Source organism: Ursus americanus, chromosome 12 (genome assembly GCF_024610735.1).
Source record: "Ursus americanus isolate L20-20 chromosome 12, mUrsAme1.1.p, whole genome shotgun sequence".
NCBI classification, from domain to species: domain Eukaryota; kingdom Metazoa; phylum Chordata; class Mammalia; order Carnivora; family Ursidae; genus Ursus; species Ursus americanus.
The window spans coordinates 58,270,648-58,411,301 of record NC_142138.1 but is presented as its reverse complement, the minus strand read 5'-3'; the positions used below and the strand labels follow the sequence as shown (position 1 = coordinate 58,411,301).

Sequence of the window (140,654 nt, the reverse complement as noted above, 5' to 3'; positions counted from 1 at the left end):
ACCGGATGGGGTTGGACTTCAGGGGATCAAAGCCCAGCCCTACCACGTAGGGGTTCCTGCCCCTGGGCAAGGCGTAAAACACCTTTTCGAGTCTCACTTCCTCATCCGCAAAATGGGGGCGATCACAGTACCTACCTCCCAGGGTTGCTGGGGAGACAGATGAGCTGTTCCCCGTGCAGTGCAGTCCCGGCAAGCCTGGCCGATGGCCAGGTCTCAGGAAGGGCGAGTGACAACGGCTGACTGTGAACATCTCCAAGGAGGCCAAACACGTTCTCAGGCTGGACTTATTTGCGGGACCTGGTTCTTCGGCGCTTTGGCCTCTGCCCTCCTCACTCAGACCTCTAGTGTCCAGCCCTGCACCTACCAGCCTTTCAAGGTCCATTCAGTTCAGTTCGGCCCGGAGCCTCCTTCCACCGCTGCAGCCATGAATCCGGAGGACACCAAGCCTGGCTTTGCGGTCCTGACTCGCCCCCTAACTTGCCGTGTTGCTCCTTACTTCTGCCCCTGCTCCACAGGGCTGCTGGGGAGTGGAGTGATTGCACTTAAGCGTTAGAGTGTCCGTATCCAGTAGGTGCTCAATGGTGCTCTTTCTGTCCTCATGTGGAGCTTGGGAGCCGGTCCCCACAGCATCTCAGCTAATACTCCCCCCCAGCCTAGTATCTCTACGTTTTCAGAAGGAGAGGGTCTAGGTCTGGGTAGCACCTCAGCCATCCTACCCACCCCCCGGGGCCCTGTCCTGGCTCTGAGTTCTTTGGGGCCCAGAACAGGCTTCCCTGGTGCTAAGTGGAAAATGGCGTCTACTTGAGCTCTCTCCCCCAGCCGGGGAGGAGTAACATTTTGACACTAAATATTACCGTAATCCAAGGAACTCAAGCAGCCAGGAGAACAGGGTGGCGTGATCACGCCCAGTGCTGCGTGGGGAGAGGGGACCCGGCGGGGTTCTCTTGGGGAGCCCTCTCTAACAGCCCCTCTGGGCTCTGGTTACAGTCCTTTTCCAGAGGCCTTGGGTTCTGACGGCCAGGGTCTGTCGTCTGGGGGGAGGGAGGTGGCTTTGGTGTGTTTATGTGTTCGTTCGCTTCTGCTGCTCCAGACCCAGGAAGCCTGCGCCTTTACCCTCCTACCTCTCTACCGTTTACTCCTCAGCCACTTGGGAACCTGTTTTGCAAGACTTGCAGCCTAGGAAGAGCCTAAACACTATAAAGGAGAGATTTTTCTAGGGACTTTTTTAAAGAGTGGAGGGGGGCAGGGTAAAAGAAGTTCTAGTCATCAATAAATTATGCTTTGATATTGCAACTGTTTTGTGCTTTATTTTCTTTCTCTCTCTTTTTATTAATGTCAAGTCCCCGTTGGAATTCCAATCTGCCTCAGTTGTACTCAAGGCAACATGGAAAAGAGACTTTCCCCCAACTCATCTGACCAGGGAGAGTGGGGAAGCCTGGTACGCAAAGGGGGGGCAAAGCCCAGAGGCAAAGACAAGCTTTTGAAGGGGTCCTCCTCAAATGAAGACCCTCTCATCCCCTCCTCATTCAAAGCTTCGAAGAATTGGGTCTCGTTTTAGGAAGGGAGGCTGTTGGGGTGCCTGGGTGGCTCAGTTGGTTAAGCGTCTGACTCTTTATTTCAGCTCAGGTCATGATGTCAGGGTTGTGAGATCAACCCCCGAATTGAACCCCGCATCGAGCCCCGCGTTGGCCATGGAGCCTGCTTAAGATTCTCTCTCTCCCTCCCCCACTAAAAAAAAAAAAAAAAAAAGGAAGGGGGACTGTTGCTTTACAGGTCTTCATTTGTTTCCCCAAGTAGTCTTCCCCCTGGAAAAGCGGTTTCTTATTCTATCTGTAATACTGGATTTTGGGACCATCAGTCCCCCATAGGAAGTGACCCCTTCTAACTGGACTCAATTATGTCAGGGCCACTTTGAACCCCAGAACGACTGGGTCAGATGATGGTCCGCATATTTCTGGGCGTCTGTCTGCATGCCTGCGCTGGCCAGACGTGCTCCTGCTTAGCCTTGGTAATCCTTTCTGGACCACGGGCGCCAAAGTGTCAGTCACTCTGTGTCCAGCAGCAATTGTGGATGACCCAGGAAATGTCAGCCGTAGGAAATAAACAGCCCTAATATTAGCCCAGACACGTGGACATGTTCTTCCAGCAGGTGTAGGGGGGAGAAAAAGCCCTTAAATTCGCATGTATTTTTAAAGTGTGCCTCATGTACCCAAATGCCCCAGGGCATCACGAAATGCATTTTGGCCCCGAACTGCAGTTATGACCATAGCTTTTACCCGAGGGAGGAGCCAGCATCCAGCTGTCAGCTCCCCGGGCTCCGGGTAGCCGGCTGTCCGGCTGTCTCCAGAAACAGAACAAAATGAGCACCTCTATGGCTTCTCACACCAAGGTCCCCTCTGCCACCAGGCAGATAGCGTAGGGTCCCGGCTCCTGGCAGTTCCTCCCACCATAGAAAAAGGTGTATACAGTAAGTCATGAGGCCTGAATGCAGTGTGTCCCATTGTTTATAAGGCTCTGTTCCAGGCACTGGGCCTACACGGAGTCTCACAGGCTGGCAGTCGCAGGTTTAACAGTCCATTCTCATCATGACACGTGCTGAGAATGCCCAACGGTGCACATAAGGGCTCTAGAAAAGCTCCCAGAGGAGGGACAGCCCGGAGAGGATGACCAAGGCCGGGATGGATGCAAGAGGTGCAAGCAGGACATGGGCTCTGAGCACGGTCTCAGTGCAAACCTAGACCTCAAATAAGTAGGGAGGAGGAAGGTTCCTAGAGAAGAACTGGGAAGAGTAGTTTTGATGAGGTTGATGGAGACCAGGTGAAGCAGAAGCACAGTATTTCTTTAAACACTTTTTTTTTAATTGGGGGGCGGGGAGGGGCAGAGGGAGAGAGAGAATCTTAAGCAGGCTCCACCGCACCCCCTATCCCCAGCGCAAAGCCCTACACGGGGCTCGATCTCACAACCCTGAAATCATGATCAAGAGTCAGTCGCTTAACTGACTGAGCCACCCCGGTGCCCTGAAACACAGTATTTCTATGTGCTGCATAGAAGTTAAGGGTCTATCCTGTGGCCATAAGGAAGCCAGAGTAGGTTACAGCAACACGTGTCAAAATGGAGGCTACAAGATTTGGGAAATCCCTGCGGGCCTGTACTTTACATTTCCCCAAACTAAGGCAGCCCCTGCAGAGCAGTGCTGGGCCGTGGGGCAGGGTGGGCCGGGGAGGTCAAGGGAGAGGAGACAGACAGAAACGGTCACCGAGCTTCCAGTGGGGTCGGAAGACAAGGTGCACCCCCATAGGATAAGACCGTCCTCAGTGTGAGGCAGTATACAGTAAGCACTGCATGATTGCTCTAACACCCAAAGTCTGTTCTTCTAAGCAAACAGAAACATTTTTGTAAGTATTTAGTATATATGATATAATTACTATATTTTTATGATTTTAATAAAAGGGAGTAAAAACCCAGGGAGACTTCCCATTTAAAAGGTTCTAAAACATTGGGGCGCCTGGGTGGCACAGCAGTTAAGCTTCTGCCTTCAGCTCAGGGCGTGATCCCGGCGTTATGGGATCGAGCCCCACATCAGGCTCCTCCGCTATGAGCCTGCTTCTTCCTCTCCCAATCCCCCTGCTTGTGTTCCCTCTCTCACTGGCTGTCTCTCTCTCTCTGTCAAATAAATAAATAAATTCTTTTAAAAAAATAAAAAATAAAAGGTTCTAAAACAAGTTAGAAAATTCTGTTGCCGATTGTTTTGCAGTATACAGACAGGAGAGATTGAAAGGTATCGCAAGCAGGGCTTGGGACAAAGTCGGGTAACAATGGAAACATCCAAGATGTTTTCAAGTGCTCTTTCCCGGGCATGACTTTATTTTTTAGGAAATGATGAAGCATCACCTTTATCTTGAAGGGACAGATCAAGAGTGCTTATTTAAAAAATCTGACAGCCATTTGTCATCACACAGAAGGGCAATAAAAACGGAACATTTATCTTCATAAGCCAAACATGTGATTTCTCTCCAAGTTTCGGCACTCTTAAGTACTTGCTGAGAGAATGCCGGGGAACCTCTGTGTGAAATGAAAGATCTTCCTGGTCACTCTCTATCCCATTACAAAGTGCTGTAAAGACTATAAAGACCCTGTTTTTATAAAATTAACAACATGAATGATCCCCCTTAGTGCTCCTGCACGTCTGGCTTTCACCTCTCGGCTGTCGAGTGAACGAATAACAAGTCTGATTCTAATGATCCTACCCTTATAACCTCGTCCCGGGCTCCCCTTTTCATTTCAGTCAATAGCTGCCCCGTAAAGGATTTTTTTTTTCTAAGAAATTACTCATTTACTCTTCTTCCACACGTCTTTCTTTTGGTGATTCACAAATAATTCTTTCTGGTGTTTAAACAACATCTAGTCATCCCACTAACTGAGAGGTTACAAAGCTCTATATTTTCAATCAAATATAAAGCAAACTTCTATAAGGCATACTCTGTTTTAGTTTAATTAATGGATTATTTATTTTTAAAGATTTTATCTATTCATTTGAGAGAGGGAGAGTGAGTGAGAGAGAGAGAGTGAGTGGGGCGAGGGGCAGAGGGAGAGGGAGAAGCAGACTCCTCACTGAGCAGGGAGCCCGACTCAGGACTCAAGCCCAGGACCCCGGGATCACGACCTGAGCCAAAGGCAGACGCTTAACCAACTGAGCCACCCAGGCGCCCCTGTTTTATTTTTTAAAAATATTTTACTTTTAAGTAATCTCTACACCCAGTGTGGGCCTCAGATTTACAACCTTGAGATCAAGTGTCGCATGCTTTACCGACTGAGCCAGCCAGGCGCCGCAGCCATACTCTGCTTTAATATTCACTTCTTAAAATTTCCAGCAATATTTTCTATGCATCTTTCAATAAGACCTGCTGACTAAAGATTGCATATTTTGTGGCCATATTGTTTTTTGTGTATTACAGCCATTGTTTCATGGTAGAAAAGCAAGTGTTTCCCTAAGGGCAGAAGGCTTTTTGTGTTTTGCAATTACTAGGAAACACCAAAAGACGCTTGTATACACTTATTTCATTTAATGAAATTTTCTTAAGTACTGGGGTAAGTATGGTTAATAAGTTTAAGCATCAGTGAAATAATTGAGGAAGTTGATATTCATTGTCTGGATGCTTAATTTTTAAATATCTTACTAACTGGAAAGCTCTCTATTATTTTTTTTTTATTTTTTAACGATTATTTATTTATTTAACAGAGATAGAGATAGCCAGCGAGAGAGGGAACACAAGGAGGGGGAGTGGGAGAGGAAGAAGCAGGCTTCATAGCGGAGGATCCTGATGTGGGGCTCGATCCCAGAACGCCAGGATCACACCCTGAGCCGAAGGCAGACACTTAACAACGGCGCCACCCAGGCTCCCCAGAAGCTCTCTATTATTAATAACTAGTATCTCAAGGCAAAAACTCTTAGGGCAATAACCTTCATTAACAATAATAAATGTCAACCATATTTTAGGGAATTATCTTGAAAATGTTGGCTTTTTTGGTCAACTTCTTTTTAGGTCCAGTTAGGCTCTCATCACTTTTGCCGGCTAATAAAGAAGTTATTCAGAAGGAGAAAGGCCATTCCAGATGTTTTTATTGTTTCTTATGTTCGCGTTATCGGTAGTATCTCTAATCCAGGTTTCTTTGCAAGAATCTTGTAAAGCCATTCGCTCATTTTGTGAAGACTGTATAGATACATGGTAAGTACTCAAAAAGATTTTGGTTGAATTGAGAAAAATCTGACAGATGATACAGTCATCATTTCCTCCTATGAAGCCTTAAGATCTTATGGATCTCAAAGGATTGAGATCCACGACCTATGGGGCCGTCAGTGGGGGACAGTCCTGTAGCCTCAATGGTTTGAAATGGGAAGGGAGACAATTCTGTTCCTGAGTTTGGGAGGATCCAATTTTTCATTCTCAGGGACTTCTCAGCCAAGAAGCATTTTCCTGGATGCCATGTTCTCTCTTGGGAGGAGTAAAAGCAGTCCCCGGGACTTAATTCTTCACTTTTCCCCAGAGTGATACATAAAGATGAATAGTCAAGATGCAAGCCCAGGCCTGCTGGAAATTCTGCTGGGAGAATCCAGCCAGTTACCTTCCCTGATACATGGTGGGGTCTGCTCCAAGCTGGCCTGGTGAGGAAGGGGAGTGGGCCTGGGGACGGAACCAGTACAGGAACCGCATATGGGTTGGCAAATCCGATATCGCACAAAAATCCACAGCCCTTTGGCCATCTTTGGGCATCTGTGAGGATTGCATTCGGCTTCCCTTAACAGAAACCCACGCTGGCTCACCCAAACGGGGCTTTGATTTTTGCCATGTCACAAGAAGTCAGGAAGTAGGGAACACAGGGATGCTGTCGGGAGAGTCATGAAGGACCTCAGATCCTTCTAGCTTCCTGCTCCTCTATCCTAGCATGGGGCTTTTTCTTTTCAGGGTTGCTGGATGGACCCCTACATTCCTAAGCATCTCCTTCTCACTCCAGGCAGGAAGAAGGGGGAGGGGTGAGGCCAAAAAAACAAAAACAAAAACAACGCAGTCTTCTCCTCTGGAGCCTTTGCCTTTCATTAAGGGATGGACAGGCTTCCCAGAGATGTTTCCCTCTTCCTTATTGTCCAGCCCTCTGGACATCTGCCAGGGAGCCTGAGAGGCCAGATAATGCAATTGAGCACGTTACTGGTGTTCTGTTGGTAAAGATGAAGAGGAGGGTAGATTCTGAAGGCCCTGGGAGCGCCTGACTGATCCCTGCTTTTTCACCGTCCCCTTCTCAAAAACCTTTCAGCGTGCCTTGGGCAATGTATGTCTTGGAACTATCGTCAAGAAGCATCGCACTGAGAGACAGTCCTGCAGCGGGATCCCTGCGGGCCCAGTCATGCCCCTGCATCCGCCTGCCACCCACTCTTGAAGTCCTTCCATGGGGGTGGCGGGTGTCGGGACACCTGGGCCCCGGGCTTTCGTTTCCTATGGGTCTCCTCCATGTCCTTGACCTACCTTACGGGGACTGGAGGAAAACAGCTCCAATTCATAAATAACCAGAGCCATCTGGGAGCGGCAGCGCCAAGGCCGAGGCTTCCTGGCGAACCCGCAGCACCCACCCCTGCTGCTCAGCAGGACTCCAGGTGGGCATGCCGCCCAGCAGCCCCGAAGGGCGGTGGCTTGCGGCGTCCCGGAGACTGTGTGTGGGAGACGTTCCCAGACAAGATGAGCCGGGGGCTGGCGGCGGGGGAGGCTCAGGCCTGGGGAGCTGGCTTTGCATGAAGCCGTGCTTCTCTACAGCTCCTCGGTGAATTGGCCGCTTCGGCTCCAAGCCTCTTCCCAGGGTGATATCCGCAAGGTCGGTAGATTTTGTTCGAACTGAACTGCATTGATGTTCAGTTTGTTTCAACCCTGCTCCAAGAAATGTCGTGCTGTCCTCATGAAAGTAGCATGACCTAGGTGACTCTGAGCAGGCCCAGTCATCACCTGTGTGAATAAATAGGAGGCTGGATGAGTAGTTTTTTTGTGTTTTTTTCCTCATTTTCAAATAAACGTATACGCACTGCAGAAAATTTAGAAGTATCATTCTCCCACTCTTCGTTCCTACCAGAACCCCAATTTTATTTGGGGTAGCAATGTGCCCAGGTAAAAGATAACATTTCTCGACCTTTCTGGCAATTAGCAAGTGCTAATGGGCTGTAAGTGGAACTTAGCTGGGCTTTCAGAAAGGCTACCAAAGGAGATAGGGGGGCAGGCAGGGCAGGCTTACAGGTCCTTCTGTTCTCTTCCTCCTCTTCGTGCCTGGAATGTGGATGTGATGGCTAGAACTCCAGCAGCCATCTTGGGTGTTTAGAATCAACCCTCTGCGTTGAAGGCAGTGAAGCAGAAAACCAGAAGGGCTCTGCATCCTTGATGACTTTGTCCAACTGCTATCAAACAGCCCTGTAATACCTGCCCCTGCACATCTTCTATGAGACAGTAAGCTCCTCATTTGCTTACGTCGCTGCGGTCAGGTCTCTGTTAACAACAACAAAAAGTAATTCGTAGCTGATCCAGTACCAGACACAGAGTGGGTGTCCAGTAAAAGTTTGGGGCAGCACATTTCTCAGGAAAGAGCTCTGGGTGATGACAAGAGTGGGCAAAAGAATCCTGGTCCAAGTCCGTGCTCTCTCTGGGCCTCAGTTTCTTTTCTGTGAAGTGTGAAGCTCAGACTAAATGCTCTTCAAGAGCGTCCCCGGGCTCTTATCCCTCTCAGTCTATGGACTGGGCAGACTGGTGCTCTTTTGGTTTTACATCTTACTAATTCTGCAGCAGTGGGTGGGTCATCTGGCCTCTCGGAGTCCTGGATTTTTTTTTTTTTTTCAATCTCAGCTGCCTCGCTTATCAGGCACACAGGCAATGGCTAGTGAATGAATGAGGAAGGTGGGGATCATGCCGCCTGTCTGGGCTGCCTCCCCAGATGACAGCAAGGACAAAAATGAGATTAAACCCTGCACAATGCCATCCCAAGAGTAACTCAAATGCCTCCAGGACTGGGTTGACCTGGCCTCCACCTGCCCCTCACAGAGCTTGGGTTCTAGGTATCTGCCGGGACTGACCTCTTCCTCAGAATGGCCCTGCCACCTTCCTCCCCAAGCAGCTTCCAGACTGCTTCTCAGGTGGCCCGAGTCCCTGGGCAAAGGAACAGAGAGAGAAGCAAACCAGTCTTATGCCACGGGTGAGGAAGAAACAGAAGCAGTCCCTCCCTGAATGAAGTTCCAGAAACAGCATCTTCCGTGTCCCGGCTGACCCCCTTCTGAGGATGCCAGGGACTCCTTCCATCATTTGCCTTCAGGAGAGGAAGCTGTGGCCATCCAAAGAGCTCCTTGGTTCCCATTGGCCCAGAGCTCTACCTGTGCCGCTGTTTCCCGACAGGAAGTTCAGTTGCCCTGGTACTCCATTTCCATGGCAACCCTTGCTTTTGAGACACTGAATGGAAACTGCTGGTGTGGGGAGGCCAGTAGCAGAATACTGATTTGCCCGGTGTCTGTAACCACGACTGCATCTCAATACCTTTCCAGATACCCAAGGAGCTAAAAATATATCTGGTTCTGTCTAGGGTTCTCCAACCAGGCTGAGCATCTTAAAGTGCATCTGAACCGACTCTGACCAGCTAATATTAGTTATCTTAAGCAACTGGAGCTCGGGGGTCAGGGAACGGGGCACTGAATGCTAAATTGCAGAGCACAGGTCTGGAGGGGTCTGCTAGAGAGAAGACAGAGAAGTGAGGAGGGTCTCCTGAGAGGAAACCGAGGGGTTCTGGGGGACAGCCAGCTGACAGCACTCATTTCCTGCAGAGCTCCAGTGAACTTGGCAGCCCAACCCATGATCCGGGCATTTGTCCATTTGCTCCTTCGACAAACGTATTAAGCCTCTATTCCGTTCCGGACTCTGTGCCAGGCACTGGGATTACAGGTGTGAATAAGAGGGTGCACACCCTCCCTGCTCTCACCAGAGTTCACAGGATGTTTGAAACGGGGATTATCCCTGGACGTGCAAACATACTACGTGTATTTCTGGATGTCTTCTCTGCCGTGCAGTGAGCTTCCTGGCTCGAAGATTATTTCACTCATAACCTTGGCGGTGTTTGCAGCGCAAAGTAGGTGGTGAGCTACCATGGGACTGACTGTGATGGGATGGACCTGCGTGGCGTTTGCTGCTGCAGCCTCCCTCCCCGTGGGGCCCCCAGGGGCTCTGGCCAGCTGTGCAAAGTGCATGCCCAGGCCGTGAGGTACTGTATTCGGGATAGAGAAAGTGACCGTGCCCACTGACACCTGTTAAGGCAGCTCAGCCTACAGTGACAGCTGAATTACTTCCTAGTCTCCTTGGCAGGATCTGCAGACGGTCCTCCCCCCACCCCACCTCCTTCTTCCCGTAATCGCTACACATGTCATTCAATTAATCCTGCATTTCCCAGAGCAGGAAGCTGTGCAGAGCTTAGAGCAAGCACTGTGTGCCAGGGCTGCTGTCAAAAAGCGGGTGCCACACGACCCCGGGCCCGGCTCCTACCCTGGCCTCCTCCCTGAGACAGAGAGATGCGGAGACGCTGCAGGTGCTTTGCGGGTACAGGAAGAACCCACCGACCAGGCACCCGGTCACAAGAGGCTGCCGCCATGACCCTGACTGCCTTCCTGGGCTCCGGGGGTTCAGATCCTACGGCTGGCTGGCTGGTCGGCTTGGAGCAGGGAAAAAGGGGCTGGGCGCCTGGAAGCACCCCACATCCCTCGGGCCATCTGGCTGAGTGAGAATGAGGATGGCCCCACGCAACCCGCGTATCCTTTTTGGCAAAGCAGCTCCAGATCTGCCTGATGGGGGCATCCACTGTCTGAGGGAAGCTTCTCTGCGTCTGGTTCCCTCCCGTAACTTTGCGGGCGAAAAAAAACCTTGACTCCTGCCCAGATTATTTCCTCTTTTGCCTGAGACCCTAGCGGCTCTCTGATTGCTTTCCTTTCCCTTCACCCTGGAGAAAGGATCCTGTGGCTCCCTGGGGACTGGTCTGTAACTGACCACCTGTCCCTACTGGCTGCTCCCTGCAAGGCCTTGGGGTGCAGCAGGCACTCCGCAGACCTAAGACCCGGCATGAACCCTTTGGGGGGGCACTGGGACGTCCTCTCTTGGACCAGGACCTCCTTGCCAAATGCCAGTCCCATTCAGGGCTTCACCTGAGCTGCCTCTTACCACCCCTCCCCTCTGGCTCAAGCTGGCCTCAGAGCCCCTCTGCAGACACCTTCCACAAATGGGGCCCCAGCGAGGCCCTTTTCACAGCTCCGTGGAGGAGGAAACAGTGGAGAAAATCAGCTGATCAGGGACACCATGCCAGGAAACAGCCGAACCTACCTCTTTGGCCTGGGTGGAGGAAAGAGCCACAGGATCAGAAAATTCCGGTCCCAGTTCTGGTCTTCTAGCCACCAGCTCGTCAGTCACCTGAACTGTGGCGAGCTCCTCCGTGTCTGTATACCCACCTCACAAGGTTTTCAGGAAGATTCGTCCAAATAATGGAGACTCAAATGCTTTGAACAGTAACATACAGATGTGTGAATGTATTCAACACCAGAAACGGTGGCCTCTACCCTGAGGAAGTTGGTAGAATCTGGAGTTGGCATCTCAGGGCCGGGAGCAAGGTGACATCCCAGACGATGGGTGGTTGGTCTTTAGGAAAGCCAAAGAGACATGTGAACCAGGCCAAGAGCATAACTGGGGCTCTCAGATGTCGGAAATGCAAGTGGAGGTTGGGAAGGAGAGAAAGGGGAGAAGGGCAGGGCCCCAAGCGTCCGGGAGGCCCAGTGGAGGAAGCCTATTTTGAACCGGACTACACAGATGGACCGGGAATATACTCAGAGAGCCGGCTGAGAGGATGCTGGGGGGACGGGTGCTGGAGGGAGGGGGGCACCTCCTGAGCAAAGGTCTGGAAGCCCAGCGGGGAGATAAGATCGTAAGCCTACCCTGGGCTTTGGGCTTCATAATTTTAGGTGCATCTCTTAGCAGCTGTTGGCCTGGGATGAGCTTAATTAGCCTGTGCGAGTCTCAGGTCCTCACCTACGAAAACTCGACAACAATGCTTACGTGAAATGGCCAGTGTGAGGGTTATATTAGATCCAGGCCTGAATTTACAACTCACTGGGTGCCTGACCCAAACAAGCTGACTTCTCTGAGTCGCCGATTTCTCGTCTTTAGAGTGGGGGTACACCTCCTCCACAGGGTGGGGGTAGGGCTGAAGGAGCTGGGGCATGCAAGCCGTTTGGCACTGCGTAAACGCCCAGTGAATGGGAGAACGTACCAGAGCCACTCGAGGGAGGTGGGGCATTGGGAAGTTATATGAGCAGAGAGAAAGGCTTTGAGCTGTGGCCACTCCTTAGATCACTCCCGGGAGCAGCTGGACACCTCACCACCAGGGGCTTAGTCTCTTAGTCCCCCTAATGTGGGGAGCTCCCCCAACCCCACTTGGACCTATGCAGTCAGGAGAGGCAGCCGGGGGGAGTGAGCAAGAACCCTGGACCAAGGACAGAAACATGAGCGTTAAATCTCCTTGTTTAATTTGCACACACAATGGAATGGTGTCCTGCCCGGGATAGTGGCCTGCTGGCTCGTCTCACAGGTTTGATACACGGACCATTTGGGTTAATGCTGTCATCCTAACACCTTACAAATGATCACGAATGACCAAGTCGTTAAGACTTCCTTCTCTCTTGCACAAATAATCCCAAGCCCTGGTCTTCCCGTCGAATTCAAATCCTGTCCCTCTTTCTGCTATACATTTTTTTTTAAGATTTTATTTATTTATTTGACAGAGAGAGAGACAGCCAGCGAGAGAGGGAACACAAGCAGGGGGAGTGGGAGAGGAAGAGGCAGGCTCCCAGCGGAGGAGCCCGATGCAGGGCTCGATCCCAGAACGCCGGGATCACGCCCTGAGCCGAAGGCAGACGCTTAACCACTGCGCCACCCAGGCGCCCCTCTGCTGTACATTTTCACGTTCATGGCCTGTGGCGCTTAAAGCCCTCCAAATAGACAGCTCTCGAAGCCAGGCTGGCTGAGTGTGCATTGCCTGGTACGGAGGTCCCGCAGGGACTCTGGCCAGTGGGCTCCCCCCGCCCTTGCTGGCACTCCTCACTACCTTCTGGGTATGAGCTGCTGTCACCCTGGATACCTGGCTGTTTCTCTGTCACCTGTTACCTGCACCTCGCTCATCCGCCAGTCCTGCTGTCAAAGGCCGGAGAGTGAGCCGAGCTCCCGGTGAGGCCAGTGCTTCCCAGCAATGCAGACGTTTGGCTTCAGAGGCGCCTGCCTCCTGCCTGTGGGCTTGGCTGAGCCTCGCAAGGAGGCCCCGGCACTTTCCTGGGTGGCAGGGCCTCTCCTGGCCCAATGGCTGTGTCTGAGCACACAGCACCTCAGGGGCAGATCTTACCTCCCTCTTTTCCTTGGGTGCTGAGTAGGGGTCTGACGCCTGGGCTGGTTGTGTGAAGGAAGGAAGGAAAGAATCATTGTGCTAAAGGCCTCACAAACAGTTCATCCCCTGGGGATCTGGTTTTCCTCAGAACATGAAATTTCTACCAACATGGAAAACTCCTCCTCCCCTTCCTTGGGCCAGCCACGCGGGCAGATTTCTCCAAGAGGATAATTCCATCTCTTTTCCTGGGAGTTTCCAACCCCAAAATGGCTCAGGCTTGCGCACTGGTGCCAGATATGGCACACAGATTATTCTGAGCGACTCACAGCCTGGTCTTACACAAATAGTGAAGTAGAAGAGGATAATTCTGGTCTTCTCTCTCTTCGTGCCTGTCTTCCCTACTGTCATTGATTGAGTGAGTCACTCATTGATTCATTGATTCAAACTGCTACCGAGTGCTGGGGGCACCGGGAGGTTCAGGCTATGCAAAGTGACAGTGTGAACTGTGCCCCAGAGTGCGTGGGGTCAGCGGGGGTTCATACGTAAAACAGTAACACAGAGGACAGGGAGCCTAGGCAACAGAAGGGAGTCAGGGAAGCTAGTAGGAGGGAGCCCTTCTGGGGTTGTAGCTGGGAGGGTTTCTGGGTGGAGATGGGGCTGAGTCCTGTGGGCTTTAGCCAGTAAATAAGGGAGGCCCGGTGAGATGGGAGGAAGAGGGGAAGGAGGCCAGGGAAAGAGGAGCTTTGTCTGGGAACCGTCTGGAAGACAGTGTTTCATTTGACCTGAGGAAAAGGGGAGTGATGACCCATTCTTCTATGATTCCTGCTAAGATGTTAATTGGTTTTCTGGTTTTCTTTTAAGATTTCATTTATTTACTTGAGAGAGAGAGAGAGAGAGCATGAGCAGGGGGAGGGGCAGAGGGAGGAACAGCCTCTCCGCTGAGCAGGGATCCCGGAGAGGAGAGCGCTAAGGTTCCCAGGACCCTGGGATCATGACCTGAGCGAAAACGACTGAGCCCCCCAGACGCCCCTAAGATGGGGGGGGATGGTAGTGTGACCTTGGAATCAAGCCGACCTGGGTTTAAAACTTGACTGACAGTCACTACCTATCACCTTGAGCAAGTCATTTACTTTCTGGAATCTTCGCTTTTCGTAAATTGGGGACAATAATCTTCACCCCCTAGGGTTGTTGTGTGGATTAAATGAGATGTCCTGTGGAAAGGGCCCAGCTCAGAGCTGGTACCACACAGGTGCTCAGAAATGTTGCTTTTACCTCAAATATTATCCACAAGAGCCAAAAGGTGGAAACAACCCAAGTATTCGTTAATGGGTGAATAGATAAATAAAATATGACACGCACACCGGACATCATGCTAAGCCAATTGCGAAAGGACAAATACTGCATGATTCCACTTACATGAGGTACGTAGAGCAGTCAGGTTCCTAGAGACAGACAGCAGAATGGCGGCTGTCAGGGGCTGAGAGGAGAAGGGGAAGGGGGGGTTGTTGTTTAATGGGCACTGAGTTTCAGTTTGGAATGCTGCGAAAGTTCTGGAGATGGGCCGTGGTGATGGATGGTACAACAATCTGAATGTACTTCATGCCCTTGAATATTAACTTAAATATAGTTAATTTTATTACATATATCCTATCACAATAAAAAAAATGTTGCTTTTATTCTCTTTCTCCAGCAGCAGAGCCTCTAGAAACTTCTCTTTTCTTCACAAGGGAAGTGGACAACAGCAAGCTTCTAGAAGGTCACCAACCCTGAGTTTGATGCCTAGTTATCAGTGGATCCTGCCCCGACTCCCAGGAATGGGGATTGATTAATCAATATTCTGTCTAAGTATCAGGCTCCCTGAAAGGAAGCCAGCTGGAGGCTGGAGACTGGAGGCTGGAGGCAGAGGGAGGGGCGGTGGATGAGCATTCTCCGAGAGTCCATGCCGGCCTGGGAAAAGTGCTCAGCAGACGTCAGGCATACAAATGACAAGCTTCCGCCCTCAAGGAATTCACAAGCAACGTCTACCCTTCCTGCCAGCTGGCCATCCCCCACTGTGGAGACGGCAAAGAAAGTAAAGGGGAAAAGACATAATCTGCAATGATCTGTCTGGACTCAGAACCCAGGGACTTTTCCAGGGCCCCCAGAACACTGGCCCCAAAGGCTAGCGCAGCTTACTGACCTCCAGCACGAAAGTGCCTTTGTGTCAGACCTTGACGAACAGTCTGCATTGTCTGGTGGGATCTTCTCAGTGCTGAGGTTGGTAAGAGCCCAGGCCATGGGCAGCAAGGGAAGGGAAACCTATTGGGGTACCCAGCTTCCTGCAGCCACTGGGGGGGAAGGCTGGAGGGCCAGGAGGACCTCCCCATGAGCTGACCAAAGGGATTTGATTTGACTACCATCCTCTTGGGATCACATGCCCCCAAAGTCAGGGAATCTTCACGGGGACCACCCAAATCATTTAGGGCTCTCGTCTTTCCTACATCTCCCCACCACTCCCAGGCACATGGCAGATAGGGTTCCCCCCTGCAAAGTGTGGTTGGCAGTTCAAACATGAGGTCCCAAGTCCAACCAAGTGCTTTTTTTTTTAACATTTCTTTTTTTTTAAATAATAATACTTTTTATTATGTTAGTCACCATACAATACATCCCTAGTTTTTGATGTAAAGTTCCATGATTCATTAGTTGCGTGTAACACCCAGTGCACCATGCAATACGTGCCCTCCTTACTACCCATCACCGGTCTATCCCATTTCCCCACCCCCCTCCCCTCTGAGGCCCTCAGTTTGTTTCCCAGAGTCCACAGTCTCTCATGCTTCATTCCCCCTTCTGATTACCCCCCCTTTCTTCTTCCCTTTCTTCTCCTACCGATCTTCCTACTTCTTATGTTCCATAAATGAGTGAAACCATATGATAATTGTCTTTCTCTGCTTGACTTATTTCACTTAGCATTAGCTCCTCCAGTCCCGTCCATGTTGCAGCAAATGTAGAGAAATCGTTCTTTCTGATAGCTGAGTAATATTCCATTGTATATACGGACCACATCTTCTTAATCCAGTCATCTGTTGAAAGGCATCTCGGCTCCTTCCATGATTTGGCTATTGTGGACAATGCTGCTATGAACATTGGGGTGCATATGGCCCTTCTCTTCACTACGTCTGTATCTTTGGGGTAAATACCCAGTAGTGCACCAGTGTAGAGGTCCCTTAAAAAGTTAAAAATTGAGCTACCCTATGATCCAGCAATTGCGAGCAAGTGCTTTTTACTCATTCAACAAACATGTCTTGAGCCCCTACTTACTACCAGATATGCTAATAATTCAGTCTATGCGCTTAAGCCGGACAGGAGAGAGAGATCTAAGTATAATTTCTAAAAAGCTAATAGCACGAATCTCCTACAGATAGAGAACACGTGTCAAAGATTTTATTGAGCTCATTAATTAATGAGGGAACCAATAAGATGCCAAAGGTGGTTCAAAGGGCCTTCAAGGAACTACATTTAAAAGGAAGGCACAGCAAGATATATTTCTTTGTAAGTTAGAGACAAATCTGGTAAATGTCCTGCAGGGTGATGAAACTGGGGTGCTCTCTCCTACCAGACAGAAATCATTGGAATCTCTACCCGACAAAAATCTCCAAGTTAAGGGGCGCCTGGGTGGCTCCGTCAGTGAAGCGTCTTCCTTCGGCTCGGGTCATGATCCCGGGGTCCTGGGATGGAACCCCGCGTCAGGCTCCCTGCTCAGCGGGGAGCCTGCGTCTCCCTCTCCCTCCGCCAAGACCCCTGCTTGTGCGCTCTTGCTCTCTCAAATAAATAAATAAAATCTTTAAACAAATCTACAAGTTAACACGCAACTTGACGGTCTGAGTTCTTCATTAATAAAGGCAAATGACAAACTCACACAATGAAACGGTCTCCTAGAGCAGGGCTGTCCAATAGATAAATAACATCAGCCCTGTGTGTGTGTGTGTGTGTGTGTGTGTGTGTGTGTGTGTGTGTGTGTGTGTGACTTACATTTTTCTAGTCGCTGCATTAAAAAGTAAACATGAACTGGAGAAATTAATGTTAATAATATATTTTATTTGACCCAGCATGTCCAAAATACTGTCATTTTAACGTGTGGCATCGCGCTTAACATGTCAAGTGCTCAAAAGCCCTATGTTGACAGCAACAGTTCTAGAGAATTAGTCTTTGCGTAGGTCTGTTAACGCTTAGCTATGACATTACAGGAATATACAGTCATCCTTCTGGCCTTATCCAAATTTTGGAGAACTTTTCCTACTATATTTAATATCCTAATATCTACATAGGGCCCTTGGCCCCATTAGCAGAAGTACAGAAGAGGTGAGCCCAAGCTACGGCTCTAAAAAGGTTTGTGCAAGGCGGTCAGGTAAACACGTGGTGCAAACAAGTGTTCTCGTAAAGGTGTATCAGGGGTTGTGCAGGCACAGAATTCTGCGGGTGGGATGGGTGGATCAGGAAAGACCAGGAAAGATGAGTAGTTTTCACAAGGTGTTGCAAGTGGGGGTCACTGTACGGGAAGGGAAGAGTGTGACCCAAAGCAGGACAGTGTATAGGTTAGAGGAGCACCCCTACTCGGGTGTGTGGGGAGGTAGGGGCAGGACTTAGCCCTGATGGGCCAGATGGTCTTGGGCACCTCCCCTTTATCCAACAGGGAACCGCAGCAGGGTTTTCAGAAACGGAGGGAGGGACATGGTCAGACTCATCTTTTAGGAAGACCCTTCAAGAAGGTGCTGGAATCTTCCAATTCTTTCCCCTCTCATTACGCCTGTGGTGAACGGGGATGAAGTCTGCATCAAGGTTGATGGCTAAAAATATTTCCTAGGCATCAAATTACAGATGCGATGCCCAGATCCAGAGTGAAGAAAGCACTGATGAAGGGGCCAAGGTGGCTTCTGAGGTCAGGACAGAGCTGAGCTTCCTTCTGGGGTCTGAGGAGGAGTACAGGTGGCTTTTATGGATTAGTGGCTTGGTAGCTGATACCCTGGCAGCCTTCGGGGCCAGGTGAATACAAAATAAGAGGAAACTCAGCTTGGCATTAACCCAGCCACTGGCCAAGTGAGGCCAGCAAGGGCACAGGCTTGGGCTGTGTTTTGCGTTTTTTTGTTTTGTGCTTGCTTTTTAAGATTTATTTCATTATTTGAGAGACAGAGAGAGAGAGACAGAGAGCAGGAGGAGGGGCAGAGGGAAAGAATCTCAAGCAGACTTCCTGCTGAGCGCAGAGCCCGTGACACGTGGGTCAATCTCAAGACCCTGAGATCATGACCTAAGTGGAAATCAAGAGTCAGACGCTCAGCTGACTGAGCCAGCCCGGCGCCCCAATCTCCCTCATCTGGATGGAGATAAGAGCTGGCTTTGATTTCTCTTGATCTTTATACCTGAGAAGCTCAGAGTACTTTATCGGCATTCTCGAAGATGCTGGTCTCTCGCCTGGGCAGGGAAACTCCTGAATTTTCTGGAACACCCTCCTCGGTCCCCCCGTTCATCAGTGTCAGGGAAGAGGAAGCTCACTTGTCTTACTTCTACTTCTACCCGAATTGCACAGAACACGCCCCCTGAGGCCAAGAGCCTGCAGCCCAGAGGAAGGGGAGAGGCAGTGTGGGGAGGGGAGATTTCAGGAGGGCTCTGCAATCAATGTCTCTCTCGGTGGTGTGTGCTGTAGGGGTGGGGTCGAGGGGTCTTAAATCAGCTTCCTTTTTTTTTTTTTTAAAGATTTTATTTATTTATTTGACAGAGAGACAGCCAGTGAGAGAGGGAACACAAGCAGGGGGAGTGGGAGAGGAAGAAGCAGGCTCCCAGCAGAGGAGCCTGATGCGGGGCTCCATCCCAGGACCCTAGGATCACGTCCTGAGCCGAAGGCAGATGCTCAATGACAGAGCCACCCAGACGCCCCTTAAATCAGCTTCCTTAAGGCTGATGTGTTTCTAAGTGTCCAGGCTGGGAAGGTAATGGACGCTAGGGGCCCATTTCCACTTGGGGTTATATATATATAATCACCATGTCCAGGACTAACCACCCAGTTGCAACAGGAAAATTCTGGCCTAATCTTCTTGGAGACAAGAGTTCCCCCTTGCTTGTTGCCATGAATTGATCCCCAACAGGGGCTACGTGGGAATGCCTTCTGATGAAAACTGGAGCCCAGAGCGGCAGAGGAAACACGGCCAGAACTTGGGGAATGGACCCACGCCTGCCAGCTCCCAGCCTTCTGAGACCGCCTCTCTTCCGTCCTCCATCAGAGCTAAGCCTCCGGCCCCAGCGCCTCCTGGAGAGGCTGTGGGATGGCCTGTGTTCTTTCTCTCCAGTTTAGGTCTCCCCAGAGATCCTCTAGTGGAGTCTACCTGCTCAATTTGGAAAGGTTCCTTAGTGTTCATCCAGGAAAGAAGAGAGAGAGGAAGGAAGGGAGTTAAGCTTTATGAAATGTCAGGTACTGGGCTAAGTGATCGGGACGCGGGATCTTATTCGAGCCTTGGGAGAACCCGCTAAGGTGAACAGTATTATCCCCAGTTTGACAAATGCCACGGCTCAGCAAGCAAGTTGCCAAAGACAGCATAGCCTGTGGTCAGTGCAAGGCTAGAGCTCTGGCCGCTGGGTTCCCATCCACAGTCAGTCCCAAGGAGAGCTGATTTGAACTCTAGAGAAATCCATGATGGAGCAAAAGCCCCCGGGTGAGGAGGACTCCTCGGGCAGACTAAAAGAAGCCGCCAGGGGCCACCCGGCTCCAGCTCTTTTCATAGTCTGTGCTGGCCCAACCTCTAACTTCCAGACTACTCCTCCTGGAGTCTGATGAAAGCTCTGAATCCCTCCAGTGGAATATAACATACAAACGGCTTTGGCTGCGACTTCAGGGGGCTCATGGACCCTGAGAGTCAGCAAATGGTCTTTGAGATCCAGGAGTCTCCCTAGGAGCCTAGGTGGGAAAGAGAGCCAGTGTTTGGAAGGGTGGAGGAAGATGGAAACAATGCTATGGGGGCGGGGGTGGGGGTGGGGGGGGAGCAGAGAGGTGGTGACACTGATGTCCCTGGCAAGAGTCCCACTGCAGAGCCTCAGGCGGGCAATGCACTTCCCAGGGTGAAGTGTGCTGGCATCGAGCGAGGTCACCAAAGGCAACATGGAGCCCTGGGAGTGCAGAGGGAGGCAGGGTCCCCCACGCCAGTCCTGGCCCATGCTGGAAGTGGGTTTTGTTCTAATCAGGGGAAGTGGTATCCCACGCCCCACTCGGAGTCCTAAGCCTCCCTTTGGAGAGTGGATTAAGATTTCTTCCCCCTTGGGGCGCCTGGGTGGCACAGCGGTTAAGCGTCTGCCTTCGGCTCAGGGCGTGATCCCAGCGTTAAGGGATCGAGCCCCACATCAGGCTCTTCCGCTATGAGCCTGCTTCTTCCTTTCCCACTCCCCTTGCTTGTGTTCCCTCTCTCACTGGCTGTCTCTATCTCTGTTGAATAAATAAATAAATAAAATCTTAAAAAAAAAAAAAAAGATTTCTTCCCCTGAAGCCAGACGTGTCCACAGTTACAATAAAAAAAATCCAGAGTGGTCTTGGTTTCCGAGTAACTGAAACCTTCCACTTGCCAAGGATGGGGTGGCGTCAGGCTAACCCAAGCAGCCAGGCAGCCTGTTAAAAATACTGCTTACGTAAAGAAAACACCCTCAGAAAAAGAATCCTGAGTAATCTGGGCGGGCTGGAATAAACGCCTCCTGTTCTGACCTACCTCTGAGATGAAATGATCTGTTTCTTCCTTGAATGGCTCCCCCCATTCTGTTCATTCACGTGCTTGCTCAGCAGACACCCAAACAGTGTTTTGGGTTTGCCCAGCTGTTCTATTTCCAGCCTGTTGAGTTCATTTTAGGTCCCACAGCCGGGGATTGGTCCCTCCTCCTCCTTCTCCCTCCTCCTCTCCTTGCATTTTCTCCCTCCTCCCACCACGCTTCCCCTCCCACTCCTCCCTCTTCCACTCTTCCTCTCTGCCCCTCCCTCCTCTTCCTCCCCCTTCCTCTCCCCCCCTTCCTCCTCCAGGATCCCTGCTCACTGCCTCTCCTCTAGTGCTTTCTCCTACCTCCCCGGCTCTTTGGCTCTAGTCCCCATAGCTTGCAGGTGTGTGTGTGTGTGTGTGTGTGTGTGTGTGTGTGTGTGTGTGTGTACAAGACTTGGGGGAGAGGAGAGAGGGCAGGCAGCTCGGCGGGCTTCTCCCTGACATCTCACTGCCTTGGGAAGGAAGTCCACGTTATCACTGCTCTGGGTCCCCAAGAGGGAAATGGTCACGCCAGCAGGTCATCTCACGAGCACTCACGTCCCAGGGCCATGCGTCGTGCTGGACGCTGCCTTCATCCTGTCATCCCACAGTGAATGGCCCTAGCAAGGATTGCTGGAAAAGGGTTTCTAGTCAAGCCTGCCAAGCCCTACTCGCGCGATCGTTTCTCTACGTATAAATGGGGGACGTGCCCAGAGCACCATCCGCCGGGCTGAGGCTGGCTAGCTGTTCCGTGCGTTCCTTCTCCGTGTACTCCTCCCGGCACAGTCTCCAGGAGGCAGGGGGACAGCGCTCAGAGAGGTTAAGTCATTTACCCGGTATCACAGAGGTCACGAGCAGCAAAGCCAGGGGCGGCCAAAATTCTGAGTGTGGGCATTTAGTCGATGAAAGTGGTGGCGCCAGGGCCAAGGGGGCTATCCCGTGGCTGCGCGTGGCCATAGAGCTGGGGGTCAGGGGCGTGGGGGGCCAGAGCCAGCCTGAATGGGTTCGGGTCAAAATCAGCATGGGAAATCTATCAGTGAGATCCCTTGCCAGGCTCATCTCTGTGCCCCTGTTCCTTATCTGTAAAATGGAAGTGACTAAAAGAGCCCTCCCCTGCTGTGGATTCATCCACACGGAAGGCTTAGAACAATTGCTTGGCCTGTTATGCATTCAGTGTGAGCGCTCACCTTTTCCAGAGGCATCAGCTCCCCTCTTCTGGAGGAACACCCCAACCCCGGAGAGAAGGTCAGAGGAGTGATGACCTTTCACCTCAGGTAGTGCTCTAGGGGTTCCAGAAGCCCCATCTAACCCACTTCCTCATTTAAGCTTCATACCTCCCTTGGATGTGGGCAGGGAAGGTGTAATTCCCATTTCACAGATATGGAAACTGAAGCCGAGCAATGGCATGGCACTGGCCCAGGCTCCCATGGGAACGAGCCTCTCTAGTCTCTTTCTCTATGGCCCACTCGTGCAGCAGGGGTTTTGCCCACGTTGGCACTCAGAGAGTTGGAGAGGCCAGGAGGTTCCTAAAAGAACACTCTCGTGAAGACTGAGCAGGTGGAAGATGGAGAAGGGAGGAACCCAGGACATAAGCCCTTAGCCATCCCAGATAGACTCCAGCGACAGGCAGCCCGAAGCCATTAAGACCAGGCGAGAAACGCGCAGGTGGTCAGAGTCTGGAAAGCAGAAGGGAGTCGGGGCCTGTGGTTGGGGGCTCTGATGGCAGTAGGGGAGACTTGGCTGGCGCACGGTGGTGGGGTGGTAGAGGGAGAGGCCCAGCATCCCAGGGAATTGTTCTGGACAAATTCTGAGACCAGACATGGGCTAGAGTGACAGGTGCGAATGACGGAAGGCAGCAGTGACAGCTGGCTCATTCCCTGTCTACTCATTCATTCGTCATTGAGCTCCTGAGCACTGAGCAGGGGCTGGAGATAAGAGCACTGATAAGGGAAGCACCCATAAATGAGTAAACTAGCAACAAGCTATCCTTGTGCTAAGTACTACAACGGCGTTGGGGGGGGGAGGTGTACGAGGTATTGTGGAGTACAGAGGAAGAGTCCAGGAAGGGCTCTCGGAGGAGGTGACAGTTGAGTGGGCCTTGAAGGCTGAGTAAGTGTTTGCCAGGCAGAGGACTCAACACTGGAATATGGAAGGGGGACAAAAAGGAGAGAGAGGGTTTCTAGACAGAGGCAGCTCCTACTGCATATGACTTCTGATTTCCCTTTTACCCTCCATTTTCTCTTTTATTAGTCAAAGCGAAGCCAGAATTCCTTGTAGAACCTTGGCCTCTAATTTGATTCACAAAAGAAGCTCCAGCTTTCTCTTCCCATCAAAACAAAACAAAACAAAACAAAACAAAACAAAACTACCCTGCTTGGAGCTCTCTGGTGTCAGGACTTCCTGTAACAGAGAAGGAGGCTCTTACCCCCTAAGTTGAGAAGAGGTCTGGTAATCCTGTGTCCTGGAAAATAAAATATGTGTGGACCCTAATTTATACTAGAGTGTGGATGACTGGCACTTTTCGATGCGTAGATTAGACCATGAAGAGAGGGCCAAGAGAACAGAAGAACCCTGGAAATGTGTGGGTGTTTAAGATGCAGTAAGGGGGTGGCATTTAGTAAGAGTAGAGAAAAACCCAGCACGAGAGATGGAGGATTCTAGAAACCAATTTTCCAGTTCTGCCCAGGGAAATCAGCTAGTCACAGTCCAGCACACTGAGGTCCAGAGGGACAGTGGTACCACTGGGGCCTTCTTACACACCCCCTGCCCTCATGATCCCACCCCCAGGCTCCCTGGGAGCCGGTTGCCACCTCTAGGGGTGTCCTGAGAGAAATGAGGTCCCTAATCGATCTGCCAGGAGTACAAACAGTGCTGTCCCTCAGGGGAGGGCGCAGTCCTGAGGCACGAGGCTGGACGCAGCTGGGGTATTGGGAGGCGGCTAGCTCTGACTCCTGTTCCTTGATGCTGTGCCCCCCCCTCGTCCACTGAGAGGATGGTACAGTCTGGCCCCCAGGCTGACCAGCTAGTGGCCCAGGACGGGTAAGGATCCTGGGGCAGCCTCTCCGTGCTGAAAGGTGCCGGCAAAGCTCTCTCTCCATAGCAACTTGCAGCCGCCACCCCAGGGAGGGGCCACCATGACAACAGCTAGTCCAGAAACAGCTCCTCTGGGCCTCCTGGGCTCGCCCCAGGTCTTCCCAAGGGGCAGCCGGCCGGGCCTGGGCCAGGCGGGACACCTCCTCTCTGAGCCCCTCTTGGGTGAGGGCCAAGGGAGTGAGGAAAGTCTGTTTTTGTGTGTTCGTATGATCTGAATACTTGATCTCGGACATTGAATTTGAAGTAATTGTCCTTTGACCTGGGGCCTACAGGTGAGAAACTGGCGGGGAGGTGGGGAGGGGGTCTCTAGGGATATAAGGAATGGAGTTGCCCCCAGGTTAAAGAATCCCTGGCTCTGGTCCCTACAGAGGTCCCCTCAGGGGTAGTCACACCCCAGTGGCCCCAGGCTCTTGGGTTGAAGGCTCAGAATGCCCCTGGAGGACCCCCGCCGCCCCACCCGGAAGCCTGAGCCAGACCAGGAGGCTCAGGATTCCAGAAAGAGTGCGTGCGGGGGCAGGAGACTGGCCTGAGGGCCACGCTGGGCCAGGCGACTCGTGTTCTTTCCCTCTGCCCCGCACCCCAACCTCTGTCCCCACCAGCCTTGTCTTTCTTCTCTTCATCACGCCTTCACCCCTCCTGCCTTAACTGCCTTCCTTTGCTCCCGCGTTCCGGGGGGAGCACCTACCATGCGGAGCATGGCCCCGAGGGGAGGGGAGCCAAGGTGAATCAGCTCCCTCAGGTAGCTGGCCGGTGGGGGAGGGGGTTTGCCCAAGTTCCCCGAACCGAACCGCAGGTGGAAGCCAAGTTCCAGAAGGAAGAGCAGGAAGAGCTCCGAGAGCTCTCCTCTCAGCCTCCCTCTCTCTCAGCCCTCATTATTCTGACAGTTCCTCAGGCAGGAAATGCATAATGTAAAGAGAAGAGCTTTCACGGTCCTCCCCAAGGACTCCCAGGAATGCCCTAGAAGTGAGGTGCAGAAGCCAGCTGGAGACAGCTTGGAGGAAAAGGAGAGGGTGTAGTTCTGCGGCTGCCCATGGCATGGCCAGGTCTGCTCATTCATTCATACAATATACGGAGCCCCGAGCCCTGTGCTGGGCCCCAGGTACTTACAGGGAGGCGGGCAAGAGACAAAGAGGTCATTCCAAAGCCTGCGAAACGCCCGGGAGCAAATGAGCCAGCTGCAGTGGTGGGAGGTAGCCCGGGGCACCGGAGGGGGTCACCAAGCAGTGACATTTAGAGCCAGAGCAGAAGGATGAGAACTCAGCCGGGCAAAGGAGTCCGGTGAGGTGGGCACAGTATTCCACTAAAGCTGGAAGAGACGGTGCGTGTAAGAAAGGTTTGGCGGCTGAGAGGAGAGAGGCCTGGCTGACACGGCGGAGGCAGGAGGGGACTGATAAGCCGCAGGCCCTTGAGGGTCCCCCCCCTTACCTTGACAGAGCTCAGATTTTATTCAGATGCGGTGGGAATCCAGCCACGGCAGGTTTAAGCCAGGGTGACGGGATCCTAATGTCCATTTTAAGAAGCCCTGTCTGGCTGCTGGGAGGACACTGGCTTGTAGAAAAGCCGATGGGAGCCAGGGAGGAAGAGTGAGAGAGGGAGGCCTTGCGAGGTGTATTTCAGAGCTAGGAATGACAGGACTGTGATGGGTTGGAATGAGGGTGGGAGAGAGCATCACATAGCTTTCTAATCTACTCGTCTTTTGGCCTATCTTCCCCATGACATTGGAAAGGAAGTTCCCCAAGAGCAGGGGTCCTGCTGGCCCGGTTCACTGTTGAGGCCCCAGGATGCAGTATGGGCCTTTGGTCAAGATTTAATGTGTGGTGAGTGAGTGAGAGAATTAAGGTATGAGAAGGACGGGTTAATGACGACACCCTAGTTGCTGGCTCAGCCTCAGGGTGGATGGTGGTAGCACACGGAGGAGAGAGCCGTGAACTCAGAGCCCGGTGTCCGGAAGCAGGGAGGGTGGGGAGGGGCCGGTAGAGGTGCCTGGGGGGGCCCGAGCGGGCAGGGTGAGGGGGTGTGGAGAGCAGGAAGGGGAGGGGGCCGTACACTCTGGCCACCAATGGACACCCAACATGGAAAGCAGCGCCGGAAATAGAGAAAAACTCACTATATGTTTGTCGAATGAACGAATGGAGTTGAGAGGGAAGTTCTGGGCCGGACCTACGAATGTGGCTGTTACCAGGTCCTGGGAGGTGTTCCGGACTGTGGGCGAGGACGAGATCACCTCGGGGAGAGAGTGTAGAGAGAGAACGGAAGGGACCTCCTCCAGCCACCCCCTCTCCCCACACGAGGAATTGTTGATTTAGGAAGCAGCAAAAAGCAGAGCCCCGCAGTTTGGGGAGACTCTTAAGGGATAGCCCTAAAGGCAGGGAAATATGGAGACAGGGGTTGAAGGTAGGGGTAGGGGTGCAGTCTGGTCCCTCTGCCCTGTGAGAAAAGGAGAAGCATCTAGCACCAAAAGCAGAAGGCATCTGACCCCTGTGACCTGGAGCCTCCCCAGCTCTCCTTCAGGCTCCCTCTCCTCAGCCCGTGATGCTATGGCCAGGCCCAGCCGAGGTTCCCCGGGAGAGAGCAGGTCCCAGCGCCCCGGCAGCCCTTGTGGCCCTTAGAGCCACACACGCTGTTTGGGACTTAGGTGTGGTGACCACAGCCCCAGGTGACTGGCTCGTGGGCCACCTGTTGTGTCGATCCCACAAAGGCCCAGAGCCTGGCAAGGAAGGCAGGTGTTCATGGTGAGAAGGCTGTCAGGGCCCCGAGAGGCTGTAGGGGCGGCTGATGGCTACACACACTGTCAACCCAAGTGCAGGGTATCAACCAAGTCATCGGCCCAGACGCGCCACAGATGCCAGTCTCTGTCCTGGTGCACACCCGTGACTGGCTGGAAAGAGGCAGACAGGGAGCCTAGCAGGGAGTTCCCCTCCAGAGTAACGGACTTGGAGGAAAGTCATGCTGGGAGAGGTTTTATCTGGGTCCTGCTAGGAAGAGCTGGGCTCCAGACCTGCCTTTACCGTTAAGGAGCTGCCTCCCCAACCCCCCGCCCCCCTGCCAGGCAGAATGAAGAGGAGGTCTTCTGATTCAACCTTCTACGCCCAGCAGAAATTCTTCCCATGAACCCCAGCACATGACCACCCGGTGTGTCTCCAGACATTTCCGGGGACAAGAACCTCATACCCCCAGGGCGGCCATTCCTATTCGGCAGTTGTTAGAAAGCTCTTTTTCCCAAGGCCTGGAAGGACCCAACGCCAGACAATTAACAGGGTCACCTCCCAAGGAGGAGCGTAGGACTAAGGGAGGGTGACTGGGCCTTCCTTCGCTGGAGATTTGGTACGGGATGCTTTCAATACCATGTGTGGAATTTGTAATAGCAAGGAGAACACAAAGCCAGGTTCTTCTTTATTTGACCCTGATCCGTCCTCCTAACATTTCCACCTGTTGGTCCCAGGTCTGCTCTCTGGGATCAGAAAATAAGCTAGACCCGGGGCACCTGGGTGGCACAGTGGTTAAGCGTCTGCCTTCGGCTCAGGGCGTGATCCCTGCGTTCTGGGATCGAGCCCCACATCAGGCTCCTCTGCTAGGAGCCTGCTTCTTCCTCTCCCACTCCCCCTGCTTGTGTTCCCTCTCTCGCTAGCTGTCTCTCTGTCAAATAAATAAATAAAATCTTTAAAAAAAAAAGAAAGAAAATAAGCTAGACCCGCTTCCCCTTGGATGTCCATTAAACACTTGGGATGGGGATCCTGTTTCTTCTCCAGGCTGAGCCATTCCTGCTGTAACTTGGTCCCAGACTGGACCCTATCCCAGTCAGCCCCTTCTGGGGCTCAGGCAATATAACTCCGTGGGATGCAGAGGAAGGAACCAATAATTTCGAGTTGGGACTTATGCTAATTAATTAATGACATCCCCTTTTATGTGTGTGTTGGGGGGAGGGGGCGGGCATCACCAGATCACTCACTTCCTCAATCCTCGGTTATCTATAAATGGGGAAAACAAAACCTTTGCTATCAGAATCAACTGAGATGAATGAAATGAAAAACATCAAAAGCACAAATCCCCACTCTTGGCGTTCCGACTTAGAAGCCCCATTCCATTTAAAAAGCAGCGAAGCCTTGGACACCTGGAGCCGGATGGCTTGAGTTCGAATCCCAGCTCTGGCACTCATCAGCTGTGTGACCTTGGAGAAATGAACCCGTGTGGCTGTGCTGTAGTTTTCTCCGTGAAATAAGGCGAATGAGAACACCAACCTCGGAATGCATTTTGAAGAGAACTGGATGTGTCGCCCAGCACTCAATCAACGTTAGCTGGCTAGTATTATGACCCCCACTCTGCCTTCTCCACAAGGAGAGAAGGGCTTTACTGAAATGAGGCTAATTCGTAGCACTTACTTGGAAGATGAGGCCATAAACCAAACTGGGGTGGGCTACTGGGGTGAGTCGCTCCACAAGGCTCCCAGCGCCCCCGATATCTGTAGGCAAGGATCCTGTGCTGGGCACTGTGCCCAGGGCTTTAGGGCGCGTTCACTGAGCTCTGCCAACAGCTCGCTCAGGTGGGTACTACCCTTGCTCCCATTTGACAGATGAGGAAACAAAGGGTCACAAGGATTAAGTAACTTGCCTTGGGTCCCACAACTAGGAAGTCATGAAGCCAGGACTCTAGCTGAGTCTGTCTGACTCCCAGTGTCAGTCTTGGACACCAGTGTCCTGTTCTCTTGACCAGCCCCGTAATTTGGGCTCTTTCTGAGGAAGCCCCAGCCTTTCCTCCCTGACCGCACTGCCCACTGTTTCTGTGAGGTGAGGCGGAGGGGTGGTCCTTTCTCTCACTCAACTCTCTGCCCCTGGGCGCTGCCCCTCTCCCCTCCAGAAGTCTGTCATCGGACTGTCACCAGGGACCCCTGCTGCATCACCTTGGGTCCCCTCAGGGCCATCCTGGCATCTGGGACCCCTGGACTGTTTGCTGGTTCTTGGCCCCTGACCGTGAAATGGTTCCACACTCATCTACAAAAAAACAAAACAAGAAAACAGCCATTTTGGACGTGGGCCCTCATGCGTAATATCATTACGGAGCCAGCAGCGCATCCCGTCCCATTATCGCCGGGCCAGGCTTCTCTGAGGCGAGCCTGGCTGCAAATGGCTTTCTCCAGTCTGGGGGGGCCCAGCCCCTACTTGCCCTCCACTGCCGGAGGAGATCTTATCTTTAATGGACAACTGGCTGCCTGCCATCGCTTTGCCTCGGCTGGCTCCGGCTCCAAGCCTGATTTTCTCTTAGGCTTCAGGAGCACGCTGCCCCTCACTGCTTCCATCCCCTCGGCTCTGCCTTCCTCACCCCTGCCCTCCCCCCCACCCCCGACCCCGGTGTGCTCTTGTCTTTCTTGGTGTGACCAGACACGGAGGAGAGCCCGGAAGTCTGAGGGCTACAGCAAGGGGTGAGGAGAGAGCTAACAACTTACTGGGCCCCCACTGTGTGTCGTAGGCACATCCAGGGCCCTGGGCCAGGCCCGGACGCTCACTGTCTCTGAAATCAGGGCTGTTGTGATCCCTATTCTCCAGGCAGGGAGACGGAGGCTCAGTGAGCCGCCTGGCCCAAGTCACCCAGCTAGAGCGTGGCGAGCTTTGAATCCAGACTTGCAACTGAGGCCCCAGGACTCTTGCTTATGCCTGGAGTAAGAGAGGGTGAGGTGGACAGACCCGTTCCCAGACGTGGCAGCATGGTTTCCAGAGGCCAGAGCAAAATGAACACGCAGGGCCCCTGCTTCCATGATTTCAAGATGCTGAGAGCTGAGCTTGAAGCCAGGCGTGGGGCCCTTCCGAGCGAGCGCCCAGGCCACACGCCTGGGAGCCAGCCCTGCACGTGCCCCCACGTGAGTGAGGAGGGAAACCCCAGGGAGGGGCCGTGTGTCACCATCACGTACCACGACCCCCATCCTCTCGCGCCCCAGGATTCGGTTATTCCCCGTCCCTCAGTGGTCCCGGACGTGCCATCACTCCCTTGTGGGCCTCCGTTCGTCAGCCGCCCAGTCGTCGCGGTGACTTGGGCATCCCCAGGGCTTTGGCCCACATAGAACTGGCACCACATGGAACTGCAGGGAGGAGGCCACCCACAGACACGAGCAGGAATACAGGGGAACGCCTTCCTAATGCCTCTGTCCTTCCGCACTACGGTGGGGCTCAGGGGGCAGCAGCAAAGACCAGAATGCTGCCTGGGAGCCAGGGTCCTGGGTTTCCCTTTCCCAAACCCAGGCAATCCTTTCTCCTCTCTGAGCATTCATGTCTAGCTCTGAAGGCAGGGGTGGTGAGGTATCGATGATTCCTGGGGGTGGGGGGGGACAGGGCTATGATAGGCGTGTTGCTGCATTTCTCAGGTGTTGGGGTGGAAGCCCGGGGACGTCCCCACAGACACAGAGCCAGAAAGGAAAGGCGGAGGCAGTCACTCGCGGCAAGAGCAGCAGGACGCTCCAGATGTCTTTATTGGGGCTCGGGCACAGCATGACAGTGGAAGGCATGCGGACAGGGCGGCAGGGCCCAGCCTGGGCATGCCTCAGACACACACGTGCACGCGCGGACACACACACGCACACACACACACACATACACGAGGGGACAGCTTTAGAAAAGGACTGACCAACACTAGGGTGGGGTGGGGCAAGGGGAGTGGGGAGGGAGGGCCGCGGGAGGGGCAGAGGCCAAGGTCGAAGGGGTCACCCGGCCTCTGCTATTGCACGGTCCTCTGGCCACCGGCCAGGAAGTACAGTATTGCAACTGGTCTCCGCTCGCCCGAGGCTTCCCCTTCTCAGACCCCTGAGCCAGATGGGCAGACAGACCCCTTCCCTGCCCGTCTGCCCAGCAGCATCTTTGAAAACAAACGGACGAAGGAGACAGAACAAAAACCCCAAAATAAAAGAAGACGAAACGCCCCCCTCAGTCCAGGACAGGGGGAAGGGGGAGGAAGGAGTGGAAGAAGCTGCAGAGGGGCCCCTGGAAGTGCCCCCACACTGGGGCGAGGGTGGGAGGTAGAACCCCAATCTGGGGTGGGGTGGGGCTAGTGGAGCCGTGACCCCGAGGGTCAAGCAGGCCTTCCACAGACCACCGGCCAAGGGGAAAACAATCCCAAGAGGGCAAGTCTAGCCTGGGATCCCCCAGTGGGACTGGCCAGTCCCAGATGCTCTTTTCCTGGGACATTCCACATACGTGGTCAGCAGAAACAAGGAGTCAGGGCAGGGGAAGGGGACGGGGGTTGGGGGGGCCTGGGGGTGGGGCCCCGGCTTGGGGAGACACAGCCTAACAAAGAAGACAGACCACCAGCAGCACGTGCACTACACACAAGAGTATAGTACGTATGAATATAGATACTATATGTGCATATATATCTCTTCAGTGTACAACAGAACAGAACATCGGACCCAGACGGCTCTGGGCCCAGAAGGTTACATGGGAGGTTTTCCGTCAGTCCTGTGCAAACAAGGATCTCTGAGTCTTTCCCAGCGAAAGAGTCTTGCCAGGGTTCCAGAGTTTCCCTAAGCCTTTGGCTTTCTGTCTGTCTGCCTGCCTCTCTCACGTTGGTGCCGCTTAAGAGAGGGTGAGGACTTCAGCCTGGGCATAGCTGGGCGAGAGGGCGTCTTGGCAGGTCTCTGTGTTTAAAGAGCACAGGTGTGAGACACTGGGACGCACGCTTTCGGCTCAGCATTGCCTTCGGGGGGGCAAGGAGTTCCGCAAAAGAGAGGGAGAAACAAAGAATGAGATGTTAGAAGGAAGCCAGCTGCTGACCCACAGCCTGTGGGCTAAGGACTAGGCCAGGCGCAGAGCTGGAAGCCATGGGGACCCGGGGCGAAGAGGCCAGGAAGAGCGGGGACGGGTCAGGAAATGGGGTGAGCTCCTTCTGCAGCCCCTAGCTGCCTACCCAGAGCTAGGCCTAGTGACTCCTAGGTCATCTTACAGCTTCTCTCCTGCTCAGGTAATGAGCTCGAGTCTTCACAACTCAAACGCAGTGGCAGAGGGACCAAGGCCCCACAGCCTGGCGCGGAGGCAGTAGGGAAGGTTCCTGACATGGCCTGTGGTCCAACCTGGGCTCCCCACCCCCACGTAGCTCCCCTGCCATCACCAGCTGGGGCCATTCCACTGTCCCAGGGGGGCTAGTGAAGAAGGCTGTTGAGTGCGCTGCCTTGTGGTGCCCAGCCCCCTTCCTTAATCTGGCAGGAACAGAGTGGGAGCAGCTGGAGCATAGATCCTGAAGGGGAAGGTCAGGGAGGATGCATGTGTCCATCTCGGAACACAAAGCCAGAAAAGAGCACCTTCCTGAGAAACCCAACGGCTCGGTGAGCCCTTCTCGGCATCCCATCCTCAGCCGGGCATGTCAGTGGCGTGGGCCTTCCCTTCTCCTACCTTCCCAGTGGGGGCACAGGAAGGGCAGGCAAGGAGGCTGCTGTGGGTGCACGGATTTCTGGGTGATACTCTGGCCAGGGCAGAGGAGCCCCTCCTCTCCCAGGAGGCTCTGGGAAAGGGCAGCCCAGGGCCCAAGGGGTGATTCCTAGAGCCCCCGGCCCTCGGGCAGGTACTCGGTCTCCCCTCTGACTCCCGGGCCTACGCTGAACAGATGTCTAACAGACGTCTTCCCCCCCTGGTTCCAGCTCACAGCTCCTCCCAGAAGCCCTGGGGGTTGAGAAATGGCCTCTAAGGTTGTCAGTAAGGTTAACAGCTCCTATCTGGGCGGCTCCCCCGCTCTGCCGGGAGGGAGTGGGCCCCAGCTGTGGGGGAAAGGCTTCTCGGAGACCGAGTGATAGGTACAGGTCCAAGTCCACGTGCAACATAAAGCAAACTGGGCTCTCAGACTAGTGGTGGAAGAGAGTCTTCCCCTGAGGAGGCGGGGCCCCAGGTCTGGAGAAGCTGCGGCCCCCGTGCAGGCAGCTGTCTCCCTAGGCAGGGCCCGGCGTACAGCGGGTCTCTGTAAACTCCAGGATTCACTTTGCCCCTTCCCAGGGCCCAGAGATCCTAAGAAGTAGCTGGGGTGGACAGCGTCCTCAGCTGTCCTGTTAGCTAGGTCCTGCAGAGCCAGCGGGGGGACAGGCGGGAGCCCATCTTCCAAGGCACGAGGGGCTCCCGCCTGGCACTCCCGCCTCATGTCGCCCAGGGACAGCTGTACCCACCAGAGGGGTGCCATGAGCATGCCCGTCCCTGTGGGAGGGAAGAGAGGGAAGGAGGAGGTGGGTGTCGTGGAAACTTGGACTCCTGACAACTTGAGGGCCGCCACAGAAATAGCCACGTCGGCTCCCTGAGCCAGGAAGGCAAGCCCGAGCACAGAATAGCTGCGGTGGCCTCGCAAAACCAGACACCTAGCTCATCACGTCCCTGTCGGGGCCAGGACCCCGGTGCCAGGGAGCCCTTGGGGACAGGACTGAATCTGTCCTCACCAAGGAGAAGCAGCGGGGCTCCCAGGCCCAGCTCTGAGAGGGCGCCTAGAGTCTCCATCCAGCTCTCCAGGGCTTCCCTGCCCCTGTCCCTTGAAGGGGCCTGTCCCCTCTTGAAGGGTGGTCACATGGATACCCCTATATTTTCTCACCTCTTAGGGGGACATTTCATTCTGAGAGCAAGCAGGAGATAGGCCCCACGGACCACAGCAGGGCTGGGGTATCCCAGGACCAACCTCGGACAGACTTTTCTGGAAGGCACATTCCTGTGTCTGCCCCAGGCTGAAGACAGAGGGCACTGAAATGGGGGTGCTCCCAGCACAGGCTTTTCACAACCCTCAACCCTCATGAAATGATCTGACCTTTCTGCCCAGTTCACCTTTTGGGGAGGCCTCCAGACTCCCCGGCCTCCTGCCGAGTCCCTGAATGCTGTCTTGCCATTCCTATCTTTGCCCACCCTGGAAGGAGCAGATATGGACCTTAGTCATTCCCTCTCCGAAGTTGCATAATCTGACTCTAAAAATTGCCAGGCACACGGCTCCACTGTCAGGTCTAATTCCCATCAGGTGAAACAGGAAATGTCTCGGCTGAGGACTTCTGTGTTCCTGGGGCAGAGGGGGCCCTGGAGAGCCTCCCCCAGTACGCTGCTGGAGAGGGGCCACCCGCAGCCCGGCCCCGTCCGGCCCTGCCCTGCCTGGGAGTGGCTGGGTGCCTGCGCAGGAGCGGGAGGGGGCGGGACGGCTTCTGTCCCCACACTTCCCCTCAGCTGCCCCAGCCCAGGGTGCACCCCTGCTCCCTCAATGACTCACAGACCTGTTGTGCTCCCGGGCTCGTTAGGTAAAAGAATACACTTAATTATAGAAATTAGATGAGTCTCCGGTTCTGGCAGCAATCCAGAGCACAGAGGCTGGGTGGGAGCAGCAGGTGACTCAGGCAGGGCTGGGAGAAGGAGAGAAGAAAAACACGTGGAAGCAGAGAGAGCAGCGCGGGAGAGATACGGCTGCTGGGGCACAGATGGGACGTGGGGCTCTGCTGCCACCGGGTGTCACTCCCGAGAGGGCATTCCCGTACCTAGGCAGCCAACCGTGGGGCCCCAGGGACCCCACCTGCACGCCAGGCCAGAGCTGGAGAGCATCAGGCCACCTCTCCCAGGGGGGCACCGTGCCCCTGACCAGTTAGCTCCCCGTGCACCAGCAGAGATGGGGGTGCCCCATGGGACAGCCTTATTCTTTTCTGGTCTGGGTGTGGGATGGACAGACAGACAGACAGAGCTATTCAGTCGCAAGCTGGTTACTGACTGAAGGCCACAAGGAATGGAAATGCATTTGCCGTGACGAAGGCGGGACCCTGAGGGGAGGCAAGGCCCAGGGGCCCAGGTCCCGGGGGGTGCTGGAGCCCCGGGAGTAGTCTCCCCCTTGGTCTCAGGCTCCAGAGCTGAACGTTCTGGGGAGCTGGGTGCTGTGGAGGAGAGGCTCGGGGGCCTGGGTTCTCCTGCCTCCTGCCCGGCTCCCTTGGGGCTCCGGAGGAATGAGGGCTGGAGGGCTTGTGAGCGTGCTGTGCGCCCAGAGGTGGGGCGAGCCGAAGGCACGGCTAAGGGGCCGGGTGTCCAGGTGGAGGGCTGGTGAGAGGGTGGAAGGGGTGGGAGAGCAGGAGCTTTCTTGGAGGGTAGGGTGAGCTGTATCTCGATGTCAGTGGAGACAGCCCCAGACTGGTCCCAGCTGCTCCGGCTATGTTGTTTAAACTCCGGGATTTTGCACAGCCTTGGTGAAGAAAAGGCACATGGATCAGAGGGGAATGGCTCCTAGTCTAAGCAGCTCCATGGGATCCATGCTCTGGGGGGACCCTGCGGGGCAGGCAGCCCCACGCTGGTTGAGGGGGCTGGCCCGCCTGGGGAAGGCCCACTGACTTTCCCTGGCTTCCAGGTCACCTGGGCTCCAGAGGACAGACCTCAGTGCCCCACAGCTGATCTTTGCCCTGTCACTGTCCCCTGGTAAGTTCCCTTCCAGCCACACAAAGACCCCGTAGCCTCCAGCAGCTTTCTTCTCAATCCTAAGCAGCCCTGATCAGTCCCCTTCCTCCCCAGGAAGTTCACACTCTGACACTCGGGCAGCCGGAGGCTAAGCATGGGGTCTGCACCCATGGCTGAAGGAGCCCCAGGCTGCCGGCTCCAGGTCCTACACAGAGCCTGAGTGCAGAGAAGGGAGGCACGGTCTGGCACGGGGAAAGTTGCCGAGTGCTTACTGGGAGTTTGGCGATGCTAATTGCCACACTTGCTTAGCAGGGCCTGTTTCCCAGCAACCCACCTGTTCCTTCTCGAAGGTCACTCTAATTGGCTGAGCCACATGCTTGTTGCCAAGAAGCAGTGTGGAGGCATCTTGAAAATAAAACAGCCGGGCCACACAAGCACCCAGGGGGATCTGGCGCTGCGAGCGATCCAGGCGCTCCGGCCCATGCACGCACACGTGCAACTACTGCCCTGGGCGTGTGACCCACTCCCCAGGGGGCCTCACGGTCCCTTCTGACTCGCACCCTCACAGCCTCTTCCCCCACACTGCTGCTGGGCCCCTCACAATACCGCCATGAAAACGGGGGTGCTTGGCACTCCACTCAAGCCCTACATGGGAGGTGGGGTCCCCCCTGCCCCCCATTCTGGGCCGTCACTTAGCGTGCTCCAGCCAAAGCAGGGTCGGAGCCAGGACACAGCAGAAGCCGCCACCTGTTTGTGATGAGGGCCAGGAGGGACCGGCACATCCAGAGCCCAAGGACTGGGGCACGCAGAGAATGGGGTGATCAGAGGGACACAGGAGAAGGTGTGAGTGGTCTGAGTACCTTCCGTCTGCATCCCTGTAGCTGGGGCCCCTGGCCATCTCCTTGCAGCTGCCGGATGGCTGCACCCGCTGCCACCACCCTACAGGACATATGCCCCCCAGAGTGGGACACACCCCTCTCAGGGCCTGCGTAGGGTCGGGGTGCCCTGGGGATCCCGTGGGGGTAGGGGCTGGGAAGGTGCCCTGCAGGCTGCATGGGATGGGCAGGCCAGGGGACATCCTTGGGGGGGACAGAGCCATCACAGGCTAATCTTGTAGCAGCCACTACCCCACCTCACTCAACCCTGACTTGGTCTGGAGTTTGGGGATAGCAAGAAATTTGGTAGGGGGCGGGGGGGGGCGGGTGGTGGGTGGAGGCGGATTTAGCTAAAAGAGGGCAGGTTAAGAAGTGGCCTGAGAACCCAGGGACAAGCTTTTTTTGGGGGGGGTTCAAGGTTTATCCTGGAACTAGGTGTTTAGGCAGGTTACGTCACAGGGACAGGGCACGAAAGACAAAAAAGAGTGAGGAAGCGGACAGGAACACCTGCTCTTGAGAGGCCTGTTCTCAGCCACTACTGGCCCTCAACCATCCTCTGCCCCCCTTTCTGCAGGTAAGGAATCCCCAGCTCCAGCTTCTGCTCGGCTCCCGCACAGCTTGGGGGCTGCTGATGGAACTTCAGCCTTCCCTTACCGGAGAGAAGAGGCTACGTCCCTGAACCCTCCGAATCCTTCAAAGCAACTTCAGAGGGACACGTATTCCCTGCCGACCCCTGCCCCCAGCCCACCTCCTGGTCACCTCGGCCTCAAGAGGCCTGCCGAGCTGGGTTAGCCCCTCCTGGGCTCCTGGACCCTCGTGCAGGATGGAGGGGGTAGGACCCGTGCTAGGTTCTCCAAGACCTCACGGCAGCCACTCGTTCTCACCCTGACTCCTGAATGTTGTTGGCCTCTCTGGGGACTACTTACTTGGGAAGTCGTTGTGTGTCAGGGAGGTCTAGGGAAAGTGTGGCCGTGACCCCGCGGAGCCAGGCCTCAAGCTCAAGGCAGGAACCAGAGGGAGAGGTGGTGATCGAATGGAGGGCAAAGGCAGGGGGTCCTGTCTGGGTACCCCCTTACCCTCTAGCGCTTGTCTTCCCCGTGGACATCTGGGGTGGGGGGCGCTGGGCTCTGTGTACCTCCGGGGGATGCCCAAGGCTTTCTAATCCAGGGACCGGGAGATCAGGGTACCCATCTTAAAAGTGGGGGCACGTCCAAGGCAGAGGAGATGGTGGCCAAGGAGGCCTCAGGGGAGGAGGGGACCTCAAGTTTTGCGGGGGACACTGGGGAGACTCAGCTCCCTGGGGGCTCTCCACCTGCCCGGCCTGGGGAGCCATACCTTTCCGGACACTACCATCGGCACAGGCATAGTCCCCGGTGCTGAGCAGGAAGCAGGCAGCTGCCTTCTTGTTTTTGTCTCGGGGGCCAGAGCGTCGCAGGGCCCGGCGCTCCTCGGGGGTGGGGACAGAGGCCAGGGGCTGGGTGAGGCCAGCTCCCTCCTCGTCTGACAGCACCGCATTGGCATCGCCGTTCTGCTTGGAGTCTAAAGGGGGCAGACAGAAAGGAGGCGGTGTGAGGGCTGCCCAGGCCTTCCTCATGGGCTCGCCTGGGGTCTCCAATCCCAGACCTAGAGGGTCACTTCTCCGACCCAAGGGGGCCTGGCATCTCCCCGGGAGGGCCAGGGGGCAGGGGGCAGGAGGCCCTGCTTCCCTCTCAGCCTTGGCCTAGCGTCTTTCCGGGGACACAGTTACCCTGAGCAGAAGTCCCTGAAATCTGTCCGCTGCAGGCTCTTAGCCCCGGCTCCCTGCCTCCGTCAGGCAGCACTGGGGAGGACGGGGGGCGGCACTCGGCTCTGGAGAGGAGCCCGCTCGGTCTGAAGGCAGTGGCCTCGGCATTGGCCGGGAGTGCCCTGACCACGGCCAAGCAGTTAGGGTCAGGCTGAGGCTTAGCTGATGGGGCCGTGGTAAGTGTGGCTTGAGGAGCCCGTGCTGGGGCTTGTCCATTCCGATACCAGGTTTCCCTCTGAGCTCTGAACGGACCTCGGGGTACAGGTGACTCCCCGGGGCACCGGCTGGGAGATTTACATTCAGGGATCAGGGAAGGGGGTACCACTTTGGTGGGGGAGTAGGGGGGAGCATGAAGGTGCTGTTCCATCAAGGTCTCTGGTAGACCCAGGTCCCCCAAATGACCCCAGGGAGTGAGTAGCCCCAGCATGTACCCTGGGCACCCAGCAACAGGCCAGGTGAGGGTCTCGAGTCAGGCACCCCCCCCCCCAGAGGAGAGTCCCACTTTGTCCCCAGAGCTTGGCCAGAAGCTGCCAACCCCAGCTCCCAGATGGTCTGGCATCCAAGGGATCCCCCAGACTAGGAACCTCTGACTTCTCTCGGGAGTCCACCCCACACCTAACTCTCAGGTTCCCACTCTCCAACCTAACTCCAAGTTGCTGTGGGTGAAGCTGATTTCCTTTCCCATCTCTTGACTCGGGTGGAAGCAAGCTTTCCAGGGGTGGCCTTTCACATTCCTTGAAGAACGGGATCAGGCCCTCAGGCCCTCGCCCTCCAGGATGCAGATGCAATTTCTTGCACCCTTCCTTTCCCCCTGCCCAACCCTGTCTGGGCTGTTCCCTCTCGGTTCCCTCCCATCCCACGTTAAACCCGGAGCCCAGGACTCAATCTAGCTTGTGCTGAACAGAAGGCAGCCTCCCACTGCTGTTACGTTATCACATTTATTAGGCCAAGAGACATCAGACTCCAGTGTTTGGAAAGAAATGATTCATGCGTTGATGCACCTTGGGAGAACAGCTGCCTTGCTCTCTAGCTAATAACGACAATGCCTGATGCTTGTAAAGTGGTTTTTACTTCTCAAAGTACTCTCATATCTGTCATTTGTTTGTGTCTCATCAAAGTCCTGGGAATAGGAGAGCATTCCCATTTGCCAGGTGAGGATCAGAGAGGGTAAGTGACTGGCTTCAAGTCACACAGCACAGTGGCCAAGGTGGTACTGGAATTCACTGCCCATCACAGCCCAAATTGGATGGGACGCTCACTCCACAAACCCTGACGTTCAGAAAGCTCCTGGAAAACCAGAAGACAAAGATTTGGCCTCAATACTTTGCACTCTTCAAGGCACATCTCATACTCAGGGAAGCCCGGAGTAGTAAAGCAAACCCCAAATTGCAAGGGCTGAGGTTCATCTGGGGACTCCCTGGGCCACTGGGGGAGAGGTGGCTTTCCTTCCCAACCCCCAATCTCACCTGCCCGTTTCCTCTCAACCATACCCTCTTCTGGGGCAGGGGGGCTGGTATCACTGTAGGTGCTGTCCCGGGGCGAGGTCTCCTCCGACTTGCAGTAAATGGGTGACTCAAGCTGGGGCGGCCGGGGCACGTGCTTCTTTCTTTTCTTAGGCAGCTTCTGCTTGGCCATGGCCAGGGAGTAGTACATGCCGAAGTTGTTGACGATGACCGGCACGGGCATGGCGATGGTGAGCACGCCAGCCAGGGCACACAGCGCCCCCACCAGCATGCCTGACCAGGTCTTGGGGTACATGTCCCCATAGCCCAGCGTCGTCATGGTGACCACCGCCCACCAGAAGCCAATGGGGATGTTCTTGAAGTCGGTGTGGTCGTTGCCCCGCGGGTCGGAGGGCCTGGCGCCGATGCGCTCGGCGTAGTAGATCATGGTGGCGAAGATGAGCACCCCCAGCGCCAGGAAGATGACGAGCAGCAGGAACTCGTTGGTGCTGGCGCGGAGCGTGTGGCCCAGCACGCGCAGCCCCACGAAGTGGCGCGTGAGCTTGAAGATGCGCAGGATCCGCACGAAACGCACCACGCGCAGGAAGCCCAGCACGTCTCGGGCCGCCTTGGACGACAGGCCGCTCAGCCCCACCTCCAGGTAGAAGGGCAGGATGGCCACGAAGTCGATGATGTTGAGCAGGTTCTTGACGAAGTCCAGCGTGTCGGGGCAGCACACGATGCGCACCAGGAACTCCAGCGTGAACCACAGCACGCACACCCCCTCGATGTAGGTCAGGATGGGCTCTGTCTCCACCTCCCGCCGGAAGTGCACGCTGGTGGTGTTCCCCACCCGGTGGATCTCGGTCACGTTGCGGTCAATGTTGAAGGCCTCATGGGTCTCCAGGCAGAAGGTGGTGATGGAGACCAGGATGAAGAAGAGAGAGGCGAAGGCCACCACCTGCGGGCGAAGAGGAGAGCGGGGCGGCTGTCAGGGCCGGGTGGGCGCCCTCCTGTGCGTGGAGGGTGGGGCAGGGGTCACCGGGCACTTGTTAGGCGGCGAGAGGCAGGATTAAGGTACACAGTCAGGGGCTGGAACTCCCTCCTCAGGGGGTCTTTATCCATCTGCTTGGGGGTTGTAGGGCAGTAGTTCCCAATCTTTGTCCCCCTGCACAGAAGATAGAGACCGCTCCCGGCTGGAAGCCACTGGACAGGGACCTATGGCTGACTGGCCCCGCCCCCCGGCCGGCCCCGCCCCTGGCCGGCCCCGCCCCCTGCCTGGCTCCAAACACCAGCAGTCCTGTCGTGCCTTAAAGCTTCCCAAACTGTAACGGGTATGTATCGATCATCTGGGAATCTTGTCAAAATGTGATTCTGATTCAGGAGGCTGAGGACAGGGCCTGTGATTCTGCATTTCTAACAAACTCTCAGGTGAGGCTGCTGGTCCACACACTGCACTTGGAGTAACTAGGCTTTAAGACAGTGGTCCTCAAAGCCAGGCCCCAGGCCAGCAGCTGCATTGCTTGGGAACTAGTGAGAAACGCAAATTCTCGGCCCCCGTGTAAACCTCCTGAATGAGAAATACTGGAGGTAGGGCCCATAATCTGTTTTAACAAACCTTCCAGGTAATTCTGATGCATGCTAAGTTTTGAGGTCTGCTGCATTAAGGGATATGCCCAGAGACAGGGGGCTGGAGGGAATGACCCTGGGCCTCTTTCTGCCAGCTGAGTCTTTAAGCTCCAGCCATGACACCCCCCCTCCTCAAGCCCCAAGTCCCAGCCCCTCTCCCCCACCTCTCAGTTTAGAACGTCCCAGCCAACTGCCCAGAGAGTGAGAAGTGTCTGAAGAAAGACAGCATGCTCCACGGCAGGAGACAGGGGGAGTCTGCCTAGAATAACCACCCCTTCCCTTCCCCACAACTGACATTTCCTGGGACACTGAGCTCCAACAAAAAAATAAACCGCACCCACTGGGATCAGAGTGTAGCAGCGGCTGGTCCAGACTGGGCTCTCAGCTAGCCTGATGACAGCAGCGCTCGGCAGAGGTTGAAGTGTCCAATCATTATGAATGGAGAGGAAATGCATGTGTAATAACACCAATTACGGAGCCTTCATCTGTTATTCACCACTGTCAGGGTACCTGTTGCCGAGCTCTACGCCCCCTGCGGCTGGCGGGCGCAGCACGTGGGGATGGGCTTCCTCCCCGAGCAGAGGGCTGCGCTTCAAACAGGTGCAGGAGGAAGGACTGTAGCCCCGCGACCACTTGGCAGCCCCCACGCCTGCCCCACCCTGATTTCCATCTGACTCTGGCATTGCCTCCTGTCTAATGGTGCCTCTCGGACATGCCTTGCTCCCCAAGAGTCTGCGCTGGGAGGGAGAAAAGGCACACCTTGCTCTTACTACAGCCGAACACCAATGGAGAATACAAGGGGAGCTGGGAAAATGAAGAAGCAGCCCCTCCGGGGCTTCTGAAGCAGGAGCGAGTCTGAGGAGCGAACTTGGGAATGAACATCCATTAGCTGTCTATTCTGTCCTGGCACGGCTGGGCACTTGGTACGCGTTACGGCCTTCAGTCCTCCTCGAGACCCTGTGAGGTAAGCCTCATTGTTTCGCTTTACAGATGGGAAACTGAGCATCAGAGAGGTTCTGTGCTCGCCTGAGGCCACACAGCCTGGAAGGGGTGGAAACCAGACTTGAACTCAGCACGGTTTAACTTCAGAGGCTGTCCTCCCTTTACACCACACTGTCTTCCCCACCCCCCAGATCAGGATCAATTCACAGACCCAGGAAAGTCTTCTCTGAACCGTCAGCAGAGCCCCCAGCCAGCTCCCTGATGACGGTTATTTCACCCTTGGGGATGTGTACCTTTGGCTTAAGACAGACACGCATCACACGCTAAGATATCTTATTTACACTTGAACATGGATGGGTAGGTCAGATATAGCGAGGAAGGAGAAGGGAGGTGGCAGACCACAGGTAACACTTTCCCTCCTTGAACAACTTTGCCTGGAGCTTCTCCTGTCTCTCTTCTCCTGTGAAGGTAAATTTCAAGTTCCTTTTCTGACCTCATTTTACTTCCTTGAGAAATGGGCTAGCAAGGCAATACGGACTGATGTGGACCTTAGGCAAATGGCTCCAGCCTGCGGGCTCTCCATGGCCATCCAGAGACGAATTGGTGGAGGCACCCATCCGGTAGACGCGGGGATGCTGGGAACCCAGAGTCCTGGCACTGCCCCCCCATCCCCAGAAGCAGAGGGGGTTGGGGTAAGGGGTGGGGACAGCATATCCCAGCTCTGCCAGGAAGCATGGGAAGCAGGAGCTCGCTCTCTCCGAGGAAAAGTTAGCCAGGAGAGTTGGCCCACCTGGGAGCCGAGCGCGAAGTTAATTAGTGATTTGGAAAAACAAGTTCAGGAAGAGCTGCCAAGGGGCTGAGCAGAGGGCACAGAGAGCGGGGGAAGGGAGGGTGGGCCGTGTGCCTGGCCACCTTCTCACCCACAGGGCCCAGATGCCTTCCTCCCTGCCACCCCAGATTGCTTCCGAGCCACCCCTCCTGCGTTAGGGGACAACTCCCCGAATTCCTGCAGTGTTCACTCACTTTCGCTGTGAGTGTTTTTAAAACACAGAGCTGTTGGATTTACTTTACTGCTCACCTCCGCCCTCCCAGAAGATGGGGCAGGGAAAGGGTAGCCACCCATGGGTGCCCATTTCTCAGGGGCGCCGGACACACGAGAGGGCAAATGACTCGCTCAAGATCAAACTGAGGCCAGGTCTCCTGCCTCTCAGCTCACAGTTCCTTCCCCTCTAACCAAACAAGTGGGGACAGCCCACCCCTCCTTGGTGACCCCTTCGCGTGACCTCTCCAGGCCTGGCAGCCAGGCCAGGCAGGCCCCAGAAAGCCCTCCCTCACCGAGGAGACAGACCTGAGGCCGAGCTGGGAGAGATGCAGGCATCTGGGTTCTGGCACGTTGCCCCAGGTGGGTCCCTTCGGGGCCCCAGTTATTCCTTTCTCCCCTAAGTTATTCCCAAACCGAATGATTTCGTAAGCGGTGGTCCTACGCAAGCGCGATCAAGGTCCTTCACCAGGCCTTCCCCTCTGGCGGTAGGGACACTGCTTTTTTTCTCCCACTCTCTTGACTGAGGGCTTCTGGGGACAAAAAAGGGCCAAGGAAGGAGGTGGGGGCTGCAAAATCACCCCCTTTAGGCATCAAGGCCTAGAGCCAGAGCCTTCTGAGCAGCCCTTTCGAGGCCACCCTCTAGAGCTGGCAGGGCACGCCTGCACCCCCTGCCTATCGCCGAGCAGAGAGCGAGCGCGAAGAGCTAAGGAGCCCTGGGGTCCGACGGCCTAGGTCCCTCACCCTGGCCCGGCCCCTCACCGGGTAAATGGTGCGCTTCGTACCTGTCTCTCGCTACAGAACGGGGACAGCACTAGTGCCCACCGGGGGGCGTTACTGTGGGACGAAATGAGCTTCTAATGGCAAGTGTCTGGCACGCAGTACGGGCTCAGTAAACAGTGACAGAGCCCACGAGGTGTGGGGGCCTCCACAGACCCCCCGCACGCAGCTTCTGAAAGCTGAGTTGGTTCTGGAGCCAGAAAAATCCCCCAATCCTCGCTCTTTAGAAGCAAAGGGTCTCAGCAGCTCAGCCCTTTCTGCTGTTTTACAACCAAAGAAACTGAGGCCCAGGGGAGAGCGACCTGCCCTGGTTCCCGTGGTGGAAGTGGTCAGTTCTTTCTACAGCCTGAGGACGCAGGGCGTAGATTCTGCCGAAAGACAAAGCTGCCCAAGGGAAAGCTGCTGGTGTGAACTGGTCTGGCCACCAGCTACTCTCTCCCTGCCAGAAGGCTGCAGGAGGGATCTCACCACCCTGGACAGGAGGCTCCTAACCTCTGTGCAGGAAAGCGCTGTTTCTTCGAGCTTCCTGCTCCCCCCTGGGCCCCCACATTGGCTGGCGCCGTATCCTCCTGGGGACCCGCCGGTCGGGAGACCCAGGTGTTTTAGCTGGTGGGGTCAGCCCCGTTAGCAGCCTCCTTCATTGAGCTCATTCTGCGATAGTCACTGATGGAAATCTAAAGTCCCACACTTCTGGGTCCAAGTTGGGCTCTGCTACCCACTGCCCGAGAGACCTTAGGCAAAGTTCTTAACCTCTCTGAGCCTTGAGATCTTTGCCCATAAAATGGAAACCGAGTGCCTACCACGTGCCAAACACTGTTCGGGGTGCTGGGGAACAGCAGGAAACAGAACAAACACCCCTGCCCCTTAGGCCTTACATTCGAGTAGCAGGGAAGTGTCAACAAATTAGTGAACTATATTGTATGTCAGATGCTGTAAGTGTGAGGAAGAAAAATAAAGAGGAAAGGGGGTAAGGCGTATGAGGGTGAGGGAAGTATTTCCAGTCGGGTGATGAGGCAAGGCCTCGGCCAAGGCGACATCAAAGCAGAGACCTGAAGGAGTGAGGGAGTGAGTTATGCGACAATCCAGAGGAGAGCTCAAGAGGCAGAGGGGACAGGCAGTGCAAAGGCCCTGAGGCTACGGTGTGCTTGATACGTTAGGGGATGAGAACAGTGCCCACCTGATGAGGTTGTTTCGAGGATTAAAAGAAATGATATTTGTAAGACTCAGCACAGAGCCTCGAGTGTCTCCAGAATCTGGCACAGGCTGGGTCGGGGGGGGGGGGTAGGGGGGAGGTGACAGACACCAGTCATTGGGAACTGAATACAATCAGCGGGGGCAGGGGAGGGGAGCCCAAGGAGAAAGGGCCAAGGAGACAGATGGACAGATAAACATAAGAAGACTCATGCCCAAAACCTATATTAAGGATGAAGTGTAGGAGAAGAGAAATTTGAGAACACAGCCAAAGACACTTGCAGAGGAAGATCTGTGGGGATGGGATGAGGAGCTGAGGCTTCCGGGGAAGCAAGATCCTGGTGCCCAGGCAGCGCTGTAAAGGGAGCAGGCAGCCCTGGGGGCTCGGAAGCAGGAAAAGAGAGAGAGTCTGCCAGGCAAGGCATCTCTCGGCTGCTCCCGGGCTCCTGAATGAGGGCCTGCACTACAGGGCCAGCCTAGGGACCCCTGCTCCTCTCCCTTCACAGGCTCCCCTAGGAGCAGACCCTGGCCCTGGGACCTCCCATCCTGTTCCAGGGGCCAGAGCCAGCCTTTACCCATGCCCACCTCCTGCCAAGCCAGCACGTGGGGCTTCTCAGGGCCTCTGGGGTGCCGAGACCTGAGGAGTCCGGCCCCAGAAGGAATTCGGTCCAGCCCAGGTCACTGGCCAAGAACTTACCCAGCCAAACGCAGTTCTTGGCTATTGCCTATCCATGGTCTCTGCTGTCCTATCTCCGCCCAGGCTGGTCCCCTAGCCAGGAAATGTGCCCCTTCCCTAATTCTGCATGGTTAAGCGCTACCCACATTGAAAATGTATTTATTTATATATTTATTTATAGCCTGCCTCCTTCTAAAATTATTTAAGGGAGCTAAGTCATTATCCTGCAGGGCCTATCCAGCTTAACTTCTGTTTCCTCGTGGAAGCTTCCCTGCCTGCCAACCCTCTCCCCCGCCTCGCCTCACCTCACCTAGGGCTGGGATTTATCGCTTTCTCGTCTCACCTCCTATTGGACTTTATTTTTTTAAGACTCCTGTGGCTTCTCTCATGACCTTTCTTGTATTATTATTACTATTCCTTGTCACCTAATTTCCCTCAGCTGCCACCGACTCCACCTGACCTAGCTCTCTTCAGGAACAGGGACCATGGCTGACTCACCCTTATATTTATAGGGCCCAGCTTGACGTCTGGCATGTAGTAAGTACTCAATAAATGTTTTCTGAATGACTGGGGCCAAGGTGACTGCCTGCTTCCTCTCCTGGTGCTGGGGAGCCTGTCACGAGGAGACACGGCCTGCCCCGACCAACTGAGGCTAGAGGTGAGAGGTATGGCCAGCAATATCTCCAGGTACGTGGGCTCTCAGACTCCATGGATTTCCAGGGTGGGCCAAGGCCACTGCCTGATGGAGCCCCCTGCCAGGGGCTGGGTCACCATCACCCAGCCTGAAAAAAAAAAAAAAAAAAACCTAGCAGGGAGCTGGGCCAGAGATTGTGGTAGGCTGGCTGCCCGGCAACAAGGACGGCATGAGCGCCCTGGTGTCCGGCAGGCCAGGCCAGCACCGTCCACGGGTGAACGCCAGGGGCCTGGGGACTCCCCGTGCCCGAGGCCCAACTGCCTGGCTCTGTTCTGCCTGCTCTTCCCCCATCTCCCCAAAATAGCCCCAGTTTATTTTAGCCCCTCCCCCACTTTACACCCCACCCCAAATGGTGACAAACAGAAACACCTCATTATCCGGAGACAAGATGTTCAGAGGCAAATGTTGGTCTGTTCAGAACAAAAAAGAAACACAAAACAAGCCCAGCAGGAGATGGGGAGGCTGCCTCAGGGCAGCTCGGGGAGAGGCCTGCAGGTTTGGCCGGACACCCCTCCTGCTCCTGGGAAGGCGCGTGCTGGCACTCCCTTCCAGGTGGCCTGGGGAAGACGGGGCACCTAGCCTCCCAGGCTCGGCTTCCTGGCTCTCCCTAGCCCAGCGGCTTTGGGACCAGAGGGTCCCGCCCACCGACCAGCTAGTCCCAGGCAATGCCCGGGCCAGAGAAGCGGGGCGCCTTCAGAAGGGATGGGCAGAAACAGAACTCTGCATTTCTTTCCAAGAAGGCCTCCATTTCATTCCTCGGCCTGGGCTGGGGGACACCTAGTCCCCTCTGGTAACTAAGTCCCCTCTCTTTTTGTTAAAGTCCCACAGTGAGGAAAACACAGACAGCAAGCTCAGAGGCAAGCAATTCCAAGGAGTGAGGGGATGGGAGCTTTAGTCTGGAGGGAGAAGTGAGGGGACGGATGAGAGGAGAGCGGAAGGCCCCCTGGGGGGCCCCGGGAAGTCAGAGGCCCTTCTGCAGGTGGGTACAAACACGGACATGGGTTCACGAGATCTGGGTTTGGAGCCCAGTTCTACCGCCAGCTGTGTGAGCTTGGGCAAGCCCCTCTGGGCCTCAGTTTCCCTCACTGTGGACTGAGGTAAATGGTCCCTGCCTCACATAGGCCAGATGCTAGAGCAAAGCCGAGGTGACACGCAGTGCGTGCTTCATCCAGGTGAAAACCCGGCTCCAGCTGCCTCCCTGGGGCCACAGGGATCCTTGGGGTCACATCCTCTCCTCAGAAGGGAAACATGGGAAAACTAACCCGGGTAGGGATTTAGCCAAAGGAGAATGACTATCCCTCTCAACTGGGCTGAGAACCGAGCTGCAGCCAGTCTCACTCCTGGGCCTATTCTACAGCTCCCAATACTGCCCCAAACCCCGCTGGTCCCCCTCAGTCTGGGAAGCCACCCCGGCTGCGGCTGAGCCTGGGACGATGGGCACTGGGCAGGTGGGGACAGGACCCAGGTTGTGCCTGCTCCCAGGTCAGGCCGCAGAAACGGAACCACAGCAGTGGCAACCATGGGCCCGGCCAAGCTGAGGGGAGCAGGGGTGAGCACCCCGGCCGGCCTAGAGCCTGCCTGTTCGGGAATGGCTCCGCAGGCCGGGCCAGGAGCTAGGCCACAGGCTCGACCATCAGCTCAGTTCACTTTCCCTTTGTATCTGTTTTGCTCCTGTCATAACGCACTGCTCAGATGACCAGCTGCAGTGTGCAGAGAGACGCCTGGGGCGGAGCACTGCTCTTCCACGCTCCTGGCCTTCAGTGAACGCTCCAGGCCTGTGGCCGAGGCTGCAGGCCCCGAGTAGGGGAGTATGCACACTGCCCCAGGGGCCGGTGCTGGAGGGGCCGTGGTATGGGCCTGGGGGCCACAGAGTAGGGAGGGCACAGCCCCAGAACCTCTACACCTCAGGCCTGGAGGGGTAACAGAGTCAACGTCCCTTCTGATGTCCCCATCTGCCTCGGGGTTTTGATGTCACCCACGAGAGGTACAGAACCTCAGAACACTTTCCAGGCCAGGATAAGAAACAAGCCACCTGTCCACCTCAAGAGCAGCCAGGGTCGGTGGAAAGAACATGTCGCAGTCCGAGGAGCAGGGGTGGGACTCAGGGCATGCCACCATTGGGCCGTGTCATCTCAAGCAGGAACGTTACCCTCTCGCTGCCCCAGGCCATGAAACCGGGAGGATATCTCCACTCTGAGATTAATGGGAGGACTAGCGCTTAATGCAAAGTACAGTTACTCGCAGTTATTAAATTCTTTAGACAATGTATTCCCACTTGTCTGTCCCAAGAACAGCTGAAGCGAAGGGCTAACCTCTGTCCTGTGCTCCCCAGCAGGAGGCAAGTCCTCTTTTGCGACAAGTGCCATCAAGCTCTACATAGCTGTTCACATCGGTATTCACAACCAGAAAGTTGCAAATGAGGGAAGGTGTCCTCCTGCTCTCTTGTTACTTAAGTGTGTCTCACGACATTTAACACCTCGGACACCTGCTTTCTTCATTGCTTCAATATGAAGAATTGACCCTGCCTGGTCCCAGACTCCTGACCGCAACTGGAATGCGCTGGCTGATGGGATTCCCTATTTGACGGGATTCCCTATCAAAAGGGCAAGTATCTGGGACTTCGGAAGGAACTGAAGGGGCCAGCCTGGCTCTGAGCTTACTCAGAGAGCCCCCTGGCTGCCCCCTCCCCGGGGTTTGTGGAGCGGAACATAAACTCATGGATGGCACAGTCCCTTGGAATCCAAAAGAGAAGAACCAGAGAAGGTGAAAAGTCCCCCAGAGATTCCAGAACACTCAGAAATAGGACCTAGCTCTCCCTAACCAACTCAGCTCGCTCCTGCCTCCCTGGCTTGTCCCCCTTCCCCATGTCTATGAAGCCAAATCTACCACCTCCCCCCGCCCCCAACTTGGAAAGAACCTGAATTATCCACACTCGTCGCTCTCCCCTAGCACACATAGCCTCGAGGTGACACAAGCAGGGTCAGTGAAGTGCATGAGAAGCCCTCAGAACTCACAGCAGACCCAGGCCAGAGCATGACCGGGCCCTCACCTTCTGAGCCAACCTCGGGACTGTAGGAGAAGAAACAAAGGCAGCTGGCCCCTGCTTCACTCTCAGTCCTGAGAAAGTTCTCTACCCCTCCAGGGGCTGCCCCGGGGATCCCTGCAGGCCCAGCCTGATAGCCTCGGGCCACGGAGACCTCTGTTCCTCCCAGGCTGGAGCTGCCTTGACACCAGCCTGGCCCGCCCTGCAGCCCCATTTCGGCCTCCCTTCCTCCCCTGGGGGGGGGGGGCGAGTGGAACTTTTCCTTCCATGACTAGGTTGAGGCCCAGCCCAGGAGGTGCTGGGGAGGGTGACACGGCTCTGAGACTCATTAACAGGACAACTTGGGATGCCAGAGGTGAGGACCAGCTTCCACAGCAGAAGGCGGTCCCCAGACCCAGTACGTGTTGCTCTTTCCTGTGTCCCAGACAGACCCCAGCCAGGCTTCAGGCTGCCAACTGTGAAGCCAGACTCCAGCCCCCAGGGCTCTCTGTTTAAATAATCTAAAGCCATCCTTCAGGGATTTTTTCTTTTTTAAAGCTGTCCATGCATATCTCCACCCCTCTACCCCCTTTCACCTAAGGGGCTTGGGAGAAACTGGACTGACTTGGGGAGGGGGTGGTAGGAAGGGACTAGACCTTGCCTAGATCAACCTGTGCCACCCCCTCCCCCCCATATACCCGTTTCAAGCAGCAACCTGAACCAGGGCTTTCTGGGAAAGCCAATCTATGCCGCAGCAGGAAGAAAAGAAGTGGCAACAAATCTGGGATCATCGCAGGCAGCCTGTGGCTGGCCGCTGACCGCGGGAGACTGCAGCGCCCAGAACATTAGGCCCTTCCTGTCGAACAGAAGCCAGGCCATCCCAGGTGACCAGGAAGCCTTAGGGCCATGGCATGGGGCAGACATCTTGACTTATCTCCCTGAAGGAAGGGGTGTCCAGAGACCTGGAGGAGAGGCCTGGGTTCTGGTCCCAGCTCTGCCACGGGCTGAAGCTGGTGTCCCCCCTCCACAAAACTCCGGCATACGGAGCCACCCGAGCGGTTGCATGGAAGGAGCTAGCAGAGCGGCCTGTCACAGAGTAGGCGCCCCACACACCCAGTTTTCTTCCCCCAGGCACTGCCTGCCTCAGGCAGGGGGCCTAATTCCAGCTCTCTAGGAGGCTGGCCCTGTGGAGGAGTGGGGGATAAATGAAGAAAGGCGGCCTGCGCACCAAGAAGGGGGTGGAAGAGCTCGGCGAAGGGTACCCCACTCCTTCGGAGGGGATGCGGCAAAGCAGGCAGATGGGACGAGGGCCAAGTAGTAAGTCAAGGCGTGGAGAGAGGGTGTGTGTTGGGGGCGGAAGGGGGGGTGAGTCCCCCGGGGGCCCAGGGAAGCCGGAGGGAATTGGGAGGGAGGCAGAGGCAAGGTAAATCAGTCTCTGCCCGCTCCTGCCCGCCCCTCTCCCCACCGCCCCCGGTCCCCTTGCACACCCGAGAGGAGACCCAGGCTCCTGCCACTCACCCTGGCCGCCCGGGAGGAGTAGGGATCCTCGAAGAGCGCCCACATGCGGGGCTGCCAGCCACGGCAGCCCCCGGACCCGGCGCCGGGGCCCGTACCTCCCTCGTGGGGCCCCAGGCGCTGCAGGGCCAGCTCCCGCTCCTCGTCGCCGGCCTCGTCGCCCGTCCCCGCGCCACCGCCGCCTCCGTCCGGGCTCTCGAAGATATCGAGCGCCTCTTCGGCGTCGCGGTGCTGGCGGTAGGTCATCCAGCAGCAGGGCTCCACATCGGTCTCGTCGATGCCCCAGAAGGTGAGCTCCTCCTCGAAGAGCGGCCCGCACACGTCGGCGGGGCAGTGCAGCTTGCCCGTGCGGTAGTAGTTGAGCACGTAAGCGAAGACGCCCGGGTGCCGGTCGAAGAAGAACTCGCAGCTCCCGCCGCCGCTGCTGCCGCTGCTGCCTGCACCGCCGCCATCGGACTCGGGCCGGCCCCCGCCGTCGGGATCGGCCAGCCAGGCGAGGCGGGTGCCCGGTAGGGTGCGCAGGGTGCTGCGGTAGGTCTCATGTCGCGTGCCGCCCACGTTGATGATGATCTTCTCCGACGCCTCGCCCTTGGCCATCTCCTCCTTCAGACATGTTTTGGACGGAGGCTTGTTCCCCGACTTGCGCCCACGGTAGGAGGAGACACACACCGAGCTGATCATAAGAAGCGCTGCGGGGCTTCGGCTTGGGGCGGCCGCTGCCCTCCAAACACCCTTCCCGAGGAGGCAGCGTCAGACGGGGGAGGGGGAGGAGGCGAGGAGGAGGCAGGAGGCGGCGGCGGCCCCCTCTGCGGCTTGGCCCTGCCCCTGCCTCCCCCCCGGGGCGCGGAGCAGGAGGAGTTGGGTTTCTCGGGTGCACAGGTGGTTGGGGTTTGGGCAGGCAGCTCCGGCGAGGGAGGCAGGGAGGGAAAAGGCGAGCCGAGGACCCAGGCGAGGGGTCCGGGGAGGCGCGGGCAAACACACACCTCTCCGGCTAGGACTGGACACTCAGACGCTCGGGCTCTGGACACGCCCCCCCTTCACCCCTAAAAGGCGAGTTAGCGCACAGTCCAGGCGCACCGCGAGGGTCCGGGGCGCGCGCGCGCTCACACTCACACGGGGCACCCTCCGGCTCTCCGAGACCGTGCCGAGTCCCGGGAGCCGCCGGCCTCCCCGCGGCGGCGGCAGCGCAGCAGCAACAAGTCCTCGGAGCGGCTGCCGGGGCCGGGCCGACGCTCTCACGGCAGCCGGAGCTCCGCGGGCCCGGGGTGCTTGCGGTCAACACGCGGCGGCGGTGGCGGCATGTGGCCTCTTCCCCCCATTCATAAATCCAGCGCAGGGCACCGAAGGCGGGCGGGGCTGAGCGGAGCGCGGCGTTCAGACGGGCGGGGGCTGCGCAGGGCGAGGCGGCCGCAGGAAATCAAGCGCGCCAGCAGAAGCGAGCCTCCGGTCCTGCGTCCGCGGCTCGGCAGCGGCTGGGAGCGGCGCTGGGCTGGCGCTGCGCAGCGGGGGCCGTGCTGGGGCGGGGGGGCCTCAGACGGGGCGTCCTGCGCAGCGCCGAACCTGGGGGGCGGAGCCGCTCCGGGGCGCGGGGTTCTGGGCTCCGGCGGCCGAGCGGCCAAGGACACCTGCAGGCTTCCCAGGCTGCGCCGATCGGGAGCTTCAGCGCAGCGCCCCGGCGCCGGGTTCCTGCGATCTGGCGGCGCTGGGAGCCACGCCATCCGCGCGTCTGCCCATCTCCGGGCGGGGTGCCGGCCTTGGCTCGCGGCAGGAGGCGGGCGAAAGGTGGCCTAAGGGAAGGGGAGCCTTGGCGCCGGTGGGCTGGGGCTCAGGGGGGCTCTCGATCTCCCTCCGGCGATGGTAGCGGATGCCACTCTCCGGTGGCGCCTTTTCCTCGCGGCCCCGCCTCGCCAGGGCGCGCCCTCCGCGGGGCGGGGTGGGCGGGGCGCGGCGCGGGGCCGACCGGGCTCGCTGCAGGGCCCCGGCGGCAGAGCTCAGCCTTCCTCCGCTGAGCCGAGCCGAGCGGAGCCGCGGCGCGTAACCCCCTCGCCGCCAGCGCCCAGCCTGGCGCGCCGCCCCTGCGCGCCTCCGCCACCGTCCCCCCCCCCCGCCCCCTTCGGCCCGGCTCCCCGCCTTCCCCGAGCCCGCAGCTCCTCCCACTGCAGCCTCGGTGACAGCGAAGCGCTCGCGACCCCTGACCTCTAACCCCCACCCGCCCCTTCTGGCTGCTCCGGTCGCCCCCTCCCTACTGTTGTTGCGGGTTCATTGCGGCTGACTGGAAGACCAGGAAGAAAGGCAGTGGAGAGACGGTGTCGCGAGGAGGAGGCTGCCCCCTCCTGTCCCAGACACCGTGTTGGGACTTCCTGACCACCCCGCCCCCATCTTGCGCCTCCGAGGCCCAACTAGGCCCAAGATGCCTGTGGTCTCGGTACTGGCACCGTCTCTGTCACCATCACCGAAGCCCCCGCGGTGGAATGGGGGACCTGGGGCCTTGCGCAGAGAATTGGCTCCTGGTCTGGGTGGAAGAAAACCTGAGCTCTGGCACTCCTGGGTATGGAGTGCGTGGTCCTGAAAGCTCATTAGGTTAAAAGATCATCAGGTTAAAGCCCTGGCTCCTCGTTGCCCTGGAAGCACGTAGGAAGCGCCTGCGTCCTGCCTTGCGACCCCCTCCCGGTTCTGTGTTGTTTTATTCATTGCAATTTGTCTCATCTCCCCTCTGTGACCCTGAGGTCTTCCAGACCGCACTGCTTTTTCATCTTGATAGCTCCCACAGTGCCTGCCTCTGAGAACCTGTTTGCTAAGTGATTGAGAAGCTGCCTTACCCAAAACATTAGGCTCCAGCCCGATCTTACTGGCCTCATCCCAAGAGCAATTTCCAGATTCATTTGTTTTTATTTGCTTTTGAGTCCAGAGCCTCTTCTACATCTTTAAGTTAATCCTCATTTTTTTTACAGCTTGAGGCAGCCTCCATGTCCATCCGGATGACATAACAAGGATTTTAAGGCAGAAGTGCAAGGCGATGGACACCTGGTCTGGACACGTGTGCACCATCCAACTTCCAGATCAGGCAGTACCTGGCTATACTGGGGAGACAAGACAAGGGCCTGGGTGTGCTCCAAGGAAAAGTTAAAAGCTCAATGCAAATGCGAAGGATTGTCAGCAAAAGTCTCGTTAATGAGGTCAGAAGACCAAAGTGACCGTGGTCTTTGATGATCCGTACTACTATGCAGAGAAGGTAGGCACCATCTTGGACTGCAGCCAGAAACACATATTTGCTGGCACCTCTTTTGGGTCCAGTCCCTAATGTCTGCATTTCAGAGTTTGGCTGGCTTTGAGTTTGCTGCAGCAAAGAAGAAATATCCCAAATGTGACTGGGAAGAGAAGACCCGGCATTAGACAGAAGCTGGAGTGAGAAAGGAAGAGCCATAGCAAGGATTTTGAAGAATTGACTGTGATGAAGGCCTGTAACAGGCTAGCTGGGCGTGTCCTGGCAGACTCCCTTGGGGTCTCTCCCACTTTGCATTTGTCAGGCTGGCTGAACTCAGTCATTCTAAGAAGAGGGAGAAGTTGGTGGGAGTGGGGTGGGAGGAATGGAAAAAACAAATCTTAGCGTCCCCTAGCTGAGTCATTTGTTCATCCAGTAAATATTTCTTGAGTACCTACTGTGTGCCAGAAGCTGTTTAGGCCCTGGAAATCAATGAATAAAACAGCCCTACCCACCCCACCCCACCCCCCAGATCCCAGCAAAGCTCTACCCTCTTGGTGCTTCCATTCTGCAGTGTTTGTGGGTGGTGATAAGCATATGGGGAGATGGGTGGAGGGAGAAAGCTACCAGGCAAATAGAAGGCCTGGGGGCGGGGGGCGGGATCAAAAAGTTGGGGTGGGGGTAAGGGAACCCAGGAAGAGTCAGTGAAAACAGAGGGCCCAGCCTGGGAGAGGCAGTGAGTCAGGATGCAGGGGGTGGGAGGGTCCCTGACTCAGTGCACTGACCAGCTCCTGAAGATGGGAGCTCAGCCTTAGGCCAGAGGCCTCCAGAGAAGTCCTCACCACTTGCTGAAGGGTTTATCCTAGAGCTCTGAGCCAACCTGTCACCTGGCCCTTCCGGAATTTTCTGGGGCCTTCAGTACGTTGCAGCTGACATCATAAAGCTCGTCTCCATTGCGTGCGTGAGGTCACACTATTTCCCCAAAGTACAGAGCCCTGTACGGAGTAGAGAGCCCCCTGCCCAGCCCGCCCTGGGACAGCCTACTCTGGATGGGTGGGTGCTGCCCCCTGGCGGTGCTAGGAATCCCTGCTCCAGACTTCACTTCCACTCTGGGCTGTGGCGATGAGGAGAAAAGGGGGTTTATAGGCTTGGGGTGACAGCAGATTCTGGGCTTCCTGTCAATTCCCAGCCTACTTCTCCCATCCGGAATTCCGCCTGCCCTTTCCCATTCCTCCAAGACACCAATAACCGGCAGGCTTAAGCAAGGCTGTGAAATAGCCACATTTGGAAATTCCTGATTCCATAAGCTTCTTTCCCTCCACTGTCACCTTTTCTCCACCTTCCTTCCCGGGCCCCCATTGTTCCGTCTCACAGTCAGAAGAGAGCACCTGTCTGTTGCTAGTTCACGCTAAAGTGGCAGCCACAGTGGTTCCCCTCACCAGGAATAAAGGTGTGGCTCATGCCTAGGAAAAGAGGGCAAAGTTGCTCCCAGAGTGACACTGATGGGCTGGCAAGCCCCTCAAATAAGGTCCTTGGTGTCTGAGAGCTGAGGCCAACCTTGTCTGTCCAAAGCTGGAGAGCCTGACATCAAAGCCATTTGCCCTTCCCCTTTCCCTACTGGGGCTTGGAGCGGGGCGCAGCCATTTTGGGGGGGCAGGAGCCATCCAGTATCCTCTCCATCTTCCCACTTGGACTCTACTTGTTTTGAGGGGTTCCAGGCCTAGCAGCAGGTCCCACAGCTGTCAAGCAAGGAGCTCTCCAGTGATACCCACATCTTCCCCTTTTGGCATTCCTGCTCTGGCCAGGGACTGACCCCTCCTCCCTGAGGCCCTGGTCAAGGAGCCAGCATCCTTTCCCAGCCTGCACTGCTCCCCGGCCCAATTAATTGAATTGCTTTTCAGCCGTCATCACTGGGGAGAAGGTGATAGAGCCTTTCCTTCTCTCTCTTGGAGGGACTGAAGAAGAGAGCCAGAGGAGGCTGGAAGTCTCCTGTTTTCTTATCAGTTCGTTGAACCCTGCCTCCCACCCCCACCCTCAGGCAGCCTGCAGAGACTGACAGGCTCCAAATCAAATGCCCAGAGCCTTCCCAGGAGCGGCCTGGGGAGAGCCCAGCATGGAGGACAGCCCTCAGGGCCTTGTGGAGGGCAGCTGTAATGGCTCTGCTCAGGGGCAGAAGGCAGGGCTGGGTGGCTCTGAAATATCTTAGTGAAGGTATATGTGGGGCTCTGGGGAACTTGGGAAATGGATTCTGATGTCCTAGCTCTTAAAGGGAAAGGACCAGAAGGGTGCAGGCCACAAGCTCAGGCCTGGCCAAGACTCAGAGCCTCATAAATCACAGACTTGGAGTCAGAGGGCTGGCAAGAACTGGAGTGCCAGCTCCTAGGTACATCTTCCTTGAGAAATTTCAGGCCTAAGGAGCAGCAGTGAGTTCTGGGAGACTGAGCTGGGCCTATGGTTGGGCCAAGGGTAGAGAATGATACGAGGTCCCACGTGGCCTCTGCCTGGAGAACGGTATTCATGGGAGTCACAGGACCAGGACCAGCTAAGTGGACCCCCAGAGCCCTCTTTACTCAAGGCTGCTGGGATAGAGACCCAGTCTGCATCCAGACACACACACACACACACACACACACACACACACACACACACACACACTAGCTCAGGGCCCAGCTGGCAGGACTCCTTGGCACTCAGCATTTCTCCATCTAGAAAAGTACAGATTCCTCCCACCTGGGCTAAATTCCAACAAAACTGGTTCATTCCATTAGAGTGGTTAATTAGTTCTGACCGTCCCAGCCCCCTCCAGCAGTGTCCTGGGGAAAGGGGAAGCCGTTGTCTGGAGAGGCAGACCCAACACTGGCTCCTCTTGGATGCTCATGAAGCCCGGGGATCCTTCCCCGCTTGGGCCAGCCCTGGGAAGAACAGAGAGACCCAGAAGCCAGCCAGCTCTGACCCAGGGAGCCACAGGGTGGATCTCCATGGAGTCTTTCCGCTCGGCGGCTGGCACTGTGGCTAGCATGGGGTCATCTTAATAATGGTTTGTGGTTGAGTGACAGACGTAGTCTTCTCCCCATTTCCCGGGTTTCCTCCCACATAAGACAATGTCAGTGAGGAACGCCCCTGTGTGCCTGGCACCAGTGGGTAAAGACAGTGGCGGGACCCTCCAAGTCAGATTATGACAACCTGTTCCAGGAGGAGGCTGATCCTTATTTGTATATTCCCAGGGCTTAGCACAATCCTTAGGACGCAGAACACCCAGTTCATGCTTGATGCATGGAACCAGTGAGGGTGGGACGAAGAGGGGGAGGGTAGAAGCCCTCCCAGTCAGAACTTGCCGTACCTAGACTGGGAGTCAAGAAACCCAGGCTTCGGCCCTGGTTTCCCCCCTGTTTGCTTGTGGGAATTCTGGGTAGATCTATTCCCCTCCCTGGGCCTCAGTTTCTCCAATGGTTCTAGAAGAAAGTTGGGCCAGATCGTCACTAGGCTTCATGTTCTGGTTACTATCACTTGGAAGCAAGTTACTCCCAAAATTTAGTGGTGTCAATACAACGAGCGTTTTATTTGGCTTAGGTTCCTAAGGTTCAGCAGGTCGGAAGGGCTCAGGTGGACAGCTCTCACTTGGGGTCCCTCACGCAGCTGCAGCCCATGGGGGCTACAGAGCTCTCAAGTTCAGCTGGACTGCGTGTCCCTGTGGCTGGCAGGTAATGACGGCCGTCAGCTGGGAGCTCAGCCACACCTGTCAACAGAAACACCTACAAACACACGGCTTTTCTAGCACTGGCAGTCTCGGGGTGGTTGGACTTCCTACGTGACAGCTGGGGTCCCCCAGAACCATTATCCCTAGAATGCCAGGTAGAAGTGGCATGGCCTTTCCTAAGCTAGCCTCGGAAGCCGTCTAACGTCACTTCTGCTGTACTCTAAGAGTCAAGGAGACATTTACTCACCCAGATGCACGGGGAGGAGCATAGACTCCACCCGAAGCATTGAAGGATTGGGGCCATTTTTTTAAAAGATTTTATTTATTTATTTGAGAGAGAGAGAGAGTGTGCGCGAGAGCACAAGCAGGGGGAGCGGCAGGCAGAGGGAGAGGGAGAAGCAGGCTCCCCACTGAGCAGGGAGCCTGATATGCGGGCTCTGTCCCAGGACCCCAGGATCATGACCTGAGCCAAAGGTAGGCGCCTAACTGACTGAGCCATCCAGGCGCCCCCTGAGGCCAGTTTTTTTTAAAACCACCACATCCTATGGTGTGTAGAATCCTTCAACCCTAGCCCAAGCCCTCATGGGGGCGCTGAGGCTGTGTGGCTGGTTGCTGTTTGCTGGGGGAAGCAGGACGGTGTCCGGGATCAGTGATACTCCCTTATTTGGAAACAATGCCTTCTCTCCCCTCCTTTCTTGGTTTCTTTGGGTTTGGGGCTGAAACCGTCCTTTCTGAACACTCTGTGAGAATGTCTCATGGCATGGGTGATGAGACCCCCCCCAGAATGAGACAGGCCCCACGGATTTACTCCAGTTGCAAAAAGGAAGGAAGCAACTATTTAATGAGTACATGTTGTATTTAGTACGGAAAGGCTTCTCCACTGTATTATAGGAGGTATTCCAGAAGGAGTTCATTTTTCTCTCCCAGCAATCTCTGCATGGAAGAGATTTGATGGTTATCCTCTGTTTACAAACTAGAAATGGAGGTCCACAGGCTTGTGACTCGCCCAGGGTCATACAGTCGGTGACAAAGCCGTGATTCAAACCGAGGCATGCCACCTGCCCCAGGCCAACACGAGGCAGAAGGAGCTGGTCTCGTGTCTTCTCACATGTCTTCCTCCCTGCCTGCTCTCTCTACCCACAGCCCCAGCTCAGCCACTCACCGCCCCGTCAGAACGAACCTATTCTGTGCCCCAATTTTGTGTCTGTAAGTTGCTATCCGAGGAGAAAGCTCCCACCAGATTGCCATGGTTGCAGATCGCTGCGATAGGCCTGTGACACGAGCAGCCACAAATTCTCTGGCCCCCTTCCCATCGGCAAGTGGGGTCTGTATGCCCTCCCATTAACTCTGGGCAGGTGCTGCGATCCTAGAACACAACAGAAGTGACATTGTGTCGTTGTCCAGGCCCTCACCCTAAGAAATTGGTGGCTCCCACTCTTGTCTCTTGAAACAGCCCCTCTGGGCACCCTGAGCCATCACTTAAGAAGTCTGGCCACCCAGAGATGCACTCTGCTGGAGAAGCTGGGTGTAGACACTCTTCTGGTGACAGTCCCAGCTGAGCCCAGCCTTGCCGCCATTCTTACTGAGGTGTCAGCCACTTGGATGAATGTGACTGAGGGTGCCTGGGGCCCTCCAGACCAGCTTCTCTACAGTTTAACACCGCCGAGCGACCTCAGCTGCCACTAGAAGAGTCACGCAGACAAGCCCCATGCCCGAACCCCTCACCCCAAAAACCATGAGATATAATAAAATGGTTGCTTTAAGCCACTAAGATTGGGGGTAACTTGATACACAGCAACATGCATAATCTCATCCAATCAGTCGTTATACCTATTTTACAGACTAGGACATTTAAGCTCAGAGGGATTCAGTAAGTTGCCTTAGGTCTACCAGGAGGCCGGAGGCCCAGCTGGCATTTGAACTTGAACTTGGAAAGTCTGACTCTATAGTTCCTTCAAACCCGCTACTTCTTAGTGGCTCTATGTGCGCCTCTTGGCAGGAGGGTCGACATTTCAACCGAAAACACTACCTTCAAGCAAAGGATTGAATGAATTTACAAGGAGGGACATTTTCAGCACAGGGACTTTCTCGATTGGAGGTACATGGGGGGATTTGGAGTCTGGGGATGGTGGGGAGAGGTGTTCCCTTCAAAAAACTCAGGACGACGGAGGTCGATTTACTTATCCTTGTGCATCCATCGCTGACACAGGACCGGTCACTGTGGATGCTTAATAAACGCTTTTTCAAGGAACAAGGTAACCCAACAAAGGCGGAAGTGCCGGAGTTGGAGAGGCGGGTACGGGCTCTGCAGTCTGGAGGGAAAGGTTTTCCTGCCATCTGGTGGCTATTCCTGGAATGACACCGTTTTCTCCTAAGGCAGGAGAAGGAAATGGAAGGCTGCTTGGGGGACCCTGGCTGACTGTGGGGGAGGTGAAGCAGGCAGCATTCCAGACTGGAGTGGGGTGCGGTAGGGGGGCCCTACCTTCCATTGAAGTTTGCAAAAGATCAGAACTTGGAGCGTGGCTTGCTCCCTGTGACCCCTCAAGCCCCCTGCCACCCCTCTCCTATCTCCCAGCCCCCAGCTCTTCCCTGAAGTGAGTTTCCAGCCGCCCAACCCCCCCTTGCAGAGTGACAGGTATGGCTCTTCCTGGCACTGAGGCAGGATTTCCCCCACAAAACCCCATAAATAGACATCAAACACCTCCTCACGTCGGGCAGAGCCTCATTCCCTCACCTGGGAAAAAGCGGGGCACAAAGTCCCTCCCCTGAAGCTGATTTTGTGTGTGGAGGACTTGGACCCCAAGAAGGCCTGCTACAAGCGTGTGTATTGTTCAACACCCAGGACGAATCTTAGGAAAATAAACATGCATCCCTCCTCATCATCCCCGGACTCCTCAGCCAGCCAGCATCCACCACCCCAGCGTGGTCCTCTCTGCCCCATCCCAGCCACGCTTGTCCCCCAGAGCTTCTCCGGGGATCTCTGGCTCCCCCGTCCCCTCTCCCTGAGCCTCGGGCAGGTCAGAAAGGCAAGAAGGTTTTGGTAAGAACAGACACTTTATTGTACACCATGGGCAGGGGGGTGAAGAGAGGAAGGAGGGGATCTGGGGGTGACGATGCCTCGTCCGTCCCCTCCCCTGGGCTGAGTGGTCTTGACCCGGGGCTCCGGCCAGTCATGGGGCACATGGACTTGAATTGTTCTGAACTTGCACCAGGACCAAAAGGGATACCTGCCATGTGTGCTTGGGTCTCTACAAAGCAGCACTCGGGTGAGGAGGGACGCTGGGCCCTTCTTCCCCAAGCCCAGCGACCAGGCTCCAGTGAGGGGGCAGCAGGCCCCCAGTTTCAGGGCCTAGTGGATGCTCAGGGAGTCAGGCGTGTTCCAACCTGTTGTCTCTTCTCTCTTCCACCGTGGGAGTACTCTGGGGTGGGGGGTGCAGCTGTGAGAAGGGGCAGAATGGGAGCCCCCTGCCCATAATACTGCAGGCCTGCTCAGGGCCTGGCAGCACGCAGCTTCCAGCCCCCAGCCTCAGCCTATGGCAGGGGACTCAGGAAGGCTTCTCCTGGTGCTGGGACGGTACAAGTCCCCTCAGATATATTGCTGGAGGGCCAAAGCCAACCTCGCTGGTATCAACTAGAATGCCCTCCCTGTCCATCCCCTATCTGGATCTCGGGCTTCATCTGCCTTGGTGGAGAGGGCACCCTGAGCAAGAAGCTGGTGATTGGGGCCGGAGGACAGGCAGGGGCAGGGACCAGGAGACTCCTTCGGGCACACCCCGCCCTGCCCTGCCCTGAGTCCGCCGTCCCCTGTGGGCACTGCATGGACAGCACCAAAGCCAGTAAGGGATGGGGACTCTGTACAGGGATGTGGGGGCCTGCCCCTCTCTGGCCACCTCCTGCTCCTCCGGGGAATCTGGGGCTGGATCGTACCTCACCAGATGCCCCACCCGTTCTTGACTCCCCCCCCCCCCCAGGCCTCGCCCCACTCCCAGCTCCCCTGAGGAGTGAGGAGACGAGTGTGCGTCAGACACACAGGGGAAGGGCAGCTGTTCCTTTCAGAACACTCTCAGAACTGTCTCAAGGACAAACGTGGGACAGGCATGGTGAGCTGCTCTCCTGGGGTCTCACCATCTTCAGAAACCCAGTGCTTTTCCTCAGGATGAAGAGCTCGTGAGTCTAGTGGGAATAGCAAGAGGTTGGCTAGAAAATCAGTGGAGGGGCTTCCCCCCCCCCCACACAAAGCCCCTCCTTCCCTGTTTCTGGCAAGCACGGTGGTGTGAAGGCAATGAGTCATCAGCAGGGAACACCTGCCTTGCCCCACAGCACCCGGGCCCCAAGGCCTGGCCTGACGGAGCTGAGAGCGGAAGGAGGCAGGGGGCGGGCCTGACGGAGCTGAGAGCGGAAGGAGGCAGGGGGCGGGCCTGACGGAGCTGAGAGCGGAAGGAGGCAGGGGGCGGGCCTGACGGAGCTGAGAGCGGAAGGAGGCAGGGGGCGGGCGGTGTGGCTTCAGGAACGTGGTCAACACTGGGAATCACAAAGCAGCCTACACACACCCGTACCCACATATGCGCACACGCCACACACATACACACACGCACACACCAAGCTCCAGGCCCTACGTCTAACACAGCAGAGACACAGCCAGGACAGGGCCTGGCCGACGGCAAAAGGCTGCGAGCATTCCCCAGCCTCTATGGACCAAGCAGACGGCCCAGCTCGGCCCCCCGGATGCAGGCTGGCAGGCTGGGGCCGGGCCCAGCCACACGCTACAAAATTAAAAATATATCAAATATACAATGAAAATAGATCTGTACAGCACTGAGGAGGAAAATAGTCCAGCAGCCACAGTATAATATTGGGTTTGTCAGTTAACAGCATTTACACCCACATGTACAGATTGAATATACAATAGAAATAGAATAGAGAGAGGAGTATATATAGTAGAGTGTCTCTCCTGGGGCCTTGCCTTTCCTGTTGCTAAATCTGCTGGGATTAGGCATGGGGCCAGCTAGGAGGTGTTAGGTGAGGTGCCTAAGGCGGGATTGTGTTCCCCAAAGGCTCATGTCTTTGGGGAGCTGTGGGTCTCCTTCTCCCCTCACACTCCGAAAGGACAGGTGTGGCCAGAGGGCTGGAAACGGGAGCAGATGTGGGGGAGGGATGAGTCAAGGAAATGGCAGGGCGGGAGGATGGACCCCCAGGCAAGGTGTGGGGCAGGGAACCAAGGGACTGAGGGATGAAGGAGGGAACCCTGGGCTTCATCTGACCCTCCCCGTGCTGAGAACGCAAGAGGAACTCAGGACCTTCCGCGAAGGTGCCCAGACCCAGCACTGTGGCTCTGCCCACCCCAGCTCTCACAGATGGAGTTCTGCGGTCCCAGCCCGCCTGCCTGCCTGCCTGCCTGCCATCCATGCATCCATCCTTCCACCAGTCCATCCATCGCTCGGCAGACATGATTCTCCAGCCGGGCTCTGATCCTACCAGCCTGCGCTCCAAGGGCAGCCCTCTTCCAGGGGAGGCCTCAGGTCAGGGTGGGTGGGGGGTGCTGGGGGCGCTGGGCCCCAGAACAGAGAGACCCAGCCCTTCCTCTCAGCAGCCTCCCTGTGCCCTCCCCACCACGGGCTGGGCGTCTTGGGGAAGGTTCCCGAGGTTATTTGCACAGGACACGCACAATGTGCTGGTTGGGCTTGCACAAGGAGAGTGAGTGGCAGCCCAGAGGGGCAGTGAAATTATCCGTCTTTCCCCAGGTGCGAGGTTTCCTGGGTACGAGCCCCTGAATGAACTCCAGGGACCCCCCATTCCAGGAGGGAAGCTGCCGCTAGCGAGAAAGTTGGGCCCCAGGTGAGAGAGGGAGTGTGCTTCACAATTGTGCTCCAAACCATCTGAATTGTGCTGTGAACCATCAAGTGTGCTCTGGAAACCTCTCTGTGTACTGTGCCCTCCTCTCTCGAGGAAAGAGGCACAGGCCACTACTGTGGGCTCCTGGGTGGGGACGGAGAGGGCAGGCCAAGCCCTAGTGAGGGTGGGGAAGTATCCAGGGCAATCATCACCCTCCCAGGCAGGATGCGGCACACACCCTGCACCAGGCAAGGCCAAGGACGCAGGAGATTGCACCCAGAGCCTCAGGCTGAGGGGCCCCCATGCCTACCCCCCTTCCGCTGCCAAGGCTGGCGCTCAAGCTAGAGCGTGCCAGCTGCCTCGCAAAACAAACTTGGGGACTTCTACAAGATTCCATCCCAAGTCTGAGCCCTGAGTCCCCGCACAATCATCCCATCCCCAGCCTTAAATCAGTCAGCCTCTGGGCTGCCCCACACCTCATCCTACCCCACCCAGTGCCTCTCACCACCACCTGGCAGGACCTAAGAACTACAGGAGCCAGGTTCCAGGGGGAGGTGGGGGCGGGGGAGCGACCCCTACAGTGGCCACTTGCCGTCTCCCCTATGCTGGGAATCAGGACTTCTGGACTGTTCCCGTTAGTCAGCTGCAATTTGGTGAGAGGATCTCAGGAGGTTAGACGGGCTGGGAGCCTGCACGGGGGACAGAGCCCCTCCCAGCCCCCGCGCAGGTGTAGGGGGAAGCTGGCTGGGACGGGGCTTGGGGGGATGAGGCAGGGCAGACGCCCTCTCTTTGGGCAGAGGGCCTGGCCTAGAAAGAGAGGCCAGGCTGGGGCGAGCGGGCTGGATGGGCGTGAGGGGAGAGACGGGCAGGGCGGCGCGGTGGTCACAGCTCTGACTCAGGGGTGCCGGCCAGGAGGTAGCTGCCCCCGTAGCGTCCGTTGGGGTTGCCGCTGGTCTCCAGGGGGGACGTGCTGCCGGGCCCCAGGTAGGAGCGGTGGGTGGGCATGGGGGACGGTGCCTCGCTGGGCACCTTGCTGAGGATGAAGCGGGTCTCATCGTTCTCCTCCAGGTTGGAGATGTCCTTCATCATGCGGCCCTTCTTGTAGGACACGGAGAGCGTGTTGGAGCCGTCGGAGAGCAGGTGGAAGTGCCGAAGGATGAACACCACAGGGATGGGCAGGGTCGCCACAGCGATAAGGGTGATCAGAAGAGCCATGGCCCAGTTGGGGAAGTACAGATAGCGCTCGGCAGCCTGGGGGGGGGACGCGGGTGAGGGCTGCTGCCCAGCACGGTGACAAGCTCGCCCTCCCGGGACCTCCAGGCCTGTCTCTCCCCGCCCTCTCCCCGCCCCCCACCCGCCATCCCGGCCAGGTGCAGCCAGTTAGCTGGTCACCTTGGTTAAGGGCCTGAGCTCCCCTGGGTCTCAGTTTCTACATCTGTAAAATGGGTGGGGTGTTTCTGCTCCACGGAGAGAGCACATGGGTTTGAACTGGACAAGTGTGTCAACATTTCTGAGCCTCAATCTCCCCATGTGTGCTACGGGGACAATGCCACCTCTCTCTCTGGGTTGTTGTAAAGACAGAGGCCCTGGCAGGGCCTGGCACACAGCAGCTTCCCTAAGAGGGTTTATCTCTATTGCCCGTCACATTAAAGTGACCCTGGAGTTTCAGGTTCCCCCTCACCTCCTCCTTGATCCAGGCACTGTACCCCGGGGGTGTGACCCCCAGCTGGATGATGCTGGCCGTGGTGAGCACAGCCATACACAGGGGAGACACGAACTTCCACATGTAGAAATAGAAGCGATAGGGCCGGAAGCCCAGCATCTCCGTCAGCTCCTGCATGAACCTGCCAGGTGCATAGAGGGCCCGGCATTGGCATCCCCACCGCGCCTGCACATTCCCCCACAATCCCCTCCTCCAGGAAGCCTTCACTGACCAGTCCCTCTCTCCCAGGCTTTTCCATTCCTCACATTCAGGGCTCCCAGTTTATTAGTCGGTGGCCCAGCTGGCTTCTGGGCAGGCTCTGGTGTCCCCTGCTAATCTCCTCTGAATACCTCACGTCACACCCCACCCAGGGATGTATTATAGTCCACAGGACATGGTGGGCAAGTGGACAGGCACCTGAGGACTTGTGTTCACCATGCGCCCAGCCCCACTCACACTGGCCTGGCTCTAGACTCCCCCTGCTGGAAGTGAGGTGAAGTGCACTTCCCTAGTGTCCAGAGGCCCTGACTTGGGGGTTTCTAACCTCCGGGTCTATGGGTGGGATGACCATAACTGCGGGCTGTGTATGAACGTCATAAGAAAAAAATCATCTCTACTTGAATAACACCTAACTGAAATCTTGCACTTCTTTCTATTGTAAATACAAGCAACCACAGCGGTATTAGCAGTACCTACGACCCTATCACCAATTAATCAATGACAGATATCTCCCTATCACGTTACCACTGAACCTACCTACAAACATCATTTATGCTCATCACTATTTCACAATTACCGTTATGATTACCCTGGCGAGATCTGCTGACTCAATGCAATAAAAATAACACATGTACAGAAAAAAAGCTACACATATATTACTCTATCAGATTTTCAACAGTATTTGTGCTATTTTTCAATATAATTCATTTCCTATATAATCCTATACATTTCATCTCATCCGCTTAAACATAATATTCTGAGACGGCGTGCAGGGGCTTCACCAGACTGCAGAATCGTCAGAGCCCCTTCCCACCCTGGCTCCCAGGGCTGGTCCTGTCGCACCGCGTCCCCACCCGCGTTCTTGTAGGAAGCTGACGGCTGTAGCCAGGCTATAAGAGAGCCTGATTCTAAGACCCGGTCCAGACAGCAGAGGAGGCCAGGGGCTTGCAGAGAGAGTAGGAGGGGCCTGGCCCTGGCGCTTCCCAGGTACACAGATTTGTTAAATGAGGGGCTGACAGCGAGTGTGGCTCTGCCCCAGGCTCAGGTCAGGAGGCCCAATCCTCCCTTACTGCTGACTTCCGTTACCCCACCTGACCCCACACGTTGGGCCCTGACCACACCTTGTCGGCGCACACCCCTAGGTCGATCACCTGAAAACTGCCTGGGCTACTGAAGTTCGCGAACTCTCTGAGGGTGGGGACTCCAGTATACCTACTTAGTGCTTAGTGCTTAAGTGCTTAACAAAGTTACCAGAACTCTGGAGTTGCTTCTCAGGTAAGGGGCTACGGTAATTCAAGGCAGTTTAAGGTGATGCCAGGACCTGAACCCAGGAGACTCACATGCTCAGCCTGGCTCTGCCTCTCACCAGCCACGTGGCCTCATGTCCTCTCTCTGAGTCTCAGTTTCCCTAATGAGCTCTAAGGGCATTTTCAGCTCTGACATTCTGACTCTGTGATCTCCTGTCCCACTCAGAAACAGCCCTGGGAACGCGGCCCTCTGCAGGCGGTCAGAAGAGGACAGACCCCTCCCCCCATCCCACCCCTTCCCCGTGTCCCCCTTACTTCTTGGTCCCGTAGATCCAGGCCACGGCAATGTTCTCAAGGATGACGATGACAGTGAGCGGCAGGGTGGCCGAGTAGTCGTCAAACATAGTGACAAAGTAGTTTCCGGAGCGCTGGACGAACAACAGCCCCACGCAGAATGCAAAGACACAGCAGCCCACTGCAGAGAGCCGGGAGGCCGGTGTGGGGGCAGAGGTGCAGGGTAGGCAGGGCCCGGGGGGTTGGGGGGCACCCAGGCCCCTCCCTTCCCACCCCTCTTCCCCAAAGGCCTTCATGGGGGAGGGATCTGGATGCTGAGGTTCTGAGCGCCCACTCTTCTAGGACGGGAGCCGCCCAGGGCCGGGAGTGGCAGCGATGGAACAGGGGCAGGCCCGCATGGAGGAGGGGCACCCCTGCCCCGGAGGATTCAGCAAGCCCCCAGAGAGAGGGGCAAATGACCCGAGGAAGGGGCTGCCCCCAGCTCAGGTTTGGCCCAGATTCCCAGACAGCCTTCTCCTGGCTCTTGAGTGCGCATCTCTGGGAGGCGAGCCAGGCTCCAACTGCATCCCAGTGGGGACCGCGGGGAGCCTTCCCAGTGTGGAGTCTGTCTGAAGTCAGAGGCGTGTCCTGACTGTCGCCCCAGAGCACAGCCCACCGGGCCGGCAGGGGCTGCCGGGAGGACTTACCTGTGAAGGTCTCCTTGGGCACCTTGAAAGTGTCGATGATGGGCGTGGTGATGCCGGCCATGGTCCCGATCATGCTGCCCAGGCCCAGGTTGATGAGCATCAGGAAGAACATGACAGACCAGAACGGGGAGGCAGGGAAGTGCGTCATGGCCTCGGTGAAGGCGATGAAGGCCAGCCCTGTGCCCTGCACGGACTGAGGGTGCGGTGGAGAGCGAGGGCTCAGTGAGGCCCACGCCGCTCCTGGGAGCCCCTGGCCTCCTTATCTTTGCCCCTGGAGCTTTAAGCATAACTCTTCCCTCTTCCACCGGAATCCGTGCCCTCGCCTAAATCCTCTAGTCTTTCGGCCAGGGGGTCTCAAACTTAAGCACGTATCAGAATCTGCCCTACCCTGGGAGTAAGCTACCAGTTTAGAAGTTCACCTGTGGGATCTGGAAGCTGCAAGTGGTACAGCGACCCCAGGTGATTCAGATGAAGATGCTCACATTTAGAAAGACGTCCAGCTTGAGACCTTCCTCCTCTAGGAAGTCTTCCCTGATTGCTCCAGCCACAACTATGCGAGCTCCCAACCCTGAGCTCCGGACTTTCATGTAGTGGGCTCAGCCTCGGCTGCCTACTGGAACCACACTGGAGCCTTTAAAACACCGATGTCTGGGTCTCACCCTGGAGACAGTGATTTGATCGGTCTGGGGGTGGGTACCTGGGTTTTATTAAGTTCCCAGATGACTCTGATGGGTAGCCAAGAGAGAGAGTGACTGTGTTAATGCTTGGGCCCCTGCTCATGGGCCAAGTGACCACACACTGTCCACTGACATCCCTTCTCCATTGTCCTGTAAGGACCCGTGACTGTGAGGGCACACCTCCCCCAACCGTGTGAGTGTGTAATTCTTGTCATTTGGCTGTTATCGAGGTCCTATTGTGTAAGAAAAACACCGCTACTGTCCTAGTTTTATTTACAGGAGCAGGCCAGGCCCATGAAAAGGGGGCAGGCTTCCATGGAAGGGGGAGGTCCTTTATGCTGCTGGGGCGGAAACCAGGGCAGAGGACCCCAGACTGGATCCTTTGCTCTGGGTCACATGGGGAGAGGCAAAGGGTACAGGACGCGGCTCCCTGGGCATGAAGATGGTGCCAGTGACACGCAGCTGACGTAACGTGGAGCTCCGGCGTCAGGACAGGGAAAGCGTCACCTTCCCCAGCTTCATGAAGAAGGGCAGGGTTGGCCTGGGCTGAAGGGAGCTGGCTCTGCCCCCACGGAAGCCTTGGTACCGGTTGGGTCCCAAGGGCCTGTGGGCATGTCTCTCTCCTGTTACCCCCTCTAACAGAACAGTCGCTTTGAAACTTTCCAGCCGTGCCAATGGGAATAGAAGCACGGTGTCCACACTTGGGCCTGAGCGTTAATGAGGGAGTGGTATCCCCCTTGCTCTCCCCCAGGGCCTGAGGGTCATTGTGGCAGTGGCAGCTGCAGTGGGGACAGTCGGGGGGAGGGAACAGAAGCAGCAAGGGGTGACTCAGAGCATGGAGGTTTGAACCCTGGCTCCCCTGACTAGCTGTGAGACCTCGAGAATGCTCCCAACTTACAGGCCACACAGCTATAAAACAGGGGGTAATATTAATGTGCAATTCATAGCACTGTCCTGAGGGCCAAAGGGGATAGACAGCAGCGGGCGAATGCTAACGCAAACACTGATTTTCTGTAAGCCGCGTACAAAGCACGGTTGCAGGGGCCTTACATGTGGCAGCGACCCCCCCCACCCCTGAGAAACCCATTCAATGAATCTGAAAGTCATTCTGTAGAATTGCTCTGGTGTCTATGATAGGCCTGTCAGCCTCATCTCCTCGAGACAATCTACCTCGGGGCCGGGGTTGGGCGGATCCCTTTCCTCTCTCCCTCCCTGGATGCATAGCAGGTCCTTGTTTCTCAAGCCCGTGAATGCGGCCCTGGCGGCCTTCTGAGGCCTACATGCAAGCCCCAGCCACCCAAGGCCCGTCTCTGGTTCCACGCTCCCGCATTTGCCTTCCTGCCCACCCTGGCCGGGAAGGGCAGCCTGTCCCACACCTTGTCCAGCTCGTCCTCCAGAAGGCAGGGGTCGAGGCCCAGGGATGCGAAACGGTCCTCCTTCACGGCCCGGATGACCTTGTACATCTCTGTGTAGTCCTTGGCCGTCAGGTGCGAGAAGTTGACGTGGGGAGGGATGAGGTCCCGGCTCAGGACATTGGTGTGGAGGTACCCCAGGATTTTCTCGGCATTCCTGCAGCACAAAGTGGAGAGGGCCAGGTAGAGAGGCAGGGGTGGGCACGGTCCTGGAGGTACCTCCCAGACACCCAGGCAGGACCCCCATGGGCCCGCAACAGAGACATCTCTGAACTTGAGCCCGGGATCCGGGCTGGGGACAGAGAGAGCTCCACCCCCGGGGGGAGGGGACTCTGCGTCCGTGGCCCGCCCACCCCGCCTGGGTAAGACAGACAGGAGAAGAGAGGCCACCTACTCGACCACACACTTCTCGTTCATGATGTTGGCCTTGAAGCCCAGCACGGCAAACACCACGAGGGTGGCCAGCACCGACGTGAAGAAATTAATGAAGGACACGAGCGCCGCGTCGAAGTGGCAGTTGTTGTCTTGCTTGTTGTAGCTGGAGAAGGCGATGACGCCCCCGAAGCCCAGCCCCAGGGCGAAGAACACCTGGGTGGCCGCCTCCCGCCACACCTGGGGGTCCAGCATCTTGTCCAGCTGTGTGGGGAGGACCAGAGACACACAGATAATGGTTTCCTGCCACACGCCTTTCTGCGTAGCGGAGTGGGGAAGCCAGGGCTGTGTGAACTTGGCCATCCCCCTAGCCCCTCTGAGCGTCAGTAACCCACATGCAGAGCACGGATAACGAGTATCGACTTCAGAGGACGGTTGTGAGGCTTAAGATCAAATAAATGCTATGTGCTTACTCAGTAACTTCTCAATTTTAACTGCCATCTTTGCTTGCCGTGGAGCTATTAGACTGAGGAATAACTTCAGGGCCATTAGGTATGAGGCATGGTGCACAACTCCAGGGAGTGCCATTCACGTAAGTGGTGCCTCCTAGAGTTGTGCAGTGTACAACCTGCACAACAGTACCAGAGCGCTAAGAACACTGATATTTCCCTGATACTTCCGCTTCAAACCATGAGAAAGGATGCCAACTTCTCCCTCCTGCCCACCTGATCTCCCTTTCCCCAGGGGGGAAAAAAAAGGACCAATGTTCATTCATACACATCAACATACTCCAGGTCACAGAAGGACCCTATCCCCTCCCACCCACCCAATTTGAAACACAGAACCCAGACACTTCCTGGAGAGGGGAAGCCCCCGCCTGACCCTCCATGTGCTCTCAGACCTGACAGAACCCCGAACCACATCAGCATATACAGGGCAGGGGGCAATTCCCAAAGTGCTTTTCGTATCCATTTTCCTTTTACTGTTTGCTCCTCAAGGCGGGGACCGTGGCTTGGAGCCAGCACAGGGCTGTCGAGCTGGGCGGACCCAGGTCTCAACCTGACTCCCATCCTTAAATAGCTGAGAAGGCTTAGGAAAATGACAGTGCCTGTTTTATGAGGCTCAGTTTTCTCATCTGGAAAATGGGAATAATAATACAGTGTCCCTCCCACAGTGATTGTGACGATCAGATGTGGCAGCAAAAAGTAATGCCTGGCCCGTAAGTAGCAAAATTAATTTGCCGAAGTGCCTCTGACCTAGTCGGGACAGGGTTTCTTTTTGGTGAGGGGCAGGAATTATTATTCACATTTTGAAAGAGCGACCCGGGGCCCCAGGGTGGAAATTACTTGCTCAGAGTGACGGAGCTGGTTGTTGGGGCAGATCAGTTACTCAAGCACAGATGGTCTGATGTGGCCCACGACACCGTCCCAGCACCGTCTCCTGACGCCTCCACTCCTCAGAGCATTGCTCCCTGGACCTCTGCTGCTGAGGTCGACCCAAGCGACAGACCAGGGGGCCAAGGAGGTGCTAGAAGAGTTTGCCGTCCCCGCAGGCACCAGCCCTACCTGGTCCTGGCCCAGCCGCGCCTCGCTGTGTGTCCGTGGCTCAGTCTTGCCTCGTGCGCACACTGAGGCATCGGACTTGACGCTACAGTGCAGCCCTGACACCCGGGACAGAGACCTACCCGCCTGCCACCTCAGCAGCTCTCTAGGCATATGCGAGCACCTGGAGTCACTCCACTAGCTGAGAGGGTGCTGGCAAGCTTGGGGGGCTGGGGGAGGCGCTGCAGGCTAAAGAGGAAGAGGAGGACAATGGTGGTAGAGCCTTTAGGGTCAGTAGGCAAATGGAGCCCTGGCCGGCACGTATGTGTGCTCTGGGGGAGATTAAGGTCCCCCACCTTGCACAAAATCAAGTCATCTCTGGTCCACCAAGAAAGCCCAGAACCCAGACTTCAAGGAGCTAACAGCCCCAGGCATCCATGAGAAGGCGACACCCTCCCCACCCCCTCCCGCTCTCTGCACCCTCAGGAGTAACACGGGACCTCCCTGGGACTATGACTATCCACCAACACCGAGCACGCACTGGGGGCCAGGCCCGGTGCTAGGTGACGGGGAGCCATAGAGAGCAAGAGCAGGCAAGGTCCCGGCTCCTGTGGAGTTGACATTCTAATTGGACAGATGGCCATTGTCAAATGACCCCGCCAACAGAGGCTGAGTTGCAAGTAGGAGGCTTCTCCCGTTGGAAGGGACGCTTGAACTGACATCTGAGAGAAAGCAAGGCTAAGAGGGAGGGAAGGGCATTCCGGCAAAGGGAACTGAGTATGCAGAGGCCCCGAGGCGAGGCAGGACAGAGGAGGGTGTGTGAAAGGGAAGGGAAGAAGCCAGGCCGCCTGAAGCAGCAAGGACAAGGAGGGAGAAGTAGAGGTGAGGCTGGGAGGCAGAGGAGTCAGATCAAAGGTCCTGTAGGGATCCTAAGAAAGCACTTCATCTGGGAAAGCGCGAAGGGATGTGGAGGAGGAGGGATGTGACCAAGCCAACTTCAGCCACGGACTGGAGGTGGGGGGACGCTGGAGAGGCAGATGCCAAGGCGACAGCCGCGCTTCTGGCCCTCGGACCTGGCGGGTGGAGATGGAGTCCGAGGAAAGGGGCAGATCTCGATGGGGCTGGAACGGGGCAGATCAAGGCATTCACTGCAGCGATGCTGAATTAGATGTGTCTGTACACTGTCTAAGAGGAGAGGTCAAGGGCGCGGGCAGACGGGGGGTCTGGAGTCCAGAGAAGAGGCTGAGCTGCAGATACAATCTGTGAGGAGCAGGTGTGCCGGAGGGAGGCATGAGAAGAGGGGAGCCAGGGGCCCAGGCAACATCTCCAAGTTCAATGCAGCAAAGAGGGGCTCCCAAGGGAGGGAGAAGAGGTGCAGCAGCCCAGACGGGAGGAAGGGCAAGAGAGGGCTCTATCCGGAGGTCGCAGGAGGCAAGCCGGCCTGGGAGGAGGACGGGCCCGTGCTACCCGGAAAAATCCACTAGGGTGAGCCGGTCCCGGGTGGGCTGGGTGGGAGCTGTTCAGGACGTGACAGGGCCAGAGTCAGGTAGGAGCCAGGAGAGCTGAGGAGCAGAAGGGAAGAAATGAAGGCGAAGTGGATAATCAACTCCTTGGAGAAGCTCGCCTTGGAACAGAAGGCTATGGAACCAATGAAGTGTTGCTTTTTTTATTTGCTGTCTGGTCTTTGTCTTTAAGGCAGTGACAACGATGATAGGTAAAAGCGGCTGGAGGGCCGGGCGTCTACAGCGGCGGGGAGCTGTCTCCCATAGGAGACCCTGGAGCTGCTCACTGAGGGACCAGGACAAGAGAACGGGATGGGGCAAGCAGGTGCAGGTGGGTTTGGCTGTTCCGTGCCTTCGAGGGAGTTTGTCTCAGTGGCTCCTGTGCACCCCGTAAAGCAGGAGGCCAAATCATCTGTCAGGGGTGAGGTCGGAACATGCAGACAGCTGGAAGAGGTTTAAAACGGTCACAGTGAAGCATGGGGAATGAGACGTCAGGGAAATGGGGGTAGGGTTAGCCCACATTGTTGGGGGTCCGCTGGGCTCGAAATGGCATCTTTACGAAAGGAGGACAGGACCCCATGTCCTTATCTAAAAGCCCCGAGGCCAACTGGTTGTGGAATTTGGGCTCTTGTTCCTAACTCTATTTTAGAAAGGTAATGTGGTACATATGCCTCATAATTGCATAACACCCCAGCGGGGTCCCGGGCAGCACCCCGTAATCAAACACATTAGTATTTCTGCAGTGGAATATGAATATTCACACCAAGTGAATCCATAAAGACTCAAAATAGCTTCACATCTGTTCAGGTCATTTTGCCGCCAAATGAGTTCCAGGAGGAAGAAAAAACAACTTTCGTTTTTCAGGGCTATTTGGATTTTGGCATCGTGAGTAAGGAAAACAGAGGCCTGTACAGAAATTTGAAGATTATTTTTAAAAGGAGAGCAAAGTAATCATTGTCCCACTGGGAAAGGTTTTCTGTATCTCCCCTCTCCTGGGTGGATTCTTAAATGATCCTCCCAGAAAGTTCTGGAAATGGATGGAGGGATTACTTATACCTAGAAGGCATGAGGGCATTCACGGATGCCCACGAATGCCAGCCATGCCACTTTTAACAATCAGCTGGAACCTGGGCACCTCCCTTGGGCTAGAAATCTAGACCTAAAGGCTGGGCTCTGGGTGGTCTAGTAAATTCCAAGCAGGACGAAGCACAAGATTCTGTAAGCGAGGGTAGAGTGAGATGGACACAGCCCTGGTCATCTCCCATGCATGTGAAAAAATCCTTAATGGTTTTCCACTGTCTGCTGGAAAATCTTTTTCCACTTTGTCCGCATCTCCAAATGCAACGAACTTACTCTCCCAAAGCACTGCGGTTTCGTACCTCTGGCCTTTGCCCAGGCTGTTCCCTCTGCCTGGAATGCCCTTCCTCCTACTCACATTCTGGTGAAATTCCTATTTATCTCAAAACCTGGCACAAATATCAGCTCCTCTGAAGCTTTTCCTGATGCCTCTCGTCCTTGGGCTCTTGCAGCTCTGGTCAACACCTGCGTTACAGGTTTGTATGTCTGCCTTCTTTTCAACACTTTGTGTTTCTGAGGGGTAGAGCCCATCTCCTGTTTGTCTTTGAATGCGGTGTCTGGTACACGGAAGGCAAGGAAAAGAATGGGGGGCAAGAGAGACAGACAAGGCTGTTCCCTCAAGGTGAGCTGAGCGGGAAGGACCAGACTGGCACTGTGAAATTGTCCTGGCCTTTTCGTGCTAGGAAGCAGGCTTCCAGGACATGAAGATCCTTACGGCTTGAAACTTCCACTTTCTAAGCATGGCTATTTTAATGTTGGCTTCCTTTCCTTTTCTCTTGCTTCCCTACCTCCTCCTTCCCCCCCCCCCATCTCCTCCTCTTCTTCATCTTCTTCTGGTGATTATTTCATTTTTCATCTCTATCAGTCATTAGGAAAGTTTTTACAAAAGGGCCCGGATCGTCTGTGAGACCCAAACCTGTCATTGTCAGGGTTCTCATCACTCCCTAAAGCTAAAAACAAGACATGGGTAAATTCCTAGGCCCAGCCACTGTTCGGGGCCAAGTTTCATAAATGTTGGCAGCCACCCTAGGGAGGCCGTGACGATCCCAGACTGCAACATCGGAGCTCACCCTATAACTTGGGGGACAGACTCTCCAAGAACAGGGTAGGAAGGTCTTACATGTGATGATTTGGAATGGGAATAAAAATTATTTGTATGTTAAGATTGTATTTGCTGTTCTTTCGCCATTCTTTTTTTTTTTTTTAAAGATTTTATTTATTCATTCGACAGACAGAGAGACAGCCAGCGAGAGAGGGAACACAGGCAGGGGGAGTGGGAGAGGAAGAAGCAGGCTCCCAGTGGAGGAGCCTGATGCGGGGCTCGATCCCAGAACGCTGGGATCACGCCCTGAGCCGAAGGCAGACGCTTAATGACTGAACCACCCAGGCGCCCCTCTTTCCCCATTCTTAAAAATTATGGAACATTTATTATAAAATGTACAAAAGTGGAGAGGCTACTATAACGAACCCCCATGCACCCATCACTCATTTTCAACAGCTACCAACATAGGGCCAATCTGGTCTCCTCTACACCCCCAGTTCCCATCCCTAGATTATTTTGAGAAAAATTGGTGGATCCAAATCTGATATTAATGAGGCCCCAGGAAAGAATCTGACGGCGCCAAAACTTGACCTTTGAGAAGAGTGCCCTGTGTGAGCAGCCCCTGAGCACCCTTCCCAGTGGGGCTTGGAGGGGTTTCATCGCCGACGGAGATGACCAGATGATCTCATCTGGGGATAAAGTGAGTCAGACACCTTTAGGATTCAATGCTTCTTGTTCCTTGAATTTAAAGGGGCTCTATCAGGACTTCTGAAGTGCTGGTGCCTAATTCCAACAAGGTCCCAGGGGCGCCTGGGTGGTTTAGTTGGTTAAGCGTCTGCCTTCAGCTCAGGTCACGATCTCAGGGTCCTGGGATCAAGTCCTGTATCGGGCTCCCTGCTCAGCAGGGAGTCTGCTTCTCCCTCTGCCCTCTGCTCCTGCTCTCTCACTCTCTCTCAAATAAATAAATAAAATCATTTTAAAAATCAAAAGAAAACAAAGGGGCTCTATCAGGATTTCTGGAGTGCTGGTGCATAATTCTAACACAGTCCTGATCATAGTATCCAAGAGGACGAACCCATGGCCAGACCTCCGGAAGCCCAATGTCCTTGCCAAACATCAGGATGTGACTGCAAGAGGAGAGGTGGGAAGTGGGCTCTCCCCACCACAGACGAAGCTCACACCCTCCTCGGGGGTGGGAGAGATGCCCTGAAACAGCAAGGACTTCCTGCCACCTCTTTGACACAACGGCTAAGTCACTTCCTCACACAGAGAACAAGGTGTTTCACGCGTTTGACTCAGCGGCACGAAGATGCTTTCGGAATCCACAAGCAGCTCCTGAGCTCCCGGCCTGACCCGGTGCACGACCGGAGCACATGCCCTTGCTTCTCGGCCCTGCTGGGCACCTGCCGGGGCACGAGCCATCAGGGCCACGAGACACCAGATGGCACTGGAGCGCCGGGTTCCCACTGCCCAAGAACAGTGTCACCTTCACGAGGGACAGAATAATAATCACTAAGGCCAGGAGCAGCCGTCCGTGCTCTCCTGACAAGGCCGTCAGGGAGCTACCATGGTTCGCCCCATCTTGCAGCTGAGGAAATGGAGTGAGTTCCCCAGGGATCTTGCCCTCGGACCACAGAGTGATGAGCTGGGATCCGAACCAGCCTCTGGCAACAAGGCTGGCCTGCCCTGGTCGTCCTGCCCAGAAGCCCTCCTCTGCTCGTGGGGGCCAAGGAGCTCTGCCACTGCCCTCTGCCCCTGGGTCTTCAGTGCCTCCCGGGACCCCACTTCTCCAAGGGTGAACGCGCACCCTGACCCAGGAGGCCTGGTCGGGCTCACTGGTGAAGACCGCTCCCGCGTCTAGACCCCAGAGGTCAAAGCAAGAGGCAGACGCCAAAGGTACACGCAGCACAGGTTGTGCGGGCCCCACCCCTGAAGACTGTGCGGCTTTCATCTCAACCAGTGACACGGGACTTCAAGCTCAAAGGACACACAAAGGCACAGGAAGGCCTCCTTCCCCCACGCTGTATCCAGACACTCGATTCCTCTTCACTAGACGTGACCATGATATCTGCTGCTTACATGCCCTTCCGGTGATATTTCATGGGTCTATCAGTGACACACGCACCAGCATACATATCTACGACAGTGTGTATTCCTCCCCTTTCTCCCCTACTGTCCACACCGGAGAGGTCCGCCGCCGTGCCCCAGTCTTGACACTTCCTCATCGTGAGGAGTTGGGAACCCACAGAGTTCTGGGGCTCCTGGCAAGCTGCCCTCATGGCCCCTGCCCATTCTCAGCCTCGTTCCCACAGTCTGCCCAAGGGACGCCTGAGCCTGGTCCCTCGGTCCCGGGACCCTGTTTACCTTGGCTGCTGCAAGGAGCCCACGACTCCTGGGTTGTCCTTCATCTGGACTTTATCTCAGGGTGGCTGGGTCTGTCCCCAGCTCTGACTCGAGCTCTGCCCCTCCCTAACTGCCTGCACCCTGCCACCAGGCCCCTCAGAACCGCTGGGAGCTTTCAAGAGCGATTACTACCTGGATACCATGCCCATGACCCTGACTAGCCAGTCTGGGGCTGGAGTCTGGTTAGTCAGGTGCGCCTGCAGCCAAGCCTTCCCCTGCAGCCCCCCCGGGTGAAGGCTGTTCTCGCACACGCCCGTGCTGCCACTGGGCCTGGAGGTGGACGGGGTGCTGCCCGTTCCCCCGGGTCATCACTCCTATTCCACGGTTCCCTCTCTCTGTCCCGCTTTACTGCCATCAGAATTCTCGGTCCCTCTTAACTCCCTTGCCACCTCTCTCCATGGTCGTCCCTTGTCATCGGGACCTTGGACGAGTTATTTAACTTCCCTGTGGGTCGGTTTCCCCACGCGCAAAATGGCAAGGATAACTTCTGCCTCCAGGGTCACGATGAGCTTTAAATGAGCTTATGTACGTAAGGTAACCGTCACAGTGCCCGGCACCCAGTAAGCACCGTCCCCTGCAAAGCACAGGATCGTTCCAAGAACCCCTCGCCGTGGGAAAGACCCAGCTTTCGGAGGCGTGAAAGAGGGGGAACTGTCCAGCTTGGAACCGGAGAACTGTTAGCTTCGCCATGCTGGCTGACTGTGCCGCACACCCGTGCCTTTGACCGTCAGGGTGCCTCCCCTCCCCGGCCCCACCGTGCTGCACGCATTCCCTGTCCCCTGCACCCACACCTCACACTCACTCCTCCTTAGGCCCCCACCACCCCTCCACTGTTCCGACTTTCCACCGAAGCCCTCACTTCCTCCTTCCCAGGAACAAATGACACAGGGGGAAGAGAGCTCCCGCAATGAGCCGCTCCTCGCCACCGCTCCTCGGCCGCCAGCATCGGCGCCCACAGGCTGGCTCTCGCCTCCTGTTTCTGTCCGCTCCTCCAGCTGGGCACCGGGTCCCACCTCGCCTGCTCACTCAAAGGCTCTGGTCCCCTCCACCCAATCGCATCGATTTCCCACTCTGTGCTGGATTTTTGAAAAGTGTATGATTTAACGATTTTTAGGCTATCGCGGAGTTGTGCAGCAATCCCCACAAGCAATTTAGAACATCTTCAGCAGCCCGAAAAGAAAGCCCATATGCATTAACAGTCACTCCCCATTCCTCCCCCAGCCTCCCCACAAACCCAGCCCAAAGCAACCTCTAGTCTGCTTTCTGTCTCTACTGATTCGCCTGTGCTGGACATTTCACATAAAGGGAATCACACGATACGTGGTCTTTTGTGACTGGCTTTTTTCACTTAGCGTGATGTGTTCAGGGTTCATCCGTGTTGTAGCAGGTGACAGTACGTCATTCCCACTTATGGCCTAATAATCTCCCATCAGATAAAATCCAATTGATTTTTCCATTCATCAGTTCACGGACATTTGAGTGGCTTCTACATTTTGGCTCTTATGAACAATGCTGCCATGAACATTTGTGTAAGAGTTCTCGTTGAACGTGTTTTTGGTTCTCTTGGAAATGCACCTAGGAGTGGAATTGCTGGATCATATGCTAACACCCTTGGTCCTGTGGCCCTCTCCAGTTTCCACCCATTTCCCATTTCTCTGCTCCCCTGTATAGCAAAACTCCTGAAAACCAGTGGTCTTTACCACTTGTCTCCAATTCCTCATGTCCCATTTTCCCTTGGACCCCACCACTCTCAGACTTTGTCCCCAGTACTCCACCAAAACAGCTCTTGTCCAGCTCACCAAGGACCCCTCTGCTACCAGGTGCACTGCTCACTTCTCAGTGCTCACCGCCTGACCTCTCAGCAGCTTCGGACATACTGACCCTTCAGTCCTTAAAGCAGTTCCTCCGCTGTGCCTCTGGGATCAACGTATCCACGTCTCTCCCCCCTTCCTCCACCCCCTCTTCCTTCTCTTCCTCCTCTTTCTCCTCCTCCTCCTCCCACATTGGCTGCCCTTCCCCCAACCTCTAAATGCTGAGCCCTGGTGCTCAGTCCTCTTCTCTATGTTCATTCTACAGGTGGCTATCACTAGGCCACAGCTTGAAATTCTGATTCCCAAATTTATGTTCCCACCTGACCTGCAGACTCATCTGTCCAACTGTCTACTCAACATCTCCACTTGGTTATCTTTTTTTAAGATTTTACTTATTATTTATTTGACAGAGAGAGAGAGAGCGCACAAACACAAGCAGGGGGAGAGGCAGAGGGAGAGGGAGGCTCGATCCCAGGACCTTGGGATCATGACCTGAGCCAAAGGCAGATACTTAATGGACTGAGCCACCCAGGCACCCCCCTACGTGGATATTTATTAGATGTTTTAGACCTGCCACATCCAAAACACTAGTCTTGAACCTGTTCCTCTCACCATCTGCCCTCGTCTCCATAAATGTCAACTCCATGCTCCTAGGTACTCAGGCAAAAGACCTTGGAGTTATCCTTGACCATTCTCTTTCTCTTGCCCCTCAGGTCCAATCCAACAGCAAATCTTGTTGACCCTACTTCCTAAATGTGTCCTCAATCCAACCACTTCTCATTCCTCCCATTGTCATCACCTGGGCTCAAATCGCAGTCACCTCTCACCTGGACAAATTCTAGAAGCTGGATGGAGTCTCCTGGCAGGTCTTCCCGTTCCACCCGTGCTCCCTCAGATTCTCTATGGCAGCCAGAGGGGTCCTTCACAGACAGTAGTCAGATCACGTTGCTCCCCTGCTCAGAACCTCTAATGGCTCCCGTTTCACCCAGAGTAAACACCGAAGTCCTACCTGGCTCACAAGACCCTTGTGATCTGGCTCCCACCACCTCCTTAACCACATGTCCTTACTCTCTCCCCTCCCATTCCAGATTTACTAGTCTCCTTGAAGCGGATGCCAGACACATCCAATCTCAAGGCCTTTTTGTTTATTGCGCCCTACGGAATGGAATGTGCTGCTCCCAGATATCCCCACAGCCTGCTCCCCCACCTCCCACGTCTTTACTCAAATGCCACTTTCTCAGGGAGAAATGAATGCTAGCTGAAGCAACCCCTCTCCCTGGTGTCCCTAAGCCTCCTTTCTCTGTTTTAGTTTTCTCCTTAGCAATACCACCCAATAACTCCTTAATCTTATATTGGCTGTCTCCCTCAAATACAAGATCCAGGAGGGTTGGGAAGTTTGTCTGCTTGGTTCATGGCTGCGTCCCAGGACCCACAACAGAGCGAGGAACATAACAGCATCCAGCGAACCTTTGCTGAATGAAGGGATAAATGAATGATGGGCATTCGGGTTGTTTTCAGTCTTTTGCCACTAAAACATAGGCTGTAATGACCAATACTGTGCACAGATCATTTTGCTTGTGAGTGAATATATCTGTAGGACAAGTACCTGGGAGTGGAATTGCTGGGCCAAAGGACATGAACAGTTGTAATTTTGATAAACATTTACCAAAAGTTTTGGTGGGGAGAAGTCTACCATAATCAACGACTTTGTGCTGAGCAAGTCACATGGTGAATTCTGGGGCACTCCATGCTGACTTAGGTTTTTCACTGGATGGAAAGAAAGTAATCAGGAGAGAAGTTGCCCGAGGAATCCAAGAACTTAATTAGCCATCAACATGAGTTACTGTCCCATCAAAGATGTTGTGGGTCATCATGGTATCCTGGCCACACTGCGTTTGTCACACACTCAGTTACAGCTTGAGGGCATGGACTGAAAGGCCAGATCCTATGGCTTGGATTATTTCTGATGTTGGAAGACTTTATAAGGGGACATTCAGCATATCCATGGAGAGCCTATGCTTTTTTCAAGTGGATCCGGAGACGCCCTGGCCAAAAATCTTCATGGACTCTGCCATGGCTGCCAAATGGCATGATCGCTGGAGATTTCATCCATATTGTGGTCAATATAAATGGAGCAGTGCACAGCTTGGGCAGCTGTGGGCAATGATCTTAGCATTCGATAGCACCGTTCTAGGTCAAGAACTTGAAATGGTTCCAGTGTTCCTCATATCTCACCAATCCTGTGCTTGGAACAGTCACGGCTCTGCAACAGCAGTCTGCCGTGTACGGACGGTCAGACGACTGTTTCTGAGAGTGGATCCGCTCTTTTGTGGATGGCTTGGATTGCTTTGTATGTAGGAGCCTCACCCATCCATCATCACTCACTTTACCTGCAGCACAGGCTGTGAAGGGGATCCTTACTGGGAGAGTCTGGCCTTTGAGGCCCTTAGGCCTCCCCTTCCCTGTGCAGAACATCCATCCAAGGTCAAGGCCAGGAGCTTCCCCATAGAGCTGCTCAGTGAACAAGATCTCCAGACGAGCCCACAAGCTCTATCCAGACTGAAAGTCACAAGAGCTAGATGGGCCAAGGGCCACACCTGCTGGGGCTTGGTAACCTGGCTCCTCCAGGGCCTTCTGGGTTCAGTTTCTTTAAACTTCACCTCAGGGAGGCTTTGGCCCCCACAGATGCTAAAGTGGAATCACACCATTTCCTAAACATCCAGGAAAAGGTTTTGGAAAGGAGTGTCCTCTATTGTTCCAAATGCACGTCCGCCATCTTGCATCCAGCTGATTGGCAAAAATGGAAGTCTGAGAAACGTGGAGCCGCCGAGGCTCTCCTGTACAGCTGGTGGGGGTGGTGACCGCGGCCGCCATTTTGAAGAGCAATTTGGCCACCGTCTAGCAAAACGGAAAGTATGCATACCCTTCGAGATAGCAATTCCACTCCTAAAGACAGACACCCTTGGGAAAACTGTGCACGTGAAGACCTGTGTAATAATGTCTCCTGTAGCATTACGAGCCACGGCGAGAGCTGGAAACAACGTTCACGATCCTCACGTAGAGAAAGAACAAACGCAGTTTAGTGCCAGCGGGGACGACGATACAGCAGGGAAGATGGATGTATTAGAGCTGCAAACAGCACTATACATAGATCTCAGGCAACAGCGTCGAGCAAAAATAAAAGCTAAAACAAATCACAGGAAGTTGCGTATAATACGGTGCCACTTACGTAAAGTTTGCGAGTACCAAGTACGCACAAATGCGATCCGCTGTGGACGCATACGCATACGTGTATTACGAGTTTTAAGAAATGCATTAAGAGGATACATCCCAAATTCAGGACAGTGCTTATCTTTGGGGGAGGGAAGCCATGGGATCAGGGCAGACTCTAAGGGTACTTTTATGTCCTCTGTAATATTTTATGACCTCTCTGATGTTTATTATATTATGATGTATGTGTTTACATGCCTGAGATATTGCATGATTAAACAGATGTTTTAGGGTGTTGGCATCAAATGGGGGGCGGTACTGTGTGCGCTGGGACCAGAAGCCAATCTCGTGAATCCATCCCATGCTGGGCTCCCTCCACATGGACGCCACGAAGGGGCCCACCCCTCTGGAGAGCTGGGTGAATCTCCCCATTTATGAGCATCTCCAGAGTATATCGTTTCCTCACAAAGTCCAGTAAAATATAACTGAAAGACTCAAGCGAAAACGTTAGACTGAACATTCTAGAAATACAGTTGAAGTCATTCACAAAAACCACTGGCTTTCTTCTCATGGCCGTTTCCTCCCAAAACGTACCAGGTTTGCACTTTTTCTCCTTTGTCAGACACCACATGTTCACAGCACCCTCATGTCAGGCATGTGGCTCGGGAGGCACACTCGTGGCTCAGGAGATCCACTAAGCGCTTCCTGAAGGGGCCTCCATGGCGGTAAGCCTCAGATGTCATATCTAAGAACGTCGGGGGCCAGTGTATTTCCTATCTGATGAATATGAGTGGTGTGTGTCTTACCACTGATCTGGAGTCTTCTCCCTGTGTCATCTGTATGAGCTTCCTGTGTGAGTACCGGTGTGGGTGAGCACGCATGTGACACGGCCTTGTTGAGGGCCGAGGTTGAGGGCCTCAAGATGGTGGCGTTCTGACCCATGCCCGCAGCCTGGAGTCTCACCGATGAGCTGGCTGCTTGCTGATCGGCCGGCACTTGGAGGTGGGCCTCTCCAGTCTCCCCAGCTGGGGTTACTCATGTGCGTTGCTTGGGACACCTTGAAGGGCATCCCAATCTGCATTCGAAATCCCCTTATTCCTCAGGGGACCAGCTCATGCCAACTGTGGCCAGGGGGGAACAGGGAGGCCAGGCCACGTGGTGGCAAAGACCGCCATCAAGAAACCTGCGTGTACACACATCAGATGCCTGTGGCCCTGCGACAGCCCTGTGCAATGTGCACAGTGGTCCCCCACTGGGCTATGGGGGGGATGAAATGAGAGAAGGTGTGGTTGGATTTGGTGAGGGTAAAATCACGCCCCGCGTGGTTTATGATCCTGAACAAAACTGTAATGCTGTTCCCCTGATGTGGGTACAAGCGGGGATTCCCGGCAGGGAGCTACCTTTTCTTAGGCATCTTCTTGGTTCCCGCTGTCACAGATCTGTTGAAACCACCAGTGCTCCTGGCCCCCGTGCCCCAGCCAAACCTGCCTCCCACCATGGCCTCAAGCGTGCCCAATGCTTCTCCACGCTTGCTCCTGCGGTTCCTTTGACTGCGATGTTCGACGGCCATTCATGGAAACAGGATCTGCTCCCGGGTCATCCCCTCCCTGAAGTTTCTCCTGATTTCACCCAAATTGATGTGCTGTCTCTCTCATTGGAACCTTGAGGCCAGGTGCATACCCCTGCCCCAGTGCATGCCTCCAGGGGCCCGTGACGACTGCCTGACACATGACAGGTCTTCGATGAGTGCTAAACTGCAGGATGCTGGCCGGGCCCAGCGGAGCTGTCGGTGTCCCCCCCAGACCCTTACCTTGGGGGTGAACATGTGTAGGATGCCATCGACGGCCCCTCGTAGCAGCAACCCCCGGACCAGGAAGCAGGCGAGCACCACGTAGGGGAAGAGGGAGCTGAAATACATCACCTACAGAGAGGACAGGGACTCACCATGGGGCAGAGTGCCTCCTGTGGCTGGCACCCCTCTCCCCGCTCACAGCTGGGGCATCCCCCTCCCCGCTCACAGCTGGAGCACACGAACCTCCTCTGATGGCAGCAGAAAGAAGCCCTGGGACCCCCGGGCACAGGGCCAAACCCACCGCACGCCTGGCATTGAGCCGAGGCAGAAGCGGGAGCGCAGACAAGCTGGAGTCAGCATGGCTGTGCCTCGGGCTAGCTTCCCCCTTTCAAGAGCGGGCAGGCCTGGGCCTGCAGCCTCCCCGCCCCCAAGGGCCGCCAAGGGGGTGAGGAAGCCTCTCCTCTCCTTCCCTCACTTTTTCATGTCTCATGCCTGCTTTCCCATCCCTGACTCCAGTGGCCCCCCTCGGGCTCTCCCCTGTCCTTAAAGCTCCTTTGACAGGAGGCATCCGGGAGGGGACAAGACATGACTCCCAAGCCAAAACATCAGAAAAGGTCCTGCCTCTTGTGATTATACATTGCGCGTTGTTTTCTAGCATGTGCATTTCTTGCACATTTCTGTATCCCCCTGGGCCTGGCAGAGAGCCACACAGGAAGGAGACTTTCACGGAATGTTTGCTGCACCAAAACAAATCGAGGGCCGCTTGGGCGGGATGGTGTTGAAGGTGTAAGAGCGATGTGTCCAAAGCAGGAGCACCTGAGCTCTGATCCTGGCTCTACCATTTACCTACCGTGTGACCTTGACCTATTCACTTAACCTCCTTGTGCCTCCATTTGCACATCTATAAAATGGGTGTAAGGCTTCCTAACTCCTAAGGTTGTTGTGGACCAAAAGCGTTCGTACGTGTGGCAGTGCCTGATAAGTGCCCTCAAGTGTCAGCTACTATTTTGGCCTGTGGAGAAGGAAGAGGTGGTGGCCGAGAACACTCTACCTTCCCAATGCTTAGCCTACTCGAGGAGTCCGTTATAGAACACAGCCGAGTCTCCTGTTCCAGCTCTGGGACCCGCTGTGTGGCTGTGTGATCTCAGGGGAGGGGCTTTCCCCGCTCCGGGCCTCAGTTTCCTCATCTGTAGAATGAGGGTCTCTCATATCCTTTCCAGCCCTGGCAGTCCATGAATACTGGTACATGACAAAGAAGAAAGGGCCCCTGCTTGAAGGGGGTGTGTGGGTTTGGCTGGGCTGTGCCCTGAGAAAGCAGTGAAGAGCCCACCCCAGAGGCCCCAAGACCCCTTCACTCACAGCACCTGCCTGCTCAAGGCGCCCTTTAGTTCACCCATGGTGAGCTGCGATTTCCACCAAAAAGCTCTCAGAGCAGGCTCTTCTAGGGCTTTTGCTTGGGATCCTAAGGGGCTAGGACCTAGACGAATGTCCCTGGGTCCATTCTCCTAGCTTTCTTTCTCTTTAAAGTCTGCCGAGCAGGCCTGAGGTATCTGAGCACAGAGGTGGCTGGGGGGGTCAAAGCACTGATTTTCCATAAGCCCCTGCCTAGCCACTCCTGGTGGGCCGTTCCCAGGGAACAGTGATGCAGCTGTGATACTCCCATCACCCCCACGGGGGGCCTGTGTCATCCTGAGCCACCCAGAGGCCAAGCCCACTCAATAGACCCTGCGTGCCGTGACCCAGGGTCCTCGGCCCCCCTGCCCGCCATGCTCCACTGTGGCCCCTGGTGGGACTCCCTTGCTGACTCACCTTCCCCGAGGACTGGATGCCCTTGACGACAGCCATACCCACGATGCTCCAGGCCACCAGCAGGCACAGGGTCATCTTCCAGTTGAGGCCGCCGCTCTCGGAGATGGAGTTGGATATGTCCAAGGCCTCTCGGTACCAGAAGTAGGTGGTGGCCGAGCTCTTCTCACACTCTGCCTCCACCACTGGAACGGCAGCCACGGCCACGGGGCCTCAGGCAGGGTTGTGGGGCTTCCCCCTCTGCCTGCTCCACCTCCCCTCCCCCCCACCCCCCCCCCCGACCCCCACCCCGGGCAGCCGCGGGTAGCAGGGAGGGGCTGGGCTCCTTCTGGGCTAGCTGAGATCTGGCAGACCCTGAGGACTCCAGACGGGGCTCCAGATGGGGCCCGGGAGGCTTCGGGACACACGGATCTGGATGAATTCCCACACGTGCCACCCCCTGCCCGCCTCCGTCCGTGGAGGGCAGCAAGGAATAGGCGGAACTGGCCTCCAGTTCCTTGGGAGAGGTCCCGAGCTAGAATCCAGACATGCGGTTTCTCATCCCAGATCCTGGTGCACACATAAGAAAGTCACTTCTGGACCTCAGCTTACCCCTCTGTGAGGTGGGATAAATCATCCAGCCTTTTACAAGACTGGCATGCAAATGAAGGCTGTTTCCAGATAGGATGGTATTCGAGTAACACGGGGTCGTGGATAACAACTCAACAAAAGCTATGCTTTCCAGAGTTTTTCCCTACACTCATTTCATTCAATCCCCCTAAGAACTCCATGGAACAGGTTGGCAAGGGCCACCAGAACAGGAAATGAGGATCAGAGAGGGTAGGGGTCTTATTCAGGGTGACACAAATCCCAAATTTGTGCCTAAGCCTCTGAGGCTCCTTCAGCCCTTTCCTGGGACGGGCTGGCTGGGGTCGCCAGGGGTCCTACTCAGGAGGTCCCGTACTTGCCTGCCACAGTCCCATTCCTGGTGACAGGACACTCGCTCCAGGGCAGCGGGTACTGGAAGGACTTGAAGAAGTAGAAGATGCTCCATCCGATAATCACGTTATAATACAGCCCAACAAAGAGGCAGACCTGGGGACAAGGGTCCACGGTGGGGGGAGGGGCCTGAAGGCCGCACCTCCACCCCACCCCCACCCCTGTCCAAGGCCCAAGGCCCAGGCTCCGGCTGACCACACACGACACTGCGCAGTCCTGCAGGAGGAGGAGGAGGAGGAGGAGGACGGAGGAGGCATGGGCTCTGAGGGCTCCTCCTAATCCCCCGCTCATCTGGTATTCAGGGAATCCACAAAAGAATGTTCCAGATATGAAAGATCTCTCCTTTAAGCAATGAACTCTTAAAATGTTAATCCTTTCCAGTTTGAAATTCCTCTAAGATGCTTCAAGCATTTCCCCATCATTTCCTGATGACTCCGGATGACAGTTCCAGAGCTGCCCTCCGGGACCGTGGAGGCCGGCACAGCTTTCGCCTGGGCAGACGACAGCCCCGGACTGCCGTGCTCCTGAGGTGCCGCGGACCCTCCTGACTGGTGTCTTATGTCCTCCCTCCTCTCAGGACCCCGCCCTCTCTTTGGTACCGGCAGCAGCCTGCGCCCAGAAAGATGCCACTTCTCGTGTCTGAGAACCACAATCACTAGCCTTGGTAGAATTCTATTTGAGATAGGAATGCGTAGATTCGGACGGAGGGTTCGAGAGGTTTCTCAGAAAGCAATGCTTTTCCACAGAGGGATCTGCTGCACGCGCTCTGGATGCCCAGAGGCCCCTTCCACCTCCAGGGGCCCAGCTCTGTTAGGCTGATCAGTGTGAGAGCTGAGGGCCCCTTGCTGCCTCAATGTCACCCGAGCCCTGGTGTGCAGGAGCAGACACTCCTGTGGCACCTCGATGGGAACATAGATGGAGAGAGACCTCCACTTCCTTCACTTGGCCACTGTCAGGCCGAGCGGAGACCCACTCACACTCATGGGTATACACATGGCCAGCCCCAGCTGCGGATGCTGTATTTGGCCATGTCAACCAGGGCAGAGCTAAAGCGCAGCAGGACTGGGGGGAGCTACATAGACCCTTCCCCAGTCTCTGCCCGAGGCAGGTTTGGGCTGGTCCCTTCCAGTCTGAGACCTTCTCCAACTCTGTTCCCGTGCCTAGCAAACTGGCAATGCGATGTCATGTCTCAGGGCGGCCTTTTCTGGGCTACACACCCACCCAATTCAAATACTCTTCCATCAAGGAAAGAGGAAGGGCGTCCCTCACGCAGGGCTGATGGGCTGGTAAGCACACAGAGGTATCCGGGATGGTCCACGTGTGTGCAGAGAACTCGGGCTGAGATGTCCCAGCCTTTCCTCCTTGATAACAACTCCAACTGTTATATCCTGCCTCAGGCAGCACAGTTCACTTTCAGTGTGGGAAATGCGTGGCCCTGAGATGCCAGCTGGAAGCGACTCTCATGCAGAGGGTCTCCCTCCCTGCCCTTGACCCGGCCCAAGGCTCTGGTCTGCAAGCCCCATCCCCAGGAGCGGCCCCTCGGCCGGCTGGTTCCCGCGCCCAGCGCCGGCCCCGGACTCACGATGCAGCTGGAGAAGCCGATGCCCCCCAGGCGGGGACACACGTAGTGCCACACGCCGATGCTGCCACGGCGGATCCTCTGGCCCACGGCCAGCTCCAAGAAGAAGAGTGGGATCCCGATGATGACCAGCAGCACGAGGTAGGGCACCAGGTAGGCACCTGGGGACGAGGGAGGAGTGTCAGAGCGTGTCTGGAGCACGGCCCCAGGGTGAGGGAGGACAGCCACGTCCTACAGTCTGGCCCACACCTCTGACCATCCTCAGACTGCTCCCAGGCCCTGGGCTCCTCCAGGAGTGGTCTGGCTGCTCTGTGTGACCCACCACGCACTGGCCACCCAGAACCCCCTTCTTCCCCTTCACTCCCCTGATCTGAAACGCTGAGGGAGGGCTGCTCGCAAGGTTAGATTCAGAGACAGACAGATGCTGTGCTGTCTCTCACGTCAAGTCCCGCACAGACCCGTTCGCCACACATACCGTGTGGACACCTGTTCACTCCCCATCCTGCCCCCAGAGAAGCAGCCCCGGATGGAGTGGGCCCTGCTCACTTGCCCCCCGGAAGGCACAGACCCCAAGCACGACCTTCCCCGCATCTGTGACAGATGCTGACGCCGCAGACCGGGCAGCTCCGGGGAAGCAGAGCTTGGAAACTCTCCAGGGAGAGACGGTCTGACCAGCACCACCATTAATCTACAGCTAATTGGGAGGAACGAGAGAGAGAAATTAGCAGTTCAGAAAAGCATAGCTGGGAGGATCATAATGGATAGACAGAATGGATCTTGATAAAGATTCCAGATGATAAATTAAACTCGCTGTCCCTGGCCTCACTGCAAACACAATCTCAATTCCAAGTGACAGGGCGTTTAGCAGGAGAATTAAAATCGTGTCTGGACACAGTCGAGTGATCTCTGCTGAGAGCTGTGCCAGCAACCTAGTCCTGTTAGCAAAGCCGCCAGACAGCCCCAGCCACCAGGGCCCCGGTGGTCACCCAGCACCCCAGAACAAGCCTTGCTGGCTGGGAGTATCCAGAAGACCCCCAGCCATACACGGCTCTGCCCCCCAAAACACGACATTCTACATGTATCCAATCTTCGAAAGAAACCTGGGGGATCAGGCATTTCCTGGGCACAGGACCTGGCCATTGGCAACAGTCAGGGATTTATCACGGGTCTACCCTGCGCCAGGCATGTGCAGTGGGGGGAACTGGGGGCAAAAGAAAGCACAGCCGCTATCCCAGGATAGCTCACAATCTGGAAGGCGGGACCCGCAGGTTCACGTGAGCAAGGTCAGCACATGTACACACACACACACACACACACACACACACACACACGCCCACGCACACAGTCACAGAGAGCCGAGGGAGGGGTCAGGGTCCAACAGAACCAACCAGGAAAGGCTTCCAGGGGCGGTAGCCCACCCAGCCTTATACAACAGCATCTAATTCATTAAACACAAACCTACACACGGCCACACGTACACATAAGTTCAACTTGGCCCTAACAAGCAGCACCATCCTGGCACTAAAAGGAGGGGAGGCCTGAAGGACTCCTGGTTCTGTCTCTTGGTCTTGGGTTCTGGGAAACGAAAGAGGAGACACGTGACATGCAGAAAAGCAAAGGGACATGGCCTCACTGGTTTCGTATTTTAGCCATATCCCCTTGGGTGGGGCAAAACGTGCAGGGAGGTGGGTTTCGGGGTGTCCGAAGGGTAGGCTGGCATCTTCTGGGAAGGCTTCTCTCCTCTCCCCAAAGAACCAGGGAGAACCTCCACAGATGTCCTGTCCTCAGCAAAGGCTGGCCACGGGCAAGCCGCCACCTGCCACTGGGGCTGGTGGCCTGAGTCGGGCCCAGGGCACAGACTTGGCTGCCGCTCTCCTCACCACGCCACAGCCCCGCCATGTACAGCTCTCAGGGGCTGGGGTCCGGGTGGGGATTTTTGGCTAGGCAGAGGGACGTTTTCTTATCAACCCTTGTTGAAATCATTTGGAAATGCACCCTCTCCCGCCTTCAAAAATACAATTTGGAGACACAACTGGATCCCCTTTGATATTTCAATGACTTGCGGGAACTTTGGGTCCTCCCTCTGAACAGCTGGGAGCACTGTTCAGGGTGTCAGGCTCTAGGAAGCTGGACTGTGGCATCTCTGAGGCCTGCTGGGTCTCTACAGTCTCCATCTCGATCTATACTCTGGGTCTTGCTTCTAGCAAACCCTGAGGTCATTTCTGGGATTTGAAAGACCACCTGGGTCTCAGCCTGACCCGGACCTCCTGGGCCTGAATCCTGGCTCTGCCACTTACTAGCTGTGTGACTTTGGGCCAATTCCTTGACCTCTCTGTGCCACTTTTGGTCATCACTATGAAGAGGATTCATTCGGCAGAACCACACGAAACCGCTGATACATGGCCATCTTTGACTCGGAAAAACACTAATTTCACAGGCTTCGATGCTACCCCTCGCACGGGGCTGCTGTGAGGATGACACGAGTTATTTCGCCCCAGTTGGCACTTGATGAACATTTGCCTCTTTTTCATAAAAATCAGTAGGAAAAAAAAAACAAAAAATAAGTGGACTAAGAGAACGCAGATTAAAGAAACCGTCAGCCTCGAGTGGACCTAAGCGGTGTTCCAGAACACCCACCCGAATTTAAGCCAAGTTTGACCGGCTCCCCCACGGCTCAAAACCACAGAGCGGCCTCTCTCCAACCAGTGTTCTCCTTCCTGTATCTGAAATAGGATCATTTGCCTCCTTCCAAAAATCACTGGGATGACTTACCGTAATACCCATAGAATACAGGAGAGTTCAAGACAGAGACAAAAAGGGATTCTAGGAATCAGAGAGGATGGAAGAAGGAACGAGGAATGGAGAGCTCAGAATCCTGAGCGCTAACAATGCTTGTCTTCTGGGGGTTGTCCGCGGTGCCCGGCACTAGGCCGATGCGCTGGTGGCACCATGAACAGGAAAGCTTTGGCTTCTGCCCCAGGGAGGGGGGGTGTTGGGGAGAGGGACTCTGATTCAGCTCCCAGAGCCCAGGCAGAGCTGGCCATCTAAGCCCCAAAGGACAAGGTTAGAGGTTCCTGGCTGGAGTCCCCAGAGGCGACGTGTCCTCTGAATTCACCAAGGATGTCTCTTGTCAGCATCTCTCAGCACATAAGAAAAGCACACACTTAGATTTGAATCTTTGCTTTGGGCTGGTCTTGTATCAACTCAGTGACCTGAGTTTGGCCATGCCACCCAGACCAAAAGCTCTAACTGGCGGTTATTGATTGATTGATTGATTGATTGGGGCAGGGGGCAGGGAAGACCCTTCAAAGCCTGGAGAGCATATGGTAAATAGACCATGCTCTACTGGAAAGATAAAAATCTTCTGGACTCAGTTACACTGGCTTGAGGGGCCATTCTCACTGCGTGCCCTTCAACAGAATTTGGAAAGGAGGGGAAACCTCCAGCCAGACTTGGCCTCTGGGCCAGAGAGAGTGTGTTCTGGAGAGGAGGGAGTATCCCTGAATGGGGCTGCATCTCTGGGAGAGGCTCTGTGGCTAGAGTCCCACGGAGCAGAGACAGAAGGAGACTGGTTAAAATGCCTACAAAGCTGTGGCCACCCATCAGGCTAGAATGTGGCAGTCCCAGGCCACGGGGACTAAAAGGCACAAGGGCTCTCTGCTGGTTCATGTCACTTTCCCAGGACCAGGTGTCCCAGCTTGTAAATATCATTGTCTTCAGCCGGCTAAGTTTTTCTCTTTATTTTCTGCTCGTTTTCCCCTGGTTTCAAAACAAATTACCTTTGGAACATTCCAGCCTGCCTCAGAGGGCAGGGGGATAAGGCCCGGGGGCTGCTACCCGGGCTTGATACCAGGGGCAAGATCCTCTAGGTGGATTAAAATGCAGGGGGTAGTGTAAGGCCCCCTCCTATCTGGGAGGCAGCAGCAGGCGTACTCAGACGCCAGGGGCAAGCTGTCCAGGTTAGAATCCTTACTTTATCACTAGCTGTGTGACCTTGAGCAAGTCATCTAACCTCTCTGTGCCTCGCTTTTGCAGTCTCTACCATGAGGATAATAACTCCTTCCTCACACAGGACGTAGGGGGAATCAATGGTTGAAGTGTACGAAATTGGTGTTTTGGTTGTTCCAAGACACTCAAATATCAGCAGTTTCATGCATTTCAGCCTAATATCCCGTAAGCGTTAAACAGTGCCTGGCACCTGGCAAGCATTTAATTAGAATGGCCAGCCGCTGTTCTTTACTATGCATCGATGTTATGCATTCTACGCTGTTAAGCATTCTACACGTAAAGCTCATTTAATCCTCCCCACTCTGCCGCGAGGCAGGATCTACTCTTATTCCCATTTTACAGACGAGGAGCAGAGAGATGCAGAGAGATCGAGCAACTTGCACGCGGTGTGGCAGGGCTGACCGTCTGCGTCGGGGTCTGCCCGCAGGCAGTCCAGGGTCAGAGCCTGTGTTCTTATTATCACCGCGCCTGACGGCCTCCCTGCCGCTGTTAACCATTGGCTATTTCTAGGGAGCCTTTCTCTAGAAACCCGAGCTCCACCCTCCAAGAGCCCCAAATCTGCATCAGCAAAAGGGTGCTCCTTTTCACCGGCCCGTCGGCAGGGCACCGTCGGGGCAAGCAGGGCCGCGTCTTACCGCCTCCATTTTTCTGGCACAGGTAGGGGAACCTCCAGATGTTGCCCAGGCCCACGGAGAAGCCAATCTGGGCCAGGATGTACTGCAGCTTGCTGTTCCAGGCCGGCCGGTCCTCGGCGTCCAGCTCGTCCTCCGCCGCCTTCTGCTTGCCGCCCACCTCGCCCGCCACGTTCAGGATACTCTGCTTGTAGTCTACCGGCTCCTCGAGGGCCAGCAGGTCGGCCACCGACTCCGTGACATGCTCACTGCTGTGCTCACGCTGGGTCACCTTGCTGTTCTTCGGCATTGGTGCCCCCGGGCCGCGCAGCCCTGCTCCCCAGCACTCAGAGAAGGTGACGCTCGGCTGCGGTCAGCTCCTTCTCATCCGGGGACCTGCGAGAGCGACCAGGTGAGCAGGAGACAATCAGCTGACCACACCAAGAGAGGTGGGGAGCCCAAGTGGACCCAAATCCCCCATCACCCACTCCAGGGCACAGACTCAGAGGCCGGGCAGTAAGTGGCCTGGAACACCGAGCTTGCCTTCCTCCCCATCAGAGGGTGCCCACCGAGGAGCTCAAAGTTGCAGACTCAGTTTCCCCACAGACCCTATCTGAGCATCACTGAAAGGTGAACCTCGGGATGCCTGCATGGCTTATAGGTTAAGCATCTGTCTTCAGCTCAGGTCATGATCCCAGGGTCCTGGGATCGAGTCCCGCATCGGGCTCCTTGCTCAATGGGGCGCCTGTTTCTCCCTCTGCCTGCCACTCCCCCTGCTTGTGCTCAAGATCTCTCTCTCTCTCTGGCAAATAAATAACTAAAATCTTCAAGAAAAAAAAAAGAAATGTAAACCTGTTGCGGCAGAAAAAAACAGACATGAAACCCAAATAAAGGACCATCCATGATGGTACTGCTCCTTCTCATAACTGCATGTCCTAGAGTGTTCAAGACCCTTGAGAGGCCCCCACAGCCCTCCCCTCCCAGGCGGTGCAGGTTGGAGGCCAACCCCTAGCTCTCCTGAGCTCTATGTAGCCAAACCACCTGGTGGGACCCAGGCAAGCTGCTGTCTGCCTTCTCTACGGTCTTTCTATTCAAAATACAGTTCATGGGCCAGCAGCATCATGGGGAGCTTGGTAGAAATGCAGAATCCCAGGCCCACCCCCAGACCTACTGAATCATTCTCTGTATTTTTACAGGACTCTCAGGTGATTCAAAGGGACATTAATGCTTGCAGAAAGAAAGAAAGAAAGAAAGAAAGAAAGAAAGAAAGAAAGAAAGAAAGAAAGAAAGAAAGAAAGAAAAGGCTAGAGTTCTCACCATGGGGACCCTGCACACCAGCCCCTGCGAACCCTTCCTTCCCCAGGCAGAAGCGCTGACCAGGCTCTGCTAAGGAGTCTGGCACCCCAGCCCTAGAGTGTTTGCTGAGTGCCAACAGACGCTGGGTCATCGCTCAGTGCTGACATTATCTGAGCGCCACTGCAGCCAAGAGCCAGTTCTCCATCCTCCAGTGATAGTTTTATAGCAGCTAATGTCTGCACACTGCAGGCGGGGGAGGCAAAACCCTCCCCGGCTCCTGCCATTCCTCATCGTCTTTCATGCTTTCCCTTAAAGAAATAAAGCACCAAGGAAATGAGTCCTTTGAAGGATATCAACATGCTGCTGTGTTTCAAAGCACCTCCTCGTGAAGGGTAGGTTGGAGGATTTAAAATTAAACACACATACACGCCGGCCTGCAGTTGCCCTGCATCTTTCGAGGGATGTAAATTACCCAGCTCTGTGATTACTTTGCTAAGGGAAGGAGCTGCGTCTGGAAGCTGTGCTCCCGTCTGTTTCCCTCGTCTGTGCCGTCGGAACAGCACCGGCAGGGCCCCTGCTCAGCGGACGCTTCCCCCACACCTCCTGGCGGACTCCAGGAAAGACCCAGACTTCAGGGGGACCTGGCCAACCAGATCCTGTTACATGTGCATTGACCCCAGGAGACCTGACATATGGGGACTGTGCACGCTGTCTGTGCAGTTAGCCAGCCCTCCCTGGCCCAGGCTGTGGACCACAGCAACAGGTGAGACGTCCCTGCCTTCCTCATCCAAGGGAGATAGTGAGTCTTTAGTGACCACTCCTTCCACCCCAGGAACAGTCCAGGTTTGGGATTTGGAGTGACGGAGACAGAACCAGTCTGCCTAAAAGAGCTCAGAACTCCCTGTAAGAAATGCAGCTCTCTTTTGGGACTCCACTTCACATCGGGTCAGCTGGACATTCCACTGTGTGTGAGGGAGTGTGTGTCCGTGGACCCTTCAGCCCTCAGCCTCCCCCGGCTGCTGCGTTGCCCATGCTAGATAAGGGAATGGTATCCCTAGGGGTTACGCAATGGGGAGGCCTGTGCTCTTACTGAGGCTGCCCTCCCCCTTCCCCAGTCAGCAGGTCCCTGTTGCCAGGGCACTCAGAGAAAATCTAAGGCACATGCAATGTCTGTCTGGCTACCCCATCTCCCCTCTAGCTTAAACAAGAGTTTTTATTAAAAACTAGAACTGGGGAAAAGGGTTGGGATTCCTCCGGAGACTACCGGCTCCGAGTCTGTCTCCAGGTACTGTGGCTGCAGTGGAATTTGATCAGGACAAATCCGCAGTGCATTAAGTGCGATTTACTGCCCATCACCCCACAAATGGAGAAAACCAAAGGGGATTCCCGCAAGTCTGCAGAATTTATCCTGATGCCGACCAACTGGAGGACAAGCTTTCCCATAAAGAGCCAAGAGGCTGACAGCTCTGGTCACCAACAAAGAAAGGGCTGCAGAGGGGGGACAAGCCTCATTTAAACTAGGAGGACTCAAGGACAAAGCCAGGGAGGGATAGCCACAGCAGCATCACCGAAACCAGACATATCGGCTCCGTAGGAGCTTCTTCCTGTTTCCCAAGGTGTGTGCGAGCATCCTGCGTCACAGCAGAGGGGCCCGGGGGCCTCCCGGGCCATCAGGTTTGCAGGATGAAAAATGCTGGTGCGAATTTGCAAGCAGAGCCCCTGGGCTGGGCTCCAATCATGACTGGAACCTTCTGTGCCCAGGAACACACTCGGTGACAACAGAGTCTGACACTTAGACTATGAAAGCTGGAGGGGCCCGAGCAATATTCTCATTTTCTATATGAGAAAATGGAGGCCCAGAGAGGAAGCGAATTGCCCAAAGCCACTGGGTCAGACTCAGCATGGGGGGTGGGGAACAGGAAGAAGGCGGTGGTGGTGAGGGCAGGGGCTTTGCAATCAGATGGGCCTGAGTTTGAGAGAGCTCCCTCTTCATTCATTCATTCATTCATTCATTCATTCATTCATTCATTCATTCTCACTCCCTTGACATCCATTTGCTGAGTGCCTTCTCTGTGCCAGGCTCTATTCTAGATGCCAGAGATGCAGCAGCAAACAATATAAGCCAAGTGTGTGCTCTTGGGGAGTTTCTATTTCTTGTGGAAGGGCCAGATCCTTAAGAAAGAACCGTGCGATGGCCCGTGGGGCTACGTGATACAAGGAGAAATCACATGGTGGGGGGGCAGGTGTTGCAAGCTGGAGGGCCGCCATTTTGTGGTCTGGAAAGGCATCCCTGAGGAGGGGACTCAGGCACTCAGGCAATCTGTGTCAAGTGGGTGAGCGAGCAGACAGAATGGGAGCGCTCAGCCCCTGGCCTGCCCTCCACCACTGCAGCTGACTCTGGGGACTTGGGTGCTGAGAGCGGTGGGCAGCCACTGCATGTTAATGATGCTGGTGGGGGTGCTCTCGGGGATGAAAAGGGTCTACGCGATGACAGCTCCCCCCTCCGAGGGACGGCTGCCACAGGGACTCGGTGAGCGGACACATCCAAAGTGCCCAGTACTGGGCCTGGCCCCAGGAAGGACCCTGCTGCTGAGAAGCCTTGCACTGTTTGCCTTTATTCATTTAAAAATATGGAAGCCCCCCTATTTCTAGGTGGTCACAGAAATGCCATTTCTGCCCAGGAAAAGCCAGAGTGAGTTTGTGGAGGAAGTGGGGTAGGGGGTGGAGAGAAGCATTTCCACCCACACCATCTCAGAAATGTCCGGGTTTTGTCAGCAGGGACTGCTGCCCTCCACCCCGAGGCTGCTGGGGTGGCACCCTGCAAAGCCCAGCCTGTCCCCCTCACCCACAGCCACAGGGAAGCCAGTAAAGGCCGCCCAGCGCCAGGTCTTGGGTCTAAAGATCGGCGATGTTACTACTAACAGACACATGGCCTCCTCTTAACGTCTGGCAATATCAGTAGTCGACCAACAGCTCGTTTTTGTGATAGTTTGAAACCACTTACAAACACTTTGACTCAGTCTGCTGGCATGGCCTGGGGTGGTGACACTGCCCAGAAGCCAGACTGCACGGGGTCACATCCCAGCTCCGTGCTCACCAGCTGCCTGGCCTGAGCTCCGTTTCCTCAGCCGTCGAGGGAGGGCCACAGCGCCCACCCGACAGTGTTGTGGGGAACACCAGTCGGGGTCTCAGAACGGTGCCGGCGTCCAGCGAGGGCTCACAAATGTCGCCTCTTCTGGACACCTCATTGGACTCGCAGCCAGCCCGGGAAGAGAGCGGGGGCAGCCGCGCCCCAGGGCAGGACAGCACCTGGCTCACATCACGTGGCTGTCAGCACCCACGTCTCCTCGCTCCTGGGCTGCCTCCATGTTTTAAAGAGCATTGAAACGACCCTCCCTTCCTGCATCCCCCAGCTCCCTGGGAGTCCCTGGGCTGGTGACAGATCAGCTTTCAGACCAGGGCATGGGAATCCAACACGTACCCAGCCAACAAACCCGAAGCATGACCTGGGACAAGCAAATCAGAGAAAGACCCAGAAGGGGCAGGAGGCCATGGAGGCAGCCATGGTCCAGGGATCAGGAGACCAGCTAGGGGCTGGTCCCAACCAACCACCAACCAACCGTGTGAGCTGCCGCTGTTGCGCTGACCTCTCTAGGCCTCAGTTTCCCTGTGTGTAAAATGGGTAGGTCTGCATGATCTCTGAGGCCCTTTTCGGCTCTGTCTGTATCCATTGGGTGTCCCTCCTGCACAGGGGTGGGAGCAAGGCATGCCCCGCCCCAGGCATGTGACACCACAGGTCCTTCCGCCTGTCTTACCACCCCTGTCAGCGCAGAGCTCGCTGGGGTGTCGCCGTGACGCTCTGACGCCGGGCCAGCCAAACTCGAACCGTGCCCCTGGAGGAGCTGGGGTGGGCCAAAAGCTGCTTTCACGAGCAGTACATCAGATGATGGGGTTCCGGGGTGCGCTCTGAGAGGAATGACGCAATTACTTAAAGCACAATGCAGGGGGCTCGAGAGCCGAGGAAGCCCACGGTACCAGATCTGTCACTTAGCAACAGAGGCTAAGCTTCCAGCTCAGAACACGTGAGAAGTAGCATGAAGGGAGTGAACTGTGAATCTTCTTAAAAAGAAAAAAAAATAGTGTGACGAGGAGGCAGACAGGTAAAAATATCCCGGGCCAGAGGGCTGACAGCCCCACAACTTTTCAAGCACGGGACTCAGCCATCACCTCAGGGCTGAGGAGCAGCCACCCACCTGCCCCCGGGGCCAGGCCCAGCCCCTCCACTCCGAGCAGCCAGAGGTGGGAGCCTTCTGGAACGCTGCATCCAGTCAACGCCATGAACACCCACCTCTTGGGGTCAACATCTCTCTTGTTCCGGAGGGTGTAGCAGGGATCTCAGGGGACGAACTCAAGGGAATCACTTATTTTCCAAGCCAGACTCCCAGGGGAACTGTGTCATGGTGCCACCGCCTTCAGGAAAGCAGGCAGCCAAGGTGATGACAGACACCCCCCCCCAGGGCCCCGCTTTCCTGAGCCCCATGGGGCACAGCTTGCTCTGCCACCCTTGGGTCTCGTGGCTCTGGGGACAGTACTGAACATTCTTAAATGCAAACCTCTACCGTGGAGAGCCGGGAAGAGCCCCCAGGAGGGGAGGGCGGTGGGAGAACACCCCGCTGCCTCGGCCGTAAAGCCAAGGTCCAACTCAAAGCTAATTGGTGGTGGGAAGGAAGCAAGGTTGGGGTCCCTCTCTCTCAGACAACTTGACAGCTTCCTGATTTCCATGTGACAAGCAGTTGTGGCCCAAACAGCTCTCCTAATTACCTCAGAGCCTCTGGGCTTCAACTGAGCCCAAAACGGGTCGGACTGTTATCAGAGACACAAATTGTCCTACAAATTATTTTTAATTGTTTTATCGAAACTTCTGGCAGTCACCTGGGGCGAACTGCTCCTGACAGGCCCTGGCGGGTCTTGATGGCTGCTCTCCTTGGGTTTTCTCGTCCAGCTCCCTCCCCCACCCTCCATCCCAAGGGCACAGAGCCCTGTTAGCATGTTGGATGCCCTGTCCTCGCTCCCGCCCCTCACGCTCTAGTGCAGACCCTTCCTCAGTCAGACACCTGCATCAGGCTCACTTTCCTCTAGGCCTTCAGAGGCAGCTTCCCGAAATACCATGTCGCCCCACTCCCACTGCCTCCTGGAGAGAGCCCATGGCCCTTACCAGGGCCCCTCAATCTGCCAGGGTCAGCTGTCACTTCTTCCCGCCCCCCCCCCCCGCCCCTCTGCATAAAGCCCTCCCCAGCCTCTGCCTACTGAAGCTTCTAGTCTTTGAAGGCGGGCTCAAGGTCCACTGCCTCGCCTCTGCGACACGAGATGCTGTAAGTGAAAATTCATGCTTCTTTCTTTCCCCTTCTCGGCGTGCAACTTGTAATACTCTCTCACGCTTTTACCACTTGGCTTTCTAGTACAGCTCCCTGTGTGCACCCCTGATTCCTTTTCTAAACAGGGAGCTCCCCGAGGCAGGGACCAAGGTGTACCCAGCTTTGCATCCACCTGCCACCGCCCCCAGCCCAGCCTGTGCCTGCCACACACAGGACGGAACAGGGTCCCTACAGATGTTCCAGGGGCCCTGCCTTCTCCACCTCCAAGAGCAACCTGCTTCCCCTGTTGAAATGCTAACCACAGCCTTCACCTTTGCAACAGAGGCAGGGGTGAAAATCGAACACGCTTGACCAAGATACGTTTTAAACCTACTAGGTGTGGCCTGCCCCAGCCGGGGTGACTAAGCGGGTACAGTCGTGCAGCCCATGTGGGGAGGACCCCAGGACTTGGAAGCCAGTTTTCTGTTCTGTAATCATCTGTAAAATAGGAAACAGTGCTTACCTACCAACTGTATCTGGTTACCACATGGATAGAAAAAGAAAAGTTTACCGGGAAGTCAAATAAACAGAACAGTAACTTCTGACTCCATTCCAGAGATTTGCTGGGTTTGGGTTTTCATCTCCCACCTAGATCTCAAAGAATACCATCTTTGGTTCTGCAAGACCCAATCCTCAAGTATTGCTATTACATGTACTCAGTAAATATGAGACGAAGGAAGTGAATGAGTGAATTCATGAACAGATGCATTTTGAAGTCCCCAAATTTTCCAGCGTCTGATGGAATTTCCCAGCTCCCAAATTTTCCTATTTTCTTTGTTTGTTTGTTTTGTTTTTTTAAAGATTTCATTTATTTATTTATTTGACAGAGAGAGACAGCCAGCAGAGAGGGAACACAAGCAGGGCGAGTGGGAGAGGAAGAAGCAGGCTCCCAGCAGAGGAGCCTGATGTGGGGCTCGATCCCAGAACGCCAGGATCACGCCCTGAGCCGAAGGCAGATGCTTAACTGCGCCACCCAGGCGCCCCTCAAATTTTCCTATTTTCTGATGCAATATTCTCATCCCAAGAAGACATGATACCCCAAAGGTGCCCTAAGTAGTTTATTTTTTTAAGGTTTTTATTTATTTATTTATTTGACAGAGGAAGAGAAAGAGAAAGCACAAGAGAGAGGAGGGGCAAAGGCCAAGGGGCAAGCAGAGTCCCCAGTAAGCAGGGAGACCTGCAAGGAGACTGACGACGGGGCTCAATCCGACAACCCTGAGGTCATGACCTGAGCTGAAACCAAGAGCTGGACGCCCGGCCGACGGAGCCACCCAAGTGTGCCCCCGAAGTGGCAGTTTAATTTTTTTTTAAGATTTTATTTATTTATTTATTTATTTATTTGACAGAGAGAGACACAGCGAGAGAGGGAACACAAGCAGGGGGAGTGGGAGAGGGAGAAGCAGGCTTCCTGCTGAGTAGGGAGCCCAATGCGGGGCTCGATCCCAGAACCCTGGGATCATGACCTGAGCAGAAGGCAGACGCTTAATGACTGAGCCACCCAGGCGCCCCCTGACGTGGCCGTTCAAAGCAAAGCTAACCTGAGAAGTGTGGCCAGCATTCACGGACATTTTGTCTCTCATGAAGGAACCATTCTTTGCGCCTCACTTTCTCCACTTTGTAGACAGGGTCCGTCTTCACCTCAGAGAAATAAACCCTAGACGGGCACGGCCTCGGCACAGAGCCTTCCAGAGGCTGGTGGGGCCGTCCCAAACAACACCTCAGACAAAGGAGCCCGTAGAACCTTCCGCGGCCTGTCTCACCTTCTGTTGCATTTGCCGAGCCTGTTCTCTGCAGTTGGTATTTTGTTTTCTTAGTCAAGGAGGAAGGGAAGCAGGAAAAGGGGCAGATGGTCCAGAGGGGGAGGAACTGGCACTGGAAGATGTGGGTGGGGCTAGTGCAAACACAATCTTTTGGTTCAGTTTTACCATTTCATGTGAGGGGGGAAGGCATGCCCAGGGGGTGTGTAAGCGACAGCAGCGCCATGGCCGCCCCCCAGACGCATTAGTCTCGTGCCAGAATGTAGGTGCTAAGGGAACTTCTGAAGGCAGAGGGGGCTGTAGTAATCAACAACAACCACACACGCAGGGGAGACTTCTTGAGGGCTGGCTCTGCAGCAGCCACTGTGTGAAGCAGCCACCGGCTCCTTAAACCCTGCCCGTCACCGGATGAGGTTGGTTCCACAATTATTCCCATTCTACAGATGAAGAAGTAGAGGTTCAGAGGGATTCGTGACCTAAGTTCATTGAACTTAAGACCCTTTGATGCTGGCACTTTCTTGAACTTACCAGAGAGGGTGAATGGAAGGTTTTCCCCCAGTCTCCACCACCCACCTGATCAACAGCCATTGTGAGACACCACTGATTGTACCTTGTGCCCTGAATCGCAGATGTGTCAACGTACAGAAAAATGCATCTTGGAACTGATGAGGGAAGGCACCTGGTTCGTAGCTACAAGTCCAAAGCTGGAGGCCCTGGGTGCACACCAGCACAGTCCGGCTCTGGGGTCTGCCTCTAAACCACGACGCTGGCACAGAAATATGGGCTTCGGAGCGAGGGAAGCCTGGCTGGAGTCGTGCTGCTACTTACTAGCTGTGAGTCTATAGGAAACGATACAGCCTCTCGTGGTCTCGGCTTCTGGATCTGAAAAGATGGAGAGGAAGGCCCCACTCTCACAGAGTCGTCGTGAGGATAAAAGGAGATGATGCGGGCGCCAGCCGCCCCTTCTTGTGAGCACGTGCGGGAGATGGGCTTGACCACGTCTCGAGGCACAGCCGCCCGCTGGCCGGCAACGCCCTGGCACCGGAGTGTGACAAGCACGTGCGTGCCCGAGGATGTGGGGGGCTGCCGGGGGTGCAGGCGCTGGTGCTCCTACGGACTTCCCGCTTCCTTTACTTCCTTCATCCAATATTCACTGAACACTAAGTATGTGCCAGGCCCTTTCAAGCTCAGCAGAGAACAGAGCAAACAGTGTCCCTCCCCTGTGAGATTTATACTCCAGTGTAAAGTGATGAATAAAAATCAGACAAGTATATAATTAATACTGCGTATAGAGACACACACCTATAGTATATATGAAGATAGTACATAAATAAGTTATACTGAATGTGAGGGGATGGACTGAGACAGTGACGCTACGATATATAGGGGGAATAGGAGCACACACTCTGATAAAGACCTGACAGAGTGAGAGGATGAGCCCTGTGAACAGCCTGAGAAACCATTCCAGGCAGAGAGAATAGGAAGTGCAAAGGCCCTGAGGCAGCCTGCTTGGTGAGTACAAGGACCAGAAAGAAGCGCATCCTAAGAAAGGGAAGAATGGGAAGTGCTGACAGGAGGATAGCTAGACTCCAGAACAGACAGGACTTGCAGGCCATGGAAAGGCCTGGATTTCCTTTCAAGGCTAACAGGGAGCTGTTTTAAGTGTTTGAACAGGAGAGTGATGTGACTCAACTGTTTTTAAGGAGATGACTATAGGACAAGTGAAGAAACAGGGAGGGTAGGTGAGAGGTGATGGTGACCTGAGCCAGGTTGATGGGTGGGGTTTAGGTGTTAAAGAGAGAGGGAAACAGAGAGCCCCAGGATGCTGAAGGACATACCAGGTCCCATATAGTTAGAAGACCCATGAGACTGTCCCAATTGGAAAAAGACACTATTTTTTAAAATCAGGTGTGAAAATAAAAAGTCCAGGAGCAATGAGTGAAAACCCCACTACCTTCTTTCCTCGTTCTTGGGAGGCTCATGGTGGTAACAGATGGGTCCTCACAGTATCTGTCCAAATTCTCTGATCTGGATTTTCTTAAAGGATTTTATCTTGTTTCAGAGAGAGTGGGAACCAAGGGGGTCCAATTACCTGAGTTACCCACCAGATCGCTGAAGAGCACTTGAAGGAATAGTGATCAGAAACCCTTAATTACAGTCCCAACATGATGTCTTTTTCCTGGGAATGAGAAGGGTTTGTGCCTCTTTCCTCACCAGCCCTCAGTGCAGCTTTGGGGAGGGGTGGGCAAAAAAGTGCTCCTACTGGGTACAGGTCACAGGACAGCTAAGATCACAGTGAAGGGAGCAAGCAGTTTTTTAAAAAGATGTATGTATTTATTTGAGAGCGAGAGAGAGACAGTGCACAAGTGTGGGGAGGGGCAGAGGCAGAGGGAAAGAGAATCCACAAGCACACTCCCCGCTGAGCACGGGGCTCCATCCCACAGCCCTGAGATCACAACCTGAACCGAAACCGAGAGGCGGCCCCTCAACTGACTGAGCCACCCAGGCGCCCCAGGAGCAAATATTTTTGAAGACCTGCTGTGCTTACATACATTATTTATGCCCCAAAAAAACTTGGGATAGAAAGTGTAATTCTCATTTTATAAACAAAGAAGCCAAGGCTAAGGGGATAGAACTATCAGGTACGAGATTACCCTGCCATGAAGTGTGAGAGCAGGGATTGAAACTGTGGTTTCCCAAACTCTGTAGCCCATTTCCTTGCTGCTACGTTGGCACTTTCCAAACGCACTAAGAAGAGAACGCTGGTATGGCACGCTGGGGTAAATGGAGGAGGCCGTATTACCCTAAGCCACTCCAGGCTATTCCAAGACATGAAGGCATCCTTACTACTGGGCCACATGCTCCCCATCTGTGGCGCTGGGGAGGAAACTCTCCCCTGGGGAGAGGAGGAAACTCTCCCCTGAGCCATGGGGAGGAAACTCTCCCCTGAGCCATACTGCCTTGCACAATAAATCTCATTCAGCACGTCAACAGTGAGGCGCATCCTTCTACCACCATTTCTCCCTGAGGTTAGGAGCTTCTTCCTTTGGCCAGGTCTTTTCCTAAAGCCAATGACATAATGCAAGTTGGGGAACTGGTCAAGGAGATTCCTTCCAGCTGCTCTAAAGGAGTCCCCAAATTACTAGCCGGCAGGTCATCTCGGTGGTGTGCTAGTACCGTGGACAGCACCCATCAGGGCATTCTGGGAGCTAATGCTGGGTTGCACCTGCTGTCCTTCCCTTAACACCACACCCCCCCCGCCGCCCCAGGGAAGAGGAGGTCCACATCCTCACCGAATACTTAACTGGCAGCACCTGATGGAGCCACTCCAGCAGGTGACTGTTCACATTCCTTGAAAGGTAGCTTTATGAAACAGCGCTCCTGACCTGGAGTGGGATTTAAAACCACAGGAGCCCAGGAGTCTTATAATTAAAGAGAAAATGCAACCAGCAGGAATTTGGGGGTGTAGACCCCCAAATTCTATTTGTGAGTAAAAGAATAGGTGGCAAATTTGTGGTGCACAGAATCCAGAGGAAATTCTAATTAAACCAGTAATTAGAGATGATGGAGTACAGCGAGAGGCAACTTGTTGTCTCCAAATGAACCATGAGTAGCTTTGGAAGATCGAGCGGCAGGCAGCTCGGTGGGACAAATGCAGCGGGTGAGATGACCCCAGGGCCCAGAACCTGGGGCATTATTTCCTCCTCCCCACGCCTGCCCTGCCTTCACTCCCCAAGAAGCCCCAGAGAAAATGGGACTTTAAGTCTCAATTCCCAAGTTGGAGACTCAGGCTGCCCAGGACTCGCCTGACCCAGAATCATTCTCCAACAAGATAGACCTGGTCATGAACATGAGAATAATGTAGTATGGCAACCCCTCTTGCATCTAAGCTTATGTTCTCACTTGTAAGTTTTCTGTACACGGTGAATATCTATTTTTTTTAAATAACTGGATTTATCCACAGTTGAACAATGTTTTAATTTAAATAATGACTCATGGGGGTGGGGGAGAGGGGGCATTTTCAAAGGAATATATCTGCACAAAATGGCTGCCTGTGCAGCAAGGGCTTCTGGGAGAACTCTTCGTGTCCTCTGGGGGTGGGGTGGGGGAGCAATAGTGCTTACACTCCAATGACCTACCCTCACTTACAGGAACTTCCCCAAGATCAACGGCGGTTTGGAGGTAGCAGGCAGGATAGGCCGATACGGGCCTGTTCTCCCAGGGCTGATGAGTTCTCGGAGAGGGGAGAGATGAACAGGCAGGAAGAATCAGACGCCAGCTTCCCCAGAGCAGCCGTGGACTCCAGTGGCAAAGCCCCAGGGGTGAGGACAGTGGGCCCTCCATGGAACAAGTCTGGGAAGCAAGCAGCGTCCCTCTGAGCAGCCCATGCCGGCGGCTGCTGTAAATAACCCTGGCGTGATGTTGGCAGTTCTGCTCTGGGGTCTGGGGCCTCCCCAGAAACTGCTGCGAGTCCCCGGCACCCACTCTCCAGCAGAGAAACCTGACACACCAGAGCTCCCACCAGCGCCTGGCCATCCTTCATTCCGCAGATGCAGAAATCCTCCCGACCACATCCAACCTGCTCGGCCCTTCCCTCACCTTCCCTTCCCTTCCAGCACCAACCCCTGACTTGGATAAACTTTAAGGAATGAGGTCAGGAGTGGTAGAGATCGGGAAGAAAAAGACCGACAAGGACAATAAAACACCGCAATAGAGCCTGGCTCTTCTGCTGGGTTCCAACCCACCTGGCCCCACAGACCAGATTCTACAAGCCTTGGAAGTTTAGGTATGCTCGTTCTGGAAGTTTAGGTATGCTCGTTCTGGAAGTTTAGGTATGCTCGTTCTCTACCAAATTCCCATTGGCGGAGGCTCATTTCCCCCTTCCTCGGGTCACTAGCTTAAAGAACCAGACCCACAGGCTTAGACCGCCTCATTTGGAGAAATACTTAGGCAGCCAGCAAATATAGCTTAAGAACTTAACTACGGAGATAGATCCCATAAGTGGCTCAGAGCATTAAGTTTGGATTCTGCCAGACCTGAGTTCAGATCCTCACTATCTGATTGAGTTCAGATTGCCACTCACGACCTGTGTGACCTTGGGCAAGTTATTTCACCTCTCTGAACCTCAAGTCCCACGTCTGTCAACTGCAGAGAGCAATACCCATCTCCTGGGATTGTAGCGAAGATTAAATGAGACGGTGTGTGACTAAAGCGCTTAGCACGACACAGAAGCCTCAGGAAAACCCCGGACAGTATCACTGTGTGCCAAGCAGGGCGTGAGCTGCTGGACCCCAGAACTGCAGTCACCCCTCCTAGAAGCACACCAAGTAGGGCTTTCCCCACAGGTCACTGACCCGGCTGTCCGGGGTAGCGCACCAATACAGACCCACCTGTGGGCTTGTGCTTCTGCCCTCTGGAAGTCCGGGCCATGAGGTGGGGGAGGACAATGGCAAAGGACCTTGCGGGGGGCTGACAGACTGAATCTGTTCCCAGCCCGGTGCCCCAGATGTTTGGCTGTGAGAACTTCTTGCGGCCCAGCCTAGGAGCGAGCGATAACTCAGATCTGCTTCCAGGAAGAAAGCTCAAATCCATCTTGCCTTTAAACCATTCTGCTGCTTATCTTAGCAGCCTTACAGGGACTGGTGATGAATTGGCCTGCCGCAGCTAACTTAGACAGGAAAGGAGCGCAAGGGGAGGGAAGGGGCACAGGGAGGAGCCTGCTTCCCCAGAATCGCCTCATCTCTGAAATTTGCTCCCAGATCCAGTGGGGAAGGCATCCATCCAGGGTGTGTGTACCTTGCGCGCGCGCGCGCACACACACACACATACATTGCCTGTAGTAGATTGGGGTCCCCTGGGCCAGCATGGCCTCTTGCTGCACTGGGGATCCCCTTATTGCCTTGACTTCCGAGGCACACGCACCTTAGCTCAGCACCGCGTTACAGAAAGAGAGAGCGAGGGGCCAGGATCCCCCGGGGAAGGCAAGAGACACACTCTCCTTTCCAGGACGGTTGTCATGCAGCTTCCAACTCCATGGTGGACAGGACAGGTGGGGGGGCAAGATCTGATCAAAGGGCAGGGACCCCTGAAGTCCCCCCAGCAAATGGCACAACTTGACAGCAGGCCACAGTCATGCACGATCCTAAGGAGTCAAGGTCTGTGCAGGAGTCTCGCCCCAGAGCTGCTGCAGACAGCCGAGGGCACCCATTGAACCAGCACAGCTCTGCCTGCCACCCCTACCCCACCCCCCATAACCCCGCTTTTACTCCAGGCGTCCTGGGGAGACCGGAAGGTTGGAAAGAGGTCACTTTAAAGCTGAATTGTGGGTCCTTCTCAACCACATGTGAAGCCCTGACACTTTCATTTGTCTCCACAGCCCTTCTCACGCCAAGGCACAAGGGCCGGGACAGCAAGAACCGCCACGGATTCTGGGCCACAAAGAAAAGGGTGGGGAATGGACATTTGATGAGCACCTGCCAGGGGTCCAACACCGGGCTCCTAATAAGCCTGAGGAAAAGGCGCCACAGGCATCCCTATTCTATAACTGAGGAAACCAAGGCTCAGAGGTAAAGCGACTTGCCCAAGGTCACCCCACGCTGGCACGTGGCAGAGCACGGGCCCATTTCTGACCACAATCACAGAACCTTCCCCAGAGCCTCTGCTCCAGTCCCCCCACCCCCCACCCCGACCTGGCTCTGCTCGCCTTGCCTGTGGGTCCAGAGCTCTAGGACCCCAGCCCGGCAGCCAGGCAGCCTGAGTTCTGCTTCACACACCCTGGGGACCTGCCCCCCTCTGTGACCCCAAAACACTGGGAGCTCTGGTGTTTCTCCTTACAAGTCCTGGTAAGGTGCTCCATTCAACTCAAACAGCTGACACACAACTCTGTGTGTGACTCAGGCCAAACGAACTCACTCCAATCAGCGCTGGTGGGCACAGTTTGCCTTCTGCACTGAGTCACTCGGGCCACGCTGCAAGGATTTGCTGAAACTCACCACCTACTTAGCTACATCTGCTTCGTTAGAGAAAAAGCCAGCACACGAGCCGAACCCTCTGCTGGTCCCCATGGAGGGGCCAGAGCCAAGGACAGTCAGGTGTGACCTCCAAGCCCTTCCTGCTTGGGTGATGGGTCCACCTCACTGGACCGTGGGATAAGCACAGCACGAAATACAAGAATCCCTCACTGTTAACCCCAACACACTCTGACCTTGTTCTCCAGACATCAGTCAGAATGTTCAGCACAGCCTCTCAGTTAGGCTCCAATGAAAGTTTTGGGTGAATATTTTTGGAGCCATTACAGGATTTTCTTAGCTCCTGGAAGTTCCTATTAACAAGGACAGGACGCTCACAAGCATCTTCCTTCTCTACCCCACTGCCCTGCCTCCCCAACCCAACCCTCCTGCCTCACTCTCGCAGCTGAATTTTCAGTCCCCAAGGTAGCTCTGGTTAGACATTTCCTAATTCCTCAATGTTTTCCAAAGAAGGAAAAAGGAATGGGATTTAAAAAAAAAATTTTTTTTAAGGCCCCTTGAGAGCAACTGGGCCCTGTAAGGTGAGTAGCCTCAGGATTTCCGAAAGCCCTGACAGCGCTGTTGGGGCTTTTAAAGATAGCACCAGGCTTCCTTCCTCAGCGGCCGCGCCCCTGGGGGAGCGGCCCTCCCTAGGCTACTGTGAGCATAGCTTGAGAGCACCATGCGCACAGGTATAAATGTGGCAGAGGCCTCTCCCGAGACGGTCCTCCAGACCTGCACCCCGCGCTCGTCCCCCATCACCACCATTCGGTTGCCAGACGCGCTTCCCTCGAGGGAAGCTTGGCTCCCCGCTAGCTCCGAATTCAGCGAGGTCCAGCCGCAGGACTGGGAATTAAATATTCATCTCGGGCGTGAGCGCTCTGCTTCTCCTGCCAATGTTACTGTCAAGGTCACGGGCCTGAAGCCGAGCGGCTGGGGCTGGGGTCTCCAGCCGCGCAGAAGCCTCCCCGCGGGAACTGCGCCCTGGGCGCGCAGCTCCGGGCGGCCAAACCCGCCGGGCCTCCAGTCTGGTCCTCCGCGGGGCGCTTGCCTCTGCAGCTCTGCCCGGATTACCTCCGGAGTTCTTGGGCCCTCCTGAGCTCCGGAAGCTAGAGCCCGTGGGCCAACCCGTGAGCGCGGAGCTGGGCACCCGCGGTGCGCCGGAGGAGCTCGGGCCCCGGGGCTCCGTCGCCAGGCAACAGCGGCGGGAGCAGAGGGAGGAGCCCGGGGCCAGCGCAGGGCCGGGCGGATACCTGGCAGCGCCGCCTCGCACCTCCGTCCTTAGGCCTTCTTCGCTGGGGCGGGGCCGGAACAGCTGAAGTTGCGGTGGCTGGCCCGGTAAAGCCAGGCGGGGCGCGGCCGGCGACTCACCTGTCCGGCGTGGGCCGTCGCGCGGGCTCGGCCCCTGCACTCCGGCCGAGTAGCTGTGGTCCCCGACGGGTGGCGGGCGCACCGCCCCTCCCGCGGGCAGCCCGAGTCTGGCAGGCGGCGGGCACCGGCCGGGGCTGGGAGGGAATCTGGAGCCGCGCGTCCGCGCACGCGACTCTGCTCTCTCCTCGCTCCCTCCCTCGCCGCCGGTCCCGGCCCAGATCCCGCCCGCGGCGCGCTCGAGCCTCCGGGGAGCAGCGCGGGGACCCAGGTCCCGCGGCGGCGAGAGCGCGTGCGGCTGCGGTCGCCGGCGCCGAGTGCCGCCCTCACTGCGCCCTGGCCGCGCCGGCTCTGCGGAGCGGAACGGAGCTGGGCGGAGCGCAGCGCAGCGCGCACTGTTCCCTCGCTTTCCGAAAGGCCACCCTGGCGGCGGGGCGCCGTGACGCAGGCTTGACTCACGCGCGGGCCCGCGTCAGTGCGAGGCTCTGGGGCCGCAAGCGAGGCTCTGATGGCCGACGACGCAGGCGGAGGGGGTGGGCAGGGAGAGGAAGAGGGGCTAACCCGGGAGCGGCCTCTTGAGGCCCCTGCCCAGGGGACCCAGATCGTAGGGTAGCATCAGCAGGGCTTCTGTCCTCAGAGAGGAATGGGGTCCCGATGGCCAAGGGCCTGGGCCTGGGCCTTCTTTCTTCACCGTTTCAGGAGCAGCTCTTTGGCCTTCCTTCAAGAACTCAGCTCTATAAGAAACAAACTGAGGGCTTCAGAGGTGAGGGGGGTGGGGGAATGGGATAGACCGGTGATGGGTAGTAAGGAGGACAGTATTGCATGGTGCACTGGGTGTTATACGCAACTAATGAATCATTGAACTTTACATCAGAAACCAGGGATGTACTGTACGGTGACTAACATAATATAATAAAAAAAAACATTAAAATAAAAAAAAAGAACTCAGCTCTAGCCAAAGGGCTTACTCCCCTGCCCTAGCCACTTCGCCTCCCTGCCTTCGCTCATTCTTCCCCTACTTGCAATTCCTTTTCCACTCCACCCTCCTTCCGCCCTATCATCCTGCAAAACCATTCCCTGTACAGTTCAACTTCAATACAGTACTTCTCTGTTGAGCTTCTCCTGTGTGCTGCGGGCAGCCAGGGTTTAGAAGATCACCGAACTTCCCGCCCAACCTCTGGGACAGGCAGAGGGGGTTTACCTAGATAGCCACAATACCAGGCCGAAGGACTGGGGAACCCTACAAGATGGGGAAAGTAGGGGACAATGAAGGGAGAGGAAAATTCTGACTGGGCTCTGGGCAGGCCTTGAGGAAGCAAGTTGGGATCCTAGCCTCAAAGGGTAGACAGGACTTCAATAGACAGAAAGGGGGAAGGTTGGCCCTTGTGGAGGGGAGAGCATGACAAGGACAAAGATACCAAAAGTGGGGAAGGTGTGCAGGGGGGTGACTGCCCCAGTTGGAGGGGTGGGGCAAGAGGGGTGAAGTTAGGGAGGTGGGAGCCATCCTTCCCAGCCTTGGAGGGCTGGCCGTATGGGGGGTCTGGGATGAATTCTCTCTGCTTTCAGGGACCTTGGCATTAGAGAGAGTGTTTGGGGGGTCAGGAGGGGTGCAGGCTATTTCTCAGTTGTCCCACTGACAGGCAATAGGACCATTGCTACAAACTCTGAAGGTTCTGAGATTTTACTCTTGGAGTCTAAAGACTGAGCCTGCCACGGTCTCGTGGATGCTGGCAGAAGACATGAGACTCTGGGGCCAGAGACAAACGACTTCATTACCCCCCGTGCAACAGGAAGCAGGAGCTTCACTTTCAAATCAGTTTCCCTTGATCTCCAAGTCCCATGGGAAGGGCTGGGTCCTGGTGATGCCGCTCTCCCTGAGGAATTCTCAGTTTAGAAATCCCAATCCTTTATAATGGGCTGCAAGCAAACCCACCAACCTTTGCCCTGGAGGGGGAGACATTATCTTAGACAGCAAACAAGCCCATCCTCCATTGAGGGAGACTGTATCTTCCAAAGCTGTTCGTTATGCAAATATACTCGAAAAGATAGTCTGGAGCAAAAAGCCATCAGTGCCTCTGCCCACAAGACTTGCAGAAATGTGAGCCTCCCATGGAGAATTACCTCCCAATGGATATCTATCTTTTCACTCAATAGCTACTGAGTGTTAGCTAGTGTTTGCCTGGTGCTGTTCTAGGCCCTGACAATACAGCAGAGAACAGGACAGATAATGAAACCTATCTTCATGGAGCTTACATTCAAGTGGACCCAACCAGCAACACCGAGTGGGGTGAAGGGGCATGGCAGGAAGTAGCAAGTGACCCAGGAGACGTGCCAGAGGTGAACAAACAGGGGGGAATGGAGAAGAAGGATGGGGTCAGAGATAGGTGGTTTTAGGGCAAGGGAACTCATGGGCAGCTGGTGTGCTGATGGGAAAGGATAGGACTTTGGACCTTACAGACCTGTTTTCTTTCATCCTGACTGCCACTTACTAGAATCCTTGAGCAAGTGATATCACATCTCTGAGCCTCAGTTTCCACATCTGTCAAATGAATAATACATGCCCCATAAGTTTGTTATGTTGATGAGATGAGATGATTTTTTAAAATATCTGGTATCACATCTGATGTGTGCTTAATAAATGACTGTTAGTAGTGGTATTATTAGATGATTGTATTATTATTAACCAGGATAGGGAATCTCAAAGGGGAACAGATTTGAGGAGCAATAGGGAGGAAGGTAATGAGATCATGGATTTGGGAAATAAAATGTCCATGGGATATCAAGATGGTAACTCAAAGATGTCTATTGCCTCTTTGCCTGCCTTCTCATCAACCTAGTAAAGCCCCAACCTTGAATGAACTCAAAAGTTGGTTTCTCTATGCCAAGTTTTCTAGAGAAAAATGCTATGGAGCACACAGGCGTCCCTCTGCTTTTCAACCTCAAGTGAGCTCCCATGTGGCACAAAAAACCTTCCTAGGATTCTTTGGTCAACTTACTTCTCCACTTTGCTGAAGGCCTCTCCAGCCTTCTCCACTCTCCTAAACACCCACCCTGCTGTTCCCCCACCCCACTGCAAGGTCCCTGCCTTACTTCAGCCAGAAGCCCCCTTGGTTTTCCATTGATGAATGCAGACCTGCCCCCATCTGCCCTCCCTTCCTCCTTCCTGATACAGCAGGAGAGAGTCTCTCCTGCTCCCTGAGATCAGCCCCCACCCGTCCACTGGGTCCCCTAGACCCATCCTTCTTAAGAACCTCAGTTACTGTGGGTTATTCCTTCTCTCCCATCTTGTCATCCTCTCAACCTTTCCCGTTCTACTGGATCCTTCTTAGCGGCTATTTTCCTTTTACAAAGTCACTAAAGCTCCCATCCCTACCTTCTCATTTTCTTCCACATACCCTGCTTCCATTCCCTCACTCCCCATTCACTCCTCAACTCACCTCTGTCCATGATGCTGCCTAGATGGCTTTCTCTCACTAAGGTCACAAGGGACAGCTATGTCACTAAATCCATGAAACAGTCTCCAAGTCCTCATCTCCCTGACCTCTCTGTGATACTTGTCTTGGCTGTCCTCTCCTTCCTTCTAGCACTCTCTTTCCAGGGCTCCACATACCCTGGTTTTCCTCCTACCCTTCTGGCCACCCCTCAGTTTCCCCAGCTGACCTTTAAATGCTGGACCTCCCAGAGCCCTAGCCTTTTAACCCTCTGTACCCCTCTCCTAGACCGTCTCCCAGACCACTGACTCCCACATTTACATCTCCATTCCAGACATCCTCTGAGCTCCATATACTCAACCTCCTATTCCACCTTTCCACTTGACTCCCTTGGAATCACCCCAACACAGATGTGCAATAAATACATTCAACATTCAAAGTTCTACCCTGTAAACATTCCATAGCTCACTTCTTGCTCCTCCTCCAGTCCTTCCAGGCTCCATGAATAGCTGAGCCAGTCAGCTGAGCCAGTGAGACCTCCTCTTTCTCACTCTGTTGTGAAATCTGCCACTAAATCCTAGAGATTTCGTCTTCTAAGCACCTCTAGAATCTGGCCACTTCTCTTTCAGTCTGCTGCCATGACCCGAGTCCAGACCAGAATAATCACTCACTTGGACCCTCACCATCACCTCCTGATTCTAACTCCAGTCTCGCTCCCTTTCTCCACACAGCAACAGCACAATCTTTTAGAGGTCCAGATATGATCACACCCTTCTCAAGCTTGTAGAGTTTGGCCCACATCTTCAACACGTCCTTCCTTGCCCTCTCTCAGCCCTAGCCTTGTTTCACACCCTCCCCCATGGCCTTCCCTACAGCCCACTGCCTGCTCCAACCTTCTCTTGGCTCTCCTATGTGCCCACTCCTTCCTGACTTGGACTTCAGCCATGTCCCCTCTCTGCCAGAGAGCCTCTCAGTCCCCTTCTCCTCTTCCCTCACTCCCTGCTCACCACCCAGTTCACCTCAAACCCTAATTCTTCACACCTCTCCTGACCATGGAGAAGAATTCGATCAACCTCCCAGGCAGACATGCCTTCCCCTTCTAGCCCGTTGCATGATTATAATTGGATGCCTGATAGTGTGACTGGCTGCTGAGTGATGGTCTCCCTGGCTGCTGAGTGATGGTCTCCCTGGGTAAGCTCCATGAAGGCAGAGATCATGTCCATTCTTTGCCACAGGGTGGACAATCTGTAGGGATTTGCCGAAAGAATAGATAAAGTGTGGTTAGAAATATGAGTGTAAAGTCCAGGAGAGAGGGCTGGAGACATAGACTTGGAAATCATGAGCCGAAAGGGGGTCCTGAAGTGGAGGGGAAGGATGGCCCTCCAGAGGAAGTACGTAGAAGACAGTCAAGAGGACAGAATTTGGGGGCAGGGCAGGAGGAGCAAGAGAGGTCAGGAGAGAAGACAGAGAGGAAGAGTCAAGAGGTGAGAGGACAATGTCTATCACAGAAGAAAGCATTTCCAGAAGGAAAAGGCAGTCCACAGTGTCAACATTTGCAGTGAAGTGAAAGAAGACGAAGCCCAGAAGGTACCCCTGATTGAAGGCCCTGACATGGAGAGGGGAAGGAAAGCTTCCACCAGGAAGTCTTCCTGAACCCTCCAGCTCTCAGCGGCCATCTCCCCTCTGAACATTTAGAGAACTGATTCTTCCTTGCCAGGCCTATAGAAAGATATTTAAAGTATAGTATATTATGAGGTAAGACTATTAATATCCCCGCTTACTCATAGAGGAACTCAGGCTTGGTGTCCAAGTCATACAGTGAAGTCCATCCCAACTCCAAAGTCCTTGCTCTCAATCTTGATATTTAGGTCCTTATAATGGAGGTCCCCCTTCACATGTCTATGCCTTTCCTCTCAGATTAGAGTGTGCCTGCCTATGGGGCAGGGAACTCTTCCTCTTCATCTCTCCATGCCTTGCATCCCTCCCCATCCCACCCCACCCAACACAGGACTTACACGTAATAGGTGCTCAGTCAAAGCTTACAGGCTGGGCAGCCCTATCATATATGGCGGGTCCAACACAATGACCTAATCCATTCTTCTCAATATTGGTCCTGCTTGGAAGAGAAGACACATTTACTGGTTAAGCTCCCCTCCCCAGCTCTTCCTCTTCTACCCAAGTCTGTCTTCCTTTTAAAGAAAGACACTGAAGTAATGCTCTTAATTTTTATTTCTCTCTACATGAATCCAAGAAATGCTATGCCCAGAACCATTAAGTAGTAAGATGTAGGAGGAAGTGTTGGCCATGGCTTTTTCCAGGACACAGGGAAACGGCCCAAATTGCAATTCACTTAAACTGTTTGTGTTTCTGAGTATCTTAAACACACAGATGCTAAGCTATGATCTCTCCTTTGTTCTAAAACAATTATCAGTTTTACCAGTGTGGATGTTTCTTAAAATGGCCCCAACATTCTTTGACCGTGCTCTCTTCAAGAAGTGATGCCTGTGTCTCCTCTCTTTGAATCTGGGATCTGTGATGCCTGAACAAGGGAGGGAAGTTGTGTATATTTCTGGACCCAGGCCATAAGAAAACGGTAGCTTCCATTCTTTCTCAGGATGCTTGCTCTTAGAACCTGACTACTGTTCTGTGGAGCCCATGGAGAGGCCCGCATGGAGAAGAGGCCCCCGGCCCCCAGCGTGGGCTGAGCCCCTGACCTATGGCAGCCCCCCCACCCCCAACAGCCACATGAGTGCGTCATCTCGGAAGCAGCTCCTCCCACCCGCTCAAGCCCCCAAGCGGACAGTGCACGGAGCAGAGACAAACTGCCTGGCGGAGTCCTTCCCAATGCCTGGCCCGCAGAAACCATGAGATAGAGACAAGTAATTATTGCCTGAAGCCACTACGTTTTAGGGTGCTTTGTTCCACAGCACTAACCAGAACAGCCATGTGGTTGTTGAATCAGGATGGAAGCAGCAAGAAGGTCAGTGACCACGTGCTGCTTTCACACCTTGGAGACCTCTCTCACCCCTAACTTAGAAGCAGTAAAGGGGCCTTTTTCCATAGCCATGCCAGGAATCCCGTCCTCCCAGAGTCACTGAGTTAGATCAGCAAAGGGGAGGAGCAAGCCTCACCCAGGTAGTGTTCAAAACGTAGAACATAGCTGATGCGAAAGTCCCAACTGTCACTGGTACTGTGTAAGCGTGTCCTTAGAATAAATGCTACACCTGTTGCGGTTCCTTGAGGATGATTATCCCATTACGGCTTCTGAGGATAAAGCCAATCCTTGTGGGTCTGTGGAATTTCCCCGAATGAAGAGGGAAGTGCCAGTGTTAACTCCCTGGGGGAAATGGAAACTGGGACTTAGAACAGGAGCTCTGACCTTCCCCCGGGCTACCCCCACTCAGGGCACTTCTTCCTTACTTCCTTTCCCTTGCCTGGGGCTGCCATCCCTAAACAATTGTACTTTGTTTTTCCAATGAGACCCTGCGAGCTTCATCAGCTCACCAGTCAGTTGGAGTCTGCAGAAGAAATGACACACATTTGCCATCTTGAGTTAGAAAATGGGCAAGAAAGTGAGTCTCGGCTCTCAGCGGCAGGGATGCGGGAGCAGTGCGGGGCAGTAGCACAGGGAGCGTGTGGGAAACTCGGACCCTGCAGACCGGCGCCAGAGCTCACACTCTCACCCCCCTGTCCCTAGTGTGGGACCTCTTGGGACCTAATGTCCCCACCTGCAAAAGGGGGATAAGAATACCACTCTCCCGGGCTCCTGAGTGGATTGACATTGGTCAGGCGTCTGCCTTCGGCTCAGGTCATGATCTCAGGGTCTTGGAATCCAGCCCCGCATAGGGCTCCCTGCTCAGCAGGGAATCTGCTTCTCCCTCTCCCTCCCTTGCCCCTCCGCCTGCTCATGCTCACTCTCTCTAATAAATAAAATCTTGAAAGAAAGAAAGAAGAAAGAAAGAAAGAAAGAAAGAAAGAAAGAAAGAAAGAAAGAAAGAAAGAAAGAAAGAACAGCTCCCTCCTCACAGGGTGTTGAGCATTAAAAGGAACACATTTATACCAGCAGCAGGCCCAGAGTGAGGACTCTACGGGTCCACAGCTGCTGTGATCATGATGACAATGACGATGGTGACAGTGACAACGACATAGTGAAGAGCTGGGTCACAAGCTTGGAAGGAGGTGCTTCCAGCCAGAGCCCTCGGTCCCGGGGCCCTGTGTAGATGGAACAGACCTGAGCCCAGAGAAGAAGCCCCACCAGCCATCCCAGCAGTCCGGAAGGTCACCCGTCCAAACTTGAGCCCTGTGTAAAGGAGGGAGCAGTGGGGACCTGAGCGGAGCAGGGACATCCCTGGCAGAGTCAGCACACAGCAGGTGACAGCAGGCGGCCGCCCCCTCGCCTGGCCCATCTGGTGCAACTTGTGGGGGAGAGGGGCTCGCAGGGCTGGTAGCAGCCCTTCCTACTGCTCCCAGCCCACCTGCTGCTGTGGGTCTCTTTGCAAATCCATGGAAATCTTATCTGGGCAGAGCGCCTCTGCATCAGGCTCTGTGCTAAGCTCAGTCAGCTCACGGCTGAATTCCCAGGCAGGGCTTACACCAAAGACAACACGGAAGGTATTAAGAAGCTAAACAACTTTCCGGGGCGCCTGGGTGGCTCAGTTGTTAAGTGTCTGCCTTCAGCTCAGGGTGTGATCCCCGCGTTCTGGGGTGTTCTGGGATGGAGCCCCACATCAGGCTCCTCCGCTGGGAGCCTCCTTCTTCCTCTCCCGCTCCCCCTGCCTGTGTTCCCTCTCTCGCTGGCTGTCTCTCTCTGTCAAATAAATAAATAAATAAATAAATAAATAAATAAATAAATAAAATAAACAACTTTCCTCTGTATTGGCCAGGGCCTAACAAAAGCCCCAAATCGGCCCCAGTAGTGAGAAGACAATGATGGGCTTCATCCACGTACAAGAGAAAGCGAACTTTCCCGAAGGACTTTGTTAGCACCTAGGGGTTTGTGTTTAGCTCAGCTTCTGCTCTGAGCATCAGGTTTCCTGGAAGAAGTAACAGGATTCTCTCACGTGCAAGTAGCACCTATGTATGTATATGCATGTATATATATATATGTATGTATATATATATAATAATTCAAGTAAGAATCTTTGTAGCAACAACAGGAATAAGTTCATTCCCTTTTATGTTTGTTTCCTGTTTCTCCAAATTCATCATTCTTGGTTCCATCAGTTTATGTGAAACATAACTGGAGTTTTCACATATTTCAGGCTGTAAGTAGGACGCTGCAGTGGGAAATGGCCGCTAAAGCAGCTAAATTCAGCTTGAGCTATACGAACAGAATGGTCATTTTCCGATGATGGCATGGATGCCACAAGTCCATCTAGCTTCCTCGCTGGAGCTTGAGGACCACTTTAGAGAAACAGAGAGAAAGCAGGGACGAGCTTGTGAAGGGTCCCACCATGTCCCCAACCCCACAGACCTAGGTCTGGATCCAGCCGAGCCTTTTAGAGGCTGTGGCTTAGGGAACAAATGAGAGATAAAGCCAGAAGGTGAGTTGGATTCTGTAATGGGGAAGCCTGATGTGTTAGGCTGGAAACCTCTACTTCGGTTGAAAGGTAATAGGGAGCCATTGAAAGTTTTAAAGCATGGCAGTGACATTATGGGTATGACTTCCTAGCCAGACCTAAATGGGAGGTGGCAAACCAGAGCCCTTCCGAATTATCCCTGCCCCTTGAGAGGAGACCCCCCATTTCCATTCCCAGGTTCTACCTCCCAGCAACTTCTAGAGAGTCTCTTCATGCCCTCCTCAGTCTATAAAGAAGAAGCCTCACTTCGGGGTCTGAGAGAACCCCAGTGGTGAGCAGGTTGGGGGACGTGGGGCAGAAGTGGGGAGGAATGTGAGGAAAGAGAGAGGCAGAGAGAGATCAGAGGCCCCAGAAAACCAGGGAGGGGCCTCCCAATTCTTTCTTGACCCCCGCATACCTCACCTTCCTCCACTGGGACTCAGGCAAGCCACTGAACCACTTGGGTCCTCATCTCTGTCGATGTGAGACCGTCAAGCACGGGATGGAGGAGAGGAATGGACAGCCCTCTGCAGAAACAGGAAGCACCCCACAAATGCAGGCCAGGCCCCAACCCCAAGGCCACTCCAATCTTCTGCTTTACTGGAACCGCAACACTGCCCGGGAGAATCGGACCCCACAGAGTCCTTATCAAGCAGGGTGGGGTGCCCGGACTAAACACAGCCCTGCGTGAACATCCAGAGTACAGATCAAAACAGACCTTTGGGATGAGAGATTCTGCAGTTCTCTTCGCTTTACACAAGGACTCGCCTTGTTCTCTTTCTCCGAGGCAGTGTGATGTCCCCAGTCAGATAAATCCAGGTTCTGAACCAGCCTGGCCAAGCGATCTTTCACGATCACTTGATATCTTTGGCTTTCATATTCTTTATCTGGAAAATGGAAATAATATTCGGTTCTCTTGTCTCACAAGGTCCTTGTGAAGATTAAAGAGATAAATCAAGGCAGTAGTATCGCTGTTGCTATTAGCAGTAGCTCATAAAACACTGCTGTAAGCATCATCTTCCACTTACTAACTCATTGAATCATTAAAAAGCCATTTACCCTGAGATTTTTTTTTTTTATGTGACAGACAGCCAGCGAGAGAGGGAACACAGCAGGGGAGTGGGAGAGGAAGAAGCAGGCTCCCAGCGGAGGAGCCCGATGTGGGACTCAATCCCGGAACGCCGGGATCACACCCTGAGCCGAAGGCAGACGCTTAAGGACTGCGCCACCCAGGCGCCCCTACCCTGAGTTTTAAAATACAATGTGCATTATCCCCTTAAAGGCCGGAAGTTTCATTTAAAAAAATAATTTGCAACTGAGAAACTTAAACAGTATAGTTCAGTAATACGATTGGATGCAAAATTATCATGTGAGATATCTATAACCTTCAGATATACAACAATAAGTAAGAAGATACTAGAAATGCTTCCATTACAATAGCAACACCAAAAAAAGAAAAATACTTAGAAATAAACTTTAAAAGATAAATAGAAAATCTGCATGAAGAAAGCTCCCAAATGTGACTGAGCGATCCAAACAAACAAACAACACGTTTGGACAGAAGAAGAGAAAGGAAGACAAAACATAATAAACATGATAATTCTCTCTAAATTAATCTGTAGCTTTAAAATGACCTCAATGAAAATTACAAAGGATTTTTTTTTCTGTTTTTAGCTAGATGAACTAATTTGAAGGTTCATGTGTAAAAAGAAACCAGCAGGAATAGCCAGGGGAATTATGAGAAGGGATTTTTGTGGTGTAGGCCATTAACCCCTTAGGTGAGAAAGCATATTGTAAAGCTACGAGTTGAAATTCATGTGGTCCTAGTATGAGACATACATGAGAACACAGAGTCCAAAAATAAACTCAGACTTGGTCATTTAGATTATGATAAAGATTATATTTTTTCAAGTGAAGCGAGGAAAGATGGATTTTTTTTAAGATTTTATTTTTTTTTTTTTGAAGATTTTATTTATTTATTTATTTGACAGAGAGAGAGACAGGCAGTGAGAGAGGGAACACAAGCAGGGGGAGTGGGAGAGGGAGAAGTAGGCTCCCAGTGGAGGAGCCTGATGCGGGGCTCGATCCCAGAATGCTGGGATCACACCCTGAGCCGAAGGCAGATGCTTAATGACTGAGCCACCCAGGCGCCCCTAAGATTTTATTTATTTGAGAGAAAGCACAGAGGGAGAGAGAATCTCAAGCAGACTCCCCGCTAAGCCTGGAGCCTGACACTAGACTCAATCTCAGGGTCCTGAGATCATGACTCTGAGATCATGACCTGAGCCAAAACCAAGGACCAGATGCTTAACCAACTGAGCCACCTAGATGCCCTGGGGAAAGATGGATTTTTAATAAATGGTATTGATTTGGTCACCAGAAAAGAAGTAAATTTGAATGCTTTCCTTACTCCTTACACCAAATTGTACAGGAATCAGGTTTAATAAATGTAAAATTTTGAAAAGCCATAGGAATGCATCCAACACAGTACTTTGAGGGATATTTATAGCCTTAAGTAGATGTATTAGAAAAGGAGATTGCAAATCAATAAATCAAGCAACCATATCAAGAACTTAGGAAAATAGACTCAAAGGGAACAGAAGGAAGAAAATGATAAAGACAATGCAGAAATTAATGAAATAGGAAAGTAAACATACAGTGGAGAGGATCATCAAAGTCAGAAGTTTGTCCTTTGAAAAGTCTATTTTTTTTTTAAAGATTTTATTTATTTATTTGACAGAGAGAGAGAGAGAGAGACAGCCAGCAAGAGAGGGAACACAAGCCAGGGGAGTGGGAGAGGGAGAAGCAGGCTCCCAGCAGAGCAGGGAGCCCCGTGCGGGGCTTGATCCCAGGCCCCTGGGATCACGTCCTGAGCCAAAGGCAGTTGCTTAATGACCGAGCCTCCCAGGAGGCCCAGAAAAGTCTAATTTTTTTAACCAAATCATAGAAATACCGAAAGAAAACATGGAGAACTTATTCTGATATTGGGTGGGGAAGACCTTTCTAAATATGATATAATCACTGGCCCCCTTTTACCTCCTCCTGCTTCATTGTTCCCCAAATCACTTATCACCGTCTGACATTTGACTCACTTTTCTGTCCATTTGCTTATCTGCTCCCCAACTAGACCAGCACTGTATCCCCAGCACTTAGGACAGTCCTGCCCTATAGTAGGTGTTTAGAAATATCTATTAAATGACTGCTTAAAAGGAGAGAGAGAGGCGCCTGGGTGGCGCAGTCGTTAAACGTCTGCCTTCGGCTCAGGGCATGATCCCGGCGTTCTGGGATCTAGTCCCACATCGGGCTCCTCCGCTAGGAGCCTGCTTCTTCCTCTCCCACTCCCCCTGCTTGTGTTCCCTCTCTCACTGGCTGTCTCTCTGTCACATAAATAAATAAAATCTTAAAAAAAAAAAAAAGGAGGGAGAGGTATCTCTTTAATATATAGAGTTCCTAAAAAATTAAATAAAAAAAAAAGAGAGAGAGAAAAGGACATAAATAGAAAGTTTGTGGAAAATTAAATACAAGTGGCTCTTACATGTATAAAAAGATGTTCCATCTCATTCATAATAGGAGAAATGGCAAATTGAAAAATAATGAGACATGATTTTTTACCTATTATGTCGGCCAATAAAATTTGTTAAAAAGGTTGGTAACAAACAAGTTGCTAATTGGAGATGATTTAAATTGTACGATCTCTGAGGAGGATAATGAGACCATATTTATCAAAATTACAAAGGCACATACCCATTGCCAATTAAACCACATCTACCAAAATTATGAAGGCACATACTCGTTCTGCACATGTGTTTGTTTAAAGACATTGGCTTAAAAATACTCCTTGCAGCAGTGTTTGTAAAAAAAAAAAAAAGAAAAAAAAGGAAACAATTTAGATGCCTATCAACAAGGAAATGTTTAAATAATTTATGGTACCTCCACACATTGAAATTCTTTGCAGCCATTAAAATGAACAAATCTGCTCTACACGTTCCGATTGGGAAATGTCTCAAAAACGCATTATTAAATGAAAAAAGATGCAGAATAGTGCGGAGAGGGTGGGACGATTTGTGTATGCTGCCCGTCCTTGGAGAGGCAGAAAATATTTCTGGAATGATACATAAGAAACTGATAATCGTGCTCGCCTCTAGGGTGAGGAACTGCATGGCTACCAGCAAGCAAGGAAGAAAAGATTCACTTTTCATCACACACCTTTTGAATTTTAGACCTTATGTCAGTACCATGTATATCTGGTCTACCCATATCTGCTTCTATACGCATATGAGATCTCTAGGAAGGGGATACCTGAAGGTGGCCACAGTTTCTTCCTCTATGGAGGGGCCTTGGAGGTTGGAGGACCTTGGAAGGGAAACTTGGTATTGGACTTAGTTCATTTTAATTTTTCTTTGACCATGGGCAAGTATTTCTTGTTCATTAAAATAACAAAAATGCATTTCTGCTTGCTCCTCTAGACTGTCCCTTTCCACCGCTCTCTCCTGAACCCCCGCCTCCCCTCCTGTCCCCTGGGCTCAGGGGACACGCAGCTGCTCTTTGCAGCAGGGCACGGTGGGAAGAACACCGTCTGTGGGATCAGATCCAGGTTCTCATCCTGACTCGCGCAGCTCCTCGTCCTCACCCGTAAGACGGGGATAACAGCAGTATGCATAGTATAGGGCGTGCGAGGATTAAATGAGATAACATACGTCCAGTGAGTGGGCAATAAGGAATAGTTCCTGTTAGCATGAACTTGGCTTTTCTGGAACATGGCTTTAACACCCATGGAGGGCTGGGCGGCTGAAGCTTTGAAGTTGGGTGCTTGCAAAGGTACTGCCTCCGTTTGACGGGCTACCTCAAAATTCTTCTAATATTTACTGAGAGCAGCCAGGACACTCCTCTTGTTTGGGGGGAGGGGAGAGGGACAATGAAGGAAGATACCCCAAATCGCCCACATGCCCGCATCCTGGGGCCTCAAACTCTCAGCCGGGGAAGAAGCACTGTCCCAAGGACACGGGAAGGGGGTGGGGGAGTCAGCTGTAGCAGGAGCAGCGGCCTCTAGGAGTGGGGTGAGGAGGGGAATGTGCCCGGAGACCTAGGAAAGGAGGGGGCTGTTTGCCCCACAGGCGTGGGGAGGGAGAATCAGGTGCACAACCCGCCTCGCACCAGGGCCAGCACGCAGCTTGCAGCACCAGAGTCAAATATAGACCCATTTCCATAAAAGCACCAGCCTGCTTCTATAAATATCTCAGCCAGTTTTCCGGGGTTCTCATGTGACTTTGATGCCTACCGGCTGCGGGGATCCGTCACCATGGTTACCAGGCCACGTGACCAGCCACTCTTCATTCATGGCAGGTTGCCGCATCCTGGACTGGGGGTGGGGTGGCGAAGAGGGGCTGGAGGGAGGACCGAGGAGAGGGAGAAAGGGGATGAACGAGGAATAAAGATAAAGTGGCCGGTCTTGGGGGAGACTTGCAGAGCTCTAGCCTTCCTGCAAGGATGCTCTGACAGAATTATTGATCTCCCCAGGCAGGCTGTCAGGGAAGAAACATTTTTATTTGAGAAGCAATAGACATCCTTGCCTTTGTCCGAGAAGCAAAGGTTCAGAGCTGGAAGTCACCTTAACGATCCTCTAGGCCACCACCCTTGTTGTCAGAGGAAGAAAACCAGGCCCAGAAAAGTGAAGTGACTTGTCCAAGGTCACACAGGGAGTCAGCTGCTAAACCAGGGGAAGAGTAGGGTGAGTAACAGGCTCCTTGCCACCTAACTGGGGCTCAGCTCTGGGCCGGGGGCTGCAGCGGGCCACAGAGATAGAAGTGTGACTCTGGTTAGTGGGACTTGAGGTATCTTTGCTCCCAGCTTATCCCACCTGGCTGGGATAGTTCTTCCAAGAGGGGTGAAAACAGAGCTCACTTAGTCTGTGCCAAGTCTCGGCCCCAGCACCATGGCTGATAAATGTAGAGAGAGTGGCTAATAAATCATGAAAATTCCTGTAGTGTCGAGCAAAGCCGGATGTCATCCACAGTAATCTACGGAAATCTTTTTTTGAGGGGCATGTCCCAGATCTGTCCCCGTCCAGTTGAATCCCTCAGACATCACCATGTCCTACACCCTTCCTTGCTCGGTGCTGGGGACGAGGTGAAGAGTTGTTGGGGAAAGACCGCTCCTTGCCCCTGCAGAGCTCCCAAGCTTAGGTACTTATGGGTAAGCAAACAGAAGAGAATCCTGTTAACAGACAGCTGTGTTTGGGGACGTTCTCAGGTCTGGAAGCAGGTCAGGCCGCAGAAGTTAGGGAAGGCTTCCAGGAGGAGGTGGGGAGGAGGACATAGCCTGGCAGGTGGATGGGAGGAGCGTTCTCACGGATGCTGGGAGGTGGGACAGGAGCTGAGTGCGCAGGGTGGGGGACAGTGGGCCTGCGGTGGGCCAAGGAGGAAACGCTGGCCAGATCTTGGGAGAAGACACTGGCGCCCACAGGGCTGATTCACATGATTCAGTCACATGGGCTCACCAGGCAGCAGTGGGGGGTCCAGGAGGAAACAGATTCAGAGAAGACAAATACTGAAATATTCCTGAAGGAGACAGACAGTGAGAGCAGACATCAGCCGTGGGCTCTGTCACCACGTGGTCTTGGGACAGATGTCCAGTGGGCCCCACCGAGGTTCAAACCCACCGCGGGGGAGGCTGGTAGCAGCCGAGGGGCCTCAGGCTGGCGCGCTCTCCCTGATTCTTCATTCCCGGTCTCCACAGAGCTGAGGACAGAGCACCCACCTGCCCCGCCCACCTCACGGACTGAGAGCCTCAGAGTGGACGGAGCGTACCCACCCGTCCCCGACCTCCAAGGCTAAAAGCGGCCGCTCTGAGGAGGAGGCCGTGCGGCCCCGGGTACAAACGCCTCCTCTGGGCTTCCCACCTGGCCGAGCACCCACGCTGGGTGTGTTTACTTCACCAGGAGCACCAGCTGCTGGAGTCCAGAGACCAGGCCCCGCCAGGACCCCCTCTCCCGGCTCGCAGCAGGGGCGCTGAGTGCAAGCAAAGCTCGTACTCATTCAGTGCCGGTGGTGTTCAGCCCGCGGTGCAGACAGAGCGGGCTCTGCCCAGAGACCTGTTTCGGCGTGCCGGCCCTGTGGCTCACCTGTGCGCCTTTGGGGGCTTAGGCAAACTCTCTGGGCCTCCGTGGTGGGGATAATGACCCCTACTTCGAAGAACAGTTGGGGAAACTAGACATAAGGAGGACACAGCGCCTGGCACACAGAAAGTGACCGTAGAAGGCAGTTGGCTCTGCATGGTGGGCGCGCGAGTGGGGGTCCTTCCCCGTGGGTTCCCGGCTTCAGGCTCTCTCACCCCAAGATTCTCCTGAGCCTTCCCACCAGCTAGCACCGTCCTGGGCACCAACCCTTCTGCCTAGAAGTTCCCCTCATGTGGCTCCACTCATCGGAAGCCTCTCTGTCCTTCAAAGCCCCGTTGCAATGGCACACCTCCCTGCTGGCTTGCCCGGTCGCCTCCTGCAGACAGGCTGTCCCCTGGGGAGATTTTGCCAGCACCATTGCTGGCCACAGTCCCACAGTGTTGTCCCCCAGCACACAGCACACCCTGCTTTCAGCAGCAATAATAGGAACTCTTGCTGTGGAATACCGCTTACCACACTAAGAACCTACCGTAGTGAGACAGAGAGGGTAAGTGACTGGGCCATGGCCACACAGCTAATAGGTTACAAAGACGGAAGATAAACTCAAGCCTGTCTGGTTCCACTGCTTCTGCTTGGAACTTACTCTTACTTGACCATCTTCACGCTCTCCCACTATAACAGAAGCCAGCATGGTGTGGGAGAAAAAACAGAAAAAAAAAAAAAATAGCTCCTGGAGTCAGGGGGAAATGGTCATAAAGCTCACCTTTGCCACTGACTAGTTGGGGGTGACCTTTTGTAAGTTCTTAACCTCTGCACCTGTTTCCTCATCTAGCGTTGTGAGCAGTTCAGCTAGATGATATGACATGCAGCGGGGGGGGCTATCCCTGAACGGCGAGGGTCCCCCCTCCCGCGCCCTGCTTTCCCCAGGAGGCTGGCTTTGCAGCAGGAGCACGGGCTGGGACTGGAGGGCGTACCAGCACCAGCCCCGTTCTAAGGGCTCCTGTGCATCTTTTCATTTTCTTCCTGATCCCACCACCACAAAGAAGATACTCTTAGCATCTCCATTTTATAAAACCAAAGCTTCAAGAGGGTGAGAAACTTGCCCGGTGTGACATAACCAAGCCGCAGAGCTGGGATTTGACCCAGATCCAGCTGACCTCAAAGCCCGGGCTCTGAACCGCAATTCCGTGTAGCCTCTCTGCAAGGTAGGGATGGATGATTCCTCTTCCGTTTGTGCTGGGAGATAGTGGAAGCAGGAATCACAGCTTCCGTTTGGCAGATGGGGAAGTAAACAGCCTGAGGATGTTAAGTGACTTGCCCAGGTACCAAGCCAGTTGAAGGTAGAGTCAGTTCCAGAACTCAGGGCTCCTAAACCCAGTGTTCCACTTTCTCTCTCGCTCCCTGATGCCTGTGGCTGAGATTCTTGGGATGGAGACACCAGGACCCCGGGACCTGGGCCAGGAAGTTGGCCACAGGCCTCAGCCTGGGCCCAAGAAGCCTCCAACCATGGAGGAATTTGCTTTGAAGACAAAAGATGACTCCTGGCAAAGAGAGTCGTTCCTATTTCTGTTCCAGACAAATGGGAAGCTGCTACAGATTCCATGATAAATCTTTTTGCTAAAGATGATGCATCACTTTGGGCTGGTTATATGCACAGTCTTTGGACATTATACAAGTCAATTACCGAGACCAAGTTCTCAGCACTGAGCAGAGATATTTTCATCAAGTGGCTGTCACAGAGCCAGCGGCTCCCAGGGGCCTGGCTGGGAAGATGGTCCACTTCGAGGCTGATCCCGGGGCAACTGCAGAGTGGTGAGACCTGCCCCACAAGCCCCCAGGGAAAGGTGCCCCCACTGCCATCATAATGGTCATCAGGCTGTGCTTGTCCCTGAGGTCAGCCCAAGGCTGCTGGGCCAGCCAGGATTATTCTGTCCAGGATCCTAACATTCCTTCACTCTCAGCTGCCTGGAGTTGGGGAAATAAGTGTCCACTCCAGGTCAAACCCCAAGAACAGAGCTGCCAACAGGGCCTTGCTTCCCCAGCCCCGGAAGCACTTCCCCCAGACCCCAAGGAACTCCTCACCTGAGCCCAGAGCACTCCCAGGTCATCTTACAGCTCACTGAGGCTGGCCCCTTGGGAACTGCTCCGGGCCAGCAGATCCAGCTTTCCCTCACCCCCTAAACCTGCAAGAGCACACAGCTGGTCCTCTGATGTCAGGAATTTTAAACTTCATGTTTGTTGCTCTGAGAAGGTCTTCCCCTGGCCCGAGCATGGGGTTGAGTGTTTCAGATCTACGATTTGAGGTCCTGGCCAAAACACTGGCCTGGGAGGTATGGGCTTCCCTTACTGCTGTGTGGTTTGGGGCAGGTCCTTAGCCTCTCTGGGCCCCAACCGCCTCATCTAAAAATATGGCAGATGGTTCTTCCTAGCTCCAAAATGCTAAGCTCCGTTCTCTGGGATCCCAAGAAGGCAGTTGGAGACGACTGGCGCATAAGAGGGGAGGGCTGAGGGTGGTAACCGATTAAATGGAGAGAGCAGGGGTCTGAGTCACACAGAACTTGAATGTCATGCTAAAAATTTAAGTTTTATTTTAAAGGTAGTGGCGAGCCAGGGGAAATGTTTAAGCATGGGGGTAGAATTGCCAGATTTAGCAAATAAAAATACCAGACATCTAGTTAAATCTGAACTGGGCATCCTGTATTTTCTCTGGCAGCCCTGCATGGGAGGGACAGAGAACGCTCTTTGGCCACCAAGCAGAGAATGCATTGGAGGGGACAGAACTGGAAGCAGAAGGACCATGTAGGACACGATTATTATATTCTAGGGAACAATTACCAAATTTTAATATTTGTTGAGCCCCTGTTATTTGCTGGCACAAAGTACTGTGTGTGTATGGATGCATCTAATTGTCATAACAAATTGCGGTCTCTAGCCCCATTTCCGTCTGACAGGCGAGGAGACTGCCGCACAGAGAGGTTGACTAACTTGCCCAGGTCACACAGCTACTGGCAGAGCTGGGGTTGGAGCCCAAAGCCCACACACTCAACGGCTGCAACATCCTGCCGTCCTGCTGCCCCTGGGAGCCAGGAGAGCCTGAATCCGGGCCAGGCAGGGGGAGGGAGCTGGGTGACAACCCCTGGGTGGGAGTTGGGACACTGACCGGCAGAGAAAAGAGAGGGGAGGTTGGGAACCGCAGTGTGTCACGGGGAACCTCACGTTGTCAGATCCCGCGACATTTTTCCAAGCAGGAAGAGGGGCTTGTGAGCAAAAACACTAGCATCTCTTCAGCATCTATTGAACAAACACGACGCGGGGTGTACGGGGAGCCTCACAGTATTTGGGGGGGCATAATGAACAGGGCATGGTGGTTGACTGCATGTGGAGTAAGGGCAAGAGGGAGGGGAAGGAGGACTTGGCACGATCCGGTTTGGGATGGTGGAGGGTGACGTTCCCCAGAGGAAGCCTTTGGGATGATGAGCAGCGTGGGGGGCTGGGCCCCAGGTACGGGGTGTCGGAGAAGAGACGTGTTTCAGTCCGGGACATGCTAAACTTATCAGGTACAAGGCCATGAGGCAACGGAGGCCCAGAGAGGTTCAGTGACTCTCCCGCAGTCACACAGACTGGACGTGTGAGGGCGCAAAGTGGAACTGAAGTCTCTTGACTGGAGCTGGGGTGCCTGGCATCGACAGAGCCCTAGCCTCGCTTCAAAACTGGGATGAAGATGGAGAACCCCAAAACACAAGTCGTGGGTCAGCATGTGGGGGCCACTGTTGGATGCAGCTTCCGGCGCGTCTAGGAGCTCCGCTCTGACAGCAGGTGTTGCCGGCTTGAACTCGGACATCAGAGCCCAGGGCAGAGCTGGGCTGAGTTGAAGGCACCGGGAGCCAAGAACTGTCTCTCCCCGCAGGGGGTTTTCTCCACCTGTAAAAAGAGAACAGCAGCCACAGCACAGTTGTGTTGAGGATTCAGTGAGGTAAAGGCATGGGAAAGCCTGCAGGGTACAAATGGAACCTGTGATTGTGCTGTGACTCCATTCTTCCGCCTCTGTCACCGCCCCCTCCCCCTTGCGTCCTCCTCCTCTTCCTCCTCTCCCCCGCTGCACCCACCCATCTCATCTTCCACACACACACACACACACACACACACACACACACACACACACACCCGCTTCCCCCTTTTTAGGCCTGGGGACAGAGCCTGTTCTGGAGATGTCTGCAGAGAAGCCGCCTAGGGACAAACGTGCCCGCCTGGCTAGCTCCTCCCTCTGGCTCCTCCCTCTGGGTCTCTGGTTTTCCACCCCTCCCCCCGCACACGCAAGCACACGCCACACAGGACGTCCCAGCACAGCGCGGCCAGCTCGCCCGGTCTTCTCTCCAGCGGACTCTTCAACTGCCCTCCCTGCCTCGGGGTCCCCTGGCCTCCCGCCTCTCGCACGCACGCGTGCACGCACTAACGCGCACACACACGCACGCACGCGTGCATGCTCGCTGTCGCCGGGGAGCACCTCCGAGGTGGCAGTAGGGACACACGAGAGGCCCTAGGGCGTGGGGAGGCTCTGGCCTGGTCGGCCTGGAAATGTACAAAGCAGATCCCCAGGGACAGAGCGGGAGACTGACGTCAAACCAAGGCTGAAAATACAGTCTGGAGAGTCACGCGGCACCGTGAAAAATGAGCCGTCCTCCCCAGCCAGAGACATGGAGAGTGGGGAAGAGACATAAATCCCAGCTCTTTGGAGTCTCCAAACAGCAGGGGTGGCAGCTGCTAGGCTCTAGAATGTCTGCGGAGAGGTCTCAGGGTCCCTAATGAGCCAGGGCAACCCCTCCCCACTCCTGACAGCAGCCAGTGCCCTGGGAAGGGAGGGGGCACCAAGCAGGAGAAGAGGGGATGTTCTAGTGGCCACCCCCACGCCTGATCTCTGGCTAAGCCACCACGGGGTGGGGACAGGACCTCCCAAACCACACCCAGAGAGGCCAGAGGGCCCAGAGAGCCAGGACCAGTGCCTTGGTGTGGGGTTCAAGGTCCCTGCCAGCATTAAGCTCTGACGCCGTTTGCTGTCCTTAGGCAGCCTGCCTTCCCAACTTTTTCTCCACCCACTCACCCCCACAAGTACTTAGTAGTTGCCCCTTTAATATGGGAGCAACAGAGGTCCAGAGCTGTCGCCTGGCCCGGTCCCAACCACAGGTAGCCCATGTCAGAGGGCCCCAGTGTCCTTGGAGCATGGCGTTCTCAGGGACCAGACTTTCTGCCACTCTCTGATCCCCAGACCCATGTGAATGCAGCAGAGGAGCCCCAGGCCAAAAGGATTGCGAGTGTCTGGACCAACCAGCAGGGCCTTCGGGGCCGGTTACACCAGTGGTAAAAGTCCCTGCCCCTATCCCTGCCCCCACCTTGGCTCTCCAGAGGCTCCCCACGAATGAAGGCAGTCCCTGGGAAAGTGATGGGGGTTCCCCCCAGAGTGACCAAAGTTAAATTTAGCTATTTTAGAAAATAAAAAGTTGACTAATCTCACTCCCGAGTTGGAGATTAAGGCCCTACCTTCTACACACTTCCGTCCGACTGTGTCTTGTTCCCGTTCATTCCCTCTTTGTGATCTGCCCCTCCAGCTTCTTTAACACCCCAGCCCTGGTGTCGCCCGCTCTCCGAATCCCCCCACCTCATCCCCCACCCCCAGCACCTCCAGAACAAATTGCTCGTCCTCAGAGCTTCTCCGTGATGGGCGTCCTCACGCCACATCCTGGTGTACCACAGACACGTCTGTCCCCTCCCGTGGGGCTCCTTTGGGACAGAGCATCTCGGTCATCTCTACAACCCGCGGGATCGTCCAACCCAGCCAGGAGGGCGAGGCTCACATTCATGGAAGCCAACCGATCAAGCTTCATTTATGCCTTACGGTTAGCTTCTTGAAGACCCTAGAAAGACAGGCAAGGGCTGGAGCCCTGTGCTGGGAGGGGAGTCACCAGATTCCTCTTCTCTGGGAACCTGTCCACGAAGCTCTGGACCTCAGGGTTCTGACAGTCCTGGGATGGGACTGGCTGGGAGGCAGGGGCAGCTATGGACAACGTCCTTATCTAGACGGTCAAGTGCAGGGTCAAGTCTCAGGGGCAGCAGAGGCTTGTGTATGAAAACCTCAGTCGGGGTGCCTGAGTGGCTCAGCTGGTTAGATGTCTGCCTTTGGCTGAGGTCATGATTGCAGGGTCCTGGGATTGAGTCCTGCATCAGGCTCCCTGCTCAGCAGGAAGCCTGTTTCTCCCTCTCCCTCTGTCTCCTGGCTCATGCTCTCGTTCTCACTCTCTCTATCTCAAATAAATAAATAAATAAAATCTTTATAAAAGAAAGAAAGAAAGAAAGAAAGAAAGAAAGAAAGAAAGAAAGAAAGAAAGAAAGAAAGAAAGAAAAGAAAACCTAAGTCAGAGCATGTCATTCAAAGTCTTGTCCCAGCTCCTCATCTCACTTGGGGTAAAAACCAAAGTCCTTATATGACCCCAAAGCCCCATGTGATCTGGCCCCCAATATCTCTCTACCTATCTCATGCTGTGCTCTGCCTTCTTCTTCCTGTTCCAGCCACAGCAGGCTTCCTTGAACACTGCACCTCAGGACCTTTGCACCCACTCTATCCCATAGCCCAAATGTCACCTCTAGGGAGACCTTTGCCTACACACACAGACACACTTCCTATACCTCTTCCCCGCTTTATTTTTCTTCTTATCGTTTATCACCAACTGATACCTATATATTTTATTTATTATTTTTCCCCCACTGGAATGTAAGCTCAACCAGGCTAGGAAGTTCTACGTTTGATGTTCATTCTTCTCCTGCTTGGTCCACATGCCCCCTTTTAATATCCTATAGCAAATTCTGAGACGTAAAGTTAACAACTGTTAAAGACATCTTATGTTAGATGTTAAGGGAATGAGAGAAGGAAAGACACAAAAATATTTCCCTCATGGAAATATATACATATAAACGTATTCATAAGGCAATATAGTCCTTGTTTCTACAACTGGCCATAGCAGTTTTTATAATTACCTTCCCCCACCGGCTGGCCCCTATTCCCTTTGCCCCTAGCAAACACCTCAGTTGGTTGTGGGTCCTTGACAGTATGAAGGTGGGGTTGCTGGGGCGCATAGTAGGCTTTCAAACAATATTTATCGAGTCAGTGAGGAAGAGGCTGACCTACGCACATGACACGAAGTAGAGAGAAGGTGGGAGCCAGCCTTTGATTTGTGTAGACAGCCAGAATAGATAATTAATTTTAAAAAGTGCTACTCCTACGATAACTGCTATTTGCTCAGATTAAAGAATATTCTCCTGTCAGTTTTGCATTTCCCAAGGTGCTATGACACACAGTAAGAGAGCTGGTCCTCTGGCTGATGCCGAGGATTTGCCTGCCTCAGTTTCCCCACACCTGCAGAAGGCAGGGATGCACAGACCGCTCTCTTGGGGCTGGCTGTGTGGGACGACTTAGACCCTGGGGGACAGCACACGGATGAAGGATAAGACAGTCTCTCATGCCCCCGCTGACCTCCTTCCTCAACGCCTGCCTCTGGACGGCATTTCCCAGTGCCATTACCGATGCCTCTAGCAAGGCTGGGGGACCCTGAGGGACCCCTGGGGGACTACCCCCAGGGTCCCCGCTGGTGCCCTGAGAACGCTCCACGTTTCCTGCTGGTTTGGAGAATCTCCCTCTGCGCGGCTTCCCCTGAAGGGTGTGAGCCTGAGTACCACTCAGGGCGGCCGGGCCCAGCAGGGACTGCCAACACCAGACCACAGCTCTCGAAAGGTCCAGCGTTAGCCCTCACCCAGCCACACACCCCAGAGACACGTCCTCACCTAGGAGCTCCTTGAGGGCAGGGAGAGATCTGTCGGCTCACCGTCAAATCCCCGCCCACAGCCCTGGTCAGGTCGGGGCTGTGCGGTCACAAAGGCAGCTAAGGAGACAGGCTGTGCACCTGAGGCTGGGAGGGACTTCGGGGTCACCCGGGTCTCGCTCCCGCTGCTTACGGAGTGAGTCATCAGTCACTCGAGTTCTCGGAGTCTCCTGACTCTTCATCGGGAAAGTGGGGTAACGATGCCCATCCCGCCCACCGTATCGATGTCCAGATGTGAGCCAGTGTCTATTGCTAAACCGGAGGACGGCAGGAGTTTCAAAAACTTCACAGCATCGCGGACAGAAGCAGACCTCGCCCTACCGCACCTGATTCTGGGGTTCGGAGCCGACGGCCAAGAAAGAATTCTTGAGATGTGTTTGGTGCAAAACTGTGGTTTTATTAAAACACAGGAAAAGGTCATTTATTACTGCTTAGTAAAAACTCAGTCATGAGACCCTTCAGATGTGTATCGGTGGGTCATATGCTTGGGGGATGATTGCCAACATGTATCTTGGGGGTAAGATAAAAGAAGTTTCCAAAGAAATTTTTCTATGTTACAGTAGCTTCACAGGGTTCTGGGGGCTAGGATGGCCTCTTGCCCTTAGCAAAGTATCAACATCGAGGCAGCCGAGTCCCTAGAGGAAGGTCACTCTGCCTGTTTCGAGGACTTGTCGGTGGGCTGTAGGGAGTAAGGGAATGTAATCATTTTTCTTCCGCCTTTGTTTCCCATGCCACACCAGCACGACTCTCTGGTACCACTGCAGGGGCTCCCACAGGGGCCTCGCCCCCCAAACACATGTCCCCTCTTGTTCGCTGAGGCGTCCCACAGGGTTGTGTGCGGCAGAAGCAGCCGGTGTCAGACGTGGCCCCACGGAGGAACCAGAACCAGTAGGAGATCGATGCCCACGGCTCCCAGGGACTGGCTATGTGAGCGTGGGGCTGGCTGAGCAGGTCCCAGGGCCAGGGGGCAGGCCGCAGGAGGGGACGACCATGGGCCGCCTGACACCCTCAGGCACCTGAAAGCTATTGGCCACACCCGAGCTGCTCCCAGGGAAGGCCTAAGCCTTCTCTTAAAGAGTCTCCAACTGATTGGGTCGGGCCCACCCAGGATGATCTCCATAATTTAAAGTCTGCTGATTAGGGAGGGGCTTTCCTCACAGGTGCAAAATCCCTTTGCTGCACCACCTGGATGTGTGTTCCGGAAACTGGGAGGATAGTGGATGCAGGCAAAGGGCTGCTGGCTGGCCCCTTCTAGGCTCCATCTCTCACGGGAGCAGTGTGAGCCGAGCGCTTGCAGGCTCCCATCTGGAAGCACGGTAGAAATGGAATTCTGGGGAAAGAAATTTGGCCCAGCCAAGCCAGGCCACCACAAAGCCCTCGCAGAGCCCGTGGGGCATAAATCTGCATAAGGACACAATCCTCACATCTCGTGCTGACACTGCAGTCCCGCGCTACAACGTACATTTGAATTCCATTGTCTTGCATAATCCTCTTGACAGCTCTCTGAAGGGAACTGAATTATTCCATTTTCCTGGTGGCCCACCCCACCCACGCACAGCTGTTAGGTGCACAGCTGTTAGGTGGCAGAGCCGGTTCAGTTGACCTGGCTCATTCATGTCCTCTCCGGAGAGTGAGTTTGGTAAGGGGAGAAGAGCTTTGGTTTCTGGATAGACTTTGGGAAAGATGAAAGGAATCGAGACCCGGGTCTTCAAGACAATCTTTGCCTAAATTTTGGTCGGTGCTAAAAAGGTCACATTTCTTTCTTAGGTCCCATCATCTTTCTTCTTCCTCCTTCTTCTCCTTCTCCTCCTTCTTTTTCTTCTTCAAAGATTTTGTTCATTTGACAGAGAGAGAGAGACGCAGCCGATGACTCGGGCTCAACCTGAGTCAAAGGCAGACACTTAAACGACTGAGCCACCCAGGCACCCCCATATAATCTTTCTTCTAAAGATTAAATTAAATTCAATCTTCTCCAGGCTTCCATCCTCCCAGTGCAGAGTGAAATTCTATTAGCTATTATAGGGACGTCCTTGCCCACCTCTCCGTCAGAGGTAAGCAAAGCCTCTGGCGTCTCCCACATTACAGAACACTCAGGGAAGGGCCCCCTGGTCTCTGTGCCCTCTGTCCACACGGATATGCTCCCTGACCAGTTCGCATGGTCCCCAAATGGGGTGGGTCCTCTGTTTCTGGGCCAGTTTGGGGCAAGGGTCTCTGCTGAGAGTCAACCTTCTCAGGGTACCCTGGAACCCCTATCCTCAGGCCCTGCCCCTCCCTGGGGCCCCACAGGGAAGCATGTACGGGCCCCAACCTTGGGACCACCCTATCCGTCCCACCTGTTTTCCTTCAAACTTTCCTCCACAGCCTCCTCCTACAAAGACAATCCAGCATAACCCCTCAGTGAGCCTAGAATTTTATAAAACAAAGCCAGGAAAGGGTGACAGTGGTCTTGCAGGTGCCGATGCTTTTGGCCCGCCCCCCCCCAAATATGATCAATGATCATACTGAACGATGATCAAACTTATGGAACATTTACTGTATTCTAAGCATTTCACTCATGTTCATTCATTTCATCCTGTTACTAGGTCTCTGAGGTAGATGCTATTGTTACAGCCACTCTTTCAGATGAGGAAACAGGGCTGAAGTAACATAGCCGCGGGCAGCCCAGCTCACAAGCAGCTCCCAGCATTCCCCCTCCAGGGCTGAGGCTCTAAGCACTGCTCTGCGCCATCTCCCACTGAAATCGGTGTCAGGCCAGCTGGCACAAAAGCCTGCCTGTGGTCTTGGGATGAAAGAAGGACAGTTAGTGACTTAAACAAAATCAAGTCCTAAACTAAAGTTGCAATAAATTATCCCACCTGGTGGGGGGGGGGGTGCAGGGGAGGGGAGTAAAGGGTTCGGATATTGGTTCTGCTGTGTACCAGCTTTGTGGCTGTGGGAGTTTCGATCTCCTCAAATATAAGATGGGGACGGTAATCTCAACCTCTCCAGCTTGTTGAGAGGACCGAAAGAGAAAGTATGTGAGAACACTTTGTAAACTCTAAACTCTGTACCCGTTTGCATTAAAGGCAAGGGGCAGAACGTCTCCCCCACCAATGCCTGGGCTTAATAACCTCAACCTTGGAATGGAACAAAAAGCCCAGTGCCAAGGGCAGGTCACTGTGCTGGGAGCTAGGGACCAAGCAAGAAGCTCTCTTAGACCCAAAGACAGAGACAGAGACAAAGAGCTTTTGCTTTCCCAGACCTCTTTGCAGCTAGGGCCCACATGTGACGGAGATCCACCAGGAAAATCCCTGGATGAGACTGGGAAGAGGAGTGGAGGTAGAAAGAAAAGGGAGGCAGCAGCTGGGCTGAGCGAGATTAAGTCTCCTGAGTCAAAAGGGAAACACTAACTGGAAAACATACACGCAGGCCTTATGTGGATTGCAGCACTATTTCCAACAGTCCAAATATGGAAGCAGCCCCCGTGTCCATCGATTGAAGAATGGATAAAGAAAATGTGGCATATACACTGGAATATGACACAGCCATAATACAAGATGAGCTTGTGCCATCTGAGGCAACATGGAATGACCTAGAGGGTATTATGCTAAGTGAAATAAGTCAGACTGAGAAGGAAAACACCATATGATTCCACTTACAAATGGAATCTTAAAAAAAAAAAGAACAAAAACAAAAACAAATGAATACAACAAACAGCAGAATCAGACCTATAAATACAGAGAACAAACCAATGGTTGCCAGAGGGAAGGCGGGTCGGCGGGATGGGCAGAATGGGTGAAGGGGAGTGGGAGAGCCAGGCTTCCAGTTAGGGAAGGAATAAGTCACGGGAGGAAAGGGTCCAGCGTAAAGAATGTAGTCAATTATACTGTAATAGTGTTGTAACGGGACAGATGGTAGCAACACTTGTGGTGAACGTGTATAAATCACTAAGAGATTGTCAAATCGCTAAGTTGTACACCGTACACTTGAAACTAATGTAACTTTGTGTGTCAACTAGACTCAGAGGAAAAAAAAAAGAAAGAAAAAAACATGCATCCTGGGTCAGCTGTGGGAGGTTTCCAGTGCCTCCTCGCTGGGCAGCCGGCCCCAGAGCAGTGCCTTTCCTCCAGATCGGTCCTGGGTGGTGCTCGGGTGCTCCTCCTGGCTTTGCAATGTCTTGGATCTCTCCAAGGTTCTATAAACTACCTAATTTCCTCTAATAAATTCCTTTCTGCTTAAATCAGCCCGAGTGGGATCTGTTGTCCCAGATCGGTATCAGAAGAGATTCCAAGCAAGAAACCCTCAAGGAAATGAGAATCTGGGACTAGTTTTCTGAACGAGTTGCATTTCCAGACAGCGGAGTGCTGGTTAGCCTCAGAAGATGGGGTTGGGGGGGGGGCATGTTGTCGTGAAACGGCCGCTGCCGTTAACTGAGGTCAGCACAGGAAGGTACCCGTGGGATGCGAGGATGCGAGGCTTTGGCAACTGAGCGGCTGCTGAACTGAATCTTCCTCCGTCCCAATTCACTGGATTGTTCTGCAGCAGATCTTAGGCGACATTTCAGAAGTATTTCAGTGTGCTTCTCGAAAAGGTGACTTTGGAAAACATCACCACAATGCTATTATCCCACTTTAAAAAAATACAGAACACTAATTCCATAATACCATCAAATACCAGTCAATGTTCCAATGTCCCCGTGGTCTTGCCTTTTTTTTTTTTTTAAGCAGTTTGCTCAAAGCAAGATGCAAGTAACTCTGGTCTTTGCAATTAACCGATACATCTTAAGTTTCTTTTAATCTATGGATGTCTCTTCCTCTTTGTCTCTTTTTCCCTCCCTGTTGAAGAAATTGGGTCATTTGCTCCATAGACTTTCCCACAGACTAAACCCCTTGATTGGTGGAAAACTAAAATCTACATTCCCAAGAGGCTTTCATCTAAAGAGTCATCACGACCCAGCTTCTCCCAAGGGAATGCCCCCACATGCACCTTACAGGTGGCAGTGAGCCAGGAGAGAGGCGACCTTCACTGTGGTGCTGGAGGTGTCTGAGTCCCCTGGGACACTTGTGGTGGGGGCTCTGGGCTCTTGTCCCTGTAACCCCAGGAACCAAACAGCAGGTAGGGTGGCAGTCTCCGTGTCCTCCTGGCTGTAGCTCCTGGTCCCCCCTGGGATCCTGTAAGCCACCCCCCTCCCTGCAATAAATCCCTTTAGGTGCAAACTGGCTAGAGAACATTCTGTTAACTGTAAGGGGGTGGGGGATGAATAAAAATAAGCCTTCATTCTGCAGAGCACTTTAGAGTTGACGAAACACTCGCGCAGGGGCGTCTGGGTGGCTCAGTCCATTGCGCATCTGACTCTTGGTTTTAGCTCAGGTTGGGATCTTGGGGTTGTGGGATCGAGCCCCACATCAGGCTCCATGCTGCGGGGAGTCTGCTTGAGATTCTCCATCTCGTCTCCCTCTCCCTCTGCCCCTCCCTGCTCCCTCTCTCTCTTTCTCTCTCAAAAACCAAAAACAAAAACCACTTTTACATCTATCATGTCATGGGTGCTCTTAACTACCCCACAAGGGGGACATTCTTGTACCCACTGAACAGACGAGGGCACTGTGGCTCAGACCAAGCGACCAACCCAAACTGCCACAGCTAGGGAGTATCTCAAGACCCAGTCCCAAGTCTTCAGATTCCAGGTTCTCTATTGTCCTCATCATCCTGCCTCCCTGTCCTCACCAGCTGCCATCATCACAGCACGGATGAGGGAGGGTCTGGGGCTAAGACGGCCTCGGGAAATAAGGCAGCACAGAAAGTTGTAAAGCCTGGAGAAAGACTCCTCACTTTACTTAGGACCAACATGCAACCTCTTCAGATGTCTCTGCCCGTGATGTCCCGCCATGGGGCTGCTTAGACAAGGTCCTGGGGTCTGAGTGCCCCATGCTTTTATCCTTCTGCCAAACTGTGCTGGAGAAAGGGGACAGCGGGAGGTCAGGAAAGGGAGCCATCCGGGCTACCCCTGGCTGTAACCTCAACTCTGTCACCAAAGCCGCTCCAGAGTCCCTGGTCCAGCCTGCGCGTAGAAAGGGGTGCACTTGGTGTGGGTGGGGGCAATAAAGCGGGAGGGGCTCAAGGGGACCGGGGAGCACTGAGGCTCTCTCCAATGCATTATCGGTCAAGTTTAAGTAGTCTGGATGAGAGGAGGAGCCAGTGGGGGGCTCTGAGGGCCTCCCCCCTGCCGTCTGTGATGGACAGCAGCTTTGATCCCAGGGTCCGAGCTCATAAATAATGTCTCCAGTGCAGGTGCCCTGGGGCTTCTCCAAGGGCGGCTGGCTGACAAGGCCAACTCGGCAGGGCCTCAGTGGGCAGGCCTGGCCCCACTGCTGTGGGCTGTGACAGGTTTACGGCCAGCCGGCCGACAGTAGTTACCTCAGATTTATCACCCTTCTACGAGGGCAGAGGGAGCC

At 54.6% G+C, this 140,654-nt stretch overlaps 2 protein-coding genes across 4 annotated transcripts; both read right to left on the bottom strand.

The window, feature by feature from the left end:
- Positions 1-30,183: 30,183 nt before the first annotated feature.
- KCNC4 (potassium voltage-gated channel subfamily C member 4) lies at positions 30,184-52,795 on the bottom strand. Of its 2 annotated transcripts, none has more exons than XM_045801550.2 (4): positions 50,714-52,794; positions 39,247-40,183; positions 37,333-37,536; positions 30,184-31,380 (listed from the first exon to the last, which is right to left on the bottom strand). In XM_045801550.2, exons 1-4 carry the CDS (start codon positions 51,389-51,391, stop codon positions 31,319-31,321), a joined length of 1,881 nt encoding a protein of 626 aa, XP_045657506.2. In that variant the 5' UTR covers positions 51,392-52,794; the 3' UTR covers positions 30,184-31,318. The 2 variants fall into 2 exon arrangements, with proteins under 2 accessions (XP_045657506.2, XP_045657505.2); XM_045801549.2 differs by having other exon boundaries at positions 31,288-34,913; positions 50,714-52,795.
- A 9,630-nt stretch (positions 52,796-62,425) lies between these two features.
- On the bottom strand, positions 62,426-110,576 carry SLC6A17 (solute carrier family 6 member 17). 2 transcript variants are annotated; one of them, XM_045801552.2, is made up of 12 exons: positions 110,256-110,576; positions 93,435-93,806; positions 88,795-88,952; positions 87,182-87,308; positions 86,238-86,419; positions 84,447-84,557; positions 70,073-70,314; positions 69,643-69,835; positions 67,590-67,782; positions 66,925-67,084; positions 65,123-65,285; positions 62,426-64,692 (listed from the first exon to the last, which is right to left on the bottom strand). In XM_045801552.2, exons 2-12 carry the CDS (start codon positions 93,718-93,720, stop codon positions 64,324-64,326), a joined length of 2,184 nt encoding a protein of 727 aa, XP_045657508.1. In that variant the 5' UTR covers positions 93,721-93,806; positions 110,256-110,576; the 3' UTR covers positions 62,426-64,323. The 2 variants fall into 2 exon arrangements, with proteins under 2 accessions (XP_045657508.1, XP_045657509.1); XM_045801553.2 differs by lacking the exon at positions 110,256-110,576 and adding an exon at positions 94,728-94,921.
- Between the last annotated feature and the right edge of the window lie 30,078 nt (positions 110,577-140,654).

Excerpts from the sequence above, each read along its gene's own strand:
- KCNC4 (XM_045801549.2), bottom strand. The coding sequence starts at position 51,391 with ATGATCAGCTCGGTGTGTGTCTCCTCCTACCGTGGGCGCAAGTCGGGG. Across the intron at positions 40,184-50,713 it reads ACTCCTCCCGGGCGGCCAGG|GTGGTGGCCTTCGCCTCTCT; the intron begins GTGAGTGGCAGG and ends CTTCGCCCGCAG. Across the intron at positions 34,914-37,332 it reads CGATGGTAGTGTCCGGAAAG|GCTGTGCAAAATCCCGGAGT; the intron begins GTATGGCTCCCC and ends TTCTTCACCAAG.
- SLC6A17 (XM_045801552.2), bottom strand. The coding sequence starts at position 93,720 with ATGCCGAAGAACAGCAAGGTGACCCAGCGTGAGCACAGCAGTGAGCAT. Across the intron at positions 88,953-93,434 it reads GTGCCAGAAAAATGGAGGCG|GTGCCTACCTGGTGCCCTAC; the intron begins GTAAGACGCGGC and ends CCTCGTCCCCAG. Across the intron at positions 69,836-70,072 it reads AACGAGAAGTGTGTGGTCGA|GAATGCCGAGAAAATCCTGG; the intron begins GTAGGTGGCCTC and ends TTTGTGCTGCAG.